This window comes from Podarcis vaucheri (genome assembly GCF_965113315.1).
Source record: "Podarcis vaucheri genome assembly, chromosome: 2".
NCBI lineage: Eukaryota > Metazoa > Chordata > Lepidosauria > Squamata > Lacertidae > Podarcis > Podarcis vaucheri.
Window position 1 is genome coordinate 21,766,442 of NC_138760.1, and position 113,494 is coordinate 21,879,935.

General features: G+C 44.0%; 1 long non-coding RNA gene across 3 annotated transcripts; it reads right to left on the reverse strand.

The window, feature by feature from the left end:
- Nucleotides 1-22,309: 22,309 nt before the first annotated feature.
- Nucleotides 22,310-83,008, reverse strand: LOC309526648. Of its 3 annotated transcripts, none has more exons than XR_014216783.1 (5): nt 82,853-83,008; nt 53,669-53,808; nt 49,048-49,131; nt 47,891-48,132; nt 22,310-22,324 (listed from the first exon to the last, which is right to left on the reverse strand). It is a non-coding gene; the product is annotated as an uncharacterized lncRNA (long non-coding RNA). The 3 variants fall into 3 exon arrangements; XR_014216784.1 differs by lacking the exon at nt 22,310-22,324 and adding an exon at nt 37,993-38,007; XR_014216785.1 differs by lacking the exon at nt 22,310-22,324 and adding an exon at nt 46,501-46,559.
- Between the last annotated feature and the right edge of the window lie 30,486 nt (nt 83,009-113,494).

Here is a 113,494-nt window from a genome sequence, read left to right on the forward strand (position 1 = left end):
GACAGTTAAGTCCTTTTTTATATAAAATATTTATTAAAGGTTTTAAACAATATAACACCAAGCACATAAAACACCATCACCAAAATAAAAAAATACACACAGAACAAGAAAAATACAACATAGTTAAATTTCAAAAACCAAATTTCCATAACCTTCTTTCCAGACTCCCTCACATCTCCCTTTCCTGCGTTCCTGTTTACAAAGTCATATTCAGCAATACTTCACCTTCTCTCAAATCTTGTTTTAATTTGTGCCTTTCAAATATTATGTCTCCAATTTTACCCTTTGTTATCAAATATTTAAATATTTAAGCTTGACATAATATTAATCAAATTTCATCTTTGTTCATATAGTTCAGTTATTTTCATACTTCTTTCCACTAAGTTACTAATGCCAAGTTATCTTTATATCCTGCATCATTCTAGCATTCATACAATTTACAGTACTTTTGCAAGTAGTCCTTAAATTTCTTCCAGTCCTCTTCCACTGTCTCTTCTCCCAGGTCTCGGATTCTGCCAGTCATTTCTGCCAATTCCATGTAGTCTATCAGTTGCATCTGCCATTCTTCCAGAGTGGGCAAATCTTCTGTCTTCCAATGTTTTGCAATAAGTATTCTTGCAGCTGTCGTCGCATACATAAAAAAAGTTCTATCCTTCTTTGGCACTCTCTGGCCGACAATGCCCAAAAGGAAGGCCTCTGGTTTCTTAAGGAAGGTATATTTAAATACCTTTGTTAGTTCATTATAGATCATTTCCCAGAAGGCCTTAACCCTTGGGCATGTCCACCAAAGGTGAAAGAATGTTCCTTCAGTTTCTTTGCATTTCCAACACTTATTGTCTGGCAAATGATATATTTTTGCAAGCTTGACTGGGGTCATGTACCACCTGTAAATCATTTTCATAATATTTTCTTTCAAGGCATTACATGCCGTGAATTTCACACCAGTGGTCCATAACTGTTCCCAGTCAGCAAACATAATGTTATAGCCAATGTCATTGTATCATAGCTGATTTAACCGTTTCATCCTAGGACAGTTAAGTCCAGTCAAAGGCAACTATGGGGTTGTGGTGCTCATTTTGCTTTCAGGTCGAGGGAGCTGGCGTTTGTCTACAGACAGCTTTCTGGGTCATGCAGCCAGCAGGACTAAACTGCTTCTGGCACAACGGAACACTGTGATGGAAACCAGAGAGCACGAAAATGCTGTTTACCTTCCCGCCGTAGTAGTACCTATTTATCTCCTTTCACTGGCATGCTTTCAAACTGCTAGGTTGACAGGAGCTGGGACAGAGCAATGGGAGCTCATCTCATTGGGCAGATTCGAACTGCCAGCCTTCTGATTGGCAAGCCCAAGAGGCTCAGTGGTTTAGACCACATCACCACCCGCTCCTCTGAAGCAGTATGGCTGTGTGTTTGTTTTGTACATACAGTGGTGCACCGCAAGACGAATGCCTCGCAAGATGGAAAACTCGCTAGACGAAAGAGTTTTCCATTTTGGAGGTGCTTCGCAAAACAAATTTCCTATGGGCTTGCTTCGCAAGACGACAATGTCTTGCGAGTTCCTGCTGGTTTTTCCCCCTTCTTTCCCCCCCCCTTTTTCTAAGCCGCTAAGCCGCTTATCAGCTGATCCGATCAGCAGATAAGCCGCTAATAGCGCTAATCCGTTAATCCGTCAATGGGCTTGCTTCGCAAGACGAAAAAACCGCTAGACGAAGAGAATCACAGAACGGATTCTTTTCGTCTTGCGAGGCACCACTGTACATACCCGCATGCTTAGTTGAGGTGTTGACTGTGTGTTCTAGCAGAGGTTTGAGGTATCATCCACCACTGCCGACATCAGCCTGTCAGATGCCATGCTTTCATATTATGCTGCTGTTGCTGTTTTTAAAATTATTTAAACCTGATCCTGGTTTTAGTGGCTCCTGGGATCAAAGAATCAGAAATTTATCTCTTGCAAACACGCAACAACTCTAGGATCAAAGAAGTAGCAATTCATTTCTTCCAAATGCAGCAACTACAGTTCAGCGGTCTTCTGCATCACTGAATAGAACTACGTGCTCTGAAAAAAAGTTGTCGTTTGCCTGATCACACAAATGAACAAATAAATGCATCAAATCAAATGATGGACTGGAACTAGTGGATTCAAGAAAACAAACTGGAAATGATCACACTGCATTTGAGAAATTCGTTAACAGAGTTCTGCATGACTACAGCAGACCACTAGAGATATAACCACAACTAACTTTAATTAAAACGTAAGATCAATCTAATGAAACGGTCATGATTGTGAAAGATTTTTTTTATTGATTTCAATGCTGCCATGAAGCCTGCATCTTCCTTCATCTAGGCTGAAGGATCTCACTCCTTAGCCCCGCACCCCCAGATCACTCAAAACACCACCACCACCCCCGTTTCAGCTCCTAGGGAGCACGTTGGAATTGAATTGCCGTGCTCTCTAGACCACAGCGTGCATTTGGGCAGACAGGCTGTTGAACATGAAAGGTTGGTGAGCTATTAAAGGGCAACAGTTAGTCAACAGAGTTGCACAAATTCCTTTGAAATAAGGTTTAGTTCCCGGTGTCTGGGAGAAAACCATTTTTCAGCAGCCGTGCTCTGTCTGCACACATTTAGTCCCATCTCCCCTCCCCGTCGCTGTTGATATGTGCTGGGTTGTTCCCATCTATATAGCTGGGATTGCTCTGCGATTTATTCAACTCACCTAATAAACTTGATATATTAACCATTTGTCCTTAACGTTGGGTAAGATGCAGCATCCAGGAGCCTGAGGCTGTTTGTATAGTCCCGGTTACAAATCTCTAAATTATATGGACTTTAAAGAAGCACTGGCCCTGTCATCCCAAATAACATGTAATCAGTATTGGAAATGAAAAATGAAAGCTCTGGACTTGCATGCATACAAAAGGAAATCACTACTGGGAGATAGCAAAGTTTCAATGGAGATAAATTTATGAATAATGAAACAGTAAAAAGCCTGATTTATAGGCTTCCTGTACTGGGAGAACCCTGGCAAGCTGTTAGTCAGAAATATGACCAGTGGCAAGCAAGGCCATTTCTTTTTTTATTGGAGGACACCCTTTGGATTCGAATTCATTGGGCAACAATAAAACGCAAGCAAGAAAGCCATTCCTATTGATACTTGTTAGCTACCAGGCTGCCATGGAAAGGTGCGATCAATACTGCCTCCACATCTTCTTCTTGTTTCGTTCCTTTCTTAAGAAAACGGAGGGTATTTTTGAGAGAGAGACGGAGACGGAGACAAGAGAACTGAAGGAAGAAAGGCTTGCTTTTTGCAACTCCACTTTTTTGTCCGTTGTAAAGCATCCAGCTCTTTTGTCGATTTGCAGAGGAACTCTAAAAAGAGGACACAGTTATTTCAAGTGTCAGCTCCATGTTTTTGAAGGGCACTTTTAGGCATGGCACCCCTCATGGAGCCCCATCTCTCAGTGGGTCTATCTCCTTCCTGTAATATTTTATTATTATGATCAAAGACTCACTCTCCTCACTGCAACAAGTCCAGAGGGACCCCACCCAGAAAGCGGTAAGGTTGTCGCTACTCTTTTGGAAGGAGGAAAGTAAGAAGAGCAAAGAGTATAGTCAAGAGTGTGCGCTTGCAGCTACAAAACGCTTAAGCCTCATGCATAAAATTGCATTTGATATGCCAAGAGTATGAATAATTTCTCTGACTGAAAATCAAAGCGCTTAATGTTTCGGGTGTTTCTATTGTGGTATGGATTGGCCACAGCGATGGGAAAACGGGGGTACAAGGAACGACGATGTGACTCAGACCCAGTAAGGGGAACTGGTGAGCAAAACTTTGTCCACATCAGCGGTGCTCCTGGGTGTCAATCCTCATCCTAATGTCCTTCCAGATGCCCTTGAAATGCAAACATCTCCACAACTGGGGGCACAACCCAACTTAAAATCCAGGCCACAGAGAGGTGCTACTATTTGAATTTTGGTCTCTGCTCTTTTGATTTATGTTTGGGTACCGAGGCAAGCAAACACAGAAAGTTGGAACTCACCCCATGCAATGATAATGATAATGATAATGATGATGATATTTATGCCCTGCCCATCTGGCTGGGTTTCCCCAACCACTCTGGGCGGCTTCCAGCAAAATGCAAACTTGGTTGTAGGGAGTGTTGTAGCCTCCACTTGCTCCTCAACAGGTAAGGGTATCCTGTTAAAAGGATTTGGGAGGAGTGGCTCCTGTCCAATGCCCAACGGAGACCACTTGGAGGACACCCCGATTTGACATAGGTCTTAGGGCAAGGGTGCCCAAACTTTTTTCAAAGAGGGCCAGATTTGATGAAGTGAACATCCAAAGTGGTTACCCCAATAAATAAACTGCCACAGGGGCTGGGTTAGGCCCCCAAAACAGACTTTGGACATGCCATGACATGGGGCGTCCCTCCCGGCTGGCTTTACCCTTAATAATACTACCAGCAGACGGGCTGCTGTGATACACTCAGTTGCTTACCCCAATACCTACAGCCAAAACTTCATCCCTGTAACCAATAAAGTTGAGGCATTTTATCCCAAACCAATATACTGTGTGTTGTCTAGTTATCTGTACCTAGGGAACAAGGTGGTTACAGGGCTTTGACATGCAAGAGAGCTAGTTGCCCAGTTGCTCAGATACCTGTAGGCTCCACCCAAAAGGCAATCTTTGTCCAGTGTCATCACCTTTGAAGAATCATGGTGGAGGATGGGAGGGGTTCGGCTTCTCAACCTGCAAAGGAGAGTGAAAAGACATGAAGGTTGTTTTAACCTCTGCACCAATGTTCAGTGTTGATTTGCAGAACAGTGCCATTTTGACAGGTGTGCATGGGTAGTCAAAACCTTCAGGACAGTGACAGAACCCTCAGGAATATTTGCAACGGGTAGCAGGCAGCAGTGGAAGAAGAGGCAGAAAATCCCAGCAGTCGTTTCTCTCTCTCTCCCTCTGTAGTGGTGGGGGATATGTTCATGGGATAGAAAAGATAGAAATGTAAACTTGAAACAGACTTCCTGCAAAAACTTTAAGAGGCTGGTCCTATACCTGTTGATTTGGAAGTAAGTCCCACTCAGTTCAGTGTAAATTGATTGATTGATTGATTGATTGATTGATAGATAGATAGATAGATGATAGATAGATAGATAGATGATAGATAGATAGATAGATGATAGATAGATGATAGATAGATAGATAGATAGATAGATAGATAGATAGATAGATGATAGATAGATAGATAGATGATAGATAGATGATAGATAGATGATAGATAGATAGATAGATAGATAGATAGATAGATAGATAGATAATAGGTAGATAGATAGATGATAGATGATAGATAGATAGATATGCAATATATATTGCAAGGCCAGGAGTTGCTCCACTTGTGCAATGACTTAGCTGGAGATAACCCACTGTAGATAAAAACATAAGGTTCCAAAGGACAAAAGATACTTGAGCTGAGATTCCTGCATCGCAGGCGGTTGAACTACATGACTTAGAGTCTCTTCCAACTTTACAATTCTATGATTCTATGACAACTACTACCCGTTTCTGACCTGAATTTGGACAGGTTAACTGTGCTGTGGAGGGAAGCCTTCATTTTAATTTTTTTTATTTCACCGGTGTTGTTTCCAGAAACGTGTTTCCTGGAGATAGGTGGAATTTAAAATGAAAAAGTAAATGGTGGGAAAGCAGCTAAAACACATCCAGTACAAAAGGTCAGCAAGAATAGCAACAGGAAGGCAAGCTGGGAACTGAAGCCTATCTGTTCTGCATACAAGGATGCAGGGATCGGTTAAGCAGAAATGCTATCTGTCCTCCTCGTTACAATGTAAGTGGAATGAATAAACTTCTCAGACTGCTTAAAAAACCAGGGTTTCTCGAGTCCAGAGGCTTTGTCAGGTCTGGACCTCTAAATGCAGCATCCTCTGTGTTCCCGAAGCTTGATTTTTTTGACAGTCCGAAAGCTCCCTCTCCTGTTAAGCAAGGCAGGTCCATGACCTGAGAAAAATCTGTAATCCTTACGGGTGACAGTTCCCTTCAGCTTTCTGGGCAGACTAAAATAGCATGTCTGAAAGAGAGAGAGAGAGGCTGACAGATGAACAGCTAGACGGCTCCTCACCTTATTGTGCCTGACAAACAGTTACTGTATGGCAAGAATGGCAAGAATGGCAGGACAAGAAAGAAAGAAAGAAAGAAAGAAAGAAAGAAAGAAAGAAAGAAAGAAAGAAAGAAAGAAAGAACTCTAGAGTGATCTGACTCCTTACTGGGAGCAAGAGAAATATGTTGATTTATTGTGATGATACTAACATTTGTATAGTGTTTTTAAGTGGTCAAAGCATTCAAAGTCTTTGTAACAACTAGATTCTTACAATTCTCCCATGTTGCAGGTGAGAAAAATGAAGCAGGAGGGAACAGCTTTCCAAAGGCCACCAAGTAAGTAACGAGCAGAGGCAAAACTTGAACTCTGGTCTTAATGATTTCCAGCTTACAGTGCAAGCCTCACCATATCTTCTCAGAAGTAAGTCCTGTTGAATGCACTGGGGCTAGGACTGCAGCCTCAGTTTTTGAGCCACTACTCTGCACAGCCTACCTGGGTCCCCAGATGTCATCATGCAGAGAAGGGAGGGATAAATTGGAGATACGGGGCATAATTTCCCATCTATCATTTGGCCAAGCCATCCAGAATCACAAGGCTTATTTTCAAGCACTGTGTTGTGGAACAGAGAAATGAGGGACAAACAGAAGTTAAAAGGCAAAATCACCCATCTATTGTTTGCCCAAGCCAGTAGCATAGCATGGTTTGCTGGTGCCTGGGGTGTGCAAGCATACTGGGGGGGGGGGGACATAGAGGATGAACAGAGCCTGTTGCACCAGCCCAGCCCTTGCAACTGATGCTAGTGGGGTGACCTTCGCACTGGAGCCAAGTGGCACAGCGCCACCTACCCACCCACACAGGGGGGAGCCCAGCCAGCCAATGCAGTCCTTGAAGGGCTGGTCCCCCCAATGCCTGCAGGCAGGGTGAGGAGGACAAAACAGCCACAAGGACACAACAACCATGTGCCCTTCAATCCCAGCCTCACAAAGAGCCACCTGGTGAATCATTCAGATCAGATGCCCGCCTCCCAAAGTGGCACAGGGCTGGCAGGGTGGTAGCGAAGAGCACAGCGCCCCCTAAAAAAAAATCCCAGGGCCATTGTTCCGGAAGCCCCACACACACACTACTCCCCTGGGCCGAGCCATCGGAATTACAAGGCTTATTTTCAAGCACTCTGTTGCAGAGCCTTTTAAATCAGTTCAACTAGTCAGTGGGTTGCTTGTTTCACCTGCTAGGAGCAACTTCGCTTGCACCAAGTGGCAAAGGCAGCAAAGAGTTTTGAGGCACCTTGAAGACGGATGTTTGTGTTACGGTGTAAGCTTTCGTAGACCAGAGCACACTTCATCAGCTGCATGGAGCGTTATCCTCAGTTGGCAGGCACATATATACATGGCTGTAGGAGGCCGGGGGCCGAATGAAAACAATATCTGACAACTGAGGATAACAGTGGTGATAACTGATGAAGTGGACTGTAATCCCTGAAGGTTTATGCCACAGCACATCTGTTAGTCTTTAAGGTGCCACAAGACTCTTTGTTGCTGTTTTCCTGCAACAGATGGACACAGCTGCCCTTTGGGAAGTTGTTCCAAATAGTGAAGTTGGCTGATATAGGTCGACTCCTCCTGCAATCTAGCAAGCTCTGAAGCACCTCTGAAGCATCTCCAGGTAGGTCTGGGAAAGACCCCATGCTGAACCCCTGGGTAGTTGCAGCTAATTAGGGTAGACCAGAGTTTCTCTCTCTCTCTAAATTTTATTTTCAGATTTTTCTCATTTTACAGAACATATCTGATGCAGGCCAGAGTTTCTCAAACTTGGGTCTCCAGTTTTTTGGACTACAATTCCCATCATCCCTGACCACTGGCCCTGATAGCTTGGGATGATGGGATTTGTAGTCCAACAACAACAACAACAATTTCTTATTTATACCCCGCCCATCTGGCTGGGTTTCCCCAGCCACTCTGGGTGGCTTTCAACAGAACATTAAAAACAGAATACAACTTCAAACATTAAAAACTTCCCTAAACAGGGCTGCCTTCAGATGTCTTCTAAAAGTCAGATAGTTGATTATTTCCTTGACATCTGAAGGGAGGGTGTTCCACAGGGCGGGCGCCACTACCAAGAAGGCCCTCTGCCTGGTTTCCTGTAACCTCACTTCTTGCAGTGAGGGAACTGCCAGAAGGACCTCGGAGCTGGGCTGAAGGATGGGGATGGAGACGTTCCTTCAACAGCTAAAGACCCAAGTTTGGGAAACCCTGGTGTACACAGTAGTGAGCTAGATGTATAAATAAAATAAAATAAAATAAAATACAACATGCTAATGAGAAGAAGCATAACACGTAATTTACCCCATGGACGTTGCTAATGGGAAATGTTGCTTTTGACCCTTTGCTAATAGCCAATTAATTTGGATGACAGAACAGTGCTGGCAACTACGGCTTACACTGACTTTGTCTCACTGGTGCCATGCAAAGAAGTGGTTGTGTACAGGTTGACAGTGGGAATAAACTATGGGTTGGCCACTGCGGGCTCTTGAATAGCCATGCACTCTCATGCAGCGTACTAAAACTCAACTATCCAGCTGCATGCAACTAGTGGTGCATAACAACTTATGGTTCTGGAGGGGGGGTGCACATCTAGATGCAGCCATGAAGGGAGGGGAGTCCTAATTTAGATTAGAACCATGGAGCTGGAGAAGGAGGGTTCACTCTTTCCAATGACTCCTGCTCCATATTATACCTTTTTGATTCCCCCTGCAGAGCAACTTAGTAGCTCTAGCAAAAGAGTGGATTGAAATTGGGCTCAAGTTTTTAAGACTCCCCTTCCTCAAGAGTTTATCTGTGAAGCAAATCAGGACCCCCTGGAACTACTTTGAAAAATAAATCCCATCTAGGATCCTTTACAGCCTCATCTAGTTGCATCCCAAGTGTCTCATCATGGGACAAACTCAGTATTATCTTGGACTGTTGTTTCCCCACAGCAGTTCTCTGAGTGATCAACTTGCACCTGTAATGGTGAGTCTCAGCTGACCACTTTGTCACAGCGACACAATAATGTTGATAAGAGGACATATGTCAGTTTGGGGGGGAAACAAACGCTTGGCCTTCTGATTGTCTGTAGGTTAAAAAAACCAAAAACAAACAGACTTATTACAGCTTTTCGCAATTACAGCTTGCTTAAACAGAGCAATGAAACCCTTATTACAGAAGCCAGCTAATTAAACAGAATTAGGATGCTTAAATGATTGCTCTGGGGGTGGGCAGATTAACTCCTAATGTTCTCCTGTTGCACTCCCTAGTGTCAGATATCCAAACAAACTCTAAAGAGTGTCTGTGTCTGAACAGGTCCTAACAGGTGTTCCCTCCCTCCTTCTGCTTACCTGTATGCCAGTTTGCACATTGCCATTGATCCTGCAAAGTTCAGCGATATTGAATGCAGAGCAGCAGCAAAATTGATGTTATAAGAAAAACTGCTCCTTTTTCCTTATGGGATATTCCTGAGCCTGTACAGTGGCGCCCCGCAAGACGAATGCCTCGCAAGACGGAAAACTCACTAGACGAAAGAGTTTTCCGTTTTGGAGGTGCTTCGCAAAACGAATCTCCTATGGGCTTGCTTCGCAAGACGAAAATGTCTTGCGAGTTCCTGCGGTTTTTCCCCCCTCCCCCCTTTTTCTAAGCCACTAAGCCACTTATCAGCTGATCCGATAAACTGATAAGCCGCTAAAAGCCGCTAATAGCGCTAATCTGCTAATCCGTCAATGGGCTTGCTTCGCAAGATGAAAAAACCGCTAGACGAAGAGAATCACAGAACGGATTCTTTTCGTCTTGCGAGGCACCACTGTATAGAGTCCTTAAGTGTGTTCTCTATCAGTAGGAGAAAATAACAGAGGCCAACCAGAGTATATTGAGAAGCAAAGCGACCAGTAAGCCTGATCTTTATTCAAGGAACTGTTGCCACAGGGTCCCCACTCACCACACGCAGGAGGGAGGAGAACCCTGAACAATGGTGCACAAGCCCTTACACAGACTTTTGAAATTGCCTGCCCTGTAGCCCAAGACCACCCCCCAAAAAAGCATCATCCATATACCACAGAATGAGGCTGTCTACAGCAGAAATCCTGCCTGCCAGGATACCTGATAATGGTCACTGATTGCATTACCTGGGCAGCCTGGCCATTCTTTTGTGATGGTTAATACTTTAGTTCCTGAATCCAGGTCACAGGCTCACCCTATTCATACACAAAGACACCCTTAAGACAGGATTTATAAGCGAAAAGACAATGGAGGTTTTCCCCATTTGCCTCCCTTACTGCAGAGGAATATTTGAGGTCATTGGGAAAGTCAAAATGGCTTCAGGATTGCTCTTCCATACTATTTCAGACACATGGTTCATATATTTAGATATGTGTGCATTTATTTATATAGAATATTTATTCTATATTTGAGACCTTAACATTCTTAGAGCATGAACAAGACCCACCCGTAGATGCATAAATGCCCTGCTGAAAACACGTTGCGAGAAGGCTCCCTTGCTACAATGGGTCAGTGCGTCTGGCTGTTAACCAGAAGGTTGGTGGTTCGAGCCCATGTTGGACTAGTTGATCCCTGGAGTCCCTACCAACTCTATTATATGATTCTTCCTTGTGCTGATAAACTTTTCATTTAATATTATCTCCAGAACTCAGCGGAGCTCTGCCACTTTACACGGCTGTCATATTATGACCCTACACCCAAAACATACTGTTCTTTCTTATGGCGATGTATTTTGACAGCAGAGGGGAAAGTTTCTAAGATATTAAGCTGCCTCGCCGGCAAAGATGCCATCATATTTCATCTTTCTCTTAGCATTTGAGATGAACACAATCATCCATATTTATGGTTCCCACTATGTCAGTGAAGTAGCTTCCAAGTGAATTATATCAAGAATGCCATAAAACAGGGACTGTATGAACTCTCTTCTCACTCACTGGTACTTTCACTCACAGCACCGGCTTGTGGAAGAAGAATAACAACATGGATCAGATTAAATGTTTAAGGGCACTCAGTTGCTCTGTTTATTTAAAAAGGAATCCTATTTAGCAGTACTTTCTTGAATCAGGGTCCGTGTTTTTGCAAAATCAGATTCTCCATTATTCTGATGTATTTGGGAATGGTTCTCCAATGGGTCAGGATGAAGATCCTCATGCAAGGGAGGGTCCTGCCCCATTCACAAACAGGGATGGCAGAGAAAATCGGATTCAGTTCACATTTAAAGTGGAACTTATCAAACCCACACTTTCTGAAACAGTGAACCGACCAAAACACTCCCATCTTGCAAAAATTACAATTTTCCAAATTTTGCTGTCTGTTGCTGGACTGGGGCCTCTGGCTAGAATCCCAAAAGAGAGACCCTGCCAGTCTTCCTGTTGTTCACGAGAAACTTCTATAATGAATTTTGGAACCAGTATATTCACTTGCTGCAGTTTTCTATGCTTTCTGTTCCTTTGCACAAGAGCCCCTGTTACTCCATGATTGAAAGGAAGGAGCAGAATGCTGGAAGCAAGTTGGAAACTGCACAAATACAGCATTTTTAAAGACATTTGGAAATCCCAACCAAGAGGCTGATGGATACATGGTGCATGAAGTTGTTGTTGTTGTTTGTATGGCAGTGCCAGAGTTACATATAAGCTAAACAAGCCACAGTTTAGAGCCCCACTCTCCTGGGGGCCCCCAAAAAAATTAAAGGAAAAAAACCTGGATGTACATTTTCAAAATATAAGATAAAAAACAAATAAAATAAAAACTGCATACAGCAACAGGACGCGGGTGGCGCTGTGGTCTAAACCACAGAACCTAGGGCTTGCCGATCAGAAGGTCGGCGGTTCGAATCCCCGCGACGGGGTGAGCTCCCATTGCTTGGTCCCTGCTTCTGCCCCACTTAGCAATTTGAAGGCACATCAAAGTGCAAGTAGATAAATAGATACCACTCCAGTGGGAAGGTAAACAGCATTCCCATGCCTGCTCTGGTTTGCCAGAAGCGGCTTAGTCATGCTGGCCACATGATCCAGAAGCTGTCTGCGGACAAAACACCAGCTCCCTCGGCTAGTAAAGCGAGATGAGCGCCGCAACCCCAGAGTCGTCCGTGACTGAACTTAACTGTCAGGGGTCCCTTTACCTTTACCTTTACATACAGCAACAGTGTTTTGTGTTGTGTAGGCTCCTATGATGTAAGTAATGGGCCCTGCCTGCTAGCCTGTTCCCTAAAATATCACTGGTTTACTCATTTCTGTATATAGAGTGCCTGTATATATCTGCATGGACTAGTTGCATGGCAACATTTGCAAATGGCTTTAGATACCTATTAGGTCCACAAATTACCATATAGCATATATTCAACACAAAAAACAGTCACAATTTGTTGTTGACAAAGGACAGCTGGACATATAAAGGGCCCCATTACCTTCAGTAGCTTAGGGCCTCATCAAAGCTAAATCTGGCTCTGGGGTAGGCTCCCAGTAATTCTGAACTGCAAAAGCTGTTCAGAGGGGCAGGATTTCACGAGCATCTCTTGTGGATAGAAGAGCATCCTTTTGATATGATTACAATCCACATCATCAGTACTTTGTGCACTGCATTGACCTGGTAAACACAAATCCGAATACGACAAATACCAGCTTTTTAGCAACCCTTGACATCTTCACTTGTTAAGCAAACACCATTAAAGGAATTACATTGCAATACCAGAAGATATCACATTAGCAATGGCATGTGAATATGCATATGATTTAAATTTCATAAATTGAATTATTGTCCTAGACCACTTGTAAAAACATTAATATACATAATCTTTGTGTGGCAGACTTTCTACTAACATTGATTGCGTTTATCTCTGCATGCATTAACTACAGCATTATCTATTTTATTGCTACGACATTTTATCATCTTGAGTGAGGCTCAGCTGTTTCGAGCAAAGGAGAGAAATTGAAAAGTGGGGGGGGGGACAGAACACTGGATCAGCAATGATTTGTTCAACTTTAGCTCAAGAAGTATGCTGACAAGATAAAATTAATAAAATTACACGTTCTTAGGCGCCTTAAATGTGATTGATGCTCCCCTTACAAATCCAGTTATTAGGATATAATAATTATTATTATCATCATCATTATTTGAACTGATTCATTTCCCACAACTGCATCCTATTGCACATTTACCTGTCGGGTGTAAAAATCACTGACCATAGTGGGATACAGTCATAGTGGGGTAATAGCATCATCAGGACCAACCAAAATGTCTCAAAGCTATGGCAAGCTTTTGAGATCTCCATAACTCTTCATCAGGCAAGATGTTATACAAAGTAGAGGGTGGGGGTGTTGGAGGAAGGGAAACACATGGTGTTTGAGCCATGAAGTCAACAATATCTGGAGGGTCACAGGTTCCTTGCCCCTGTGTTGGATGCATAGGTTTGAGAGATAAAATCCGGGCTGCTTTGGAATAGGATCCTGAGTTCTCTGCATGACAAACTTGAGATTATGTTTGGGACATATTGCTGAAAGCCAACACTTTCACCCTGTTCTCTTTAAATGTCAAGCAATAATGGAGAGGAACATTTGCGATGAGTTACCCGATTGAAAAACAGCTACCTGTTATTCTCTGCGACAAGCCCACTCTGGTGATGAATGCCATGTAACAGACAGACTTATTAATGTCCCCAAGACTGAGATTGACAGGACGCATCATTAAAGTTCAGACACAGTCATTATGGAGTGCCATTGTGTTTTGTATTATTAATGTTTCCAATGCCACAAGGAACCCAGGGGGGTGCACCAGTGCTCTGTGTATTCCTGAACTTCATGATGGATCGAGTGGAAGGAGAGATTCCTAGAAATAGTCGACCCGTTGGCCTTTTAGAAGTGGCTTTTTCCAGATTAGGGGCCCATTAGTTTACAGCTTCGCATGTGAATTATTAAGACCAATGAGCCTTTTGAGAGTCGTCGACAGAAAGCTTAAAAATAGGGCTTTCAAATGAACGAAGTGAAAAAGCAGTTCATTTTCTGATGGTAAAATTAAGGTAAGGACCATGCACTGGTGGAATGGGACGAGCATAGGCATTCTAGGAACTGTGTGTAACAGCCTCACTGATGTTCATGGAATTGTACAAATTTAGACTGGGGGCTAATTGATAGAGCTACCGTATTTTTGCTCCATAAGACGCACCTGACCATAAGACACACCTAGTTTTCAGAGGAGGAAAGGGGGAAAGCCCCTTTTTTGAGGATCAGCTCAAAGTTGTTGAGCTTACTTTGCAAAGGGAAAAAATCCTGTTTTTATGGGGTTCAACTCACAGTTCTGCAGCTTCTTTAGGAAAGGAAAGGGAGCCATTTCTACAGTTTCCAGACAGATAATCTAATCAGCCAGTCACATGTCGCTGGGGAAACAAACAGCCTCCGTCTGCAGAACATACAACAATGGAGGCCTGGGCAAGGGGCCGGGGCCGGAAAGGGAGCCAGCGATCAACCACACATTCGCTCCATAAGACACACAGACATTTCCCCTTACTTTTTAGGAGGAAAAAAGTGTGTCTAATGGAGCAAAAAATACAGTATGCATCAGGAAGAACTGGGTTCAGATTTCACCTCTGCTGTGAGATCTCCAGGTGCCCTTAGGTGCCGTCTCAGGTTCAGCTTCCCATCTGGAGCACCAGAGTAATAATGTCAATGCTGGTCAGCCGCAGATTTGGAATAGGTTGTCAGCAATATGCCCAGCTCTACTTCTCCTTTACATCTGCAGGATTGTGGGTGTGCTGGATTGCTTCAGTAATGGATGGGATGAGACCCAATAAACTGAAGCTCAATCCAGATAAGATTGAGGCACTGTTAGTGGGTGGTTGCCTGCGTGGATGAGAAATTTCCTACTCTTGATGGGTTTATGCTCTCTCTAAAGGAGTAGGTATGTAGCTTGGATCCATTGCTGTCACTTGATGGGTAAGTGGCCTTGGTGGTGCAGATCGCCTTCCATCAACTTTGGCTGGTGGCCCAGCCATACTCCTACCTGGACAGAGATATCCTAATTTCTGATGTATGTGGTGCTCTGGTAACCTCTAGGTTAGATTACTGCAGGCATGTCCAACTCCCAAAGGACTACGATCTACTCCCACTATAAGAAAACCTGGAAGTGATCTACCCGCGATCGCTTAGGATTACACAATCAACCAGGATCGACCAGGGGCGCCCCACGATCGACCAGTAGGTTCCGAATGACCTGTTGGAAAGCCCTAGATTACTGCAATGTCTAGTTTAGATTACTGTATTTTTCCCCCTTCTGTACTAGCAAGCTTTAGAGAAATTGAAGTGTAGAAACAGTGGCTTTCAATAGCTGCTTGAGGCTAAATGCATTAAATTGGGGTTGCATTATATGAATCAGATGGTGAAGTTTAATTGGGTATGCAGCCTTTGAGTGGCATTTCTTTCTGTGCAATTCACCCAATAATTTGCGTTGCGGAGTGTTTAGAGTTTGTGTGCATGTCTACTCATAAGATCCGGTTCTTTCATGAATACCTATTTGGACTTAGTCTAGGTAAGTGTGCATAATATCATATGCTTAATGACCTGCAAAATCACTAGTCATCAGGGGAAACAACAGAGAGTGAGCTACCGGAACTGGTAGGCTGCTCTGAATAATATCTAATGAGTGCTTGGACAGGGCATCTTTCCAACATTATCGCCTCCTATTTCTGCTTCTGCTTCTTTTCCCCCCTTGGAAGCATCCTACGGTCAAGTAACTGCTTTGGTTTACTTTCGTCAATGCACCACTAATGGAAGGATAATGAGCTTGCCATTGCAATGGCTTGCACAGCTATCAGCTCTTATTGACTCAGATGATAACTATAGAATTGTGTTGTCTACCATGCATCTAAATGCTCAGCAGGTAGTAAACCTCCCTCTTTAGCATAATGTATCAAACAAAATCTGTACGACGCACCATTAGCGGAGTGTGTAAACCTCTTTGCTAAATTATGCACCCCAATTAGCAAAGGATAAATGGAGCAACCAGTAAAAGCGTGTGCAATTTTATCAACTCTTTGCGACTCAGTAAAACTCACAGCGGCATTCAGTTGACACATCTCCAGCTGAACCAGTGCTCCTGTTTACTTTGTTACCTTTGACTAGATCAGAAAAGGTGTGCAAGCAAGTCGGAAAAGCGAATGAAGCTGTAAGCGCAACATACCTACGGCTCAATCAAGGCGTACTTAATTAGCAAAGTGTGCCATTTGCTTAATTAAGTGTATCAAAACATGGCACCTGAAGTGTGATATTAAACAACCGAAAGATGAATCTTGATCAGCATGGCAGGAGTGAGCCAACCTGAGTCTTGTATGATCAGCTTTCTAAAAACCAACAAAAATCTATGGTTCAATGTTACATTTTAAACTTGGGAAGTAAGAGGGCATACTCAGGATCACAGCACAGGCCAACTATAATTGTACATTCTTGGGATCTCTTAACTTTTAAAAGACTACTACTCTGTACTGAGAAACCCTGAATAAGCATTCTTGCTTAAGAACTAAGAGACAAGCTGTCTCAGAATGAGGTCTACCAACATTCTTTCCTAAAATCCCAGCAACTAGGTTCAAAGTGGTCCACTAGAAATTCACCAGGGACTTATCGTCGGTCTACCTGTTACACCATATGTAAGGGTTAGGACCTTTCCATAGTTAACTTTTAAAATTATATATAAAAAATCTCTCCCTCTTCCCATCCCAATATGCAGCAGTGACGCTATTGCCAGCTTCTCAGTGCTGCCCACTTTCGACCAGTCATACTGAGTCGGAAAGACGGAGTTGAAACTTGTTTGGCTGGGTTGGGGAGCTGAATAATATTTCTGAGCTCTTACCTCCATCTCGAGGGAGAATTGAAATTGCATTTATGCATGGTTAATTAGCAAGAGGATGAGAAATCGGTTCTAGTATATCCAGTATTATCTGTTATATTTGTATTGCGGTGGCAAAGCATTGTTCTCTTTAACTGCAGGTCACAACTTTGTCATTTGCTGTGGTTGTCTTGTTGATTTGGGACTAAAGCTTCTGGCAAAGTGAATAATCCAAAACCATGGTGGATTGGATGCATGGTTGGGCTGGCTGATTACAAAATCTGCAATAATTGCGTTAATTTTCTCTCGGGACTCCCAGGGAATATGACATTGATCACGTGCTAAACAAATTACCTGTGCATTTATCTCTTTGTGGGCAACTGTGGCATTGCCGTTGTATAATTATGTTTTCACCGGCAGAGAAAATTGTTGACCTTAAATATTTCGATTACCGTATTTTTCGCCCTATAGGACACACTTTTCCCCCTCCAAAAATGAAGGGGAAATCTGTGTGCGTCCTATGGGGCGAATACAGGCTTCCGCTGAAGCTTGGAGTGCAAGAGGGGTCGGTGCGCACCGACCCCTCTCGCTCTCCAGGCTTCAGGAAGCTATCAGCAAGCTTGGGGAGCCCACGGGAGTTCCTGCAGGGCTCCCTAGGCTGCGGATAGCAGCCTGCTGCACGGAGCGCAGGGCGCGCTGAAGCAGAGCGCCCCTCGCGCGGGGCAGACATCGGCCAGCCCCCAAGCTCGGGGGACAGCGGGGAGGCGCAGCGCCGCCATCCCACTGTTCCCCGACCTGGTTTGGTTTCCCCAACCTGGTTTGGGGGGGGGATAAAGGAAAAAATGTTTTCCTTTATTTCCCCCCCAAAAAACTAGGTGCGTCCTATGGGGCGGAGCGCCCTATGGGACGAAAAATACGGTAACCTAAGCCTTTGTGGGATCTACACAGGGAGAGGTCGCAGAGGGAGCCAATAGGAGAGTGCCACTATGATTCCAAACAGCCATTGGACTATGACCGTATTCACACCATACATTTAAAGCACCATAATACCACTTTAAACAGTCCCCCCAAGAATTCTGAGAGCTGCATGCAGTTTGTTAACGAGTCTGAGAGTTTTTTGAAGGCATCTGTTCCAAGGAGGGAAGAGAGACATTTAGTTTTCTTTCAATTACAGTGGTACCTCGGGTTACAAATGCTTTGGATTACAAACACTTCAGGTTACAAACTCTGCTAACCCAGAAGTAGTACCTCAGGTTAAGAACTTTACCTCAGGATAAGAACAGAAATCGTGCAGTGGCAGCGCAGCAGCAGTGGGAGGCCCCATTAGCGAAAGCTTGTCTCAGGTTAAGAACGGTTTCGGGTTAAGGACGGACCTCCAGAATGAATTAAGTTCGTAACCCGAGGTACCACTGTACTTGGTGTGCGATTCTTTTCAGAATATAATAATGAGGTGCAACTGTATTATCATGTTCTCTTCCTCTGCTTATGTATTTACTTATTCTTGAAAACTAGATTTTTTAAAGGTCCCTATTCCCCTCACAGAAATATAGTTCTCAGAGTGGCTTAATAATCAATCCCTCTGGCTCCCAAGGAACTCTGGGAATTGTACCTCATAGAATCATCGAATCAGAGAATTGTAGAGTTAGAAGGGATGCTGAGGGTTAGTCCAACCTAAGATTGCCATACGTCTGGGAAATCCAGGACATGTCCTCTTTTGGGGGGCCTACATGCCAATCCAGGGGGAGTTCTACAATGCATAGCAATTGTCCAGGTTTGGGGACTTATTTTTGTTTAATGTGTGTGTGTGTGTGTGTGTGCGAGCTGGTGGATGGATGAGCGGGTATTTGCCCCCCCCAAAAAAAAACACACACACGTAACTACCGTATTTTTCGCTCTATAAGACGCACCAGACCACAAGACGCACCTAGTTTTTTGAGGAGGAAAACAAGAAAAAAAAAATTCTGAATCTAAGAAGCCAGAACAGCAAGAGGGATCGCTGTGCAGTGAAAGCAGCAATCCCTCTTGCTGTTCTGGCTTCTGGGATAGCTGCGCAGCCTGCATTCGCTCCATAAGATGCACACACATTTCCCCTTACTTTTTATGAGGGAAAAAGTGAGTCTTATAGAGCAAAAAATATGGTACTTATTTATTGGACGATTGTAGGGGAGGGAAGCTCAACAACTTTGTGTGTCCGTATTTTTACCTCTTGAAATATGGTAACCCTAGCAACTGCCTGCAATGTAGGAATCTCAGCTAAAGTAACCATGACTGGTGGCCATCCAACCTCTGCTTAAAATCATCTCCTGAGAACTCTCAACCCCCTTAACAAATTATAACTCCCAAAATTCTTTGGGGAGAGCTATGGCTGTTTAAAGTGGTATGATACTGCTTGAAAGGTGTGAATGTGGCCTTACTCATTGATCGATAAAACGGTCTCATATTCAGATTTGTTTCTGTTGTGGGCAGAAGATGTTGTTAGCCAAGAGACAGTTGGGCCTCTGCAGTCACCAATCTCGCAGCAGATGCCTTGTGATAATTAAATGTTTCTGCACTGCACCAGGTTGAGGGTGGGAGATTTGGAGGGATACGATGGGATTAAAAGGAATATTTTAAAAGCCAAAGCCTTGAGTCCTTTGAAGATAGTTCCTCAAGCCTTTGAAGCTTACATGCGTCCTAATGCAAGGCAATGTGTTTTTATGTTAAACTCGACGCTTTAATGTCTCCCATACCTAAAGGCTGATCCAGACAAAGCATTCTCCAATTGAATTTTGACCTTTGAAAAAAGCAATGCTGTATGATATATAGTCAAGATGTCGAGGATAAGAGTAGCTCTGCTGTAGGGGAAGCAGTCTCGGGGATCGTATTTGCCATTTGATAAGAATATGAATAAATCAAGGCGAGTTGGAAGACCAGCACAAGCAGTCAGAAAGGTTGGACACTGGCTGAAGGTCACAGGAACCAATAGGGTCACTCGCCAGTCTGAACTGCCACCCATACATTTGCTCCTAGGCCTGGTTCCCATTCGTGGAAGCCAGCCAGGTATCTGCAACCACTGCCCTACCTTGCCTTGGCTCTGAGAAAAGTTTTCCCCCTATAATTTTTATTAAATTTTCTCTTTTACATTTTATAATATTCATTTAAAGACCTTTAAAGTACCGTATTTTTCGCCCTATAGGACGCACTTTTCCCCCTCCAAAAATGAAGGGGAAATGTGTGTGCGTCCTATGGAGCGAATGCAGGCTTTCGCTGAAGCCTGGAGAGCGAGAGGGGTCGGTGCGCACAGACCCCTCTCGCTCTCCAGGCTTCAGGAAGCTATCCGCAACCCTCGGGAGACCGGCTCCGAGGGTTGTGCAGAGCTGCCTGCAGTCCCCGGCTCAGCGCAGCTCTGCGCAGCCACCGGGAGCCGGGCGCAAAGTCCCGCCCCGCTCCGGATGGCGGCGCAGAGCTACCTGCAGTCCTGGGATCAGCGCAGTTCTGCGTGGCCATCGGGAGCGGGGCGCTAAGTCCCGCCCCGCTCCGGATGGCGGCGCAGAGCTGCCTGCAGTCCCGGGATCAGCGCAGCTCTGCGCGGCCACCAGGAGCCAGGGGCGAAGCCCCACCCCGCTCCCGATGGCCGCACAGAGCTGCCTGCAGTCCTGGGATCAGCGCAGCTCTGCGCGGCCATCGGGAGCGGGGCACGAAGTCCCGCTCCGCTCCCGATGGCCACGCAGAGCTGCCTGCAGTCCCGGGCTCAGCGCACTTCTCCCCATCGCCAGCCCCACAAGCTCGGGGGACAGCGGGGAGGCAGAGCATGCCTTCCCACTATTCCCTGACCTGGTTCTTCCAGGGGGGGAAATAAAAAAAATCTTTATTTCCCCCCCAAAGAACTAGGTGCGTCCTATGGGCCAGAGCGTCCTATGGGGCGCAAAATACGGTACTGGTATCAGTGACTTCCATTCTTCTCTTTCCGTGGTTCATTTTGCATAACATAAATCTCTTCATATTTTACATGAACTGAACCATTCATTATTCCATTATTACATCCATCAAAACTTATTTATACTGTTGGATTTATCTTAATGCTGCCAGTGTTTTTAAATGTATACAATTCCCCCCCCATATAATCAACAAACATTTTCTAATCTTCTTTAAACATATGTTCTTCTTGTTCTCTTTTTCTATATGTTAAGTCCGCAACCTGTGCATATTCCATCTTATTTCAACCCTCCCCATCTGACTGGGTTGAGCCAGTTACTCTGGGCAGCTTCCAACATATATCAAAACATAATAAAACATTAAAGATTTTAAAAAAACCTTCCCTATACAGGGCTGCCTTCAGATGCCTTTTAAAGGTTGTACAGCTACTTATCTCCTTGGCTTGGGGGTCACATAACTCCATGCCCTTCAATATTTATCCGATGAAAATAGGGACACCTTAAGGGAAAGTGGGACATTCTGGGATCAAATTAGAAACCAGAACAGCTTTGATAAATTCAAGACTGTCCCTGGAAAATAGGGACACTTGGAGGGTCTGGAAGACTCTCCTTGGCACAGGTGCTAAAGGGAAGTGGCAGAGAAGCTGCGAAACACACACACACACACACACACACACACACACACATCAGGAGAGGGATGGACCAGCAGAAACAGCCTTTAAGTGGCAGGGATTCATCAGCCAAGCCATACTGAAGACCCTTAAAGTCTGGTGTCAGCCCTACAGCCTGCTGTTGCATCAGGAAGGAAGAGGAAAACTAGGTGCAATTAAAACAAAGACACATTGATGAGCTGGGCTTCCTAGCTCTGAAACAAAGAATGAGAAGAGCCCATTAAAAGAGCCATTTAACAGAACGAGATTCAGAGTGGGACTCTGTATGTCTAAAGCCATGACACGCAGGAAGTTGCGCGTTGGTTCTTGGGACATGCTCACACACAATGTGCATGTCATAACACAGTCTGACAACAGAGAGAGAAAATCACAGCTGATGACCCATGAAAACGAGGGTGCGGGGCAGGATGGAAGAAGAGAAGGGCATTTTTCCTGTATAATCCACAACTGCACAAAGCGGCATGTGTTTGACTTTTTCCTGCAAAATAGAGATGCAACAGTAGGGAGTGCTGTACAATGGAGGTTGGATCAGTGCCACAGGATTCCATTTTGGGATGCTGTCAGAGACTCACGGCTGTTGCCCAGGAAAGTATAAAGACAAGGGAAGATTTCATTCCGTCCTTTTTCTATTCAGTATTTACAGAGGCTATAGAACCCAGCCGCTTGGACAATGGCATTGTCCCAAGTGAATCTCCACTGCCTGTCTCTCCCACTTACTCATTCATCACTTTGATGGGTGCTGCTACATGCCCTTTGTCTTTTTCTTATTATTGAAGTTTTTATCTCTACAAAATAACAGAAAGAAAGAAAGGTTTACACATATGTACATGTTAGTAACCTTTTATTGAGGGTGAAAGAGGAGAGCGCAAAATATGGTCTGAAGCTCAACATCAAAAAAACGAAGATCATGGCCACTGGTCCCATCACCTCTTGGCAAATAGAAGTGGAAGAAATGGAGGCAGTGAGAGATTTTACTTTCTTGGGCTCCATGATCACTGCAGATGGTGACAGCAGCCACGAAATTAAAAGACGCCTGCTTCTTGGGAGAAAAGCAATGACAAACCTAGACAGCATCTTAAAAAGCAGAGACATCACCTTGCCAACAAAGGTCTGTATAGTTAAAGCTATGGTTTTCCCAGTAGTGATGTATGGAAGTGAGAGCTGGACCATAAAGAAGGCTGATCGGCGAAGAATTGATGCTTTTGAATTATGGTGCTGGAGGAGACTCTTGAGAGTCCCATGGACTGCAAGAAGATCAGACCTATCCATTCTTAAGGAAATCAGCCCTGATTGCTCACTGGAAGGACAGATCATAAAGCTGAGGCTCCAATACTTTGGCCACCTCATAAGACGAGAAGACTCCCTGGAAAAGACCCTGATGTTGGGAAAGATGGAGAGCACAAGGAGAAGGGGACGACAGAGGACGAGATGGTTGGATAGTGTTCTCGAAGCTACCAGCATGAGTTTGACCAATCTGCGGGAGGCAGTGGAAGACAGGAGTGCCTGGCGTGCTCTGGTCCATGGGGTCATGAAGAGTCGGATACGACTAAATGACTAAACAACAACAGCAACAACAACAACATGTTAGTAACACAAAGCATCCCACCACTTCACACACACCCCACCACCATTGGTTCGACATAACTCGAAATGTGAGTTAAAATCTGACTTCCTTCCATCGTTGCTTGACCCTAATTCTATAACTTATCTTTACAATTGTGTTGTTATATTGTATTTGACAAATATTCCAATTTTACTTGTATTTGTAACCTTTTCCCCTTACAAACTCTGTTCTTTACATATCAATATTTCTGTACTGGAGCAGTGTTTTTCATATATTCATTCACGCAACTCCATTCCTTTATTAAATTTTGATTTGTTTGACCTCTGATAGCTGCTGTCATTTTGGCTAATTCAACAAATTCAATAAGTTTGATTTGCCAATCTATTATTGTGGGTATTTTGTCTCCCTTCCAGTTCTTTGACATAAGAACTCTTGCGGCAGCAGTACATGCCCTTTGTCTTTGAGATCTTTGCTCTCCTACTTTTAAGGCTGGCAGGGTTCTGGGAGATGGAGGGTCTAGGATGCTTTCTAATGATACAGGGTCAGCCAGCTGCTGCTCCAGCTCTGCCTCCTCCTCTCCCATTATTTCCCAACTTTTCCCCTCATCCGCCTCTGAGCTCTGACCTCCCTCAAACCCCTGTTCTCAATCTATATTGTCTTCCTCTCCCTCCTCCCTGGAAGGGTCACGATGGGGAGGCGGTCTCCACCATTCCTCCTCTACCCAGTCCCTGACACCTAGTGAAGAAGAAGAAGAAGAAGAAGAAGAAGAAGAGGAGGAGGAGGAGGAGGAGGAGGAGGAGGAGGAGGAGGAGTTTGGATTTGATATCCCACTTTATCACTACCCGAAGTGTAGTGTAGTCTCAAAGTGGCTAACATTCCCCTTTCTCTTCCTCCCCCAAAACAAACACACTGTGAGGTGAGTGAAGCTGAGAGACTTCAGAGAAGTGTGACTAGCCCAAGGTCACCCATCAGCTGCATGTGGAGGAGCGGGGAATCGAACCCGGTTCACCAGATTACGAGTCTACCGCTCTTAACCACTACACCACACTGGCTTCACACTAGTGAGTTTTACAGCTTAGGGGGGGTTTGAACTTGAGTCTCCCCACTCCTAGTCCAGCACTCTAACTGTTGCTCATGAGCTATGGTTCTCAGCTGAACTTCATGAGATATGGATTCACACCAACATCATTTTTTTCTTTTTTAAAAAAGGCATCTCTGAAAGAGCCCCAAAGGTATTTGCTAGGCAAGGGGCCAGAAAAAGGGATTCCTTTGGTAAGTGGCAAGAGGCTGGATATTTGCCACTAAACAGTGTACCAAGAGTCCCTAGAGTGTTTTTCACCTCTAAGAAGCGAATCCTTAGACAGAGAATTCAATGCTCAAAATGAAATTTTAAAAACTTGGGGGGGGGGAGGGAATCCCACAGACAATCTATGCATTTCATCCTGACTCTGTCTGGTCTACAATGCCTTTTCCATTGATCTAATGTCTCAACAAGATGATGATAGGTGGAGAAGTCAATACTATATCTTGCCAAGTAATCGTCAGCAGTGCAGGGTAACATTAAAAGATCCCGCACCTAAAATTCAATAAATGTTATAAATCCCCTGAAAAATAAGGATGTTTGAAGCAGAGCAGCAGTTCGCAAGCAGAGATATAGGGTGCTTTCAGGGGGTGGGGGACTCATATGGCAGATGAGGAATTAAGATCCAGTTATTCTGGGTTTGGCACCTTCAGTTCCATACATTCCTGTTCTTTTCAGCTATGGGTATTCTTCTCTATCCCACCACTTGTCATCTACACCAGTGGACAAAGCTTGAATGAATGTATTTGGGCTGCGTGTTTTTGTCCCTCCTCATAATCATTCCTCCCTGCCCTCCTCCGTCACTTAAAAAAAAAATAAATCTCCAGAAGTGTGCAAGAGGAGTTGCAGACGCACTCGCAGTGACCCCTCTCCAAAGAGCAAGGCCTGGCCTGTGAAGGTGAAACAACTGGACAGAATTTTATGGCTTACTGCCATCCCTGGGGTTGGACACAAGCAGGCATTGTGTTGGAAGGAAGTGTTTTGGGATAATGTGGATGAAGATTACATAAAAATATGTGAGTACTAGGAGACTGGTGAATTTTCATGAAGACTTTTTAAAATGCATATGTAGGAACTTAACGGGGGGGGGGGACAAGGGGAAACCAAAATTAACAAATTCACCCATCCTTAGGCAAGATGCAAAAAGCAATGGAAAGGGGTCCCAGAGATATATAGAGAGAGGGAGAAGACAGATGGGATTTGAAGGTTTTACAGATCATGAGCAGGCTGCCGGGCAAGGTAAATAAACCAGGGAAACTAGGAAAGAAAGGAGTTGGGTTGGAAGGAGAGGTCAATGTTGAGGGAAGGGTAAGGATTGGGAATAGGTAAGTAAAGGTAAAAAAAAAGTTAAGGGCCCCTGGACAGTTAAGTCCAGTCAAAGGCGACTATGGAGTTGGGGTGCTGTAGTGGTTGGGAGTTACTCGTGCGTAATCCTGCTCCGTTTGAGCATTAGATTGCCTGGTTAAACCCTCCGGACTGCACAGCCCATCTCAGCGTGGCTGCCCTTAGTCACTCGTAGAATCTGTCTGTGGGCGTTTCTTAAAGCGCTGCCAACATAAGAGTTGTTTGACGCCCAATCGTCTCCGCCTTTCACTGCACGGGAGTCTCCTGCGCAGGGTGGGCGTGGGCAGCTAACTTCCAACGAAGAGTCCTGGAGCCCCTGCACCTCCCTGTCCCGTTGTTCTCCTGGATCCCTGGTGTTACACTCATTCTCTTCCCCTTCTTCCCAGCTGAGTCTCCCTCTAGCGCTGGGACCTTCTCCTGCAGAATCAGAGACCCTCTCCTTCTCCCGTGCCTCTGATGTCAGTTCCCTGACAGGTGCTCATCTCACTTTCAGGCTGAGGGAGCCGGCATTTGTCCACAGACAGTTTTTCCGGGTCATGTGGCTAGCATGACTAAGCCACTTCTGGTGAAACCAGAGCAGCGCATGGAAACGCTGTTTACCTTCCCACCGGAGTGGTACCTATTTATATACTTGCACTTTGATGTGCTTTCGAACTGCTATGTTGGCAGGAGCTGGGACCGAGCAATGGGAGCTCACCCCGTCGCAGGGATTCGAATCGCCAACCTTCTGATTGGCAAGCCCAAGAGGCTCAGTGGCTTAGACCACAGCGCCACCTGCCCAATGGCGAGCCAGGTGAGAAAAAGGAAGAAGTACAGTGGAGGGGGAAGGGAACCCTGCACTGCAAAATATCCATTAGCGCTGTAGAAAGGGAGTGTAACACTATGGAAAATGAACCACTTGGTGGGTTCTGATATTAGAAGGGTATCTAAGCCCAAACAGTAGCTTATCTGGGGCTCTAAGAATCCTTGGGATCTTAGGGAGCACAGCTGTGGCACAGAGTAAATTTAAAATATAGGCTGACGTTTTGATGCCGATGGTGTCATGTCCCCCCCCCCCAAAAAAAAATGTGTGTGTGTGAGCAGCACTATTTCTGCAATAAATTTGCAGCTGACATAAAAGAGGGGAGTGACGTCTTTGTGATCCCCATGTTTTTGAGCACCCGTTTCTTTGAGCACCTGCTGTTTTAAGGGCGATGCTATAATCCAAGGGTGACACACGACTCAAAGTGAGACAGATTCAGCTCTGCTACACTTACCATGCTGCTTCCTGACACTAATTGTGTTATCACAAACTCTAATTCTATTTTTGTCCTCGCCGAGTGACTGAAATATTGAAAGACGCACGTTTGCTCTTAAAAGCGATTATGGGAATGGTAATGTTTTGCTGCTGTAAACGTGATTTAATGCAAGATGGAGTTTGGGGTGTGAAATACAAGGAGCTTTGCTTGAACAACGGTACAGCTGTTACCACGACATGAAAGGGCTGATACCCAAGCTTTTTTGTTCCTTCTGAGGATTCCCTGGAAGTGGTGCCCTCAGGCAACCGCTAACAGAACCTGCGCCCATAATCACCTGTGGAGCACCTGCAGTATTTTGCTGTCCATTGTTGCAATTCCTTCATCTATATCAGGGGTCGGCAACATGTGGCCCATGGGCTGGATGCGGCCCTCAAAGACCGTTTTACAAACCCACGAGCCGCCCCCAAACCAAGCCGCCTACTTGGCAAGTCCCCCGCACACTGCGCTAAACCAGCGCAGCGCTGGGATTCGCCGAGTGGCGACGGAAATGGCATCTGCGCATGTGCAGATACCAGAAATCAAATCTGCACATGTCCAGATGCTAGAAATTGCTTCTGTCCAGGTGCGATTTTCGGTGTCTGGGCATGCGCAGAAGTGATTTCTGGTGCCGTGGACATGCGCAGATGCGATTTCTGGCATCACGCTGTGCCAGTCTGGCCCACGGATTATCTCCGTGGGAGTGATCTGGCCCATGGCTGGTAAACCTTGCTGACCCCTGGTCTACATCTTGAGGAATCATGAGTCCCATTCAGGCATTCATAAGGAAGGAAGAGTGTGTGCATGCATGTGCTAGCTTCACCCACCCCATCCTCATCACATGTTCCAGAGAGACTGCCTGAGATAGGGGGAGAGTCCTTGATTGTGGAATCCTGTTTTTCTATGGTTCCAAACTGTGCTGGGAGCTCTCCTGTTGACTGATATTCTTTCCTGAATCTTCTCCTTTTTCTTCTTCTTTGGTGATCACTTGTAGCTGAGTAAGATTGTCTTCCATGAACACAGTTTTAACAGTGAGTCCGTAAGTGACTGTGGAGGCCAATTCTGGATCCACATGTCCTTCCACAGTGGGGACGTAGGTTTCCAGGTGGGAGTTGATCATGTGACCAGCATGACTAAACCGCTTCTGGTGCAATGGAACACCATGGCAGAAGCCAGAGCACACGGAAACACCATTTACCTTCCTGCCACAGTAGTACTTATATATCTACTTGCACTGGCATGCTTTTGAACTGCTAGGTTGGCAGGAGCTGGGACAGAGCAATGGGAGCTCATCCCGTCATGGGGATTCAAACCACTGTATATACTCATACCACAGGCCTTCAGCTACAGTGTGTACAACTTGCTCTCCAAAACAGCTTCACAACTTGCTCTCCAAACCAGCAAGTCAAATTGTGATTCAACGGTTACTCTTTCTTCCCTTTGCATTCATGCTTCAAGTGGGCTGATTCTTCCTTTCTTCAGCTTATAAACAAAGAAACATATTTTAAAAGGTTGCAATGCTGCCTTGGGGACGTGGAAGCAGGTTTGTTGAGGATGTCCTAAGAAGTGGCCAAGACGTAACTACCACAGTCTGTAATTTATGTTGCCATGCTGGAAAGTTGGTTTTTCACAGCTTGGTCTTGGAGACAAAAAGATGCTCCTGTACCAAACACAATGAGGGCAATTCCAAACCATCCCTGCTGCTCTAATGCATAGGCAGGTAGTATGAATATGGAGGAATGACATGAGGCATTTAAATCCTGAATGTATCAGTGAAAACTCATGATACATCTCTGTCTGAACCATTTTACATACGTGTACTATCTGCTTAAATTGTGAGTGGAAGGCAGCCAGGAGTACTCCATGAAGTTGAGTTTCCTAGCAAATTTGTCCATTGTAGCTTTAAGTGAAATTACTGGAAAATAGGTTGCTTCTCCCCTCCCCAGTATTTATGATCCATTCAGCTTGAGAAAGTACTCGAAATTTCCTTTGAGATTTACAGCTCAATTTCTAGACCCAAAGCACTTGGAATAAGTTCTGAGTAAGCATTAATCCTACACCAGGCTCTAAAAATCAAATGATAAATCTTTAAGCAAATAATATATATTTCCCACTCAATGGCTGTCAAGCGCAGGCATTTTTTTGCCAAGGGCTTAACATTGGAAAGGGATATGGCAGAACTTTCCCTCATCTATTCATGATTAGTTTTCTAATTTCATGTAAACTTCCAATTATTCTTTGTCTATGTGAGCACGTTTTCCAAAGCTGAACATGCCAAATAATGGCAATTGGGTAAAGTTAAACTGTCACTCTTCTCTCTGATGAATTTACCCTCTGTTGGTCAGGTAAGCTGAGTCAGGGGAGTGGAGAACCCCTGCATCGCTGCTCACATAAAGCAGACATTGGAGGGTTTCACCAGCAGGAGATGGTGCCAACAGGACAGACCATCTTGACTGTGAGTCCTGGAAAGCCTGCTCCCTGCCTGGCAGGCCTTTTTCCACCTGACATTGGAGTGTGGTAGCTAAGTTGGCTGAACAGACACTTGGGTGAAGATATTGTTTAGTGGGGGTTGTTTGGGGGTAGGTTCTGTTGCTATTTTTATTGCCCTGTTAAAAATGTTTTAAATTGATTTTAACTGCTTTTTACTCGTGTGTTTTTAAATTTGCTGTTTTTAAATAAAGGGGTGTAGGATGCGCCTGGGAAGAGCAAGGGCAACCCCAGTTGCCGTGGTTCAAGGAAAGGGGAGGTATGGTGTGGGGTTGGGAAATTGTGGTTGTCCTTGTTGGGATACTGCCAGGGAGACAAATTCCATCATGGCCCCATGTCGCCTCTGGACGTCCATCGATCTCCCATAGACACGCAGTATCAGCAATTAGTGACATGAGCTCCAGAAATAGCTTGCCACATTCTGGAACTGATGCATGCTCTTATCAGCAGATAATGCACAACGAAAGATGCACGCAGGAGAGCATTTTTCATAAGTTTATTCTGCGTTAGTCAGAACAGAGAAAAACATGACCGCCTGCTTCAGCGTTCAGGCACCGAGAGAGAGAAACGAAAGCAACAGAAAACATAAACATCCTGTGAACAGGAAATACGCAGACTCTGTGACTCACAAAGCCTGCTCCCTTTTAAGGTGGAACGGAAATATCCTAACAGTCCTTTCAGCCACCTTTAAGTCTGTGGCTGCTGTTGCTGAATGCCAAGTTGGCTCTGAGTAAGACCTCCCTCATCCATGATCTGATTATGGATGAAAACACCTACCTGGTCTTCATCACTGAGACCTGGGTGGGTGATCAGAGTGGAGTTGGTGATGGGGGGGGATGCTGAATATGCTGTTTTGGTTGGGGCTGTTGGAGTGGCCATGCCCAAGGGACCATCAGAGGGGGTCCTTCCAACAGCGTGTTTGACCTGGCACCCAAGTGGGGGTCTCCATTTACTATTCCAACGGAAACTTCCCCAGAACCAGACATCTCTGAGGGTTTAGAATCCAGAACCTCTAACCTACCAGGGCTCCTCCCCTAGATCCTCCTGATCCAATTCCCCAAGCTGACCCATTCCTCCTCAAATGGTGACCACCCCTTCCATGGGACTCATGACAACAACTGTGTGTGTGTGCCCTGGTTGTGTGCATCCCATTCACATAAATGATGACTGTTGACATTTCTATTCCACCTTAAGGAACAGGCATGAGATTGTTGTGTGTCACATGTCTGTTTACATTCCAGCACAGTATTTTGTGTATAGTTTTTGCTTTTGCTGTTCTCTCTGAAACGACATGAGAGAGAGATTCAACATGTTTCTTTGTCCTGATTTATGTTTAATAATATGTAGCTGTGACGCGGGTGGCACTGTGGTTTAAACCACAGAGCCTAGGACTTGCTGATCAGAAGGTTGGCAGTTCGAAACCCCGCGACGGGGTGAGTTCCCGTTGCTCGGTCCCTGCTCCTGCCAACCTAGCAGTTTGAAAGCACATCAAAGTGCAAGTAGATAAATAGGTACCGCTCCGGCGGGAAGGTAAACAGCGTTTCTGTGTGCTGCTCTGATTCGCCAGAAGCGGCTTAGTCATGCTGGCCACATGACCCGGAAGCTGTACGCCGGCTCCCTCTGCCAATAAAGTGAGATGAGCGCCGTAACCCCAGAGTCGGCAACGACTGGACCTCATGATCAGGGATCCCTTTACCTAATATGTAGCTGTAGAATGACTTCACAAGCCTCACGCCCATTCTGTGTGCACAGTACACTCTGCTAATAGCGTGCCCTGGCTTTTGAAGTCTGGGTCACTGATTTACGTCAGAGCACAGGCCGATGGAAGGGAATAGCACAGCTAGGGCTTGCCAGCTGGCCTCCCGGCCCTCTGCATGTCAACAATGACATATCTGGATATCTCTGCAGACAGCCATGGCCAACACATGGTTGTCACAAAAGAGCCAATGCTGGCTCTGCTGCCAACATGGACATGTGCTATGCATGAGTAACACATGAATAGTGCCACAGACGGAGGTTTGTATCTCTTCACGAAACCTCCCGCTCAATGCTTACCATCCATTCACCTCTGAGCCACTGACAAAATTGGAGGCAAGTATCATTAGTGTTTAGACTATTTATGGTTTGTACTCTAGTCAATGTTTTCATTTACTATGCTCTAGAAATGATTAATTCAGCTGCATCTTGTGCGCTATTCATATGCACAGTAATTACAGTGTATGTGGAAATTAAAAAGAATGCCACATACTCAGTTATCAGATTAAAACATTTTTATTGCCAAATTTTCTTTGTTTTCCTTTTCAAAAACAGATTTGAAATGCCACCATGAAATTAGTAAATGATTCACGAGAGAGGGATTATGCTTAAATTTCTTTTTTTAAAAAATGCAAAATGACCTTTTTCATTCATTTTTGTTCATTTGTAGGGGGTATCAGTTTGTGTGCCTATAGACGTTCAAACAGCTGTCTTAATTCTGAATGGTTGTTATGTTATGGTCTCTCTATAGCCATGATCTGAGCCAATCGTGATCAACAAGAGAACCGCATTGAAATTGCTTGCCAAGATAACAAAATGATTTTGGTATTCAGGGCTCAGAATAAAATGTCAGGTCTTAACTGAGAACGTGATCAAATTATTCTGTTAACATACAGTATCCCACCCCCACCCCCCAGTATATTTTATCACTTAAAGGAACATGTTTAATATATCCCTGCTCTCTTTTACACATATGTTTTTGATGAAATTAACACATGAAAAATGTGTTTGCATTAATCATCTCCGATAATTATAAAAATCCCTAACCTCATCAATTTCACACAAAGAGTTATAGTTTAAAACAATGCAAACATATAATGTTCAGTATTGACTCCAATAAAAAGGTAAAGGTAAAAGACCCCTGGCCATTAAGTCCAGTTGCGAATGACTCTGGGGTTGCAGCGCTCATCTTGCTTTACTGGCTGAGGGAGCCGACGTTTGTCCGCAGACAGTTTTTCTGTGTTATGTGGCCAGCATAACTAAGCCGCTTCTGGCAGAACCAGAGCAGCTCACAGAAACGCTGTTTACCTTCCCACCGGATTACCTCACCCCGTCGCAGGGATTCAAATTTCCCAGGGGGCATGGCACCACCCGCAAGGGGCGTGGCAGTTTACCTCACCCCAGGTCTCCAGGTACAGCTAGGAATAGCCCTTGTCTGAAATCCTAGAGAGAGGCTGCCAATCAGTGTAGACAGTACTGCTCTAGATGGACCAATGTTCTGACTCTGTATAAGGCAGCTTCCTCTACCATTCACAACTCAGTGTTTCATAATTATGTTTGACTGGATAGTCCAGCAATAATAATTATAATAATTGTGAGCTGATAAATTACTTTCACTTATTTAGATGACTATATTGGAGTCAATATATGTCAATATATATATGGAGTCAATGGGATGCGGGTGGTGCTGTGCTCTGAACCACTGAGCCTAGGGCTTGCCGATCAGAAGGTTGACGATTCAAATCCCTGAGACGGGGTGAGGTAAACTGGTGGGAAGTGGTGGGACAGGATGAGGTGAGATTAAAGGTCCAGAAAGTACAAAACCTTAGCTGCTGCTACACACACACACACACACACACACACACACACACACACACACTTGCTGAATCCAGTGACAACCTGAGTCTCCCCCTCCCCACTTGATGGAAGATGGCATGATCCCTTAAGGGCAAAATAGATTGTAGGGAAGACCTCTGAAGCCCTTTGTCTTCAGGCAGCCCATCATTCTTTCTGCAAATCCATCAACTACGCCATTAACTGCAGCATATGAATGGGAGCCAGAAAATTGCAGCCAAATGGCTATATCAAGAGCAGACTCTCACCTCCCCGTTCCCCATTCATTCTGCAGAATGCAATTTTGCTTTCCAGAGTTATGCTTTCATTACAGATTATTTCCTACAAGGACCAGGCACTGCTACACACCTGGCCAGCCTAAAGTACAAAAGACAGAACCAAGTGTTACGGCTTTACAGCAGCATTTGCCAACTTAGTGCCCTCCAATTGTTTTGGACCACAGCTTCCATGATCAGCCCCAGCTTGGGAATCTGCTCTATGGAAGCAAAAATGTTTCCCTTCAGCTTGACTTATATTAGGTAGGAATTTTTCGCGTGCCATAACAGAAGGGAACACATTATTGACTAATGTAGCTCTCTGACATTGAGCCCAGAATCCATTTCAGATATGTCTCTCATCATGGATGAGCTAGGATTTCCCCCGCTCCCTCTGTATATTGGCTGAAGAGAGTGCTTCTCACTGTGCCTTTGCAGAATTCCTTGACATTGAGCAACAATGTCAATACAGTCCCTGCAAATGTGGAACTGGTCAGCAGCGCTTATAGATCTGGTGGCATAGCTTCTGGGCAGGTTTCTGTCCTGGTGCTTTGTCTTGTGCAAGTTAAATAAAGAGGATCAAGAGGAACTCACTTGCACTTTATAGCAGCTTAACAGTCTTTCCAAAACTGCCATTTTCCTAATCAGCTCTGTACGTTTTGTATTTTGCTGGCTTCAGAGGCACGAGAAAAATCTGTGCACCAATACAGTTTTTCCTTGACACCCACCCCCAGAGCAGGTCTGCACCTGAGTTTAGTAGATGTGGCTTTTTGTTAGTGTGCTGTGAAATATTACTGTGGCTTGCATGTCAAAACATGGCTCATCCATGGCATTCTCTGCATTAGGAGGAACATCACTCAGAGGTCAAGGTGGAGTTGCAGCAACAATTTGTCACAGCTCACATGGATTCTTGGCATTCTGAACTCCACTCTGACTTCATCCACCCTTGATATGCACCACTTTAGTGCTTTGCAAATCTGAAACATTGATATTTCAAATCTAAAACTGAAATAATGAAAATACTGAAAGCGGATTCCCCCCCCCCTTGCATCTAATCAATGTTTTCCTGGCAGCTGTTCAGTTTCCAGAATCTGTCTGAGCTCAGATCTGATTGGGAGTCAGAATTCAAATTACTTCCATGCTTGCACATGAGTCACATTTATTTGGTGTCCAGTCGGTGGCATAGCAAGGGGGGCACAGGGGCAGTTAGGGGCGAAACATTTCAACAGCTGGTGCCATCTCAACAAAACTTTGTGCTTCTGTTGCTGGGCTCCATTGAAAACGGCTTCTCCGTGCAAACCCAGGAAGTGACCTCTCCAGACCACATAATGACTCTTCTTTTCCTATCTCTGCAGCTGCAGATGAATGCATATGCATACTCCACCCTTTTCCCTCCCTCTAACCCCACTCCATGCAGCCCCGGGAACTGGCAACGCACGCTATGCCACTGTGTCCAGTGCTGTTTCGATAAAATCTGCCAGAGAATCCATATACAACATGCTCCCATGTGCACTGTAGTGCCACAAAGCTGTGTCCTGTGCCAAATAGCTAACCTTGTTCTCTTTAGGTACTATCACTACTACTTACCCGTTATTTTTATTCTCTCTGAGTTTGGAGTTGGTGGTGTTGGACCTCTGGAGTGCTATTTTTGCTTCGAGGAGAGGGAGTGCATATAACAAAGAATTCCTTCATTCAGCCCTACACTTTCCTATATTCCGCACTTTTATTTTCCCAAAAGGAGAGCAATATCTTTATGAGCAAAACAACATCTTTACGAGTCTCCTGCAAATAAGCACTAAAAAATGTGAAAAGAAGGAGCTAAAAACTCTTATCTTTGTGAGATAATTCAGGGTCGGCATAGTACCAGATCTTCCCAATGTATATCCAGCAACTGATTAGTTGTGCATGACCCTCTTCCGCTGCCGAGACTCAACGTTCTTCCAGATTTCATGTTATCTAATTGATTCTGTCCTGGAAATTTCATGCTATATAATTCTTTCCCAACTTGAATTAAATCAAGCTTCCACTCAGTTAATGCAATGTATTGGACAATGAAACATCTTGTGTTGGCCGATGAATGTATTGGACAATGAAACATCTTGTGTTGGCACAGTGTACCTTGTCAATTTGACACGTTAACAAAATGTAGCGCAGCCGTCGGAAATGAGTAGTCAACACTTCAACGTCCTCAAACACAACAGGAGAACATTCTCAACACTCCATTCAAGCATCTAGACTATTCCGTTTCGATGAGTTTTTCAAAACTTGCTGGGTGCCTTAACCTCCCCTGTCGCACTGACTGAAGTGGCTTTCTTTCAACATGCTAACTTACTCCTCATAGACAAGCTAACTGAGCATTTCTTGAAGGCAAACACACACACAAAAACAAAATATACGTTGCCTATCAAAGTGGAGGTGGGAAGCATATTTCAAATATCGCTGCCAGAGAGACCAATAACTGAGTGACTAGTAAATTCCAGATCAGCCATTGCACATGCCACTATAACACGAGAGTGTCTCAGTCAGCTAAATCTATTGAGCATCAATTGTACAGAAACAACAATCATCTGGGGAAATTTGACTTGTGGCACTGCATCCTAAGGAGTGCAACACCTCAAAAATAGGAATTTCCCCTTGCATTGTGGAATGTCCTTTCCTCTGCCATACATAAAATGTACTATTCAGTTTGCACATTTGGACCACTCCCAGAACCTCCTTGTACCAACCCTATTATTACTGAATTCCTCTTTTATAATACTGTTTTGCTGTTTTTTATGTCGTATTTCTGTTTTTATGCTTTTTAAAAATGTCGTATTTTGCACAATGTTTAGAGATTATTGGAATAATAATAATAATAATAATTTATTATTTATACCCCGCCCATCTGGCTGGGTTTCCCCAGCCACTCTGGGCAGCTTCCAACGAAACACTAAAATACAATAACCTATTAAACATTAAAAGCTTCCCTAAACAGGGCTGCCTTTAGAAGTCTTCTAAAAGTTTGGTAGTTATTTTTCTCTTTGACATCTGGTGGGAGGGCGTTCCACAGGGCAGGTGCCACTACTGAGAAGGCCCTGTAACTTGGCTTCTCGCAGCGAGGGAACCACCAGAAGGCCCTCGGCGCTGGACCTCAGTGTCAGGGCAGAACGATGGATTAAGTGGTTTGGAGAGGTGTTGAATGAATGAAAAACAGAAAAAATTCTGACACTTTGTATCAATCTCTCTCAAATGTTTTGAACTTGTACCCACCTTTACTTTTGGGGGGGGATCCCTCAACCCAGCAATATCCATAATCACACTGGTGGAATGCAGAGATCTTCAGATAACTGGGAAGGGCTGAAGCTCAGTGGTAATACTTAAGCTTTTCTATGCAGAATATCCTAGTTTCATGTCTGGCACATTCAGTTAAAAAAGAATTAGGTGGCACAGGGGATAGGAACAACCCCTGCCTGAAAATCTGACATTTTAGCAAAAAGAATGGCACAAGGGAGGAAAGTATGTGGAGAGAGATAAATACACTGCATGCATGTGCCAATCTGCTGCTTTAGTTTGCAGTCTCTGCAGTGGCATTTTGTAAAAGAAGACAAAAAAAATGGGACAAACTATATGTACATCAATCTTAAGTGTTCCTTGATCCTGAGAATAGTCTCCTGAAGTTGGATCCCCTTCCTGAGAATCTCGTCCTACCCCATTCAAACTGGAAATGAGTGATAATGCAATGACTCGATATCGGCACTGGATAGCTCAGTTGGTTAGAGCATGGTGCTGATAGCAACAAGGTTGTGGGTTTGATCCCCGTATGGGGCAGTTGCATATGTTGCATTAGATCAGGCTTCCTCAACCTCGGCCTTCCAGATATTTTTGGCCTACAACTCCCATGATCCCTAGCTAGCAGGACCAGTGATCAGGGATGATGGGAATTGTAGTCTCAAAACATCTGGAGGGCCGAGGTTGAGGAAGCCTGCACTAGATGATGCTCAGGATCCCTTCCAACTCTTTGATTCTATGGCCCATCAATGGGAGTGGATACTTTTTGCATTCAAAAGGCTTCACTACCTGGCACCTCTGTTTGAGGATCTCAGGTAACAGGATACCCACTGGAGACCTCTGAAAGAGTCTGTGAGTCAGAGCATATGAATACAGTGGTACCTCGGGTTACAGACACTTCAGATTACAGACGCTTCAGGTTACAGACTCCGCTAACCCAGAAATAGTACCTCAGGTTAAGAACTTTGCTTCAGGATGAGAACAGAAATCATTTTATGAGTTTATGAGTTGCCATCAATTTGAGTTGAATTAATTTTAATGAAATGATTTTAGAATGTTGTATTATTTTATTGTTGTTAGCCGCCCTGAGCCCGGCTTCGGCTGGGGAGGGCGGGATATAAATATTTATTTTATTTTTTATTATTATTATTAAAAGGCTGCTTGAGTTCCTTGGTCTAGCATTTTCTTCTTTAAAATAAATATTCCTGGAGTTCATCTGTCTATATCTGTCTGTCTGTCTGTCTGTCTGTCTGTCTGTCATCTATTGGGATGCGGGTGGCACTGTGGTCTAAACCAGGGGTCCAGGGGTCCTTTACCTTTACCTTTTTTATCTATCATCTATCTATCTAATCATCTAACCTATGCAAGGAGGAATAAAAATAGGTGTTCATGGCCCCTTTCTTCCAAACCGGCAGACTTCTCAGGAGATGTGAGTCTTTTCAACAGTTTAGACGGAGATTGAGTTCTTTCCACGTAAAGATCAGGCATCAATCCTGCCTGTAGAGCTCCCACATTTTCTCCTGACTCCCGCCCAAGATTTCAATTCACTTCAAACACTGGGAGTAAATCTCACTGTGGCAAGAATATCCTGAGGGGACAGAGAAATTCAAAGTTGCTTTAGGGTTTCTTGTTCCACATTTACAATGGAATCATTTTGTTGAGTAAGTCATGGATATCAAGCTTAATTCTTAAAAAGAACCAGGTTCCCTTTGTGGAATCGCCTTTCACTTTCAACTGGTGGGTATGAGAAAAATTGCTGTAAGACTAAAACCTCTATTAAGTTAAAGATACCTAAAGATCAAGGTAAGAAAGTCCAAGGCAAAACCTCACCTGAGCAGAACCTGTGTGGTTGTCTAGGAAAGTGGTTTCAAGCACTCTGATAGATAGATAAAAGGTAAAGGTAAAGCGACCCCTGACCATTAGGTCCAGTCGTGACCGACTCTGGGGTTGCGGCGCTCATCTCGCTTTATTGGCCAAGGGAGCCAGTTTACAGCTTCCGGGTCATGTGGCCAGCATGACTAAGCTGCTTCTAGCGAACCAGAGCAGAGCACAGAAACGCCGTTTACCTTCCCACCAGAGCGGTACCTATTTATTTACTTGCACTTTGACGTGCTTTCGAACTGCTAGGTTGGCAGGAGCAGGGACCAGGCAACAGGAGCTCACCCCATCGCAGGGATTCGAAACACCAACCTTCTGATCAGCAAGTCCTAGGCTCTGCGGTTTAACCCACAGCGCCACCCGCGTCCCTTAGATAGATAGATGATAGATAGATTCAAATAACAAATTAAGGAAAATGTAAATAACCAAATCCAGAACAAATGGGCAGCTGATGATTGGTGTGTGTGTGGGGGGGTGTGATATGCAATGTCCAGACAATTTATATTAAAAAGAATTTTACTTTCCTAAACATTTGACTGAGATGAATATACTTATAATCTCACGCCTATTCACTTACTCGCCTTATAGAAACTTCATGCACCATGTTTCACCCTATTATTGTTTAGGGATCTTCCTCTCTCTGTTTCACTTCAAACAGATCACACTGGCACACTCAGTCCTCAGTATGGTTTGTGTTTTAATGAAAACCTGCCAAATCAGACTTCCCAAACCAGTGCATGCACCCCAAAACAGCTGTTTTTTTAAAAATTGTCCTTCTTCAGAATTTTTGATGCAGATCTCCAGCCACAAAATGTGCACAAGGTGTAATTTAGGAGAAAATGCATATAAGAATATATCTAATGGTGCCAAAATGCATTATGTTGGGGGGAAACAGCTTGCAAAAAATTTTGCAAAATTGCATGCAGAAATGTGTACCATTTGCAGAGCTGTGCATTAAAATGAGTCTGCATTTCCATGCAAACTTTTAAAAGAAAAATTGACAATTGGATGAGGAACTAGGGCAAAGCGAAGATTGGGGTAAAATGAGAAATGGAGAGAAACTGAAATGGATAGCTTCACTCATCCATAATCTGAATGAGCTCTTGGTGGTCCATTCACACATGCAAACCATTTAGGGAGTGCAGTGCCCATTTCTTCAGAACTACAGAATTGTGACTCTGGTCTTCCTCCACCTGATGGAATTGCTTGTGTTCATTGTGACACAAAGAGGGAGTTCACCTCCCTCCCCACCAAACTTAAATGACTGTGAATTAGTGTGTGATGCCTAAGTGCTAAGTAAAAAAGATGCCAGAAAGTCCCTGAAATTAAGGGACAAATAACTTTCTAGACTGTGCTCAGTAGTCAACTGGAAGTAAGTACACAAAGTGGAGGTGGAAAGAATTTAAAGTCCCTACCAGAGAAGTATGGCAAATTAAGTTGATTGACTATGCTGAAATGGCAAAAATGACCGGAAAGCTCAGAAATTAGGATGACCAAAACTTTAATAAGGAATGGGGGGGGGGATTATAATTTATGTAGAAGACCACTGTAAGCAGTTGAAAACACTAGCAGGGCAGCAATAACACTTGTAATAAGAACTATGGATATAATGGAGTTACCAAAAAAAACCTTGGACTATTGAAATAAGATGCAGTAGAAAAAGGGTAACAATAGAACCCATGGAGGGGAAGGAGGAATCTTTGAACTGTGGATTTGTTGTGGTATGATTATATTTATAAATCTGCAAAACCAAATAAAAATTATTTGGAAAAAGAAAGAAAAAGTAAGTAAGTACCCAAAGTAGGCCCTTTCCCCTGAATTTTAAACAGGGCAGAGATTGCCAAGTCTTCTCACAATCACTTCCTTTTGGCTTTATTTGCTCAAAGTATCTACAGTAAATTCTGCCCTCTTCATTTTCCATTAGAAAGATTAATAATAGGGAGCTTAGCAACAATGGCTATATTGCCATCACATGACAGAGTCTTGGCAGCAGTTAAGGTCAATCTGCAATAAGCGTAGATTGAACGTCGTTAACTTTCTGACACATTTGCCTCTGGAGCTGAGTGCTAGATGGCTTGCCAAAGGTCTTCTCCCCCAAATAAAAAAAGAAATGTCTAATAGAGATATTGAACAAAACTGGATAAGAGGCCACAAGATCAGGACATTGGATTGCATACTTTTCACGGGTGAAAAGTAAACCTCAAATCATCTTCATACATACAGTAAAACCCCTGCGAACGTCCGCCTCCTCTAGCGTTCATCACGGCAAACGTCCGCGGCAAACCCAGAAGTACCATAGTGGATTACTTCCGGGTTTGCCGCTCACGCATGCGCAGAAGTGCTAAATTGCGCTTTGCACATGTGCAGAAGCGCAAAACCGCTCTGCGCACCTGCACAGAAGCGACACTTTGTCCTGTGTCGTTTTCAGGTTGAGGCGGGGCCTCCGGAATGGATCCCCGCCTTAAAACCCGAGGTTCCACTGTACTGTGATTTTTCAGTATCAACTAAAGCTGCAGACCTTTGGTCTTATTCCCAGACAGTTGAAGGTGGACCCAAAAGGCCCTTGGTTTAATCCAGTAGAGCTCTTTTTAGGTTCTAAAAATGAACATATGGAACTACCCTATGTTTGGCTCCATAAGACGCACGTGACCATAAGACGCACCTAGTTTTTAGAAGAGGAAAACAAGAAAAAAATATTCTGAATGAAACAGTAGATGTATGATTTTTGTGGTTCATGCTGTGGTCGCCTCCAGAAACCAAACCAATTTGGTACTGCCTTAAGGCTTGCCTTGGGCTGACAGAATTATAATTAGCAGAAGTCTCTAATAACAAATGACTGAAGTTCTTCCTCCTGTTGCCTGTCGTGTTACTATGGCCATTGAAAACACACAAAAACCAGCACATATTTTTCATTAAACACTTGTACGGAAGATTGTGCCACTGGCATAATAACTCGAGGGTGTTCCTGACATAAGATGGCAGAGTTGTTTAATATGGTGCTTCAAATTACAGATCGGGTGTGTGTAACACAAAACCTGACATTATTCAATTCACTTTCAGTATAATAATTTCTTACCTTTTGACATCCCATCCTTACATCCATGATATTCCTGTTGTATTCCTTTTTCTTTTACCATAACTGCCATTTATTTTCTATTGTATTATAACATATTACAATCATTTATTTATTCTCCTTCTCTTCCGTGTTATTGACTATAATTTTTTTGTCAAATAGTCTGAAGAGAACCTCCACTCTTCAACAAAGTTTCCCTTTTTTATCTCTTCTTTTTGTTGTCGACTTCACCATCTCGGCATAGTCCATTAATTTAAAATCCATTCTTCCTTGGCTGGGACTTCTTTTTTCCACTTGTGCGCATATAGGATTCTGGCTGTGCTAGTAGCATACAGAAACAACTTAACCATCTCTTTTTACCATCTATATCTCATTTTCATATAATGTTCCTTTATTGCATAGCAAGCTGTACATGTAATATCTATTTTCCGCAACTAAAAATACATATTTAAAAAAAAAACAATAATAATTATAGCTTTCCACTGTAAGCTTGATGATACAATGATATTATTTACCCAGTAATCTTTTAAAAAATAATAATAATAATTTTTATTTGATTTTGCAAGCATAAAGTTATAATAATACCAAGTACATATCCATATTTGAGATTTCTCTGAATCTCCAGACTTCCCGCCATCCCCTCCAAGGGTCTTATTGTTAACATTTTCAACTGCATATTATTTCATGAGCCATATTCTGTATCTCTCCATATTGTCCATAGTGATTGTTACATCACAAGTGCTATTAAAATCCTGCTAATGTTTTCATCTGCTTACAATGGTCTCCTAAATAAATTATTCCCCCCCCCCATTCTTTCTTGAAGCTTTTGCCTTCTTGATTCCTGAGTTTTCCAGTCAGTTTTGCCATATCGGCAGAGTCCATCAGCTTGGTTTGCCATTCCTCTCTGCTAGAGACTTTGTCTTATTTCCATCTCTAGGCTAGTAGCATCTGTGTGGCTATTTTCTGCTCCTTTGGGATGTTGGTACCTACAATTCCTAATAAGAAAGCTTCTGGTGTGTGTGTGTGTGTGTGTGTGTGTGTGTGTGTGTGTGCGTGTTACCCAGTAATCCTACTGTTTCCCCATCCTAATCTAGGGGCTGAGTGATAGAACATCTTCCTTCCATGCAGATGGTCCCAGTTTCAATCCCTGGAGAGCTTCTGCCTCTCAGTGGAGCAATGGTCTGACTCAGTACAAACCGTTTTTTTTGGTTTTGCTTCCCACCTTAGATTCAATTCCAGGTCCAGTTTCTTCATTACAGCCTTGCAAAATCCCAGTAACCTTTCAGATTTCTTTGTCAAACTTTTGTTTACAACAAAGCTTGCAGAAGATTTGAGAAGAATGTGGAAACTGTCCATGCTGAGATCATTTCTTATGAAGCTGAGCACCATTGTCTCGTTCTTCCTTCAAATTCCTCTCTGTTTGTCATACCCACCTTTTCGTCTGTGTTTCCTGTAAGCACAATACTTTACAGACAGCATGTTCACCCTATGGCAAAACAGCAGTATGTCATGCAATGCTCTTCTGGCAGTGCTTTTCATCAGTTTTCTTGTTTCTGACAAATATGGTTTTAATCTGCTAGGTTGATTTTCAATTGCTTCCTGCTGAGAATGCGTCTGACGGCAGGGATTTGCAAGCGGTGGTCTAGAATGCATTCCCCTTCTGGGACTGTTAAGGTGGGGTTTGCCTAGGGTTACCAGGTGTCCCCAGATTTGCAAATCTGTTCCCAGACAAATTACGTCCCCGGAATGTCCCCAGATTTACAGATCTGTTCCCAGAAAATGTGGCAGCAGCAGCCTCAGCAGCCCGGAGCCAGCGTGGTAGCACAGTTTCCTCTGGCTGGCTTCAGGAGCTGCCCGCTGCTATGGCGACTGCCATTTTTCCTCTCTGGAAGCCCCCATATGATGTGTCTTGTGTGCAACCCATCATATGGGGACTTCTGGAGAGGAAAAATGACAAGCGCCACGGCTGTAAGAGGCAAGCAGCTCCTGAAGCGAGCCAGAGCCAACTGCACTACCAGGCTGTCTCCGGGCTGCTGACTGCCAGTGCTGAAGGGGAACCAGGGATGTCCATCAGTACAGATCTCCTGCTCCCTGCCCCCTTTGTTTTGACTGATTGGGGGGAGGCTCAGGAGTTGTGGGTGGCGTGCCATTGCCCACATTTTTTTTAAAAAAAAACTCTGTGCATTTATGTTTCACAGGGTGTGAAAGAAGGACTTTGCACCTTGCCTGGCAGAGAGAAACTGCATGCCTTGCACCCCTCCTGGGCTATGGCCACCCGTCCGCGACTCCCAAGCCTCCCCCGATCAGTCAAAACAATGAGGAAAGGGGGCAGGAGATCGGGGGAGGCTCGGGAGTCATGGACAGTAAAAGTGAAAGTGAAGGCTCGGGCCAGGGCTAAGTCGAAGACCTGGGCCATGGCAAAGGGAAAGACAAAGGCGAATGCTTGGGCAAAGGCAAAGGCAAAGGCAAAGGCCCAGGCCCAGGCGAAGGTGAAGTCAAAGGCCTGGGCTATCACGAAGGCATAGGCAAAGGCCCAGGCCACAACAAAGGCCCAGATCAGGGCAAAGGCAAAATGAAGGCCTGGGTCAGGACAAAGGCAAAGGCCCGGGCCAAAGCAAAGGCAAAGGCCTAGGCCAGGGTGCATGCAACAGCAAAGACCCGGGCCAGAAAGAAGGCAAAGGCGATGGCCCAGGCCAAAGCAGAGGCAAAGGCGAAGGTGAAGGACCGGGTCACGGCAAAGGCAAAGGCCCACGCCATGGCAAAGGCAAAGGGAAAGGACAATTTTTTTACAAAAAAGACTGAAAGGGACTTCGGTATGCAGACCAGGAATGTAAAAACCAGGCAGCAAAGTTTTTTAAAGAAAAAGTTTTTATTTGGTTTTGTCAGACAAAAGCAAAGGGTGCATTTCAGAAAATGAGAAAATGCCCACCCCTCCTTAGGGGCAGCCTACTTATATACCTTCTTGCAAAGCACAGTTCAGCCCCTTGGCATCCCTTTAGCCAATTATTGACAATTTCCTATGGTCATTGATGCATATTCATTAAAGCTCAACCAATGAATAAATTGGTGTCTCCTTTCGGTTCCAAGTTGCCTATTCCACTAGGTGGCTCTACTGGCTTATAAACTACTTAACCTCTTTACTAGTTCCAGGAAATACCCCTGAACCCCCTGCTTCCCAGAAATGTACTTGTGGTTTAGCAACTTCACACTTAAGAGTTATATCTGGAGCCTGGCGGTCAGCAAACATCCTGCTACTTGCCTTTGTCAGGGGTCGTTTCTCAGAAATGGCTTAACCTCAACTGGCAAACTTCCTGCCGGTGCAAGCTACCCTTAACCACATCCTTGCAAGCTAGCTGCACCTGCAAAATATCCTAACCACACTTGCTCTTTGCAAACAGTTGCAAACAGGAGAGAGGCTTTGCTCTCAGAAAATGACTTCAGGCTTTTAGCTTCTAGTTTGCTCTCTAAAATGGTGTCAGAGGTTCTTAAATGGCTTTAGAGGTCCTTAGCCTGGCTCTCCATTGGTCATCCTGACCTTCACCCCTTCAAGACGACAATGTAAATTAATAATAGATGACAAAAACATCAAAGTATTCAAGGAGGTCCCAACAAGATTATTGAAAAACAGACAGAACTGCAGGCCATTAACAGACACACTGAACAGAAACTCAATAAGATTTCGATTGGAATTCCCGGAGGGAATTACATTTACCTACAAAGAAAAAAGGAGAACCTTAAGAATGATAGACGAAGCAGAAAAATTTTGGAGGAGGTACAAAAAAGAACTGGGGGAAACATCATCAGAAAGAGAGGAGAGCCTGTGTGGTGTAGTGGTTAAGAGTGGCAGACTCGTAATCTGGTGAACTGGGTTCGTGTCTCTGCTCCTCCACATGCAGCTGCTGGGTGACCTTGGGCTAGTCACACTTCTCTGAAGTCTCTCAGCCCCACTCACCTCACAGAGTGTTTGTTGTGGGGGAGGAAAGGGAATGGAGAATGTTAGCCGCTTTGAGACTCCTTCGGGTAGTGATAAAGCGGGATATCAAATCAAATCCAAAGAAGGAGTAGTAAAAACACAAGAAAACTAGTGAAGACAATAAAAGAAATTCACGAATACCATTGGAGTTAAGACATCACAGCATAATACATTGGATTGTTGTTTAGTTTGTTTGATTGTTGTTGTAACTCTACAGATAACGGGTTAAATATAAATAAAGTGTAATGGATTTGAAGATGATCTCATGAAATGTTAATGGGCTCAATAATAAATTAAAAAGAAACAAAATGTGTGTGTTTTTTAAAAAATATTTGAGATATCATCTGCCTGCAAGAAACCCATGTAGCCAGAAAACATGAGAGAGTACTAACAAACAAGAGATTAGGTCAAGAATTTACCTCTTTAGATATAAAAAAGAAAAGAGGAATTGTTATTTATATAAATCCCAAATTAGAGACTAAACAGGTCTTTAAAGATGAAGAAGACAGAATACTAGGAGTAAAGATAACAAGAGGAAGGGAACAAATAGAAGTTGTAGGAATCTACGCACCAAATGGTAACAAAACAAAGTACTTTAAAGAAGTAGAGAAGAGATTATTAGATTACATACATGATGAGATCATCCTAATGGGTGAGCTAAACGGGGTTGCTTCACTGGAGCTAGACAGAACAGAAAGAGTCAGGAAATATAGGAAAGGGAGACTGCTGCATTCATTTTTCCAAATGGCAGAAAACTTAAATTTAAGGGATACATGGAGATATAAAAATCCAAACAGGAATCAGTATACACATTTTCAGTAGCTAAACAATCAGCTGGAAGAATTGATGGTATATGGGTAACAAATAATTTAATAATTGCAAATAATTTTAAAACAAATAATTTAATAATTTAATAATTAAAATACGCAATAAAATTAAAATACACAACATAATTAAAATACACAAAGTAAAGATCCAGCCAAAAATATTAACAGATCATAATGCAATAGTTTTGGAATTAAGGAATAAAGGGAAGATAAACAAAAGGTGGAGACTGAACAATAATTTATTTAACAATGAAGAGATAGTAAACAAAGCACAAAAAGCACTAAAAGAATTTTTTTAAATAAATAAAATACAAGACACTGACATTAGAATTTAATGGGACACAAGAAAAATCTTTATAAGAGGATTTTATATACAGCAAACATGAGATCTAAAAGAATACAAGAAGAAAAATTAGAACAAATAAGAAAAGAGATATCGCTAAATGGAAAATAATAGCCAAAGAACCAAAAAATAAGGATGCAATACATAAGATGAAAGTATTACAAACCCAAATCTCATCAATATTAGAATATGCGATTGGAAATAATATAAAATGGATGAGACAAATATCAAGCGATTGGGTGGTGAGAAATGATATCTCTAGGACATGTGCTATGAATTATAAATGCTGTTGGTACTTCCATGCTCAAGCTGCCCTAAGGATAATTTTCCTTTTGGTCATTGAACTCATATTGCACTCCTTGCAAGAAATTAAAACTATTTGTTAACCCTGTGGATGGGAAAGGAACCGGTCCTCCGAGATTGACCTGTATGCAATGCCAAACTTGTAGTTTATGCAATGTGATGCCCATGCAAATACCGTTACACAGGAAAAGCAGTTAAATGTTGGAATAGGTGAGCAAATGGACAAAATGTAGAAGCATTGCTAGTATAATGTGGTGAGTGGAAGAAAGAGAAAGAGAAAGAAAGAAGGAAGGAAGGAAGGAAGGAAGGAAGGAAGGAAGGAAGGAAGGAAGGAAGGAAAGAAAGAAAGAAAGAAAGAAAGAAAGAAAGAAAGAAAGAAAGAAAGAAAGAAAGAAAGAAAGAAATCCCACAGTGTAAGATTTCTGGGCTAGAATAAATGCATAGGCCTTCAGTCGTGTACCCATATAACCTCAGAGTATGCCCCATTGAACCAGAATTCTTTTAGAAAAGTACAGTGCTGTAAGCTGGATTCATAGCAAATGAGCTAAACGTAACACCCTGTAGAAATGAGACAAGCTAGTCATCACGATTAAAGTCCATTAATTTCAATGGGAACCAAAATCAACTCACTGAACCCAATTGGGCTTAATGAATCCCTTCATTTCACTGCACTAGGATCTGTCTGCAGCTATTTTCAACTGGTCTGCTTGACAGACTTAAAAGCTCAGTTGATGCAAGTCTTCAGTTTGAGTGCAAAAATTACATTTTTTTTTTAACTTGCCTACTTAAAGTTTGCATCTTCAGCTCATACACACAGTGGGTTGTCCCTTTTTCTGACTTTCCTGAAAATTAGACTTATTTTGATGAATAGCTTTTCTAATTTTTGGGTGACATTCAACTAAGTTTTACTTAGAGTAGAAAATGACTTCAGTTAGGTCCATTAACTTCAATGGGTCTACTCTTAAGTTAAACTTCATAGAATACAACCCTTTAGACTTCTGGTCTAATACTGGGGGGTGGGGGTCCACAAGAATTTTTCTAAAGGACTCTAATCTGTAACTAGTTAATGATTACCTGTTGATAAACTGAGAGTGAACCTTTAATCATGTGATGAAGGCACTGAGTTGCAAATTCGCCATCTTGAAAGGGTGGTGGTTGTTAGTCTTCCTCCGAACATGACAAGCATGTGATAATGGCTCCCCAAAAGCAGGCTCGAGAGACAGAGATCTCTGCTTATAGGTCTGATTGGATCATTTCATATTTTGTAAGATGCTGAGCCTGTGCTGGACAGCAGATGTACACTTGATGTTTTAGATCTGTTATGAAGAAAGTTCTGCTAGTAAAATTTGAATGAAGTTTCCACAGGCCTGGACAATGTTGAATTTCCAAAGGAGTCAGTTCTTATGCTTCCAGTAGCTTCAAACTGCGCGATATTTAATATCTGCAACACATACTCCCCTTATTAAAGACAGAGGTAGTAGGGCCAAATGATAGTGAAATGACTAAAACCACCTTGTAAGTCGCTGGCTAAGCTGAGATTTGACTTCTGTCCTTCACATTTTAAGCAGGTAACTATTATGCAACCAACACCAGCCTTTTTGGAACAGGCAAAAGTTCTATTTTCATATATATGGGCTCTAGACCTATGCAGTGGCTGAACAAGAAGGAACAGTTGGCCCTATATTGATTTAGCATTCTCAAAGGAGTGATTTTTTAATGCAGGCCATATGGTGGCTACAGCTGTGTATAATCTGCCTTTGCTTTCTCAACCTTTGCTAGGATACATGCATTAGTGTATTGGCGTACCAGTTTTGAAGCTGGTAGAATGCCATTTTGTGTGAGAAACCTGGACATAAACTGCCAGGAAGACATTTCAAAGGATCAAGTGGGCATCCATAGCTCACATTTTCTGCAAGGGTTGTGGTTGTTGTTGTTGTTAAAAAACAAGGCTTTAAATTGAGGAGCTTTAGCCAATGCATCTGCAAATATAGGTCAAAAATAAAAATAAAAATGTTAAATCTAGCACTCTTGGGCATGAGAAGAATTAGCTTATGATCTAGGAAGAACTCCACACACACACCCCCCAAAGGAGATGAATCCTGTACTGAAAACCTGTGACAGGATGGAAAATAAGAGCAGGCAGGGTATTGAAGGATTAAAGACAAGCTGAACTAAATGCCACCCAAATGCCAACAACAAACAATTTCTAACATTCTCAAAGCAGAACTTGCATGAGTGAGGCAGTGAAAGCAGAGCATATCCTTTTAAATCTTCACCAAAACAAGCACTGTGATCACATATTCTCCAACATTTCCCTGATGAAAATAGGGACATCATATTACATGATGATGATGATGATGATGATGATGATGATTTTACTTTTCATAGCCCACTCATCTGACTGGGTTGCCCCAACCACTCTGGGCAATTTCCAACATATATAAAAACACAATACAAACCATTAAACATAAAAAAACCCCTTCTCTATACAGGACTGCCTTCAGATGGCTCCAGGATCAGATAACTCCATACCCTCCAACATTTCTTTGATGCAAATTGGGACGTCCTAAGGAAAAGCAGGACATTCCAGGATCAAATCAGAAACTGGGAAAGCTTCTGAAAATATGGGACTTTCTCTGGAAAATAGGGATATTTGGAGGGTCTGTGATCGGGGAGTGTTTGGTGAGATTCTTGCCTTGGATTGGAGGCTACAGCTCTCAATAAGCAAATTCCAGCTCTCCCCCTTCTCCTGGCTTTACACGGTATTGTTTATATTTTTTTCTATCAATCTGGAGGTGGGCTGTCTGTCTTAGATTACATGGAAGGGGTTAACCCCCCCAGATAACTTTGGAGGGGCATCACCTGGGAGGAACTGTGCTTTGGTCCGAATACACCTTCCTGTATTTGGGATTTGGACAAACCGCTCGAACAGCGCTAGTAAAAAAGTAAAGGTAAAGGACTCCTGGATGGTTAACTTCAGTCAAAGGTGACTATGGGGTGCGGCGCTCATCTCACTTTTCAAGGCAAGGGAGCCAGCGTTTGCCCACAGACAGCTTTCTGGGTCATGTGGCCAGCATGACTAAACCGCTTCTGGTGCAACGGAACCTGTGACGGAAACCAGAGCGCATGGAAACACCGTTTACCTTCCCACTGCAGCAGTAGCTATTTATCTACTTTTACTGGTGTGCTTTCAAACTGCTAGGTTGGCAGAAGCTGGGGCAGAACAGCAGGAGCTCACCACCGTCGTGGGGATTCCAACCAGCAACCTTGCAATCAGCAAGCCCAAGAGGCTCATTGGTTTAGACCACAGCGCCACCTGCGTCCCACTAGTAAAGACCTGACAATAAGTCAATTGAATAGTTTCACAATATGTTTCCCTATGGCTTTTGAAAAATGTTACTAGTTTTATTCAAAGGATTGTTTGCTTTTTCCCCTTCATGATTTCTGAAATATCCTGAGCTATCTGTTTCGAGTTTCTGCAAAATGCCCGTGGTGTCACCAGCGAAGGATGACCGGCTCACACATGACAATGGAATGTGGTACTTGCAGGTTGTAACAGTGTGCAGTTCTGTGCAAAATGAAGATGCATTGCTCTAGACATCCGGTAAACGTCTGCCAGAGAGCCGGGGCCACTCACAGCTTTCTCGAGCATGTCCGCAAGCATTCAGATAATCATGTTTCCTTTTTGCACTTTATGTATCCCTTGTAGGAAGCACCAGGGTAAACATGACTATAAAAGTGTGAATCAGCCCATGGAGAACCGGAGCTGGTGGGAATATAAAACTGTGATTGTTTCTTTCTCACCCCCCATGCAAACAATGCTCTGACATTTCCATTAGACTGCTGCGTGTTTGTGAAGCCAGAAGCATTAAATTTTTCACATTTGACAATTCAGTGTGCAGCGTGTGGTATTTTTTCTCCCTTGAGCAAATCAACGCAGGCTAATTTTTCTTTTATTTTTTTGAAAACACGAACGAGCCCTTTATCTCTATTCCTCAAATGCCACACTTGCTCCAGTAATTCATGACACCTGTGTGTTCTGCAGTCCTGGTCGCTTCAGTCCCAAGGAACGCTGTGTTCCAAACTGGGTGTCCGCTCCTCGTTTTATTTGTTGCTGGCTCTTTTTTTGTACAGTGATAAATGTTTGGTAGGAGTCAGAGTCCATCAACCTCTGTGTCTGCCACCATCAATCACTGGCCTGACTTGGTGTAGCAGTTCTTACCCTTTGCCTCAGAGCTCTTAAAAGAACGTAAAGTCCTGACCAGTGTGGGATTTGGTCAGACTAAATAAGGCTTGTCACTCAAACTGGAGATATGACTCTTCACCACCACTAGAGGGGCTCTGTTTCATCCAGGGTCTGGTGAATTCACACACAACATTACTCCCTTCAATTGCTCAGCCCAGGATTTCTTAAGCAGCCTGCCAGTCTCCATTAGATTGTTTCTAGCTTCTCTCAAGGTAGTATTTATTTGTTTAAAGTCTTTATATTACATTTTCAGTCACAAAGGGAACTCAAAGCAGTTTACATAAATCAGTCAAAACAATGGGCTGCATCTAATGCTGTGGAAGTGGAACTCTGATCCTCCGATGGGACTTCCTTTATTCTCATCTTACACCCCCCAAAAATCTACTCAGGAGGTTCCACCAACCTATTGGGGGCCCTTCCAACTTTACAGTTCTATGACTCTATGAGTAGTCCAAACTAATTGTTGAGTAGTCCAAACTAATTAGTTGAACTAATTTATCATATTGTTCCATTCCAGGAAAACTCCCAATCAAGTGACATTGAGAATGTCTCTAGAAACTAGGGACTCAGCTAGGTTGGTAAAGAAAAAGAGATTTATATGCGTTGTATATGTGATATAACACTGTGACACCAGATGGCACTGTGGAGTCCCGGATTTCCCTACCGGATTTCCCTGTATGAGTTTACAACACGTTTAACTGAATTGCTTCTTTGACTTGTCTAGATCCAGCCTAGCTTTCACCCAACATGCAGCAGTGATTCCTTGAACTATGGGTCTTTACAGAGCTTTATTTCATCCGGAGCTCACGGAAGCTCAGTTCCGGCACCTCTCAAGTGGGCCGTTCTAAGAGAATAAGGGATAAGTTCATGGTGAGCTCCAGCACCTCTTTTTCTAGAAAAACAGCACTGGATCTTTATCAGATCTAGATCAGCCTTCCCCAGGCCATGTGTCCTCCACATGCATAGAGGTATAATGTGCTGGCTGAGGCTGATGGGAATTGTAGTTCAAAATATCGGGACAACACCAGGTTGGTGAAGGTTGTAGACTTTGTAGTTTACAGTTCAAAGGGATAAATGGTCATTAAGAAATCTGAGAAGAGAGGATGCCAAGAAACAGGGAATTATGTTCACATGTGGTGGGGGTGTAAATATGCACATTTTTTTTGGCAAAGGGTATTTAAGGAGATCCAGTAGAGATGTATGGAAGTGAGAGCTGGACCATAAAGAAGGCTGACTGCCGAAGAATTGATGTTTTTGAATTATGGTGCTGGAGGAGACTCTTGAGAGTCCCATGGACTGCAAGAAGATCAAACCTCTCCATTCTGAAGGAAATCAGCCCTGAGTGCTCACTGGAAGGACAGATCCTGAAGCTGAGGCTCCAATACTTTGGCCACCTCATGAGAAGAGAAGACTCCCTGGAAAAGACCCTGATGTTGGGAAAGATGGGGGGCACAAGGAGAAGGGGATGACAGAGGATGAGATGGTTAGACAGTGTTCTCAAAGCTACCAGCATGAGTTTGATCAAACTGCGGGAGGCAGTGGAAGACAGGAGTGCCTGGCGTGCTCTGGTCCATGGGGTCACGAAGAGTCGGACACGACTAAACGACAACAACAACAATTTAAGGAGATAACAGAAATTACTGGGTTAAAGCTGACCGAAATTCCAGAGGTAGCATTATTATCAATTTACAATGGGGTGGAAGGTTCGCAGGCTAGGAAGGACTTGCTCACAAATTTATTGACAGCTGCATGAATTAGCTAGGAAGTGGAAGGGGCAAGTAGAATATAAAATAGAAGAATGGTATAAAGAGGTGTGGGATATAGCTATTAATGATAAGTTAACATGTGCCATTAAGGTAAGATAGGGAATATGCAGGAGAAATGATTTTGAGGAGATATGGAAGGTGTTTGTAGAATTTGTACTGTTAAAACAAAAGGGGTCAAACCATCACAAGAGTTGTTGAAATTTTGGGAGGTTGGATAGTTATAATGGAATGGTCTCGGTGGTGGGGTGCACATTATTATTCTTATTTATCTTTGATTGTTACGTTGTCAAAATAATAAAATAAAATACGGGGGGAAAGGGGAAAAAAGAAAAGAAATCTGAGAGGGTATAATCTTGGGGGGGGGGCACAAACTGGTTATTTTTGTAAATGGTCAGCACACTTCACCAAATTATATTCTTGCCAAAGGATAAATTACCTCGACATACACATTTGCACCTTCCTTGATAGGGCAGCTAAATTTTATACAGACCTTCTGTATCCAAAAGTGGGTGTGTATGATTAAACAAATTGATTCTTTTCTATTAAGTTGGCCTAATCGTATTAGGCATGTCACTCAAACATTTCTAACGTCAACAGTGGACAGAAGAATGGAACATGAATAGGAGGCCTGCCAAGCAAATCATTATCTGGCTGTTGTTTAAGGAGTTTGTGATATTCCTTAACCTGGGTGAAGCTTAATTAAAGTCAATGAAGCAAAAAAAAAAAAAAAAAAAGTGTTCAAAAACAGATTATTTTCTATCACTTACAAAAAAAAAAGATAACATGTGCAGCTTTAATGGGAATGTGCTTTTGTGGGGGACCCTTTAAGCTAATCCCCGCCTGTCAATCAGAGGTATCTGCATAGTGATTTCCACCCCTCTTTGGTTCCAAAATATTGCACAATGGATTCATTTTGCTAGGCCTCCATCCATGGAACCAAAGTCATGTGCAATCAAAAGTTCCTCTGGGAAATCAGATTTCTAGACAGAACACAGCAAAAAAATGCATGAAGATAAACAGAGACAGAACAGATTTGAGACTATTATCTAGTATGAGAACAATTCTTCCTTTATAACCAAGGATGTGTGGTCAATATGTTGCTGCATAAAGTGATGGTCACTGTTGCCTTGAAAGGGGCAGCAGTACAGCCACTCCTAAATAAATTGACTCTGGGTCTTTTGGGTTGGACTACCTACATCTAATGGTCCCCTGCCCATTAGGTCTAGTGGCGCTCATCTCACTTTACTGGCCAAGGCGTACAGCTTCCGGGTCATGTGGCCAGCATGAGTATGCCGCTTCTGGCGAACCAGAGCAGCACACGGAAAGGCTGTTTACCTTCCTGCTGGAGCAGTACCTATTTATCTACTTGCACTTTGACGTGCTTTCAAACTGCTAGGTTGGTAGGAGCAGGGACTGAGCAATGGGAGCTCACCCCGTTGTGGGAATTCGACCCGCCGACCTTCTGATCGGCAAGTCCTAGGCTCTGTGGTTTAACCCACAGCGCCACCTGCGTCCCTTTCAAAAGGCAAAGTTGATTACAAAAATGGAGTCTGTTCTCAGGGTCAGCACAGGCAGACATCCATCTACATCTAAGACATGGTGAAGAAAGCTGAGGGAGATAGAGGCTGCAGCAATCTATTGCATACCCACCAACATTTCTCGGATGAAACTAGGGATGTCCTAAGGAAAATCGGGACATTCTGGGATCAAATCAGAAACCAAGACGGCTTCTGTAAATCTGGGACTGCCCCTGGAATATAGGGACACTTGCAAATCTAGAAATAAAGCTCTGCCCCTAGACTTAGTAATTGTTAGATATTTGACTGCTAATTTCCCACAGATGGAGACTGAGGTCTTCAATGTGGTGGCACATTGATGCAGATAACTATGGAAATGTAGTTCTCATTGCTCCCAGTGAATGGTAGATGTCCAGGCATTTGAGACCATTTGACTCTTTTGGCCATTTTTTGCATTCTTAAGCGTAAGTAGTATATATTTCACTAGCTGTCCCTTGATCAAATGTAAATATGATTTTAAAGACATTCCACATGGCAGGAATCTATGTGAAAAGGTGGAATTTACTGTGAAACGTGTTGAGGAGGCTTATTGCTAAGTCAAGTGTGGTCAGCATAAAATGTACCTCTTTAGTAGGTTTTTCTCTTTTAAAGGGAACAGGTCAGGAACACAGTTGCACTTCTCCTCCTGAAAGCCTTTTATTAGTAACAGGAGATAAAAATGGGAAATCAGTTTAATTAACCACACCACTCTGCCAGAAAATCCCAAGCAGAAATTAAAAGTGGTTCAGACTAATGATTTTGTATTTACTCCACTGGGACTTTCTTTTGCCCTGCCGGGGTTAACATAAACTTTGTTCTTTAAAAAAGCTTAATCAGGATTTTGTGCTACTTCTGATTAAGGTTTCCCTCTTGTTCTTGGTTCCCCCACCTTTGAAAACAACAACTATCTCCTGCTGCACGTTATTGGAAACAAATGATTTTATAGCAGAGTTCAGGATTGTAATGCAGTAGCAAAATTTGTCACAAATGTAAGAGTTGCCCTTATCCCACGTGGGTTACGTTGTGGTTTAACTAAGTCTCTTGGGCTTGCCGATTGGAAGGTTGGCAGTTCAAATCCCCGCAATGGAGTGAGCTCCCGTTACTGTCCCAACTCCTGCCAACCTAGCAGTTCAAAAGCATGCCAGTGCAAGTAGATAAACAGGTACCGCTGCAGAGGGAAGGTAAATGGTGTTTCAATGCGCTCTGGCTTTCATCAGTGTCTCGTTGTGCCAGAAGCAGTTTAGTCATGTTGGCCACATGAGCCGGAAAACTGTCTGTGGACAAACATCGGCTCCCTCAGTCTGAAAGCAAGATAAGCGCCGCAACCCCATAGTTACCGTTGACTGGACATAACCATCCAGGGGTCCTTTATCTTTTACCTTTATCCCACAGGGATATCTACTGGTTGAACTCCTCCCAAATGGGAAGGGGGCACATATGTGCATCAGGGTTACAACTTGAGCACAGCTGCAGCAGAACAGCCTCACATTGCATTTCGAGGTTTTATGACCTCAAACTGATCCCTTTTCGACATAATCACCCAGAACTATTGGACCTGAATACTTCTTGTCATTAAAATAATCATTTCCAATCAAAACAATTATTCGACATGGCATTTTATCCCCACCAACGTCTTCTAAAATGCTCCACACAAGCGTACATGTGAACAAAAACGTAAAAAAATGACATGTGGCCATAGCTCAAAAACTTGACCTGATTGAGCAAAACCAATGTGATTTTTGGATTCAGCGCATCAGATTCGTCCTAAATCAACTGACAAAACGCAGACAACAAATTTGTTGTTGACCAGTGTTATTATATGAAGTTATATAAAAAGAGCATAAAGATGGAATTAAAATAAAAGAGTATTTACGACAAAATAAATTACCGCCAATTATAGAAGAATATAGACATTTAGATTCTGACATAGAAATAGAAGAAATTGCTCAAGTAATAAGAAATATGAAAAACGGCAAATCACCAGGTCCAGATGGGATTACTATAAATTGTTACAAAAAAATTGAAGAAGTTATACTTCCTATCTTGAAAAAAAATGATGAACAATATAACAGAAGGTGGAAAAAATTCAGCTTCATGGAAGAATGCATTAATAACATTAATCCCAAAACAAGGCGCAGGTCTGAAAAATACAAAAAATTATAGACCAATTTCATTACTAAATTCAGATTATAAAATCTTTGCCAGAATACTAGCAAATGGATTGCAAAAATTTCCTAAATAGAATAATAAACAGAGATTATGCTGGCTTGCTGCTGGGGCGGCAAATCAAGAATAATACAAGGACAATAATTGACTTATTAGAATACATTGAAATGAAACCTAGGGAAAAAGTTGCAATGTTACAAATCAGACCCGGTGTATGTTTTCGCAGCTCTATCATATTCCACCTTTCAACATGTTTCTCTGATGCCTGGAAATGAGGAAACCCCACCTTAACAGTCCCAGAAGGGGGATGCATTCTAGACCACCGCTTGCAAATCCCTGCCGTCAGACGCATTCTCAGCAGCTAACAATCGAGAAGCTACCCAGCAGATTAAAACCATATTTGTCAGAAACAAGAAAACTGATGAAAAGCACTGCCAGAAGAGCATTGCATGACATACTGCTGTTTTGCCATAGGGTGAACATGCTGTCTGTAAAGTATTGTGCTTACAGGAAACAAAGACGAAAAGGTGGGTATGACAAACAGACAGGAATTTGAAGGAAGAACAAAAGTTTGACAAAGAAATCTGAAAGGTTACTGGGATTTTGCAAGGCTGTAATGAAGAAACTGGACCTGGAATTGAATCTAAGCTGGGGAGTAGAACATTAATAATAATAATAATAATAATAATAATAATAATAATAATAATAATATAATTTATACCCCGCCCATCTAGCTGGGTTTCCCCAGCCACCTTGGGAGGCTCCCAATTGAATATTAAAAACACAATACAGCATTAAACATTAAAAACTTCCCTAAACAGGAAGTTTTGTACTGAATGTGATCATTTCTCTATCTAACTCAGTGTTGTTTCCACTGAGAGGCAGAGGCTCTCTGAGGATTGGAACTGGGACCATCTGCATGGAAGGAAATGTTCTATCACTGAGCTACAGCTTTCCCCTAGATTAAGATGACGCAACAGTAAGATTACTGGGTCACACACACACACACACACATAGCAGAAGCTTTCTTATTAGGAAATGTAGGTACCAACGTCCCAAAAGAGAAGGAAAGACTTTTTATGTATGCAACAATACAGATGCTACCAGCCCAGAGATGGTCTGAACCAGTTTCAACCAGTCTAGACCGGTTCCAACCAGCTTGGACCGGTTCAAACTGGCTTCAACCAGTTCAAACCAGTCTGGACCGGTTCCAACCGGTCTGAACCGGTTCAAACCGGTATGAACCAGTTCCAACCGGTCTAGAATGGTTCCAACCAGCTTGGACCAGTTCAAACTGGCATCAGCTGGTTCAAACCAGTCTGGACTGGTTCCAACTGTCTTCGACCAGTTCAAACCGGTCTGAACTGGTTCCAACTGGTCGAGACCGGTTCCAAGCAGCTTGGAGCGGTTCAAACCGGCTTGAACCAGTTCAGACCAGTCTGAACCAGTTGCAACCGGTCTGGACCGGTTCTAACCAGCATGGGCCGCTTCAAACTGGCTTCAACTAGATAAAACCGGTTGAAACTGGTTCCAACCGGTCTGAACCAGTTCCAACCGGTCTAGACTGGTTCCAACCAGCTTGGAACGGTTCAAACCGGCTTCAACCGGATAAAAACCAGTCTGGACCGGTTCCAACCACTTGGAGCCGTTCCAACCAGTCTAGACCAGTTCCAACCAGCTTGGACCTGTTTAAACCGGCTTCGACTGGTTCCAAACGGTCTGAACCAGTTCCAACCAGTCTAGACCAGTTCCAACCAGCTGGGACCGGTTCCAACAAGCTTGGACCGGTTCCAACAAGCTTGGACCGGTTCCAACCGGTCTAAACCAGTTCAGACTGGCTTCAACCGGCTCCAACTGGTTTGAACCAGTTCCAACCAGTCTAGACCAGTTCCAAGCAGCTTGGACTGCTTCAAACCAGCTTCAACCAGTTCTAACGGGTCTGAACCGGTTCCAACCAGTCTGAACCAGTTCCAACTGGTCTAGACTGGTTCCAGCCCGCTTCGACCGGTTCCAACCGATCTAAACCGATTCAAATTGAATCGGTTCCAACCGGTCTAGACTGGTTCCAGCCCTCTTGGACCAGTCCAAACCGGTCTGAACTGGTTCCAACCGGTCTGAACTGGTTCTAACTGGATTCAAACAGTTCCAACCGGTCTGAACCAGTTCCAACCGGTTTAGACAGGTTCCAACCAGATTGGACCGGTTCCAACTGGTCTGATCCGGTTCAAACTGGTTCCAACCGGTCTGAACCAGTTCCAACCTGTCTAGACCAGTTCCAACCAACTTCGACCAATTCAAACCTGTTTCAACCGGTTCCAACCGGTCTGAACCGGTTTCAACCAGCTTGGACCGGTTCCAAAGAGTCTGAACCGGTTCTAACTGGATTCAACCGGTTCCAACCGGTCTGAACCGGTTTCAACCAGCTTGGACCGGTTCCAACCAGTCTGAACCGGTTCTAACTGGATTCAACCGGTTCCAACAGGTCTGAACCAGTTCCAACCGGTCTAGACTGTTTCCAGCCTTCTTGGACCGATCTGAACCAGTTTCATCCATCTTGGACCGGTTCCAACTGGTCTAAACCAGTTCAAACTGGATTCAACCGGTTCCAACCGGCCTGAACCGGTTTCAACCAGCTTGGACAGCTTCTAACCGGTCTGAACCAGTTCTAACTGGATTCAACTGGTTCGAACCGGTCTGAACCAGTTTCAACCAGCTTGGACCGGTTCCAACAGGTTTAGACTGGTTCCAACCAGTCTGAACTGGTTCTTACTGGATTCAACTGGTTCCAACCAGACTGAACCAGTTCCAACCGGTCTGAAACAGTTCCAAGCGGTCTAGACTGGTTCCAGCCCTCTTGGACTGGTTAAAACTGGTCTGAACCGGTTCCAACCGGTCTGAACCGGTTCTAACTGGATTCAACCGGTTCCAACCGGTCTGAACCGGTTCCAACCGGTTTAGACTGGTTCCAACTGGTCTAAACCAGTTCAAACTGGATTCAACCGGTTCCAGCTGGCCTGAACTGGTTTCAACCAGCTTGGACTGCTTCCAACCAGTCTGGACTGGTTCTAACTGGATGGATAGAACCGGTTCCAACCGGTCTGAACTGGTTTCAACCATCGTGGACCGGTTCCAACTGGTCTAAACCAGTTCAAACTGGATTCAACCGGTTCCAACCGGCCTGAACCGGTTTCAACCAGCTTGGACCGGTTCCAACCCGCCTGAAATTGTTCTAACTGGCTTTAACTGGTTCCAACCGGTCTAAACCAGTTCCTACCAGCTTGGACCAATTCCAACCTGCTTCAACCGATTCCAATGGGTCTGAACCGGTTCCAACCGGTTTGAACCAGTTCCAACCAGTCTAGACTGTTTCCAAACAGCTTGGACCGGTTCCAATACGGTCTGAACCGGTTCCAACCAGTCTGAACCGGTTCTAACTGGATTCAACCGGTTCCAACCGGTCTGAACCAATTCCAACCGGTTTAGACTGGTTTCAACCAGCTTGGAACGATTCCAACTGGTCCAAACTGCTTCTAACTGGATTCAACCGGTTTCAACCAGTCTGAACCGGTTTCAACCAGCTTGGACCGGTTCCAACCATTCTGAACCGGTTCTAACTGGATTCAACCGGTTCCAACAGGTCTGAACCAGTTCCAACCGGTCTAGACTGGTTCCAGCCTTCTTGGACCGCTCTGAACCGGTTTCATCCGTCTTGGACCGGTTCCAACTGGTCTAAACCAGTTCAAACTGGATTCAACCGGTTCCAACCGGCCTGAGCCGGTTTCAACCAGCTTGGACCGCTTCTAACCGGTCTGAACCAGTTCTAACTGGATCCAACCGGTTCCAACCGGTCTGAACCGGTTTCAACCAGCTTGGACCGGTTCCAACTGGTCTAAACCAGTTCAAACTGGATTCAACCGGTTCCAACCGGCCTGAGCCGGTTTCAACCAGCTTGGACCGCTTCTAACCGGTCTGAACCAGTTCTAACTGGATCCAACCGGTTCCAACCGGTCTGAACCGGTTTCAACCAGCTTGGACCGGTTCCAACCAGTCTGAACCGGTTCTAACTGGATTCAACCGGTTCCAACAGGTCTGAACCAGTTCCAACCGGTCTAGACTGTTTCCAGCCTTCTTGGACCGATCTGAACCAGTTTCATCCATCTTGGACCGGTTCCAACTGGTCTAAACCAGTTCAAACTGGATTCAACCGGTTCCAACCGGCCTGAACCGGTTTCAACCAGCTTGGACAGCTTCTAACCGGTCTGAACCAGTTCTAACTGGATTCAACTGGTTCGAACCGGTCTGAACCAGTTTCAACCAGCTTGGACCGGTTCCAACAGGTTTAGACTGGTTCCAACCAGTCTGAACTGGTTCTTACTGGATTCAACTGGTTCCAACCAGACTGAACCAGTTCCAACCGGTCTGAAACAGTTCCAAGCGGTCTAGACTGGTTCCAGCCCTCTTGGACTGGTTAAAACTGGTCTGAACCGGTTCCAACCGGTCTGAACCGGTTCTAACTGGATTCAACCGGTTCCAACCGGTCTGAACCGGTTCCAACCGGTTTAGACTGGTTCCAACTGGTCTAAACCAGTTCAAACTGGATTCAACCGGTTCCAGCTGGCCTGAACTGGTTTCAACCAGCTTGGACTGCTTCCAACCAGTCTGGACTGGTTCTAACTGGATGGATAGAACCGGTTCCAACCGGTCTGAACTGGTTTCAACCATCGTGGACCGGTTCCAACTGGTCTAAACCAGTTCAAACTGGATTCAACCGGTTCCAACCGGCCTGAACCGGTTTCAACCAGCTTGGACCGGTTCCAACCCACCTGAAATTGTTCTAACTGGCTTTAACTGGTTCCAACCGGTCTAAACCAGTTCCTACCAGCTTGGACCAATTCCAACCTGCTTCAACCGATTCCAATGGGTCTGAACCGGTTCCAACCGGTTTGAACCAGTTCCAACCAGTCTAGACTGTTTCCAAACAGCTTGGACCGGTTCCAATACGGTCTGAACCGGTTCCAACCAGTCTGAACCGGTTCTAACTGGATTCAACCGGTTCCAACCGGTCTGAACCAATTCCAACCGGTTTAGACTGGTTTCAACCAGCTTGGAACGATTCCAACTGGTCCAAACTGCTTCTAACTGGATTCAACCGGTTTCAACCAGTCTGAACCGGTTTCAACCAGCTTGGACCGGTTCCAACCATTCTGAACCGGTTCTAACTGGATTCAACCGGTTCCAACAGGTCTGAACCAGTTCCAACCGGTCTAGACTGGTTCCAGCCTTCTTGGACCGCTCTGAACCGGTTTCATCCTTCTTGGACCGGTTCCAACTGGTCTAAACCAGTTCAAACTGGATTCAACCGGTTCCAACCGGCCTGAGCCGGTTTCAACCAGCTTGGACCGCTTCTAACCGGTCTGAACCAGTTCTAACTGGATCCAACCGGTTCCAACCGGTCTGAACCGGTTTCAACCAGCTTGGACCGGTTCCAACTGGTCTAAACCAGTTCAAACTGGATTCAACCGGTTCCAACCGGCCTGAACCGGTTTCAACTAGCTTGGACCGGTTCCAACCAGTCTGAACTGGTTCTTACTAGATTCAACTGGTTCCAACCAGACTGAACCAGTTCCAACCGGTCTGAAACAGTTCCAAGCGGTCTAGACTGGTTCCAGCCCTCTTGGACTGGTTAAAACGGGTCTGAACCGGTTCCAACCGGTCTGAACCGGTTCTAACTGGATTCAACCGGTTCCAACCGGTCTGAACCGGTTCCAACCGGTTTAGACTGGTTCCAACCAGCTTGGACCGGTTCCAACTGGTCTAAACCGGTTCAAGCTGGATTCAACTGGTTCCAACCAGTCTAGACTGGTTCTAATTGGATTCAACCGGTTCCAACCAGTCTGAACCGGTTCAAACTAGATTCAACCAGTTCCAACTGTCCTGAACCGGTTTCAACCAGCTTGGACCAGTTCCAACCGGTCTAGAATGGTTCCAACCAGCTTGGACCGGTTCCAACCAGCCTCAACCGGTTCCAACGGGTCTGAACCAGTTCCAAACAGCTTGAGTGAATCGGAGAACATCAGATTTTTGCTGCATTTGTGACTGCGTGGCTTAGGGATTTTTTCAAAAAAAAGTTTTTCTGCAGGTTAAGGCTTCGAGGGCTGATTCTTTGACCTATGATAAAAACCCTTCTGTTTTCACCACCAAACTTTCTGGGGAGCATTTGCAACAATTTGGCACCATTTTTGAGTGAATTGCACAACGTCAGATTTTTTTGTGAAATTCTGACGGGTTAGGGATTATTTCAAAAAATAATAATTCAGCAGTTTAAGGCATCGAGGCCTGATTTCTTAGCCTAGGATAGGAACCCTTCTGTTTTCACCACCAAACCTTTCAGGGGAGCATTTGCAACAATTTGGCACCATTTATGAGTGGATTGCAGAACGTTTTTTTGTTTGTTTGTTTTGTTTTTTTGAAATTCTTTCCCTGCGTGTTAGGGATTTTTTCAAAAAAAGATTTTCTGCATGGTAAGGCGTTGAGGCCAGATTTCTAAGCCTGGGATAAAAAGCCGTCTGTTTTCACTACCAAACCTTTCAGGGGAGCATTTGCAGCAGTTTGGCACCATTTTTTAGTGAATTGCATAACGTCAGATTTTTTGTAAAATTCTGGTTAAGGATTTTTTCAAAAAAATATTTTCCGCAGCTTAAGGCGTCCAGGCCAGATTTCTAAGCCTAGGATAAAAACCCTTCTGTTTTCACCGCCAAACCTTTCAGGGGAGCATTTGTAGCAGTTTGGCACCATTTATGAGTGAATTGGACGACGTCAGATTTTTTGTGAAATTCTGACCCCGCGTTAGGGATTGTTTCAAAAAAAGATTTTCCGCAGCTCTTACGGCGTCGACTCCTGATTTCTTAGCCTAGGATAAAAACCCTTCTGTTTTCACTGCCAAACCAAAGAAGACAAAGTCCCTAGCAAAGAGGACTGGCAAACTCAGCTGATGGACTATGCCGAGATGGCAAAACTGACTGGAAAACTCAGGAACCAAGAAGGCAAAAATTTCAAGAAAGAATGGGGGGGGGGAATAATTTATTTAGGAGACCACTATAAGCAGATGAAAACATTAGCAGGATTTTAATAACACTTGTGATGTAACAATCAGTATGGACAATATGGAGAGATGCAAAATATGGCTCATGAAATAATATGCAGTTGAAAACATTAACAATAAGACCCTTGGAGGGGATGATGGGAAGTCTGGAGATTCAGAGAAATCCCTAAATATGGATATGTACTTGGTATTATTATAACTTTATGCTTATAAAATCAAATAAAATTATTATTTTTAAAAAACGATTACTGGGTTAATAATATCCTTGTATCATCACGCTTACAAGGGAATATGCAATAGGGATAACCCCTTTCTAAACAAACATAAAGGGTACAGTATATTCTAAATCTAAATATTATTTTTTGTTGTATGAGCCTCAATTTAAGGTCCAGAGATGGGTGAGGTTGCTGGGATGGAGGTGGTTTGCTTTTGTTGCACATTTGTTTAAGAGTACCTCTTTAGGTTGCAGCAATGCAGTGACACTGGGGAAGAATTTCAGAACGCCTAATAAATCGGGATGATATGTGAATGCTCTGTTATCAATCCACTGCTAATGCAATTTTATTGTGTCAATGACATGTTGTAGTATACACCTGAAAAAAAGTGGGGAGGGAAGAAAGTCTGGACCGGCCTTTTACCTCCATCAAGAACTCAGCTTTTGTTCTGCACTCTAGGGATAATAACTCTGTATCACTCTGCAGGGCTAATGTAAAGATTGTTGGGATAATGTAGGCAAGGACCTCAATATTACCCATCTATTTTCTTAAATCACATCCATCCCCCGTTTAATATTAGTGGTCTAAGAGCAGCTGTCTGTAATCATAATTGGTGCTGCTTTTAGGTTCTGCTCTTCAATTTAAAAGGTTGGAGAGTGTGAAAAATTTCCACGTTCCCTTTTAAATCTCCAAGAAAGAAAATGTGCTTCCAGATGGGGACTTAATATTGCAAACATTGAGATACCAGGAACTGGTAATTGGCAAGAGGTTGTGTGTGTTTTAACATACTCCGAGGGGTAAATCTATATTAAAAGGTGGGGAGGGGGAATACAGGCTAACATCATGTGGATGCGGGGGGGGGGGGACTTGCATGCATGAAAAGAATGCATCTGACAATAAATATCATTTTTTTAAAGATTTGTTCCTGTCCTCCTGTGCCCATTTGCAAATACGCTGATTTTCTTTGCCTCCCTTTCTTCCTTTTTTTTGATGATGTTAATTAAATCATGACTTCAGAAGGAATAAAGAAAGAGGAAGGAGCAAAAGAGCACTGGCAGAATCTCTCACGTTTCTGCTGCCACCTTGGCATCCAGCGGTAAAGGAAGCTGAACAGTCTTGGCCTCTGCATGCAATTTGCAGATGGTAACATTAAGATCTGTTTGTTCTCAAGCTGCACGTCAAGCAGGTAATGTGTCTGAGAAATTCTCTTCAGTGTGGCTCAAAAGAAAGAGGGGAAAGGGGCTGTGAATTTATTCTGTCAGCTCTGTTTGTGTATGTTTTCTGGTGCTAAGCTCCTAAGGCGTGAAAGAGAATTTCAAAGAGCAATTCCTGGGTAGTGGTGCTTAGGGAACAACACTGATGTGCAGATGTTTTGTTTAGGCCTGTATTCCAGCAACTCACAAGGCTAACCAGGGTAGGGGCAAATAGCCGCGGAAGATGCAGGCAATACTTTCTGTTCTGATCCTGGTTCCAGTTCAGGTGAACCTAGATTGAATTGATTGGGTTTATCAATCCCATATTTGCATTCCACTTGAATTCTTCAAGGCTCACAGCTAGCAAGTGTAGAGGTTCCTTATAGCCACACAATTCTATGATGGTGAGCACTGAAGCTTCAGTTCCGATTCCAAAAATCTGGAGAAGCATAAGGTGGCTGATAGATCCATACGGTCGACATTTCAGGAGGGCCAATCAGGACTCCACTATCACCATCCTGCTGCCCCCCCCCATCTGCTGGCTTGTTGACACCACCTATCCACTCACCTGCTAACTGCTGCCATCTGGCTTCCAGAAGTACAGCACTGCGGCCCTCCTTGTGTGGGTGTGGCAATGGGCAACAGAAGACTGATCGGCAGATTCTGGGCAGCTAGAGAAGGTGCAAAGCCAATAGAGTGCAGAAGCAAGAGATGAATGTCTTTTGGTCCCCGTTGGCTGAAATCCCAGGACATCCCAGGATGGGATCAGGAGCCAGGGTGGTTCCTGTAATTCTGGGATGTCCCAGCTAAAACAGGACAGTTGTGCGATGTGTAGATCATGAAGGAAATTAATTGGACATAATACATTGGGAATGTTTCCTGTACATATTTCTCATTGGAGATGATTGTGATGATGATAAATAGCAGACTTTTAATAATAATAGAAAATTTATATGTTTAGTATCCTTTGTGACTTGACCTGCATCATTCCTTTGTTATTAACCCTGTGCCTGCTCTATTGTTCACATTTATGAAGTCAGAATCCTGTTTCTCAGCAATGATTATTATGATTATTCTTGTATTCTTTTACTTCAAGCTCATTTTTTTTAAATAAAGCCCTGGGAACTGTAGACTTAGACCTGTCTGCGTATAGTGTTTTGTACTTTGACTAGCATACTGTTATTCTGAATGCTCCATTGTCCTGTTCAGTGTTTGCACGTACTTTCCAACCATAAAAGTAGCACATCGCTCACACTTAACTGGGAATTAATTTGAACCCGAGTCACCCTGGTGCCAGAGCAGTGTTTTCATTTGCTTGCTTACAAATATGGTATCTGCAGTTGCTAAGCTGCTGAATGAGCATCATCCAGCCATGGGCGGCTGATATACTATGATGTCACAATGAGCCTTGGCAGATAGAGATGTCACAGAGGTGCTGAGTAGTCTAGGTAAGTAGTCTAGGATTAGAGAGAAGAGGGGCTGTATCTCAGAAGATGAAGAAGATCCCAGATTCATTTTCTGTCATCTTCAGGTAAGGCTGAGGTGGTGTCGGTCAGATCGGTCTGAAGCTCGGTGGACATCCTTATTGTGTGAATCTACAGAAGATGACCGGTCTCCCTGGATGCAGTGAGTTCTCCTTTCGGTATGTGGGCTGTGGGCTGCCTCATAAGTGTTATCCTTCTCAAAGACCATGGCCATATTCATTGCTTCCATCATCGTGATATCATCTTGCATACTACTGATGAACCTTTCAAGAAGTCGTTCCTCGATGTCAGCAAATCGGCAATACATCGCAATCGCCTGGAGTGCTGTGATGTATTCACTCGCTGACTTCTGCGCTTGTTGTTCTCTGTGCACAATGTTACTTATGGGGAGGAGGCTCACTACCCTCCTTGATCGTATGCACCCTGACTGGGCTCTTGAGCAACGGCCATCCGCTGTGGTGTGGGGGGCTCCAAGAGGGTTCTCCCTCCTGGGGACACTGTGTACATCGAAAACTATGGACCCAGACAGGGTTGGGTCCCAGGTATCATTGCCCACTGTACAGCTCCAGCTTCCTACAAGGTAGGTTTGGAGGGGGGACTGGTTTGGAAGAGACACCTTGACCAGATCAGAGCCAGGACACCTCCGAACACGGAACTCCAAGCAGAACCAGAGGACAGAGAAATGGGTATTTCAGGAGATTCTGTGCCCAGGCCAGGGTGGGAACCAGACAGGTTGCCGGTGATTGAATTACCCCAGCAGGGCAACTTCAGGCTGGAATCCTCAGTGGCTCCATTGGCAGTGACCCCCTCGGAGCCGGCCTCGCTGACCACCCCACTCAGACCACAGGTACCAGAGGAACCTCCTGGGTCACCCACTTGGGCACAGGAACCGCGACGGTCCCAGCAAGAGCAGAAAAGGCTGGCACACCTTGATGACTATGTTTGTTCCTTTTGTTAGGAAGTTTGGGGGAGGAGTGTTATGTATTGGGTTTAACACTTTTTATATTACAAGGCACATTCTAACCAATTATATAAGCGTTGGTAGGCGAATGTTCTAATGGCAAGTAAGCGCATGCACTTTCAACTGTCAACAGTCAGTTCATGTTGGGGCTTTTATTGAGTAGTCCTGTGAGTTCGGGTTTTGTCTTCCTATGAGTGAGCCATTGTAACTGACAATGTTGAATAAACGTAGTTGAGGAACTTATACTGACTTGGGCTTCTGACTTTTTCCGAACATTTAACATTTGCCATCACCCGGGCCCGGGCCTTCGCCTTCGCCCTAGCCTGGGCATTTACCTTTGCCTTTGCCCTGGCCCGAGCCTTTGCCTTTGCCTTTGCCTTTGCTTTGGCCCTGGCCCAGACCTTTGCCTATTCCTTTGCCGCCACCCTGGCCCTTCCCTTTGCCTTTGCCTTTGCCTTTGCCATGACCCGGGCCTTTGGCTTTGCCTTGGGCCGGGCCTTTGCCTTTGCCTTTGCTTTTGCATTTGCCTTTGCCCTGGCCTTTCTGTTAGAACTGAGGTTGAAAGGATTCATTATGTTACTTGAACAGGGTTCAATTCATCCTTGCCAGGGTTTAATTCATCCTTGTTTTATATGATAAACAAACTTGAAGTTAGTATGACTGCAAATCCACATTCCATTTTTATGCATCTTGGGAGAAATGTGTTCTCAAGATCTCCTTGTTTCAGTTCCGTATTTTATTTTCTCTTTAGGGAGATCCCAACCAATTATAGATAGGGTTTTACATGTCTTCTAATTACGACAGAATAGAATTGGGGAAAGCCTACAAGGGAAACAGACCAAATGAGGAACAGAATGCTAACCGTGGATGTAAAGGCTTTCATGGAATTGGCAATGGCTGCCAGAATACCGGATTAACATTCCCATCTGAAAATGCGCTTCACAATAAAACAACTAGCTGAAACTAATTGGGCACATTATATAGTGTCTGCATTGTGACAACAGGCTCCCTGAATATCTGCCTTCAACATTTTGCTTGTGGTATTATTTCCTCCATGCAAATTTAAGTTTGCAAATGATTCCAGTTTGAAGGCCTCTCTTCAAAAGCCTCACACTTCTTCTTGAGCCCATTGCAACAATGCATTATGTTAATTACCTATATGTGATTGTCTGGGTCCTGAGGCAAATTAATATCTTCAGAGTATACTGTACATTTGTGCAGATTGCTGGGTGTTTATCTTTTTAGCTCATTATAGGAAGCGCTTATTTTGGAATCGTATAGCACTAGGAAACCAATTGACTCTGAGATCAGTTCTTGCTGTTAACTAACAGCTTTATTTCCATTTCACTCGCTTATATCTACCCACTCAAAAAATGACTGTTTGCTGTTTTTATCCAGACAGTGAAGAATTAGGCCATTAATTTTTACTGCTCCTAATGCCGGTGGTGCAAGTCATGATGTTTGCCCAATTATAAGACTGAAGTTTTGTACCTCTGTTGGGCACCATTTTAAAGTTATTTTTGATTCACATATAGGAAACACCCATTTCTGGGGTTTAGCCATCTCTTTGGTCATTCTAGCAGGACCAAAAATAAAACCCAAAGCAACCAAAGGCTGAGACTACACTCTGTAGGACAACATAATTTGAAAGTTGGCTGGAGGGGGGAATCCCCTGAGTGGTAGTCAAGTAAATTTTATTCAGAGTAGATAGACCCAGTGAGATTAATGGATCAAACTTAGTCATGCTCATTTGTTTCAGTGGCTCAACTCTTGGAAAAACTTAGCCGAATGCCACACATTATGCCAGACTTCCCCAACCAGTTATCCTTCAGATATTTTGGACTCCAATTCCCATCTGCCTTGGTCATCAGGGTGTCAGTTTGCATTTCTTGGTGCAGAAAGCATTGATCTGATGTGTAGAGATCTTTCCTATTCTAATTAATTCAAGAGGGTTCTGGAAACTTCTCAGTGTGAAAGAAACAAGCAGAAGGTTCATGATGTTTGGGTTATTCCTTTAGAGAAGCTGAGGACAGCTGGCTTAAACTGGTTCTGTTATCTCTTCTTCAAGGTCATGCTGACTATAATAATAGGCCAGGAACAGCCTCGGTTTCACTTTCTCTTTCTATCTCTCTTCCTTAAGTCTGCTGCAACTGGATTTCTTATGGATAGTGCCAATCCTGAATATATTGGATTTGTGACCATTATGCTCACTTGTCTTCAGGAGCAGTAAAGCTCTGCTGGATGAAATATTAATTGCTTCTGGTTTATTTTTGGGAATCCTGCAACGTGTTTAAGTTTTTACAATGCTAACTATACATTGGAGTTCTGCTCTAGATCAATACTGAATAGAATTCCATGACACAGGGGCCATGGTCATGGTTTATGGGAGTTGTAGTGAGGCATCAGGCATAAGCCTGCATTTTATTAATGTTTGATCAGGGCTTGTATATTAAAGAGAGCTTAAAGATTTTCAAAAGTTTCATGTCAGGCAAAAGACCAGCTGCTTAGAGAACCTTGGCAAATGTTTTTCCTAGACAAGGGCCCCTTTGATTTATAGCAGAAAACAATTCTCAAAGTCGTAAAAGCTAAAATTACAGGCTGAAAACGGACACTGACCCTACATGTTACAGAAGATAAAAAGGCAGAGATAAACATAATTAATAGTTGGTAAATAGTAAAATAATATCAATGTGCCTCCCAGTAAAATGACCCAGATCTTCTTTCTAAGGTTAAAAGGCCAAGACCAAATGGGGAAGCATCTAGCTGGCAAGTCTTTTTTCCTAATGGGAAAAGCAGCTGGCTGAAGGAGGGGTTGTAAACTGGAGAGGCTTCTTTTGAAGCTGTTTTTTTACTGAGTTCCTTTTTACTTTACAAAGGCCTTATTCCTTTTAAAAGGCTACCTATGTTATGTATTAAATATATTGTCTTAAATGTAATTATGCAAAGGATTTAAGAAATGCTAGATTTCATATAGTTTTAAGAGTTGTATTTTGAAATTAAGTCAACCACCAGTCTTGCCCCCCTTGCTAGACAAGAGACGCCGTCCTGAGCAGTCCTGATTTATTAGTTGTCAAACATTTGTTTAGAAACCTTCAAATGAAGGAGATCTTTCAATGTTGATGTGAAACTCAAGATCCTTGACATATGTTTAAGATAAAAATTTAAGATTAACCATTTGTTTTAGAAGGCAATAAGGGCAAGGAGGGCAAGAGGTGAGCTGGTAATTAAGATGCCTTGTTGAGACACATGTAAGATATATTACTACTTATTTGTCATTTATAGATGTAACAATATATAGCTCTTTGTGTTCCATATAAGGACAGGAGGATATGGGTGTATCTTTTTGTGATTGGTTCTAGCAATCAGCCAATAGGAATTTCAACCAGGCTGATTGGACAGAGGCAGCCACAGGAGGAGCAAAGGGGGCTGGATTAAGGGAATATAAGTGCTGGCCATAATGGCAGGAGGCCAGGCCAGAGCTTGGTAACCATATACCACTGTGCCTCTCATTTATTTGTCTGACAAATAAATAATTATTTTAATTTCTCTATTGCTGCGTTGAATATTTCATTCCAGCTAAGCGTTAACCACAAGCAGGGTGCTACATTTTATGGTGCCTGCGACTCGGATAAGTGGTCTGCTGGAACGCAGCCCCTTCGCCCTACTGGGCAGGGTACAAGAGAGAGGATCTCTAAACTGCTTACCCAGCGCGCACTGGTAAATTTTTCCAGGGGGAACGCAGAAGTCTCATCTGTCTGATACCCTGCTCACTGGCGGCGACGGACCGGGGGGAAACGGAACCAACCAAGGGTAAGTGCACAAAGGGATTTTTGGCCCTCCAATTAACTAGGAGGAAGAGAAGTCTTGATCAAACTTCTGCGTCTCAGTAAGTGGGAACTGAGTACGCTAGGTGGTTGGGTATATCAGATGGTGGTCTGGTGGGGGAAAAGGGAAGAATGGGAGGTAGTGTGTGGTGAAGTATCTAGCGCATTGTATGTGTGAGAAAGTACAGAGCAATCTGTAGCTGACCTGAGTGTGGAGTGGGCAGTACTTCGGTTCCTGGTAAGGCGACTTCACCAGGCAAGGAAACCCACGAAGCGTGTGTGTGAGTGACTGAGTGGATACTTCACAGGGCCATACAATGGGAGTTGGGGGTTCAAAGGGGGGAAATACACCTCTTGAATGCATGTTAAATAATTTTAAGAAAGCCTTCTCAGGGGCATATGGAGTCAAAATGACGCCAGAGCGCCTGAGAACGTTATGTGAATTAGAGTGGCCGAAGCAAAATACTGAATGGCCATCTCAAGGAACCTTTGATATAAATTTAGTAAGCAAACTTTGGTCTAACATCGCCAAAGAAACTGGAGGGTGCCCAGAACAATTTTCATATATAGATTCTTGGCTGAGCACATTAAATAAAAATCCTCCATGGATAAGGGAATGCAAAGTCCAACGATGCAAATTATTGGCTGTAAAAGCCGAAGCTAGGAAAGGAATCTTGCCAAATAAACTCAAACCCATTTTTGAGGGACCAGAGGAAGAGCTGCTTCCACCTCCACCCTATGCTCCACATCGAAGGGAGCCTAATCCAAACACTCCACCAGTTGTAACCCCAAGGCAAGAAAGTGGAATGAATAATGGGGCTGGAGTCACAGAACTTGATTCCTTGATAGATTATGATAAATATCTTCAGGAGGCATTGGAGGCCTATAATAAAGCCCAAGCAGAAGTGGTTATTCCACCTGTGAGTCCCAGTAGAACTCCATCTACAGTCTCTTTTAGTGGAATAACTGATTGCCTACCCCAAACTCCTGTACATCCAAGTCCTAGAGAATTATTACAGAAGTTACAGGGAGACCTTAATCGGTCAGCAAGCAATACAGCCAGGCGTATAAGGCTGCTAAAAGAACGCCTTGGGACAAATACCATCCCCTATGATTTGAGGCCCCTAGAGCAAAGCGAAGAGAAAGATCACGTACTAGCCCCTCTCAGAAGAGTATTTGATGCACTTGAGGAGCCTGTGCTGGTTAACGGGCAACCCGGACGACGGCCACCTCGAACTTCGACCCTTCAGTACATTCCATTCACAACTACGGATCTGATGAATTGGAAAACACACACCCCATCTTTTGCAGAAAAACCTCAGGCTATGATGGACTTGGTGACTTCAATAATAAATACTCATAGTCCTACTTGGACAGATTGCCGCCAGCTCCTGAATACTCTGTTCACCACTGAGGAAAGGAGAGACATAATTGAAAAGGCACAGATATATTTGCGTGAGCAGGCCAGAGTGGGAAATGTTTTTAATATTGACCGTCATCTCCAAGACAACTTTCCCTTGGAAGATCCTAATTGGGATCCAAACAATGCAATTCATCTGGCCAGGCTTACCACCTACCGCCAGACGCTTGTGCAAGGTATTCGCAGGGCATGCCAGAAGCCCACTAATATGTCTAAAGTCTCAGAAGTAGAACAGAAATCAAATGAGAGTCCAGGAGACTTTTTAGAGAGGCTGCAGGAAGCCTATCGTATATGGACTCCTTTTGACCCTGAAGCCCCTGAAAACAGTAGAATGATTACTGCTACATTTGTGGCCCAGTGCGCTTCTGACATTCGTAAGAAAATTCAGAAATCAGAAGGATGGGAAGGGATGCTGATGAGCCAAATTATGGCCATTGCACGCCGAGTTTATCGGAATAGGGATGAGGCTGAGAAACAAGAGAAGAAGAAGTGGCAGAAGGAAAAGATGGTAATGCTGGCCACAGCAGTGAAGCAAGACTACCGCCCCTTAAATGGAGGAAGAGGGCGGGGAAGGAATCCACCACTGGGAAGGAATCAATGTGCGAATTGCAAGAAGGAGGGTCATTGGAAGCGGGAGTGTCCTGAACCCCTGAGGTTGGAAGAAGTACGCCCAGGCCCAGGCCCAGGCCCAGGTTCTGGCCCAAGAAACCAGGGACGGGGACGGGGAATGATCCGAAATGGAAGATATCAGAGACCTGGACAAGGACAGAGTAGAGACAATTTCATTGGACTGGCAGAGGAGGATTTTACCCAAGACTAGGAAAGACCGGACTCCATAAAGTTAGGCTTCCAGGAGCCCACGGTCACGATTCAATTAGGAAGCCATTTAATAGACTTTATGATTGATACTGGGGCTGAATACTCAGTACTTCCAGAACTATTGCAGAAAAAGGCATCCAAAAGTGTAGTCATTAAAAGTGCCACTGGTCAGTCAGCTAAGAGGTCTTTCCTCCAACCTTTGGAATGCCAGATTGGGGGACATCGTTTAACCCATCAGTTTTTGTATATACCTGAGTGTCCAATACCTCTCTTAGGTAGAGATATGCTGTCCAAATTGCAGGCCCAAATCACCTTCACTCCTCGAGGTCCAGAAATGAAACTGCCATCAAAGGCAGCAGGAATAATTTCCCTCTCAGTACCTAAGGAACAATCATGGCGCCTAATGTCAGCCCTGCAAGTCCAACCCACATTGGATACAGAGTTAAACGAGCTCCTCCGAACTCTACAGGTGCCACCAGGAGTATGGGCCGAAAATAGCCCACCAGGAATGGCCAAGAATATAGCTCCAATTGTAGTAACCTTAAAACCTATGGCTACCCCTGTATCTGTAAAGCAATATCCTTTACCCCGGCGAGCAGCAGAGGGCATCCAGAAACATTTGGACCGCCTATTAAAATATGGTCTGCTTAAACCCTGCCAATCAGAATGGAACACACCCCTTTTGCCTGTTCGAAAACCTGGGACAGATGAATACAGGCCAGTGCAGGACTTGAGGCTCGTAAACCAGGCTATCGAGACCTTGCACCCAAATGTACCAAACCCATACACCTTGCTGAGTTTGATCCCACCAGAAGCAACATTTTTTACTGTATTGGACTTGAAAGATGCATTCTTCTGTTGCCGGCTGGCACCACAGAGCCAACCTATATTTGCCTTCCAGTGGGAAGACCCTTTGACAGGAACAAAAGGCCAGCTAACCTGGACAAGATTGCCCCAGGGATTCAAAAATTCCCCAACTTTATTTGGCACTGCCTTGGCGAAGGATCTAACAAGTTACCCCTCAATACCTGGAGAAAAGGTGGTTCTGCAATATGTAGATGACCTTATACTAGCAGCAAAGGATTTTGATACCTGTAAAGAAGGTACAGAGGAACTGCTCCACTTGCTCTGGCAAGCTGGCTACCGAGTTTCCCAGAAAAAGGCACAGTTATGTTTAGAAAAGGTCAAATATTTGGGCTTTGACATCTCACACCAACAACGAGCATTGAGACCAGAGAGGAAAGAAGCTATTTGCCTTATCAAGGAACCTACCACAAGGAAACAACTTAGAGGATTCCTGGGAACAGCAGGGTTTTGTAGACTATGGATACCTGATTTCAGCAGTCTGGCCAAGCCCTTACATGAAAGCACTCGAGGTGCAGAAAAGGACCCATTCGTATGGGGACCTGAGCAGCAACAAGCTTTTTTAGTTATCAAACAACGACTTATGGAGGCCCCAGCCCTTGGACTGCCTAATTCGGAAAAACCCTTTCAGCTGTATGTACATGAACAGAATGGGATTGCAGCGGCAGTCCTGACTCAGAGATTAGGAAGTTGGAATCGTCCAGTAGCTTATTTGTCAAAACAATTGGACTCAGTAGCAAAAGGATGGCCTCCATGCCTAAGGGCAGTAGCGGCCACTGCAAGCCTTGTCAAAGAAGCTGATAAATTTACCTTCGGCCAGACGATGTACGTGAATGTACCTCATGCTGTTCTGACACTCATGGAATATAAGGGTAGTTATTGGCTAACGAACCCAAGGATGGCTAGGTACCAAGGCCTATTGTGTGAAAATCCCAGGATTCATCTACGAGTAGTGAATATGCTCAATCCAGCGACTTTGCTGCCCCTACCAGAGGTAGATGATGAAGAATCACATGATTGTCTCCAAGTAATGGATGAAGTTTATTCCAGTAGACCCGATCTGAAAGATGAACCATTGAAAAATCCAGATGTTGTATATTATACTGATGGTAGCAGTTACCTGCATGAAGGTGCCAGACGAGCAGGATATGCTGTGGTCACCAATGAGGAAGTTGTGGAAGCTGAAGCTTTGCCTGCTGGCACCTCAGCACAAAAAGCTGAACTTATAGGTTTAACTAGAGCTCTGCAATTGGCAGCCGGATGTAAGGCAAACATCTATACTGATTCTAAATATGCCTTCTTAACCCTGCATGCACATGGTGCTCTATGGAAAGAAAGAGGTCTAATAGGAGCCCACGGGAAGGCCTTGAAATATGGACCTGAAGTAGAAATCCTGTTAGAGGCAGTATGGGCTCCAGAACAGATTGCTGTAATGCACTGCAAAGGTCATGGACGAGGAAGGGATCCAATAACCAGAGGAAATCATGCTGCTGACAAAGCAGCTCGAGAGGCAGCCCAAAAGCCTGTGGGAGGATTTATAGCAGCCCTCATACCAGAGGTAGTTCCAGAAGAAGTTAAACCTCACTATACCCCAGAAGAGAGGAAGTGGGCTGAACAGGAAGGAGCAGTTGTGAAGGACGGTTGGATGATCCTGCCAGACAATAGGATTTATGTACCTCATCATCTAGCAGGCACAATTGTAAGAAATTATCATGAATCTACTCACCTTGGCGGTACTGCAACCAGAGAGAGTCTCAGTCGGAAGTTGTATATTATTAATCTATCACAATTAGCAACTTGCATTTCACAGAAATGTGTTCTTTGTGCTAAAAACAATCCCAGGCAGGGACCGGTACAACCTCCTGGAATCCAACATGTGGGATATGTCCCCATGGAAAGCCTAATTGTGGACTTCACAGAGCTGGTCCCTTCTAAGGGATTCAAGTATCTCCTTGTGTTTGTGGATACTCTTACTGGATGGGTTGAAGCTTTTCCCACCCGAACTGAAAAGGCACGAGAGGTAACTAAGAGACTCCTCACTGAATTAATCCCGAGATTTGGGTTACCTAGATGCATTGGAAGTGACAATGGGCCAGCGTTCATTGATCAAGTAGTACAAGAAGTATGTCGAGTCCTACAAGTGAAATGGAGACTGCATGCAGCCTATAGGCCTCAAAGTTCAGGGAAAACTGAAAGAATGAATCGGACTTTGAAAACCCAATTGGCAAAATTAACCCAGGAAACGGGATTGGGATGGGTGGATGTGTTACCCATAACACTGTTTCGTGTTCGGTGTGCACCCACAAAAAGACTTAAGTTGTCACCTTTTGAGCTCCTGTATGGGAGACCGCCCTCCTTTGTTCAGGATATTTCAGCTGACCTTAAACAAATAGGAGACCATGTGACACAGGGACAAGTGCAATCTCTCTCCCGTGTTTTTGTTTCTCTTAACAGGTGGGCCCTCGAGCGCACGCCGTGCAGCATTGCCGAGCCGATTCATCAGTTCCAGGCTGGCGATAGCGTATGGGTGAAAGAGTGGAAACGTGATCCACTTGCACCTAAGTGGCGTGGACCTTACACCGTCTTGCTCTCTACTCCAACAGCGGTGAAGGTAGCTGAGGTGACCCCCTGGATTCATCACTCCCGTTTGAAGAAGTCCGAAGGCAGTTGGACGTGCAAAGGTGACCCCTCTAATCCTCTTAAACTGACTCTCTCCAAAAACCCCTGTATCTAGCCCTACCGGGAATGGGCTAGGTCACGGGCAACATTAGACGACCGGCCTGCTGCAGCCACAACCTGGAAGCTGGCTGACCTGCGCACGCCTGAAGCTTGAGGAGCATCTGAACCAGCGATTGTGAAAGGAAAGATTCTCTTATATAATTAATTGACTGCCCCCTCCCTTGTGGAACAATTATCAGAGATATTACTCATTGGGGATCCTCGGGATATATGTTTTGGTCTTGGTGGTTCCCCATTTCTGTCACTGGGGGAATTATATTGGGACTAATATTTATCTGCTATCACAATAAGGTAATCTTTTGTGGAAGGAATGCATATGCTAGACATCAACATGATTTTATTATTAATCCTGATCCCTTGGAAAGGGGAAGGGTCCTTGAATCTGACCAAATTGACTAAATATGGATTCCGCCATGACCACAATATGTGGGTAGGTTTAGCTGAGATGGTAGCCAATGTTGCAAATAGGACCAATTGCCTTGTTTGCTCTCTTGGGCCAGATGATTCAGAGGGAGGTATGCCCTTATTACCGATACCATTAGATGCCATTGGTATGGTAAGCGAAATACCACAACAAACAGAAATACAGAATTTCCCCGGATGGAACTCAACTAAACCAATACGAGTTATACCTGTACAAGGGGAATTCTGTGTACATAAATCATCAGATGCAGCTGATTCTACTATGATAGGCTCTTCTCATTGTCGCTATACTTGGGATAATATTAAGAATACCTGGGCACACGGTACTACCTATCGAATTCGGAATGCCTTGCCCTGTGCACCTCCTTTTATTCATGCATGGAAAGTGGTATGGAACATAACTGTGACAGAAAAAGGCAATCTAACATACTGCACTGTGAACTCTCTACCTCTTTTGTTATTTCGCCTTCTGTACTCCACGTACCAAAAACCTCAGACCAGATGGTTGTGGTGGATATGTGGAGAATGGGCATACAAGAAACTCCCCTCCAAATGGAGTGGGACTTGTTTCCTGGGATGGGTATTACCACCAATGTGGATTATGCCCACTAATTTGGCCAAGCGAACACGAAGAAACGCTGATATTTCTCGTATAGCAGGAGGAAGTACCCAAAGTTGGAGCGGTACTGATGATTGGCCACCAGAGCGCATTATAGCCTATTATGATCCTGCCTCCTGGAATCCTGGTGAGCTCATACAAGGGGCACGGGATCCTATTTATAATCTAAACAGAATAATTCGATTGCAAGCAGTAGTGGAACTTGTAACCAATGCAACGGCCCAGAGTTTGAGACTTATTGCACAACAGTTGGATGAAAGTAGAGCCGCCATTTTGCAGCTGAAAATGGGAATGGATTATGTACTTGCCAAGCAGGGAGGCCTATGTGGAGTCTTGAACTTGACAGGGAATGCCTGTTGCTTTAACATTTCTGATAATGGTGAAGCAATCCGTGTGTTGGCCACAAAGATGGAGAATATAGCACATGTCCCAGTACAAACATGGGAAGGATGGGATATGGGATGGCTCACCAATTGGTTACCTAATGTCACAGGACTCAAAGGGATACTATTGTCTTGCTTGTTTTTCTTGACAGTAGTGGTAATGGTTTTATGTATGATGCCATGTATCATTTCATGTTTTAGAAGTACAATTAGCAAGATGGTTTCAAATGAAACTCTACCTCATATCATGGCCCTATACAGAGCTTTACCTCAGGAACATGATGAAGGTCAAGCTATCAAGGACACTTGGGATGAAGGTCCTTGAGCTTGAAAGGGGGGAATGAGGCATCAGGCATAAGCCTGCATTTTATTAATGTTTGATCAGGGCTTGTATATTAAAGAGAGCTTAAAGATTTTCAAAAGTTTCATGTCAGGCAAAAGACCAGCTGCTTAGAGAACCTTGGCAAATGTTTTTCCTAGACAAGGGCCCCTTTGATTTATAGCAGAAAACAATTCTCAAAGTCGTAAAAGCTAAAATTACAGGCTGAAAACGGACACTGACCCTACATGTTACAGAAGATAAAAAGGCAGAGATAAACATAATTAATAGTTGGTAAATAGTAAAATAATATCAATGTGCCTCCCAGTAAAATGACCCAGATCTTCTTTCTAAGGTTAAAAGGCCAAGACCAAATGGGGAAGCATCTAGCTGGCAAGTCTTTTTTCCTAATGGGAAAAGCAGCTGGCTGAAGGAGGGGTTGTAAACTGGAGAGGCTTCTTTTGAAGCTGTTTTTTTACTGAGTTCCTTTTTACTTTACAAAGGCCTTATTCCTTTTAAAAGGCTACCTATGTTATGTATTAAATATATTGTCTTAAATGTAATTATGCAAAGGATTTAAGAAATGCTAGATTTCATATAGTTTTAAGAGTTGTATTTTGAAATTAAGTCAACCACCAGTCTTGCCCCCCTTGCTAGACAAGAGACGCCGTCCTGAGCAGTCCTGATTTATTAGTTGTCAAACATTTGTTTAGAAACCTTCAAATGAAGGAGATCTTTCAATGTTGATGTGAAACTCAAGATCCTTGACATATGTTTAAGATAAAAATTTAAGATTAACCATTTGTTTTAGAAGGCAATAAGGGCAAGGAGGGCAAGAGGTGAGCTGGTAATTAAGATGCCTTGTTGAGACACATGTAAGATATATTACTACTTATTTGTCATTTATAGATGTAACAATATATAGCTCTTTGTGTTCCATATAAGGACAGGAGGATATGGGTGTATCTTTTTGTGATTGGTTCTAGCAATCAGCCAATAGGAATTTCAACCAGGCTGATTGGACAGAGGCAGCCACAGGAGGAGCAAAGGGGGCTGGATTAAGGGAATATAAGTGCTGGCCATAATGGCAGGAGGCCAGGCCAGAGCTTGGTAACCATATACCACTGTGCCTCTCATTTATTTGTCTGACAAATAAATAATTATTTTAATTTCTCTATTGCTGCGTTGAATATTTCATTCCAGCTAAGCGTTAACCACAAGCAGGGTGCTACAGTAGTCCATCACATCCAGAGAGCATCAGGTCAAAGAACGTTGTCCTATGCCATGAAACTGAGCCCCAGGCACAAGGGGACAGGATTAGCTCCCATCTCACCAACACCCATGAGTAAACTATTCACTGTCAATGGCTGCCAGAGACAGTGATGTGAGGAAAATGTAAGGGCAGCAAAAAATGCCCTGATTTGATACTGCATGGTCAAGGTTGCATTAGGAGCAAGGCCCATGGTGGGGTGCAATGTGTTCAGATTTACAGAATTTGCCACCCTAAGAATCCCCACAAATTTATGGGACATATCTGAATCATAACAACAAACCTCCCATTCTTGTTTTTGTAAAAGCCAAAATGGAAGGAAATGGGGGAAAGACTGACTTTTTATTATTTATAAATTGAAAATCATATTTTAAATATTTTTATTATTATTTTATCCCTTATTTATTGCTGCCCTGGGCTCCTTTGGGAGGAATTATAAATTTAATAATAATAATAAAAATGAATGAATGTTTACCTCAGCTTTTACATTGACAAAATGCCCCAGGCAGCTTACAAAAGTGCAACACATTCACAAGAGCATTAATCAAAAGGCTGCTGCCATGAGTGGATTGGAGCACTAAAATCAAATTTTAGCAAAACAGTACAATCACATTCCTTGTATGCATAGATACAAGAGAAATCAAGGCCCCCAGATGTTGTCTTTAGAATCCGAATGGTGCAGTTACTGACTTCATTTTGGGTCAAGTTGGTGTTTTTGTTTCCTTGCAATCATCCCCTCCCCCAACCCACACCAACCATGTTCTTAGAGTAGATTAAATTTTGAGTCTGTTAACCTTGATCCTTAACTTTTCAGTAACTTTAGAGTCAAAATAAAACTTCTGAGTTACGAGCTAAACATCGCCGCAGTGCCTTCCCTACAGTGGTTGGAATTAATAGTGTCTGAAATTTCTGAGGGCATGCAATACATCTCTGGAATGGACCTTCTTTTTAAACAGCCATAAAGCTTTTGATACCTCAAGGATCATGCTATGTAATTACAGGAGTTACTTTTTATAGATCAGTGGCAGATATCCTTCATTTTACTGAGTTTCTAAGGGACAATAACGGCCATTTCTGCCCCCTCATCTGCAGTGTTTGGATGCCCAATCTGTTTCTTTCTGTTGCAGCATATGGTATAAGCACATTCACCAGAGTCATTTTGATGATTTAGGATATGCATCACTTGTCTCCCATTCGTATTATGTACTTTACCCCGCCATTGCCCTTTGCTTATGGGTTAGAGTCCCAGCTTCTGTGGAAGTGAGGGTTGAGCAAGGACATTGTTGAAGTTGAAGTCTTTTATTCGGCAATTCCACTTTGCACCCGTTTTCACCTTCACCCCCATGTCCGTGCTTCTCTCTTCCTCTTGTGCAACCTCCCTTGTATACAAACCACCTCCAAGGTACCTCCGGCATCTTTCTCCTCCCACTCAATGCAACTACTAACCACCCTAAGCATAGCCTGAAGGAGCGTCTCCACTGCCATCATTCAGCCCAGACACTGAGGTCCAGCTCCGAGGGCCTTCTGGCGGTTCACTCACTGCGTGAAGTAAAGCTACAGGGAACCAGGCAGAGGGCCTTCTCAGCAATGGCACCCTTCTTGTGGAACACCCTCCCATCAGATTCAAAAAGAACTACACAACTTTTAAAAGAAATCTGAAGGCAGCCCTGTATCCAGCTCCAAAGGCCTTCTGGCAGTTCCCTAACTGCGAGAAGTGAGGTTACAGGGAACCAGGCAGAGGGCCTTCTTGGAAGTGGTGCCTGCCCTGTGGAATGCCCTCCCACCAGATGTCAAGGAAATAAACAACTCTCTGACTTTTAGAAGACATCTGAAGGCAGACCTGTTTAGGGAAGTTTTTAATGTGTGATGTTTTATGTTTTATGCTTTTAATATTCTGTTGGGAGCCACCCAGAGTGGCTGGGGAAACCCAGCCAGATGGGTGGGGTATTATTATTATTATTAATAATAATAATAATAATAATAATAATAATTCTAAGTGGGAATGTATAACTTCACAAAAGTTATCCAGTCCTATGTATGCAGACTTAGGTGTGGCCCTGATTTCAGTGAGTTTGGTACTCATGGTGCTACTTCTCCCAGGTCCTTCTCAAGAACCTCCATGATGCTGCCTCATACTGAGCCAGACCTCTGCTTAGTATTGTCTACACTGATGACAGTGTCCAAACCCTCCAAGTGTCCCTATTTTCCATGGATGATCCTGGATTTACAGAAGCCACCCAGCTTTTCCTTAGGACGTCCGTATTTTCAACAGAGAAACGTTGGATGGGAAGGTAGGATGTCCCTATTTTCATTGGAGAAGTGTTGGCGGGTATGGTAGGGCTGCCATATGTCCTGAATTTCCTGGACATATGGCAGTTGGAAACAGTGTCCAGGCAGAAATCACTGAAATGTCTGGGAAGTCTAGATTTTCCTTAAGAATAACTCAAAACTTCATGTTTGTTTGTGCTTTTGAAGTTTTGCCCAAAAAAGCTCAACAACTTTTGTGTCCGGATTTTTCACTTTTTGAATTATGGCAACAAATTTTCACTCTTTGAAATAGGACATGCCTATTTTCATCAGAGAACTGTTGGAGGGGACATCTCTATTTTCATCGGATAAATATTGGTGGGTGAGGTGTCTTAACATAGAAGTGTTTCTTAGCCTTACCTGAAGATGACAGAAAATGAATCTGGGAATCTGAGATCTTCTTCATCTTCTGAGATACAGCCCCTCTTCTCTCTAATCCTAGACTACTCACCTAGACTACTCAGCACCTCTGTGGCATCTCTGTCTGCCCAGGCTCATTATGACATCATAGTATATCAGCCACCCATGGCTAGATGATGCTCATTCAGAAGCTTAGCAACTGCAGATACCATATTTGTAAGCAAGCAAATGAAAACACTGGTCTGGCACCAAGGTGACTCGGGTTCAAATTAACTCCCTGGCATGTTTGAGAGATGATCTACTTTTATGGTTGGAAAGTATGTGCATACTCGAGCAAACACTGAATAGGACAATGGAGCGTTCAGAATAACAGTGTGCTAGTCAAAGTACAAAACACTATACGCAGAGAGGTCTAAGTCTACAGTTCCCAGTGCTTTTTAAAAAAAATGAGCTTGAAGTAAAAGAATAGAAGAAGAAGAAGAAAAAGAAGAAGAAGAAGAAGAAGAAGAAGAAGAAGAAGGAGGAGGAGGAGGAGAAGAAGAAGAAGAAGAAGAAGAAGAAGAAGAAGAAGAAGAAGAAGAAGAAGAAGAAGAAGAAGAAGAAGAAGAAGGAGGAGGAGAATTGTTGAGAAACAGGATTCTGACTTCATAAATGTGAACAATAGAGCAGGCACAGGCTTAATAACAAAGGAAAAATGCAGGTCAAGTCACAAAGGATACTAAACATATAAATTTTCTATTATTATTAAAAGTCTGCTATTTATCATCATCACAATCATCTCCAATGAGAAATATGTACAGGAAACATTCCCAATGTATTATGTCCAATGAATTTCCTTCATGATCTACACACTGCACAAGTGTCCTGTTTTAACTGGGAAATCCCAGAATTACAGGAACCACCCTGGCTCCTGATCCCATCCTGGGATGTCCTGGGATTTCAGCCAATGGGGACTTAAAGACATGCTTCTCTTGCTTCTGCACTCTATTGGCTCTGCACCTTCTCTTGCTGCCCAGAACCTGCTGGTCAGTCTTCTGTTGCCCATTGCCACACCCACACAAGGAGGGCCGAAGTGGTGTACTTCTGGAAGCCAGATGGCAGCAGTTAGCAGGTGAGTGGACAGGTGGTGTCAGCAAGCCAGCAGATGGGGGGCAGCAGGATGGTGATAGTGGGGTCCTGATTGGCCCTCCTGAAATGTCGACGGTATGGATCTATCAGCCACCTTATGCTTCTCCAGATTTTTGCAATCAGAACTGAAGCTTCAGTGCTCACCATCGTAGAATTGCGTGGCTATAGGGAACCTCTACACTTGCTAGCTGTGAGCCTTGAAGAATTCAAGTGGAATGCAAATATGGGATTGATAAACCCAATCAATTCAATCTAGGTTCACCTGAACTGGAACCAAGATCAGAACAGAAAGTATTGCCTGCATCTTCCGCGGCTATTTGCCCCTTCCCTGGTTAGCCTTGTGAGTTGCTGGTATACAGGCCTAAGCAAAACATCTGCACATCAGTGTTGTTCCCTAAGCACCACTACCCAGGAATTGCTCTTTGAAATTCTCTTTCACGCCTTAGGAGCTTAGCACCAGAAAACATACACAAACAGAGCTGACAGAATAAATTCACAGCCCCTTTCCCCTCTTTCTTTTGAGCAACGCTGAAGAGAATTTCTCAAGACACATTACCTGCTTGACGTGCAGCTTGAGAACAAACAGATCTTAATGTTACCATCTGCAAATTGCATGCAGAGGCCAAGACTGTTCAGCTTCCTTTACCGCTGGATGCCAAGGTGGCAGCAGAAACGTGAGAGATTCTGCCAGTGCTGTTTTGCTCCTTCCTCTTTCTTTATTCCTTCTGAAGTCATGACTTAATTAGCGTCATCAAAAAAAGGAAGAAAGGGAGGCAAAGAAGCAGCAGCGTATTTGTGAATGGGTACAGGAGAGCAGGAACAAATATAAAAAGAAATGATATTTATTGTCAGATGCATGCTTTCCATGCATGCCAGTCCCCCCCACCCCACATCCACATGATGTTAGCCTGTATCCCCCCTCCCCACCTTTTAATATGGATTTACCCCTCCCTGTAAGTTAAAAAACACACACACAACCTCTTGCCAATTACCAGTTCCTGGTATCTCAATGTTTGCAATATTAAGTCCCCATCTGGAAGCACATTTTCTTTCTTGGAGATTTAAAAGGGAACGTGGAAATTTTTCACACTATCCAACCTTTTAAATTCAAGAGCAGAACCTCAAAGCAGCACCAATTATGATTACAGATAGGTGCTCTTAGACCACTAATATAAAAGGGGAGAGGGATGTGATTTAACAAAATAGATGGATAATATTGAGGTCCTTGCCTACATTATCCCAATAATCTTTACATTAGCCCTGCAGAGTGATACAGAGTTATTATCCCTAGAGTGCAGAACAAAAGCTGAGTTCGTGATGGAGGCAAAAGGCCTGTCCAGACTTTATTCCCTCCCCTCTTTTTTGCAGGTGTATACTACAACATGTCATTGACACAATAAAATTGCATTAGTGGTGGATCGATAACAGAGCATTCACATATCATCCCGATTTATTAGGTGTTCTGAAATTCTTCCCCAATGTCACTGCATTGCTGCAACCTAAAGAGGTACTCTTAAACGAATGTGCAACAAAAGCAAGACACCTCCATCCCAGCAACCTCACCCATCTCTGGACCTTAAATTGAGGCTCATACAACAAAAAATAATATTTAGATTTAGAATATACTTTACCCATTATGTTTGTTTAGAAAGTTGTTATCTAAGATATCTGTTGGAGTTGCAATACACATAATGCTTCTCTAAAACATAATTTTTTTCATTGTCCTACCTTTAAAGATTTTTAGCAGTAGGTAACCGAAACCATCAACAGAACTGTACAGATCAACCATACATATACAGAGCAAAATATCTTCTTGAATTATATACCCAACACATGGACCCTTACAAAAGGACAATACGAGTGGACTCTCCTTGCCCTCACCACAGCAAAAAGACTGATACTGATGAACTGGAAAAATAAAAATATGGCTCCCTTCTGTGATTGGATTGAAGATTTATACAAACTTGCAACATATGAACAACTTGCATATAAACTCAGACTTGCCATGGACAAATGATATTCGGAATCCATTCTTACAAATATTGTAATAGGTTAAGATCTGGTGAAGTACAATAGCAAACTTGTATACAGTTTTGGGGTTGTCCCCCTTTATTTCCCCTTCTGCACGGGTTCTGTTTCTCTCTTTTATTTATGCCTCACCATGTTTAGTGCACATATAATGTGGGTGCCCTTTGCAGGATCATTCATGGTGCTACAGTTCCTAGGGAGCTTACTGGCGAGCGGGAGCTGGCTTGCCTCTCAGTGATAATTTTTGGAGGTTTACGTCCAGCCTCAGTAATCAAGTTTCTTGCTGGGAGGTGGGGCCAGCCCCCTTTTGGTCGTTTACCAACCCCCCTAACCAGAAATCTGTTCCAGAGATGCCTCACATCACTATGAATAATGTTATGTACTGAGTTGAATAGGATCCAAAATGCAGCAGTCTGATTGGTCCTAGAACAATAGGATCCAAAATGCAGCAGTCTGATTGGTCCTAGAACAATGCAGCAGTATGATTGGTCTGCAGGAGCCACCCAATCCAGCTCCAGGTGGAAGTGAATCCACAACCTGATTGGCCTACAGGAGAATCCCGGAATGAGCCAATCACGTGCAGCCCATTGTGTAAATAATGTATATAAAGCAGATATTGTGGGGGAACTTCTATTCCTCCTCACCACAATGAGCTGAATAAAGAGCATGAAATCCACTCTCGACTCCGAGTATATTTCAAATAAGAAGCCACGAAAGAAGCCACCTTGCAGGAAGTGCTTCAACCTGGCAATGAGCTACAGGTGCATTCAGAGGCCTCTGGTCCTTATGGCTTTGGTGTTTATTTCACGGGTTGTTGGTGTGCCCACCTTTGGCCATGATCTGACCTTTCTTGAGTTTTTCCCCAATTTAGTTGCACTTTGCATCTGGGGTCATCGTTTCAAGAACACAAGGGTTTGTTTTTTGGTCTGACAATCAGGCAGTGGTATGTATCATTGGTATGTATCAATCAGAAAAATCAGAAAGGGCGATACGTGTGCTCTGGCTTTTTGTGCTGGGATGCCTTAAGGGTAATATATCCTTTTCCACTGAGTTGACCAGATCTTAATAATGGTCAGATGGAGTGTTTTCGCGACCTGGCTCCTGAAGCGGCCCAACTACCAGAGACCTTCCCGAGGATATGTGGGAACTTGGAGAAGCCTAGTCACTAAGGGAGAATTGGGAGCCCTTGCACCCTACACTTTAAAGGCTTATACTATTGCATTAGGGACGCGGGTGGCGCTGTGGGCTAAAGCCTCAACGCCTAGGGCTTGCCGATCGAAAGGTCGGCGGTTCGAATCCCCGCGGCGGGGTGCGCTCCCGTTGTTCGGTCCCAGCGCCTGCCCACCTAGCAGTTCGAAAGCACCCCTGGGTGCAAGTAGATAAATAGGTACCGCTTACCAGCGGGAAGGTAAACGGCGTTCCGTGTGCGGCTCTGGCTCGCCAGAGCAGCGATGTCACGCTGGCCACGTGACCCGGAAGTGTCCCCGGACAGCGCTGGCCCCCGGCCAATAAATGTGAGATGGGCGCACAAACCCCACAGTCTGTCAAGACTGGCCCATTCGGGCAGGGGTACCTTTACCTTTACCTTTACTATTGCATTGTCTTATTTCAATAGGTTTAGATCCAGGTTCTGCCCCAGTTATAGATGCCCCCCTTCAGAATCTGATGTATTAAAATATTTAAAACAAAAGGGCATGGCCCTTAAGACCATGAGCCTTCATAAAGCTGCAATCTCTTATTTCTGTAATTGTTTATGGCACCCTGATCCTTGCGATAACTTTCATGTATGGAAGTTATTTGTTGGTTGGCGTCGATCACATCCGTCTATCCCCGATTTGAGAAAGCCGGCGACCTTAGAAATTTTACAGCAGTTATGGGATATTTCCCCCAAGATTTGTTGGTCCAGCTTTGAGACAAAGCATTTTCGTGTGGCTTTCTCGCTGGCCTTCTTGGGGCGCTCAGGATTGGTGAGTGTGTGGAAGGCTTAGCATTTGCAGATTTAAGTTTTTTGGATCGCAATTTACAACTCAGGGTACGTGCGTCCAAGACTGATCAGCTGCGCAAGGGCACCTCTTTACTTTTGGCCCCTTCCTAGCAGCCTGGACTTTGCCCTGTGGCCGAAACACATAAATTTATGAGAGTCTGCCCTGAGGGGCCAGGCTAGTTCATTGTTCATGCATCCGGCCGCCCTTTGACTCATCACCAGTTCTCAGGAGTGCTGTGTAAAGCCATTTTGGCATATGGAAGCAATCCGGCTTGGTTTGCCAGTCATTCTTTTTGCATTGGTGCTGCAACTTCAGCAGCAGTGAGTGGTCTGTCCCATGAGCGTATTATGGAGATGGGGCGATGGTGTTCTGCGGGATATAAAGGGTACATTCGACTAGGTCAGTGAACTGTGACTAATTCTGTTTAATTATGTTTTCTACAGGTGCAACAACCAAGAGGGTTTGGATTTTCTTCCACAGTATTGTGCATTGGGCAGCTGCTCATTTGGGCGAACACTTGGGACTACAGCCAGAGATTCACATAACCTGGTTTGGCCAGGTTATGTCAGGAATTTGCGTTGCGAGGTCTTCCTGACGCTGTGCTGTTTCACTTGGGAGAGACTGGCCTGGTGGTGCGGAAGGACTTTGTGCTGATAAAATCAGCAATTGCAGATTTGGAACAACTTCACGCCGTGCATCCTTATATCCCCTTGTCTGAACTCCTTTCGCATTTTCACTGGCGTGGTGCGTTCAAACCTTCCAGACTGAACTATGCCGTGAGAAAGATTAACGGGGCCATCCGTGTAGCGATTTTGCATCTCAAAGGTGGCGTGCCGAAGCACCTCGAAATTGAAGTTAGAAGGCCTGATCTTTTCAGACATGATGGCATGCATCTTCCCAACCCTGTGAGTGAGCTCATGTTGTGCGACATCAGGCATGGCCTGATGGAGTGGCTGGAGGTAAGTTGACTGCTTTTCCAGGTGTAGGTGGTCTTGGTGACAAGACTGCGAGTTCATGGTCTCGGGTGGCTGTTATGGCCTTGAGTAGAATCCTTTAGTTTTTTCCTTCCCTATATGGGGGTGGGGTGGGGTTTGAAGTGGTGATTCACCCTCCTGCGGTGGCGAATCCAGGGTCCCCCTCTTAAAGGTGTCCCCCTCTTATGGGTGTCACTGGCCATACACTGAAAGGTCATCCGTGAACTACCCTGCGTGTGGGGATATGGACTTGGCTGCCTGATACACTTACGTCTTGCAGAGCACCCCCATATCCCATTTACCCTGATGAGCCCCAGTTCCCCCTGGCTGGGGGGCTGGGAGGGATACATGCCCAAGGCCTAAACCAAGTTCTTCCTACATTCAGAAGTTTAATAAAGTTGTGGCCTAATTTTAATTCCATATAACGTTGTCAGAGTCTTTATTCCTCCCATATGATCCCTGGGGGCTGGGGCTGTTGCCGCCTGGTCACGCCATTACATACTTTTTTTAAAAAAGGAAAACAAAAAACAAGAAAACCCTCATGCATCCAAACATTATTGGTGTAAAAAAACTATAGAAAACAACTTTCACCAGGCTGTCATGGAACAAGCACTGACTGGAAATGAAGCAGTACGCCCGCCCCAAAGCTTTTGTAGGGAGAAACAGTATTGAAATCAGATCGCTCATAGATGCCCCAGTACAAGCATGAGCACAAATTCACTATGAAAAGGATGTCTGGAAGTGATCAAGGATTCACGGCCATCTCTAAAGTCATTTCTTAACTCATAGGCTATGCCTGTCTTAGACTGGCTTGTAACCGATGTTTAACAGAATAACTCTAATGATAACTTATGGGCCAGGGTAGCAGAAAAGATTTATTGGAAAATCCACTGCCACATGCATTGTAATGCCCAGGGCTGGCAGAGATCTGTGCTGTTCTGGAGGGCATTTTGGTAGGCATTGCTTCCTGTTACGCTGCTATCGCTTATAGGGACACAGCTGGCGCTGTGGTCTAAACCACTGAACCTCTTGGGCTTGCTGATCAGAAGGTAGGCAGTTCGAAACCCAGTGACATGATGAGCTCCCATTGCTCTGTCCCAGCTCCTGACAACCTAGCAGTTCGAAAGCACACCAGTGCAAGTAGATATATAGGTATTGCTGCAGTGGGAAGATAAACAGAATTTCCGTGTGCTCTGGCTTCCTTCACAGTGTCCCATTGCGCCAGAAGCAGTTTAGTCATGCTGGTCACATAACCCGGAAAGCTGTCTGTGGACACACGCTGGCTCCTTCGGCCTGAAAAGCGAGATGAGCGCTATACCCCATAGTCACCTTTGACTGGACTTAACCATCCAGGGGTCCTTTACCTTTACCATTTTACTGCTTTAGGTAACATTTTTAAAATACATCAAGTCCAAACTTCTAAGACGAAAATTAGCTGATCTCCCCCACCCTGATCTTCAGGATAATTATAGTCAAGTTTCTAGATGTAGGCAGAAATATGTTTGACATGTATGTACGGTGTTAATCCACTTTCCAATTAATAAGCTTTTTCAAAAAAGAAGAAAAAATCCTGCATAGGAAAGACTTCAATTCCATTTATGCAATGTCAAGTGCCATTTATGGAGCTTGCATAGAAAAGGGGTCATCTGAATGATATTCCTTATCAGAAAGCATAATAAAAAAGACTACCGTAATCACCTGACAACTTTCCCTCCCCCAGTTGCAGAAGGAATGGGAGAATAATAGATAATTTTACTGGATCTAACTCTCCAGCCAAGCTAATAAGTATTTGAGGCTAATTTGGCAAGCTTTTATCAGAATATCTAATTATGCTGCCAGATAGTGATTCTTAATACAATGGATTATATAGCTCATATTAGCATGCATATCAATTACAAAATAGGGTTTGGGGAGGTTGTAAAAGAAGGACGACATGGAGAGAAACAGATAATTCACAAATCGAACTCCTTGCTTAAGAAAGGGCATTTCATATTTATTTTATTTATTGAATTTATAAACTGAACTATACCCGGAGGTCTCAGGGCAGTTCACAGAATAAAATCAAAATATAAAACCACAAAATACATAAAACAACAACCAAACCAATACCCCCCCCAAAAAAGAACACATTTTAAAAGGGCATAGGATGTCAATCAAATCAAAGGCTTGGTTAAAAAGGAACTTTTTTGCCTGGCACCTAAAGGTGTATAATGAAGGCGCCAGGCGAACTTTCCTGGGGAGAGCATTCCACAGACGGGGAGCCACTGCAGAGAAGGACTGTTCTTGTGTTGCCACCCTCCAGACCTCTTGTGGAGGAGGCACACGAAGGAGGGCCACAGAAGGTGATCTCAGGGTCCGGGTAGGTTCATAATGGAAAGAGGCAGTCCTTGAGGTATTGCGGTCCTGAGCCATTTAAGGCTTGATAGGTCAAAACCAGCACTTTGAATTGGGCCCAGAAACTAAGTGGTAGCCAGTGCAGTCAGACCAGGATTGCTCTAATATGCTCAAACCTCTGGTCAGCAAGCTGACCACTGAATTCTGCACCAGCTGAAATTTCCGAACCATCTTCAGAGGTAGCCCTATATATAATGCATTACAGTAATCTAACCAGAGCATAGACAACAGTAGTTAGGCTATTCGTGTCCAGATAGGGGTGTAACTGAGCCACCAGCCGAAGCTGATAGAAGGCACTCCGGGCCACTGAGATCACCTGATCCAGGAGTACCCTCAAGCTATGGACCTGTTCCTTCAGAGAAAGTGTAACCCTATCAAGACCAGGCGATCTCCTACCCATCCGGTCTAAGGAACCACCCACTAACAGCCTCTGTCTTATCTGGATTAAGCTTCAGTTTGTTGGCTGTCATCGAGTCCATTATTGAGGCAAGACACTCGTCCAGCACTTCCACTTCCTCACCTGCAGACGTAAAGGAGAAATAGAGCTGAGTGTTATCAGCATACTGCGGACAACATATTCCAAACCCCCAGATAACCCCACCCAGCAGTTTCATGTAGATGTTAAACAACATAGGGAATCGGATTGAGTCCTGCGGAACCCCACATTGAAGGTTCCACAGGGCTGAAAAGCATTCCCCAAGCAACACCTTCTGGGAACAACCATCCAAGTAGGACCAGAAGCACTGCAAAGTGGTGCCACTCACCCCTGGCTTGGACAGTTGCTCTAGGAGACCATGGTTGATGGTCTCTAAAGCTGCTGGGAGGTGGAGGAGAATTAACAGGGACATGTTTCCCTTGTCTCTCTTTTCTCGTCTCTCATTTCATATGCCTTAGGAGGTGTGGAGGGGAAGTAAAATTCTCACCATCACCCCATTGGCTCTTACACTCCCTCCCCTTTTTTGTTTTTACCATGAAGTAGACATTTATGTTGTTGTACTGTTGCTGGTTTTACACACACATGCACACACACACACACTTGACTTAAAAGATGCTGATCAACTTTTGCCCTCCAGCTCATTGTATGTTAGTTGTGAGGAAGTCCCAGTGGGAAAGGAGATGGCACTGGTAGTTTTTATCGATACCAATAAACTACAGGATGTGTAGGGTCACCTCAAAGGTTGCACTTAATAAGATGAATTTTGCACTGAAGTAACGCTATACTCCTGTGCATGATGTAATTCTTAAACCTTTCTATATATTAAGACTATATATCTCAGTATGGATTATTTGGTAGTGAAATATTAATAGAGCACTTTACCTCTATTGATATCCCCACCTGATTCCTTATGAGCTGCACTTCCATCTTGCAATGTCTCCAGATTACATTGGTTCTATAAACCTCCTTACTGCAAAATGGCAATATGAACCCCTGCTTCCAGGCTAACAATAATTACAGTGCTGGCAAATCTGTCCTGCCGTTTACACTGTGAGTATAGTTCTTTCCCCCTTCATATTTTGGAAATGCAACTTGCGAGTAGGGTAAAGCCTTCAATAATGCAATCAATTTATAGATAGATTAGCGAGGTATGTTTCCCATTCACAAAGCAGTAGCCTTATCAGATACCTTATCAAAATAGACTCTGCTTATGTTCTCGGGCTGTCGGTTGTATGAAACATATCTTACCACACTGTGGGCTCCATAAAGCCAGGGATCAAGTCATTAAGCCCTTATTTACCTGGAAATTCTGAAACCTCCTATCTCAAGTATCTTCTCGAAGATAAGACAAATGATATTGCCCTGGCCATGGCAAACATTCTCTCAGATGTAATAAGAATTAGAAATCAACATGCGCTGGATAAAGCAGGGGTTAGCAACCTTTTTCAGCCGTGGGCCGGTCCACCATCCCTCAGACCATGTGGTGGGCCAGACACACACACACACACACACACACACACACACACACTCTCTCTCTCTCTATATATATATATATATGGGGGGAATGAACAAATTCCTATGCCCCACAAATAACCCAGAGATGCATTTTAAATAAAAGGACACATTCTACTCATGTAAAAACATGCTGAATCCAGGACCATCCGTGGGCCGGATTGAGAAGGTGATTGGGCCGCATCCGACCCATGGACCTTAGGCTGCCTACCCCTGGGATAAAGCATAGTGATTGCCTTGGATTATTTTCCCTGTATTCCTGCTGTAGTTTGCTTTCGAAACTGTTTTTTGTGGATCTTTGGACCATAATAAAGAATGTGTGTGTAGCAGCACAGATCCCTGCTTTTTTCCTGCAATTTTCTGGGTTAAGGGGGTTGCAAACAGAATTCTTCTGGAATCAAATAACCTAGAAATGAGTGCTGAGCAGGCACTAAGTTCCATTAGTTTTCTTGAAGTGGCTTTTATGTCATGTGAAAGCTCGAGTATAATGTGGAAATTAACAGTCAGGGAAATGTCAGAGAAATGGTGCCTTGATCTTTGCAGACTATTCTGTGCCAAAGGAGCTGCGACAGAAGCAGCAGGTGTAAACCACTAGTTTGGAGCACATTTAATCGTGAATGTTTGGTATTTCTTGAAGCCCTTTGTTAATATTGCGCAACCGATGATAGCATGGGAAGCAAGACTTCACATGCTCATTGAAAATATAATGATGTCCCCCTGGAAAACAGTTTGTAAAGTGGTACCTCGGGTTAAGTACTTAATTCGTTCCGGAGGTCCGTTCTTAGCCTGAAACTGTTCTTAACCTGAAGCACCACTTTAGCTAATGGGGCCTCCTGCTGCCGCTGCGCCGCCAAAGCACGATTTCTGTTCTTATCCTGAAGCAAAGTTCTTAACCCGAGGTACTGTAGCACCCTGCTTGTGGTTAACGCTTAGCTGGAATGAAATATTCAACGCAGCAATAGAGAAATTAAAATAATAATTTATTTGTCAGACAAATAAATGATAGGCACAGTGGTAAGGTAAAGGTAAAGGTACCCCTGCCCGAACGGGCCAGTCTTGCCAGACTCTGGGGTTTGTGCGCCCATCTCACATCTATTGGCCGGGGGCCAGCGCTGTCTGGAGACACTTCCGGGTCACGTGGCCAGCGTGACAACGCTGCTCTGGCGAGCCAGAGCCGCACACGGAACGCCGTTTACCTTCCCGCTGGTAAGCGGTACCTATTTATCTACTTGCCCCCGGGGGTGCTTTCGAACTGCTAGGTTGGCAGGCGCTGGGACCGAGCAGCGGGAGCGCACCCCGCCGCGGGGATTCGAACCGCCGACCTTTCGATCGGCAAGCCCTAGGCGCTGAGGCTTTAGCCCACAGCGCCACCCGCGTCCCTTTAGGCACAGTGGTATATGGTTACTAAAGCTCTGCCCACTCCAGCCCTGATGGCCAGCACTTATATTTCCTCAGCCCAGCCCCCTTGCTCCTCCTTTGGCTGCCTCTGTCCAATCAGCCTGGTTGAAATTCCTATTGGCTGTTTGCTAGAACCAATCATAAAAGATACACCCATTTCCTATTACCTTTTATGGGAGACAAAGAGCTACATTTCCTTCTATCCATAAATGGCAGACAAGTAGCCATATATCTTACATTTGCCTCGACAAGGCACCTTAATTACCAGATCACCTTTTGCCCCTGTTGCCCCTGCATTCCAAAACAAATGGCTCATGGTATTAAATTCTATCTAAACAGAGATCTTGGGTTCACATTCTCACACACCATCAATGAAATAAGAATCTAACATAAGAATCTAACATTTCTTACTTTCTAAATCCTTTGCATAATTACATTAAGCCAATAAATCTCATACATAACATAGATAGCTTTTTAGAAGAAAAGGCCTTTGCAAAGTAAAAAAAGGAACTCAGTAAAAAAAACAGCTTCAAAGAAGCCTCTTCAGTTTACACCCTCCTTTCCCAGCCAGCTGCTTTTCCCATTAGCCCTTCCCAAAATTTATTGCCCTTTAACTTTCTCAGGATACCTTAAACCTTGGGAAAATATGGCTAGAATCTGATGGGAGGCACATGGTATTATTTTCTGTTAAACAATAAATCTTACTATTTACCAACTCTTAATTAGTGTTTTTGCAGCTTGATTGTATTCTGTAATATGTAGGGTCAGTATAACCTTTGCTCCCAGCCTGTAATTCCCTTTTACAACTTTGAGAAACATGTCTCCTGCTACTGCTATAAATCAGGGGGGCCCTTGTCCAGGAGAGCAGGAAGATAAACAACTGCCAGAGTACTTAGCCAGCTGCTTTCTGCCTGGCATGAAACATACAAACATTTGCAAATGTATCTTTAAGCTCATTTTAAAATACAGGCCTTGATCAGATGCCTCAGTACTATTTCTGGGTTAGCGGAGTCTGTAACCTAAAGTGTATGTAACCTGAAGCGTATGTAACCCGAGGTACCACTGTACACGGGCAACCAGACTGAAGAGCACGTAGTTGGTCTTTCTATTTTGCAAATGTCAGTCTCGAACACAAACTAACAAGCTTCATACATGGAGGAAAAATATAAGAACATCACACTTAGAACACAGTTCAGAAAATCAAAGCACTCTCTCACACATGTTCATGTTAACACATAGTCTTCATGGATATACTTATCTGGGTAAAGGTAAGGTAAAGGACCCCTGGATGGTTAAGTCCCGTCAAAGGGGACTATGGGGTTGTGGCACTCATCTCACTTTCAGCCCAAGGGAGCTGGCATTTGTCCACAGACAGCTTTCCGGGTCATGTGGCCAGCATGACTAAACCGTTTCTGGCACAACAGGACAACATGATGGAAGCCAGAGCACATGGAAATGCTGTTTACCTTCCCTCCACAGTGTTACCTATTTATCTACTTGCACTGGTGTGCTTTTGAACTGCTAGGTTGGCAGGAGCTGGGACAGAGCAATGGGAGCTCACCTCATCATGGGGATTCGAAGCGCCGACCTTCCAAATGGAAAGCCCAAGAGGCTCAGTGGTTTAGACCACAGCACCACCCATATCTTATCTGGGGTAGGTGATTTGACTGTCCTCTGGGGGGTTTTCTACCACAATTATGACATCTCTACCTCCACATTGTTATTCCAGCCCGCGTTCTTTTGGCAAATGTATTGAGTCTTAAACATCACCCCTCCCCTTTATCCCTGGGGAACAATTTGTTCCAAACTGGATGTTCTCAGCTCCTGTCAGTTTACAAGTTGCTCTGCCACCATTTCTTTAAGCGCCAATGATATGGTTCCATCCTGATTTGGGTGAAGCCTGTCCCTTTTGTACAAGCCTGACTTGTTCCAAAACATTTCCACATTTCCCAGTTCCTAACAATTCAGTTCCCCTGCTCCCATTTTATTTTTGTGGTTAAACAAAAGAGCTGCTCACATGTTGATAAAAGCGGTGTGGGTGCCAGCACAAAATGGCTGAATAAATGCGTCCTTGAATTTTGCTGTCTGAACGCCAAAGATGTGACACCAGGAATTCAAAGGCAATGAGGCCACCTTTTCTATCTTCTCTCGTAAACAGCAGAGAAAACTTGGCTCTTTGCCTTTCGAGCCCTAATACAATACCAAAGTCTAATGTGTACGTGCTAAATAATTCAGTAAACATATTAGTGTTGAAGGGAGCTGCTTTTTTCCTCTTCTCTTTTTTGCAAACGGACTTGTGTTCTCTTTGTAATGCTTTTGGCACACCATCTGCTCTCGCGGCGCAAACCCAGATGAATGCGCAAACACTTAACGGCATGCCATGAACATGCCTCCTTCCCATTCAGTTGAAAAACATCACAGTTGGGACATTTAATAGCAGGCCATCTACTGTGTTTGCACATCCTTAAATAGAAATATTAGAGCAACCAAAATTTAATTTCTGCGCCCGTCATTTGTTACTGTAATTACTGTGGAATACAATTAGGTGCTTTCGGATCTTTCAGTGTTAATTAAAAAGCTAATAATTTGAAATGCTATAAATATTGGTGAAGGGGGGCTAATGTAGCACACAATTAATCCTTTGTCACTTACTTTTAATTGGTAGACTGCCTTTCACTCTTGACTCCATGGCAAGAGCATTGGTTGCTTCGCTTCCTGTTGCTGCTTTTGGAAGGAGTTTCCATCTCTGCTCAAGCTATATACTCCTCATTGGTTTATCTGAAATGAATCAAACTTACGGAAGGGCTGTAGCTTAGTGGTGGAGTTCATAGCTCACATGCAGAAGGAGCCAAGTGCAGTTTTAGAATCCTGCAATCATAAAATTGTAGAGTTGAAAGGGACCCTGAGATTCATCTAGTCCAACCCCTTGCAATGCAGGGATATGCAGCTGTCCCATATGGGGATTGAACCTGCAACCTTGGTATTATTAGCACTACACTCTAAGCAGCTGAGCTAGCCAGGCTCAGCATCTTCTGGTAGGGCTGGGAAATAAACCACTGAGCCTTGGGCTTGCCGATCAGAAGGTCGGCGGTTCGAATCCCCGTGACGGAGTGAGCTCCTGTTGCTCAGTCCCAGCTCCTGCCAACCTAGCAGTTCGATAGCATGTCAAAGTGTAAGTAGATAAATAGATACCGCTCCAGCGGGAAGGTAAATAGCATTTCTGTGCACTGCTCTGGTTTCACCAGAAGCGGCTTAGTCATGCTGGCCACATGACCCAGAAAAAACTTTCTGTGGACAAACGCCGGCTCCCTCGACCAGTAAAGCGAGATGAGCGCCGCAATCCCAGAGTTGTTCACAAATGGACTTAATGGTCAGGGGTCCCTTTACCTTTTTAAAACCCTGGAGAACCAGTGTCAGTCTCCGTAGGTCAGATATAACAGCTGCGCTCTCCCAAAGTTGTTGGGCATTGCCATTCAAATGAGGTGTGTGTGCCATGGCATGGGATCGCTTATGCTCAACTTTGGAGTGATCTTAAGCCTGCAGTTACTGCAGCTTCAGTTGAAGTACCCAATGCTGGAATAGAGGCTGTTTCGTGGGGTCACTTTCACCTTACACAGTCAGCTGATGTCAGGAATCATTTGTGCCAATTTTATTTTCAAACGCTGCTGCTTTGATGCTGTTTTGCAGTGTTGTGCACATGTATGCAAACTGCATCTGTTGCTGTTTTAAAAAGGAAACCAAGACCTGAGTTTTGTTTTGTGTCCATTGTTTTTATTACTGCTTTAGGTCTTGCAGTGGCAGCAGAGCACATAAATGCTTGAAATTGGGGAGGTGGGGGGAGGTGTCTTAGAAACCAGAAGAACTGTTTTTGCACAAATGACCTCAAACTCTCCAGTATCCTTCCTTCAATGTCTTAGAGGGCATTCAGAAACATTCCAATAATCATACCATACTATAGACATACTATTTATACTTCACTTTTCAGACGAGACACCAGCTTAGATGCTGATAAATCAAGGGACTTTTTATATAAGGCAACAGGGATCTGGATATGATCCAGGAAATGTACGCAATCAAGGTTCAGCTATAACATTTATTGCATTTGCCGTTTAAGCATCACTTAACGGATCAGCACAAATTGGTCCAAGCAAATAAATCAATGCCTCTATGGGAATTGTGAAATTACAGGGTGTTTTCCAAAAGAAAGCACAGAACAGCTTCCTTATATGCCATTTCAAATCAGAGCAGCTTTACCTTTAAGGAAAACCATCAATTTCTCTTGGTGTTTGAGCTGGGGAGGGGGGGGGGAGGGAGAGAGTTGTTTGATGAGCCTCCTAAAAGATGCTCCAAGGAAACATCCGTTTCCAGCGTCCCTTCAAATTATTTAAAGTTTGTCGAGCTCAGATTGTTGTTTGAAGGCTACATTGTGAGTAATGGGTTTCTGCTGCTATTTACACATTGGGGTAAAGGCAAAACAGCCATTAGGCTCTGCGTTTTATTGCACTGCATTATGTATGAGATGGTTTTGCAAGCAGGTACACACAAGGGGCGGGGAGAAGAAACACAGGAAAGCAATTTCTTTTATTGTCCAATATACAAGAGTTAGGAATAATCTAGGGAACATTCAAATGCCCCTGTTTGTGGGCCCTCCAAGCTGCCGTGATGAAATGAGTTATTTACTACACTGTTATGAGAACGTACATTAACGCTACAGTGCAGTCACCAATCTTTCCACAGGGCTAGTTTATAACCACTCTGTTTATAATGCGGGGTAACCAAGCGGCTTTCCTTAGTAAATTATGACCTTTATACAAGTGCAGGAAACACTAAGAACCTCTCAACTCCTGTTCATAAGGATCATGAGGAGGGAACATCATGCACTTTGGAAATAGATTCCCCAGCCAAATCCACAAATCCTGGTGTGTGCTGCAGCAGAACCCCTTATATTAGTGTGTTGCAGAGAACTACTTATAGGCTTCCTATAGTTATCTGGTTAGCCATTGTGAGAAAGCTTTACTCTATGGGCCATCAGGGCTCTTATGTTCTTAATAGAGTGTTGGTCTTCAGCTTGGAAGGTCTTGATACAGATCCCTGCTCAGGGTCAATAGGCTAGTTGTTAAGTATAATTGGTTTAATTCATACTGAAATGAAGATTTAACGGAAGATTCCACTGAAGCTAAAGAACAGCAAGGAGAGCTCTCTCTGAGTTTTATCTGTTTGATAATTAACAGATGGCTGTTCTCTAGCAGCTAACATGTGAGTGTTTAACCTTAGATCATGTGAGAAGTAATGAATTGCAAATTCGCCATCCTGGAAAGGTGGCGGCTAGTTTGTTCCCAAACTCCCTGGAAGGAGGATGTAAATGAAGCTCTCCAGGAAAACAGATCCAATCTAAAGGGGTTGGGATGGAGCCAATGGAGCCAGAGAGAGAGAGAGCACTATGTTTGTCATTACAGGTTTATTTTCTTTCTAAGATACTGAGCCTTGCTGGACAGCACAAGGCATTGCATGGATATTTTGGATGTATCGTTGATGCTTTTGTTCTGTTTTTTGAAGAAAGTTCTGAAAGTAAACTTTGAATAATATCTAATGGGTCTGGACAACGCTTCATTTCCAATTTTTAAGCCTCCAGCTGCTTTGAACTCAGGAGGACTAGAGGTGGGTGCATAAGTGGAATCTGTGCTACAATCTGCTGATCAGTGCCCCGTACATGGCCCCAAATTTCTAAACGCATGCCTGAGAGAGAACAATTTCACCATCAGGAAGCTGGCGATCCTTCCTCCAAACGCCAGGTGCTGGAGTGGCAGGGGCTTTGCCCTGTGCCAAGCAGAGCCGGAGTTCCTTCCTCTGTGTGCCAGGTGCTGGAGAAGGAGGAAACTTCACCCCATGCCTCACAGGGCCAGGGTCGGCAGCTCTACGGTACCCTGCCATGCAGTGCCCTGACTGATGCACTCCACCCAGAGTAGTGCCGCCCTCTTGGCCTCAACAGGAAGAGGCAGGAGGTGCGCACAGTGACGCCAATTGTCTCAGTGGCTGGCAACTGCCTTCTTCCTCCCTGCCTTCTTTTATAATATACCACCATACTGCGAAGTTTAGCCAGCGGTATATTACAATGTTGGAAAAGAGATATCGCCCAGCTCTGCCATCCATGGGCCTGTGACCTCCAGAAAAGACTGTTGCCCTCAGGACAGAAATGTTCTTCACCCCTACAGTACGTTAATAGGGTTTTTTTGGGGGGTTGCTTTCTTTTTTGAGCCACCCAGAGGACTCTGGTTAGGAAGTGCCTATATACGCCGGTGGCGCTGTGGTCTAAACCACTAAGCCTCTTGGGCTTGCCTCTCAGAAGGTCAGTGGTTCGAATCCCCCTGACAGGTTGAGCTCCCATTGCTCTGTCCCAGCTCCTGCCAACCTAGCAGTTCGAAAGCACGCCAGTGCAAGTAGATAAATAGGTACCACTGCAGTGGGAAGATAAACAGCATTTCCATGCGCTCTGGTTTCCGTCACGGTGTTCCGTTGCACCAGAAGCAGTTAAGTCATGCTGACCACATGACCTGGAAAGCTTTCTGTGGGAAAACGCTGGCTCCCTCGGTCTGAAAAGCAAGATGAGCGCTGAACCCCATAGGCGTCTTTGACGGGACTTAACCATCCAGGGGTCCTTTACCTATACAAACCCAGGAACTAAATAAGTAAATAAGTTGTCTCTAATTGTCAGCTGCATTGCAGACTTTCAAGCAGGGAACATTTCTAGACCTACCAGGAGATGCTTGTGATTTAACCTGGGACCTTTTGCATTCAAGGTTTGCGCTCCAACACTGACCTTCCATCTTCTTATTTCCTGGAGCCACTAGAGGGTTAAGCAATCCCAGTCAAGGCCCAACTGGCCACGGTTTGTATATTTCAGAAATAAATAAAAACTAGGCGGCACTCATGCAGGCGAGGGCTCTCTGGATAAAACTTCCCATGAAAAGCTGTGCAGCTAAAGGAATTTATCAATTTTAAATAGCGTTTGAATTACATACCGAGGCTTGAGGATTAATGATAGCCCTTTCCATTTTTTATCCAGACTTGGAAGCACTGCATGTGTTGTTCACGGAAGCATTAAAATCAATCACTGAGACTCAAGATTAGCATTTAATTGGGAGGCAACTTTGTCCTTGTTCCTAGCAGGAGGAGTACTGGAGAGAGAAGATAATTCTTAAAAAGAAAAGAAAAAAGGTTTCCAAAAAATGAAGAAAAAGGGGTGGGGGTGGGATTCTGAAAGCTCTTCAAACTTTCAGCCTCTAAAAAATAATAATGGGTTCATCTTTTACAGATAGTGGGGGGCAGTAAGACCTAATGCATGGGAGAGAAATTTGGTTTGATCCTGCCTTCTACCAACCTTTTCCAGTCTGGAGCCCTCAAGATACTTTGAACTACAACTCTTACCATCCCTGATCACTGGGCAAGGTGGACAGGGTTGATGGGAGTTGTAGTTCAAAGCATCTGGAGGGACCCAGTCAGGACAAGGTTGGTAGAAGGCAGGGTCAAACCAAACAGGAAAAGTCCTGTTCTGTTCTGCATTGGTCAAACCACAGCTAGATTACTGTGTCCAGTTCTGGGTGCCACAATATAAGAAGGATGTTGACAAGCTGGAATGTGTGTTGAGGAGGGTGACCAAGATGAGAAAGGGTCTGGAAACCAAGCCTTATGAGGAACACTTGAAGGTGTTGGATATGTTTAGCTTGGAAAAGAGGAGATATGATTTGTTGTCGTTTAGTCATGTCTGACTCTTCGTGACCCCATGGACCAGAGCACGCCAGGCACTCCTGTCTTCCACTGCCTCCCGCAGTTTGGTCAAACTCATGCTGGTAGCTTCGAGAACACTGTCCAACCATCTCGTCCTCTGTCGTCCCCTTCTCCTTGTGCCCTCCATCTTTCCCAACATCGGGGTCTTTTCCAGGGAGTCTTCTCTTCTCATGAGGTGGCAAAAGTATTGGAGTCTCAGCTTCAGGATCTGTCCTTCCAGTGAGCACTCAGGGCTGATTTCCTTCAGAATGGATAGGTTTGGTCTTCTTGCAGTCCATGGGACTCTCAAGAGTCTCCTCTAGTACCATAATTCAAAAGGAGATATGATAGCCATCTTCAAATATCTCAAGGGCTGTCACATGGAGGATGGAGCAAGCTTGTTTCCTCCTGTTCCGGAGGGTCAGATCCAAACCAGTGGCTTCAAGAAAGGAGATTCCAACTAAACATCAGGAGGAACTTTCTGACACAAACAGACTCCTTCAGAAGATGGTGGTTTCTCCTTCATTGTAGGTTTTTAAGCAGCCACCTGTCAAGGATGCTTTAATTGAGATCCCTGCGTTTCAAGAAATTGAATTAGATGACCCTCAAGGTCCCTTCGAGCTCTACAATTTTATGATTATGTATTTTGATACGTTTGTCCCTTATTTTCTCATGTGCAGAAAATCATGTCTGTTTACTGCCACAATTAGATAGGAACTTGATGTACGAGCAACAAGATACTCCAGGGTGTGAGTTAGAGGGCAATTATTCACTCAGAGAGCATTGTTAGAATAAGGCTGAAAGCCGAATGCTGCTTAATGTGTCAGGTATAAATTATCGGGCTGTAGCTCACTGGCCTGGATGTTTTCACCAAGACTATAACAAAATAGCCCTATGCAAATTCCACAGAGAAAGCAAGAGCAGGACTGACCAGCCTCATGAGCCGGCACATACAATTAGTTCTTTTTTAAAACAGTAGGGTAGCCATTTTCTGCTCCCGCCCCCTGGCTTTGCACCCATGAACATCAGCCAACACAAAAGAAATTTAGCAGTGAAAGCTTTTGCCATCACTTATATCTAGGCCAGGAAAAGGCTTTTAGAAAGAAGCAGGGTTTGAGGGCAGGTAGCATGCTAAGTTCAGTTTGGGGTGACATGTGTACTGCACATTCTTGTCATATTTTAATTTGTGTTGTTCAATTTTAATTTTAAAATTTTCAGTTATATACATTTCAATAGTTTCACAGTCATTTTAACATTTCAAAACTCGACTTACTTCCTCCTCTTTCTGCGGTTCCTTAAATTTATACATATATCATTTCCTGCATATTCTAAATTAACTTATTCTTTTATTCATCTACTTTAATTATTTACCCTTATGGAACTGCGAGTTATTGCAACAATCCTGCCAATGTCCTTATCTGTTTACAATTTATTTGTACATATTCAATAAACTATTTCCATTTTTTTATAAAACGTTTGTTGCCTTGATTTCTTATTTTTTCGGTAAGTTTCACCATTTCTGCATATTCCATAAGTTTTTGTATCCATTCTTTCTTTGCTGGGACTTCTGCTTCTTTCCATTTTTGGACAAATAACATTCTTGCCGCTGTAGTCGCATACATGAATAAATTCATTGAATTCTTTTATTACTATTAGATTTTTATACTGGCCTTCATGCGAGGATCACAAGGTGGTTTACAGTATAAGCACACAAAAGTGCTTAACATAATAACAAACAAAACAGTAAGAATAGTGTTGTTTTGTTGTTTTTAAAAAATAGAGAATGAGAAATACAACCCATCTCTTAGTGAATTGTAATATAACCTTGTAGCAACCTTTTTTAAAAAAAGAACAACAACAACATTTTTCTGTGTATTTTCTCCCTGGTTTGGGGAGAGGGAGTGAATCCCTGAAAACTTTCCACATTGCAAAATTTCTGTGCAGTGTGTGTACACACACACACACACACACACACACACACACACACACACAGACATCTCCAGCAACACAACAACCTAAGAGTCCTATATTAGTAAGAAGAGAGGTCTGCCCTCTCTTTTATTGCAATGAGAATTTGAAACCAGCGACAGATGAGAATTCTGCGGTGTTTTGGGAAACTGCAAGCAATATATTCTTTTTCCCATTAGACATCAGTCTTCAAGATCAACTTTTCAGCCATGCAGGAGGAGACAAGTGAACTGAACAGCTGCTAGGCTTCAATGTAACCCAGTGCTCTACAAGCAGCCAATTTTAGGTTTTCCTTTGGAGAGATTACAATTGCTATTTAGAAAACCACTGGAATTTAACAATAGGCACCATAAGGGAGGCAGAAGAATTGGGGGGCATCGTTCTAATGTAGGAACAATCTTTGGAGTTCATTTTTTGGTCCCAAACCCCCAAAGTGTCCCTATTTTCCAGGGACATACCTGATTTAGTGAAGCCAGCCCAGTTTCTTATTCGATCCCGGAATGTCCCGCTTTCCTTAGGATGTCCCTATTTTCATTGGAGAAATTTTGGAGGCTATGGAGTTATCCAGCCCCAGAGCCATCTGAAGGCAATCCTGTATAGGGAAGGTTTTTTTAAAAAAATGTTTAATGTTTAATTATGTTTTTATATATGTTGGAAGCTGCCCAGAGTGGCTGGGGCAATCCAGTGAAATGTGTGGGGTATAAATTGTAAAATTATCATTGTGGAATGGGACATCCCTATTTTCATCAGAGAAATGTTGGAGGGTATGGATTGAGCCATCTGAAGGCAGCCCTGTATAGTGGTACCTTGGTTTTCGAACGTAATCTGTTCCAGAAGACTGTTCGACTTCCAAGATGTTCGAAAACTGAGGTACCACTGTATAAGGAAGTTTTTCAATGTTATGTTTAAATATGTTGGAAGCCACCCAGAGTGGCTGGGGCAGCCCAGTAAGATGGACACAGTATAAATAGTAAAATTACTACTACTACTACTACTACTACTACTGAATAAAAAGGTAAAGGGAACCCTGACCGTTAGGTCCAGTCACAAACGACTCTGGGGTTGCGGCGCTCATCTCGCTATACTGGCCGAGGGAGCTGGCGTACAGCTTCTGGGTCATGTGGCCAGCATGACTAAGCCACTTCTGGCGAACCAGAGCAGCGCACAGAAACACCATTTACTTTCCCGCTGGAGTGGTACCTATTTATCTACTTGCACTTTGACGGGCTTTCGAACTGCTAGGTTGGCAGGAGCAGGGACTGAGCAACGGCAGCTCACCCCGTCACGGGGATTCGAACCGCTGACCTTCTGATCTGCAATTCCTAGGCTCAGTGATTTAGACCACAGCGCCACCAGCGTCCTACTACTACTGAATAGGACTTCCCTATTTTCATTGGAGAAATGTTGGAAGGTGTGTAACTCCATAAAAGAGCAACTTTCTCTGCCCCATGCACAAGTGTGCACATATATACCTCAAGCTCAATAACTGAAGAAGAGCCAGCACCATGAAATGCAATCAGTCATAGTCTATCCATATTTAGGAAGTCTTACAGCAGGCCTACACAACCTGTGATCCATCAAGCTGACTGAACCACACCTGCCAAATGCAGTGTCACTTGCCAGGGGCTTCATTAACCCTCTGTTTTGGGAGTCCCAGGCAGGCCACACAAACAGGAGGTTATCAAGCCCCTGATGGGTTGCCATATGCAGTTGGCAGGTCACCAGCTGTGCTTGGCTGCCTATAATATGATAATATCTAGTAGCAAAAAAAAAACACAAAACGCCCCCTGTTAAACTGTCCCATTAGGTAAGCAGATTAATGTCAAAAAGCAAGGGATGTGAAATGAATTGACATCAGTGGTGGAAGAAGCAAAGTCAGTGTGGTGAAAAAGCACCAGCGGAACCAATGCCGTGCTCTTGCCAGTGCATTTGCACTGCAACAACCATGCTGTTGCCTTGCCCCCTCCTCATCCTATTATGCAGCAGGGAGGTCAGGTGAATGCCGCCCCCAGTTCCCCTGCTGTGAGAGAGTTGTTCTGCTTGCACAACGTGGCTTTTCCTTTATCTCTTCTCCCTGTGCATCCTCAAAATCTAATCCAGAGTGCCTAGGAAGTTGAAGGGGAGAGGAGAAAGAAGTTCTCTTCCGCAAGGGCAAGTCTGCAGCATGACTGGAATAGCACCGCTCAGGGGTGGAGGAAGGGGGCCAGGGGGGTGGTCTGCCCCGGGTGTCATCACTGAGGGGGGTGACATTTGGCATACCGTCCATCCGCAACTCCCAAGCCTACCCTGAGCCGTCAGGGGAAGGGGCGGAGCTGTGCAGCTTACCAGCAGCCTTCCCCCCCTTCCCCCTTTGTTTTGACAGCTCAGGGGAGGCTTGGGAGTCACAGGGGGGTGGCACGCCGTTGCCCCCCACTCCCAGGCTGTTTCCTGGGAGGGAGCCTCCCCCAAGCTGTTAAAAGGAGGACGGAAGGGAGGAAGGCTGCTGGCAAAGTGGTGCAGCTCCCCCCCCCCAGGAAGCAGTCCGCCATGGGAAGCTCGCTCCACCCCTCCTGGGGAGCTCGCCCCCTGGGATGTTCACTGTGGGTGCCACCACCCTGGGACGCTCGCCCCACGCCCCTGGCCCTGCCTCTGGGTGCCAGAGCAGTTAGCTCTGCCTCTGATTGACACATCTCATCAGGAGTAGGGGGAGATTGTCCTGGGAAGACTTGCCAATCTATACCTGTTGAATTTCTGCCCGACATGTCCTTACCTATCATATTAGGACCAACTTGCAAGAATCAGAAGTTTGAGATAAAGTCCTGGCTTTGTAGCGGTCACCAGTAAGCTTTACACCAGATGCCCGCCTGATGTTTTGAACTACAACTCCCATCGCCCCAGCCACCATAGCCAGGGAGGATGGGAACTTTAGTCCACAACTTTTGAAGGACTCTACACTGACTATCGCTGCTTTATACTAATTTTAAAAAGGAGCCGAAGTTCTATTTACGCTGCTGCATGTGACCATCCAGATATCTTGTGAATTATGCAGTTGTGTATTTCCTTATTTTCTGCCTTTATATCACAGTTAGCAATATAAAATAATGGTTTACAATCTAAGAGAGGGAGCAGAACCTCCAAGTGTCCCTAGCTTCCAGGGACAATCCTGGATTTACAGAAGTTATCCCGGTTTCTGATTTGATCCCAGCATGTCTAGCTTTTCCTTAGGATCTCTTTATTTTCATCAGAGAAATGTTGGAGGGTATAGAGCAGGCATAGGCAAACTCCAGCCCTCCAGATGTTTGGGACTACAATTCCCATCATCCATAGCTAACAGGACTAGTGGTCAGGGACGATGGGAAATGTAGCCTGAAACATCTGGAGGGCTGGAATTTGCCTATGCCTGGTATAGAGTTATGCGACCCCCAAGCGAAGGAGATAAGTAACTATACAGCCTTTAGAAGACATCTGAAGGCAGCCCTGTATAGGGAACATTTTTAAAAATTTAATGTTTTGTTGTGTTTCTATATATGTTGGAAGCCGCTCAGAGTGGCTGGGGTAACCCTGTCAGAATAGCATAGTAATAATAATAATAATAATGGAATAGGACACTTCTATTTTCATTGAAGAAATTTTGGAGGGTATGAGGTAGTTGAAAAGGAAAAGAATAGGAATGGGGGAAGAAAGAAAATAAATGAATTCAAGTTTCAGTGTTTACATGCAGCTATATAATGACGCGGGTGGTGCTGTGGGCTAAACCACTGAGCCTCTTGGGCTTGCTGATCGGAAGTTTAGCGGTTTGAATCCCCATGACGGGATGAGCTCCTGTTGCTCTGTCCCATCTCCTGCCAACCTAGCATTTCGAAAGCACACCAGTGCAAGTAGATAAGTAGGTACCACTGCGGCAGAAAGGTAAACGGTGTTACTATATGCTCTGGTTTCCAACACGGTGTCCCATTGTGCCAGAAGCGGTTTAGTCATGCTGGCCACATGACCCGGAAAGCTGTCTGTGGACAAACGCTGGCTCCCTCGGCCTGAAAGCGATATTAGTGCCGCAACCCCATAGTCCCCTTTGACTGGACTTAACTGTCCAGGGGTCCTTTACCTTATATATATAAAGTCTGGGGCCAAAGGGAGCCAAAGGCAGTTGGTTCCAGTCAGAATGGAGGAGGACGTCTTGTCTCATGTCTCCATTGCAATATGGGAGTTGATTCCAATTAGGGGGTCTCACTGTCTGGTTTCTCCCTCAGCTGCCAAATTACAGCTAAATCCAACCATGTCAACTGAAGGGGGTGCATTGTCTCATCTCTCCTTCCAATGACAAATAAGTGTTGATTGCAACCAGGCCTGTTAAATTGACCTCACTGCCTCATCTTTCAATAATAATAATAATAATAATAATAATAATAATAATAATAATAATTTATTATTTATACCCCGCCCATCTGGCTGGGCTTCCCCAGCCACTCTGGGCAGCTTCCAAAAAAATATTAAAATACTGTAATACATTAAACATTAAAAGCTTCCCTAAACAGGGCTGCCTTCAGATGACTTCTAAAAGTCTGGTAGTTGTTGTTCTCTTTGACATCTGGTGGGAGGGCATTCCACAGGGAAGGCGCCACTACCGAGAAGGCCCTCTGCCTGATTCCCTGTAACTTGGCTTCTCGCAGTGAGGGAACCGCCAGAAGGCCCTCGGTGCTGGACCTCAGAAAGATGAGGTAAAACGATGGGGGTGGAGACGCTCCTTCAGGTTTACTGGGCCGAGGTCATGGGCTTTGAAGGTCAGCACCAACACTTTGAATTGTGCTCGGAAACGTACTGGGAGCCAATGTAGGTCTTTCAAGACCGGTGTTATATGGTCTCGGAGGCCACTCCCAGTCACCAGTCTAGCTGCTGCATTCTGGATTAGTTGTAGTTTCCGGGTCACCTTTAGTTGCCCAAGGACGGTTGATTCCACCCAGGCAAATTGACATGGCCTCATCCCTCTCTCACATGCAGCCGGGTAGCATGGCGCTGGTGAATTGTGGCAATGGATATTCCAAAAGCATGCCAGAGGGGAACTGGAGACTACAGAACAAAGAGATCAGTGAATGTCCTTTTATGAAATCACCCAGACTCTCTCAAATTTCCACTGCCCCTTGTGATGCAAATGAATTCTCCTGAATGCATTTCATACACTTACTTAGCTTTCAAAATAAAAAAAAGGAAGTGGCTTAATTTATGCAAATGTGGACGTCGCTCAGCATGCCACTACAATTCATAATCTTATCAATACAGAATAAACGGATAAGCAAGCGTACCTCATTTGTCCAGTAGTGAATCTCTCACAAAGCACTTGTGTTAAAGCAGTGGTTTTGAATAAAATACACCACTGAGCACTTTCAATTAATCACACTTCCATTCTGTCTCTTAATTTATTAAATACATGTATATCGGCTACCTTTAATGTAATGTCTGCAATTTTCAGGCAAGGCAGGATGACAGAGAGAAATAAGAATGGTTCCTGAATATTAAAATGTTAACATCTCAGTGTTGGATAAAAGTGAGATAGGCTTTTCCAGGCTGCGTGTCTGTCTGCTATATATTTTGCAAAGCGGCTTGTCCATCTGTCCATCCACCTGTTCTCCATAGGTTTGGCTGCCTCTCGAGATATTGTTGCCAAATTCAGTATGAGGGTTCCCGAGCTGAGGGTAGCGGCTGTTGTTGATGACTGAACCTGGGGGTCTCTTGTAGCCCATGCATGCAGACCTTCCGGGTGTCCCTATTTTCCAGAGGAAGTCCCAAATTTACAAAAGCCGTCCTGGTTTCTGATTTGATCTCATAATGTCCCGGTTTTCCTTAGGAGGTCCCTATTTTCATCAGAGAAATGCTGGAGGGTATGGAGTTATGTGACCCCCCGAGGAAAGGAGATAAGTAACTATACAGTGGTACTTCAGGTTAAGAACTTAATTCATTCTGGAGGTCCTTTCTTAACCTGAAACTGTTCTTAACCTGAGGTACTACTTTAGCTAATGGGACCTCCTGCTGCTGCTGCACCGCCGGCACTCGATTTCTGTTCTCATCCTGAAGCAAAGTTCATAACCCGAGGTACTATTTCTGGGTTAGCGGAGTCTGTAACCTGAAGCGTCTGTAACCCGAGGTACCACTGTACAACCTTTAGAAGACATCTGAAGGCACCCTTGTATGCGGAAGTATTTTTTTTAAAAAGTTTAATGTTATAGTTATATATATATATATATATATATATATATATATATATATATATATGTGTGTGTGTGTGTGTGTGTGTGTGTGTGTGTGTGTGTGTGTGTGTGTGTTGGAAGTTGCTCAGAGTGGCTGGGGCAACCCATATATACAGCAGCAGCAGCAACAACAACGAAATAAGGAGCGTCTCCACCCCCATCGTTCTGCCCGGACACTGAGGTCCAGCGCCGAGGGCCTTCTGGCGGTTCCCTCATTACGAGAAGCGAAGCTACAGGGAACCAGGCAGAGGGCCTTTTTGGTGGTGGCGCCCGCCCTGTGGAATGCCCTCCCATTGGATGTCAAGGTGATGGACAACTACCTGACATTCAGAAGACATCTTAAGGCGGCCCTATTCAGGGAAGCTTTTAATGTATGATCATAGAATCATAGAATCATAGAATCATAGAATCATAGAATCATAGAGTTGGAAGAGACCACAAGGGCCATCGAGTCCAACCCCCTGCCAAGCAGGAAACACCATCAGAGCACTCCTGACATATGGTTGTCAAGCCTCTGCTTAAAGACCTCCAAAGTAGGAGACTCCACCACACTCCTTGGCAGCAAATTCCACTGTCGAACAGCTCTTACTGTCAGGAAGTTCTTCCTAATGTTTAGGTGGAATCTTCTTTCTTGTAGTTTGGATCCATTGCTCCGTGTCCGCTTCTCTGGAGCAGCAGAAAACAACCTTTCTCCCTCCTCTATGTGACATCCTTTTATATATTTGAACATGGCTATCATATCACCCCTTAACCTCCTCTTCTCCAGGCTAAACATGATATTTTAGTGTTTTTTGGTTTCTGTGGAAGCCGCCCAGAGTGGCTGGGGAAACCCAGCCAGATGGGCGGGGTACAAATAATAAATTATTATTATTATTATTATTATTATTATTATTATTATTATTATTATTATTATATTATCCCTATTTTCATTGGAGGAATGTTGGGAGGGTATGTCCATGTGCTCTACCATTGAGATTTGGCACTGCATGGCAAGCATCATGTGCTATAGTGTTTATTTATTGCATATCTAACCATTTCACATTTATCCAAGAAGCTCCAACAGCACACATGGTCCTTATACCTTCCCCATCACAAGGCAAGTGACTAACTCAAGGTGGGCTCCATGGCTGGGTGGGGATTTGAATCTGGTCTCCCCAGCCATAGACTGACACTCTAACCACTACAATATACTGGCTCCCAATGAAACTCTAGAGCAGGGGTCAGCGAGGTTTACCTGGCCTGGGCTGGTTCACTCCAGCGGAGAGCCCTCCGTGGACCGGATTGCGCATGCGTGTGTGCCCCCATGATTTCCGGCATCTGCACCTGCGCAGATGGGATTTTCGGCACCGTGGAAGCGAGTCCCACACTGCGCTGTGCAGGTTTAGCGCAGCGTGCGGGGACTTGCCGAGCAAGCAGCTCGGTTCAGGGGCAGCTCGTGGGCTGGTAAAACAACCCCTGTGGGCCTCTTGTGGCCCATGGGCCTTAGGTTGCCAACTCCTGCTCTAGAGCAATGTTTCCCAAACTTGGGTTTCCACCTGTTTTTGGACTACAACTCCCTAGCTAGCAAGGTCAGTGGTCAGGGATGATGGGAACTGCAGTCCAAAACCAACAACAACTAGCGATCCAGATTTGGGAAACTGCTCTAGAACTTGTCTGTAGAAACAGATGTCGAAGGGGGCGGTAATCTTATCTTAACATACCTGTTCTACAAGCAATGAATGAAAGCTCCGTGATGCACTGGAGAGATTCTAGGAGAACTCTTCAGTCTTAAAAGAAAATCAATGTTGCCACTAACGCCTTAACTACATTCAGTTGGCAATAAGCCCCACTGATTTCAAGGAGAGTGTTGGATAAACATGCATAGCATTGCAGCCTTAAGACTCATTTTCTAATGTCTCCCTTTTTGGGATTTCAGCCTGTCAATCCAATGAATTCTGACCTTTTAGATTTGACAGCTGAGGTTTGTTTTTTTGGTTTTTTGGTTAAGGCTCACAACTGGAAGTGCAATTCTGGAAACGAGAAGCTGAACATAACTTTAAAGGCAGACATATAATGCAGCCTCAGTCAGTTGCCCCATCACTCTCTTCCACCTCCTATAGAGCTGTGAACTGATCTTAAATCCCCACAAAGTAAACACAATTACACCACTCATTTCATCAGCTTTGTGTCCCAGAAAGCACACATTTCCACCTAAGCGGAGTTCTCCTGGGAAGAAAGGAAACATCAGTTACAAATGTGAAGAAGTTAAGCAGAAGAAAGGGAGCAAAAATTGTCCCTTCTGTGTCTCCATAGGAAGATGTTCCTCTCCATCTGCTAATGAGATTTATTACTTATATTTCTGGCATGGCTTCTGTGTTAAGAGCTGCATGTCAGACAAATCCAACCGGTATAGATTGGCAATGTAGTGCTAGGAAAAAATTCCCCTGTTGAATTTATACCCAGCATGGAGTTGTTGAAATGGACAGGTGTTCACTGCCACGGGTGGGGTTGGGGAATGCAGCCTTATTGTGACTCCAGAATATGATGTTATTGGAGCACCATCCCAGCCAAAGACAATATTTTATGCAATTAGTCTAACCAGCTTTAAAGGTCATATTTTCAGTGCAATGTTATGCATCCTTTTCACTTTTTAATATATAATTTATTATCAGCATAAACGCTTTTGAGTCAATGAAGTGAAGGATAGAAATATTATGGATAAAATGGAGAGAGACATAAAATTTGGATGATGAAGTAACATGTAGTTGAAAAGATTTATAATAGGACCCATGGAGGGGAAGGTGGGAAGTCTAGAGATCTGGAGAAATCTCTAAATGTGGATATGTATTTTGTACTGT